The sequence below is a fragment of the Arachis hypogaea genome, chromosome 5, assembly GCF_003086295.3.
Source record: "Arachis hypogaea cultivar Tifrunner chromosome 5, arahy.Tifrunner.gnm2.J5K5, whole genome shotgun sequence".
NCBI lineage: Eukaryota > Viridiplantae > Streptophyta > Magnoliopsida > Fabales > Fabaceae > Arachis > Arachis hypogaea.
The window spans coordinates 12,376,725-12,520,903 of NC_092040.1; the positions used below are offsets into that span (position 1 = coordinate 12,376,725).

A 144,179-nucleotide genomic window follows, 5' to 3' on the forward strand; every position below is an offset into this window, starting at 1 on the left:
CTAGTATAACCTAAATCTAGAAACAAACCCTCAACAAGGAACAGATTACATGTATCAACATGCACTCTGTCGATGACACTCACTAAACCATCGTTATACCTCACCACACCATCTGCATCTTTCTCTAACCAACCCCGATGGTGATATACAAACGTGATATAAACCTTCTTCAAAGAAGGAGCATAATTGAAATCATCTCTGATCATATGACAAATGTGCTTCCCCTCTGGTAACTTCTTGATAATTTCATATTTGTGCTCTGTATGTATAGATAGGAGTTGAATACTAAAATTTCAGTATCCTTCTCTAAAATTTCAGTATATTTAAGTACTTTCAAAAATTAGAGATACAGGAGACTGAAATTTTAGGGATGAAAATTGAAATTTAAATAAAAATTTATATCCAAAATACCCTCATTCTAATTAATTAATTTCTAATTTGGCCTTTCGACCAAATCAAATAATCAGGTTTGAGTTCTTCTAATATAATCATATTCTCAGATGTTGAAGCCCGAAGACCCCGAAGTTGCTGCCGTTGCCCCATCGCCGCTGGCAAGACCACTACCTCGTCGTTGCCATCGTCGAACCACTATGAGCAAGGTTAGTTGCCGTCACACCTTCATCCTCGTAGGCACATTTTTCAGTTCATGGTATCCTCGTGAAGCTTTTGTTTTTCTTCTCTTCTCCTCCATATTCGCATTTTTCATGTCATCTCTTCTCTTCTCTTTCGCAGCTTGTCTTCTTTTTCGCATTTGTGTTTGTTTTAGTTGCATTTTTAATGAAGTTGTATGGAGTTATATGGTTTTTTATTAAAAAGTTCTACTTCTCTGCTTGTTGAATTTTTTGGTATATTTCAATGTGTTTTGCAGATTATCTTCTCTTTCGGTGTTTTCTATTTTTTTGTCTTGCATAATCTAAATTTGTGTTTTGATAAACTTAGTTTTGTGTCCTGATTGTTGTTCTAAATTGGTATGATAATTATTAAATTGATAATGCTGACAATTTGATAATGTTGCGTGGTTACCTTCTTATGGTTTGTTTTTATTATTAGATTGTTTAATGGGGATAATTTTAGTTGTCTGGTTAATGTTGCTTTGATGTTTTTGAACCTTTTACTATATATGCATGAATTTTCTTCCAATTTTAGGTGTGCATTAGCTATTTCTATGTATTTTTTATGGTGAGACTTAGATGCAAAGTGGGTAGACTTGGAATTACTCATGCTATGCTTTTCGACTTAATATGTTTAATTTGACTAATTTAGATAGAAATAAAGTGAAGTACCAAATTTGTGTTGGTTTGATTAAATTGAATATTTATGCTTATTTTGTATGAAATGATTTTGTTAAGAAGGAGTGGAGCGGTCGAAAATTATTAAACAATGTGTTTTTTTTTTATGAAATGATGAGATTGAAGCATGATAATTTGATGTTAAACTTTGTTCTTATTTTATTTGTGTACTTTAGGAATATAAGTAGTGGACAAGTGTGATTAGGCAGAAGAATGAATAATAGAATTAGATGTGATGCTTTAGAGCATATTATTGGCTAGGGTGATAGGAATTGTATTTAGGAGTCGAGAAAGAACACAAATGTCTTTGCTAATTTTTGCAAGTTGCTTCAAGTCCAAGGAAGACTTCGTGAGGATGGTCAAGTAAGCTTGCCGGAAAAAGTTACAACTTTTTTAATTATCTTAGTATAAGGCATTCGGGAAAGAAGTAGAAGCAAAAGGATATTCTAAAGAGGATGGTTGAACATGTGTAGTTTTCGATTGCTACCTAAGAAAAGCGTGTCCAAATTCTTGCTGATTGATTAAAGCGTTACCGTCGGCTTGAAAATTTCTTCTCGATAAGAGAAATAACCTCATTGCAAGTATAGTTCTAAACCAACAAATAACACTCAATCAAAGTTTAATTTTGTTTGTCACGAGTGCAAACCAATAAAAATACCGAGAGTATTAGATCTCATGTCGTCTCTCAAAGGAATTGCAGTGAGATATGCACATTATTGGTTATGAGGTTCAAGGGGTGGTTTGCATATAATAAGACTAGAAATTAAATGACAAAAAAATAAATCAAACACTAAAGATAACAAATACTAAAAAGAGGCATTCATGACAAGGAGTGAGAATCTAGGCTTAATATCCTAGTCAATAATTATCATATAATACTTAACAAGAGCTAATCCTATTTTGTCATCTCCAACATTGAAAGAAGGTATAATGTTATCTTCATATTGAGAGAAAGTCAAATAGGACTAGTTAATCTCAATCCATAAGTAATGTTAATGGATAGAAGACTAACTAATCACCCTAGATCACCAATCTAAATTGGGTATTAATGACTCAAGATTGTCCAATTTCTCTTTCCAAGCCAATAATGCTCAAAATCTACTCTAAAATCCATCCAAGCATTTTATCAAATACTTAGAAGGCATAAAAGAAAAGCATAGTAAAATTGCAAGGAATATAAAATCTACTACTACCAAATGCAAGAAAATAACACTAACAACTAAATTAAATATCAATGACATGAAAACATAAAATTGCATTAAAGAAAATCTAACTCCAACAATAGTGTTCATAAACTAAAAAGAGACATAAAAGAGAAATTAACAAGAAGAAATAAGAGAATTGAATCAAATCAACAAGAAAAAGTAAAAGAAACTAAATCAAAACAAGCAATTAAACCTAAATCTAAGAGAAGTCTAAACTAAGAACCCTAATTTCTATAGAGAAAAAGGAGCTTCTCTAAATTCTACAACTATCTAAAGAAAGAAAATAACACTAACAACTCAATTAAACATCAATGACATGAAAATATAAAATTGCATTAAAGAAAATCTAACTCCAACAATAGTGTTCGTAAACTAAAAAGAGGCGGCATAAAAAGAGAAATTAGCAAGAAGAAATAAGGGAATTGAAGCAAATAAACAAGGAAAAGAAAAGAAAACTAAATCAAAACAAGTAATTAAACCTAAATCTAAGAGAAGACTAAACTAAGAACACTAATTTCTAGAGAGAATGAGGAGCTTCTCTCTCTAGAACTAACCTAAAGTATATTTTCTACACTATCTAATTGCTCCTCCTTTGTCCAATCTTGAATTCTGCATCAAATAGTCTCAGAAATGAGTTAGATTTGGGCCGAAAAAGCTCAGAAATTGCCCCCAACGTATTCACTTTAATGATGTCACGTGACCAACGTCACGCGCGCACGTCGCTTGCCAAAATTCCTCACGTGTACGCATGGGTGACGCATGCACATGACCTTGACAAAGTTCTCTCTCACGCATATGCGTGGATGACGCGTGTGCATGGCCATGAATCCTCCAAATGCTCATTTATTCATGAATTCTCTACTTTGCATGCTTTTCTCTTCAATTCTTCCGTCCAATCCTTGCCTTATGAACCTGAAATCACTCAACAAACATATCAAGGCATCGAATAGAATTAAAGCGAATTAGATTTAGCTATTTTAAGGCTTAAAAAGCATATTTTCACTCTTAAGCACAAATTTAGGAAGAATTATAAAAGCATGCTATTTCATTGAATAAATGTGAGATAAGTTGATAAAATTCACCAAATTCAACACAAGATAAATCACAAAGTTTGGGTTTATCATTGATGCTATACGTGGGGTGAATGAGAAGTTCATGGTCGGTGAGAAGCTTGAATAACTTGGATTCGATCATGATGAAGTGGTGTAGGTTGCGATAAAGTTTGCTAATAATGCACAGATGGAGAAGGTTTTCTAAGGTTTGACACATTCCCAGAAGAGTGGTTATGTGCAATTCATTCTCAATTAGAATAAGTGGTTTTTGTTAACGATTCTTGTTGAACTTATTTAGGATGATTTAGATATTTTTATGAATTCAAGAACTTATTAGGTGAAATGTCCTAATTCACAGGTTATTATTAGATACTAACTTTTCAAATTATTGCTTTACAAATTCTCAAGTTAATATTAGATACTGAATTTTTAAATTAATGCTTCGTGAATTTATATTGATGATAGGTCAAATTCATAGTTTCCTACTATCTACGTTATTAGCAAGTTGTTATTCCATGTATATTAATAATTTGTATATAATTATGACAATATACAGTTTTAGTTGTTTTGAAAACCTTGTTGCATTAGATTTTGCAGTTGTTTTGTTTATAATTAGGTAAAGAATAGAAGAATTTTCCAAAACAGCCAATCTAATTTCAAGAATTCAATGTCAACAAATCAGTGAATCTAATTCATTCATATACTTGCTTTTACAACATGTTCACAAATATAAACAAATGCTCCTACTACAATTTAAAACACAACACTATAACTTAATCTGTAGTTTCTTTTGCTTCTAAGAGTTTCTGTGAAGCATAATGATACGTGCTTCAAATGTTCATAATATGAAGAGTTCAAGTGTTATTTAGAAGATATTAGTTTATAATATTTTAATTTAATTTGATGTATTTTTATTTTGTTTATTTAATTAATAGATTGGACCTTATGTTTGGGGCTTAGGGTTTTCTATATTTTAACCTAATAAGAGGTTATAAATACCTCATAAACTAGGGTAATCGTAATACAGAATGATTTAGAGGTTTGAAAATGGTTTCGTGATGAAACCATGATGTGGACAATTGAGGTTAAGGAGTCCCTCTCTTGTTGCATCGAGAAATTGAGTAGAAGGTTGAGGAGTCCCTTTGATTCAATTCCCAAATTATAGCATTGATAAGTTAGGTTGAGGAGTCCCTCTCTTGTTGCGTCAAGAAATTGGGTAGAACGTAGAGTAATTCTCTTTGTATCCAATTTCAACATATCCTTTTTGTTTTTATTTTAATTATAATTTATATTTTCTATTCAATTTTAATTCTTATCTTATTTATCCTTTTATTTCTTTATCACATAAACTATGTATCCACTAAATTTTTCACTTGTATATCGTTAGCATCTTTGGCTTTCTCACTGGTGTGCTCAATGAAGTTTGGATGTCTCCGAATACATGATAGCGTATGTAGCATATCTGTTCAGCAAAAAATATGAAATAAATTTAACTTCAATTCTAATACAGAATAGCTTGAAGTTTGATTGTAGGATATTAACAAAAGAGAATACAAAAGCATAATAATTAAATAAATAGAACACAAGTAAAAGAAATATAATATGCATAAAGAACTTAGATATTTTAGAAAATACAGATCTCTCACAATGGACTTTTTATAGCTTCATCCCTATCACAACAAAGAAATCAAAGATGGACTGCATAATTAACAATTGAAAGATAAAAATAATGTATGCATAATTAAGCTACTTCATCTTATGCCTTGTTCTGACAACATATTTTACCATCAAATAAGAAACTATTGGTAAAAATATATCAACCACTTAGCTTTAATGCCTAAAAACTAATCAAGTGTCAACTACAAACAACAGAAAAGCTACATGGAAATCAAAATACTTCTGCAGTTGATAACCCAGTTCAATATCTTAAAAAGGCTGTAAATTTAGATGAAGATGTGTTGTCAAATACAACATAACTTCAAATGCAACTCAATCACTGCCATCCTTTCAAACGTTTCATTCTTTGCACTCTTTATTATTGCAATGCAAATTAATTTAATTACCCAAACACATAATATTAGGCATGCACTTAGATAGACACATACATATATAGTAATATATAAGCAATCTTAGTATAGCCTATGAAAACATACATCAGGAGTAGTAGTAACTTGTACTACAAGAAAAATACCCATTTAGGTACACTTTAAAAGTGTAGTCAAAAATGAAAAAAAAGTGATGCCTTAGGCAAAGGCTACGCTTTTTAGGCTTCAGAGACGCTTTTGTAGGGGATGCCTATACCAGTGTTGCCTATTCTCAAAGGCTACACTTTTCTGTATCAAAGGCTACACTTCTGGCCTTTGAGAATAGGGTACGCTTTTTAAGTGATGCTGTTTAGGACCAAAGACTACGCTTTTCAGCACTAGTGATTACTAGAATTCAAAAGAATAAGCTACACTTTTCAGGACTACTGCATCACTTTATAAACGTAACAAGTAGTATACCTATAGCTACTCTATATAAGTGTAGCCTTTTGCCCCTCATTTTTTTAAATTTCTGTTTATATATATATAAACAGTAATTTCTAATAATATTTTTATTTAAATCTAATATTTGAGAATATATATAATTATATATATAATTCTATATTTTTAATTAAATTAGTTAATTATTATAAAATAAAAATAAACAAATACATATATATAATAATACTGTGCATACAATAATCTTTAAATAATAAAAATTATCCTGAAACAAAATATATTTATATAATGAATATATAATATTGAGATGATCGTAATTTTAAGTATTCATACATCTCACACTAGAATAAATATACTCATATAAATCAAAATATGCATGAAACCGCACACTTAGAGTTTACTACTAATAAACTAGAAAAAACCAAAATATTATATCATTCAAATGTATCATCTAATAAAAGACATCATCATCAACCATACATCTTTCAATTTCCAACACTAGCTCCATCTTTGCTAATAAACCATCATGATAGGCATCTCAATCTTCACTCACATCTTCAGAATTAGCCTGCATAATTATATAGAAAAATAATTATGTTTTGAAAAAGTATAAGAAAAAAAATTAGCATATTAAAAACTAAAAATTTTCAAATTATTGGAACATAGAAACTAAAAACTAAAAATTGTATACCCTTTTGCTTAAAACAACAATCACATTCAAGGGGATACTATAAGTCATCATAAAGGACATAAAAAACCGAATCATAACACAACTTCATACTAAATGAGAAGTAAAATCAGAATCATAACACAACTTCATACTAAATGAGAAGTAAAATCAGAAACTTAAGTGCATTTTGCAAGTGACAAGCAATAACATTTTTCTTCCTTTTTGGTTTTAACATTATAAGAAGATCAAACTTTGTCCCGGAGGCACCAAAACAGGGTATCCAACAGTATATTAACACAACAATGATCTCGGAGCAACACAAAAGCACAACAGAAGCCACAAATATTGGTCCACTCTAATAACAATAATAATAAAATAACATAATGAAAAAACAAAACCGGAGAAACCAAATCACAGCTCCTTAAATTTCAAATCAAATTAAAAAGATTTGGCAGCCTCCTAAGTTCTAACAAATACAAATTTTAAACTCAACGGCAGATATTCAGAATCCTAATTAACAATTAACAATATATAAACAAATATTATGGAATAAGAAAGAACTGCTCATAACATATCTATGTTTGGAATATGAGTTGATCCATGAGCGCTATTCGCATCAATTGGAGAGTATTGGGTGTTTTGTAACAAAGCCTCAATTTCTTTCGGCCTCATTCCAGGTTCAGATCGCTGAACTAGTAACTTAATCATGTTTCGCAATCCATGAAACTCAGCCTCTTGGTGTTGCTGTTTGGAATCTTAGTGCTGCTGTTTGGCCTTCATGTCTCCAAGTTCAGCTTTCAAAGATGTGACTTGCTCTTGGTGCTGTTGCTTGAGTTCAGAAATTTCTGCATGCTTTTTTAAATCACTTCGTGTAACAGATCTTCCATAGCACCTAACCCGACCTGGTAGGTCTTTTCCAAATAAAGACTCAAAAGCTTCCTCATCTGTTTCACCAGCAGCTTGCCGGTTTTGGAAGTCTTCCTGATTAGAAGAAACATTTAAAATAGAATTAGTTACTATATCCCAAATTTGATTTATAATCATTAATAATTAAATGAACTCTCATACAATTGCATCTTGTGTTTCCTGATCAACTTCCTTCCTTTTCCGACTTGTTCGAGTAGCAATGAACATTTCAAACCTTTTTGGTTCGTCACTTGTTTCCTTTGTCGCGCGCTACAAAATAAAGTCTTAAATAAGTAAGACTATAACAACATAACTAAAATTAACTAAATAAATGCCAGCACGAATATTAAATAAGTATGCCAGAGCCACTCGTATTCATGCACCTTCTTCATCATCCGTGTCATCATCAACCACCATTAGGATTGTCCATTCCCCGTGATTAATCCATGTTTTATATCCCTTAACAAATCCGTCAGCGACTAAATGGTCAAATACCACATCTCTTCTATACCACTCAATGTTACAACATCTCTTACAAGGACATTGAATTTGTTGTCCTTCTGGTTCTCCCTTAGAGTATGCAAAGTCTAAGAAACTAATAACACCATTGATATTCTCTTCACTATACCTCGGTAGATCCATCCAATCCTTCGGCATATCACAAAACCTAACCGATAATTTATAAATTTTTTAGGAGGAAAATTTATAAGGGGTCACAAAGTGAAGATAACAAGAATAGAGGAGGAAGGGTGTTATGAAATATAAAGGGAATGGGCAATGAAAAGGACTTTCATAGCCTTGTAGTTAGGTTGGGAAATAGTTCCTAATCTTAGAAGTAATTCTCTAAACATTTTACTAGAAACTCATTGAAGTAAAACAAATAAAGGAAAACAAAGAATTTATTGTGCATAAATATTAAGTTAAATTGCAACTTCAAAACTAACAAAACAATCGAGGTGGAGCTACACATGAATTAATAGTATAATCATAAAGTGAAAAGAAAAAGTATGTATTGTACCTTGCCATGACACGATCAACGTTTTGACAAAATCCACTTGGGAGCTTTAACCAAAAACTTCAATCTGTTTGTTTCCAAATAAAATTCTAAGATATTAGAGTATAATCATATTTAGTCTTGATTTATTTTTATAAATTCTAAACTGATATATTTAAAATGTAAGAAAAAAAAATAAATAGTAAAAAATGGTAGAGTAACCTGTTGTTGTTATCATAAATAAAATAAAATAAAATAATATAACAAGCTAATATATATTGCATTTGGTTATTACAGTAGTTGACAAATTAAAATGAGTAAGTAATGAGTGTGTGCCCTCAATTTATTGAGAGAGACAAAGTGACTCAGTTGGGTTACCACCATTCTATTTTATTTGTTTTTCTTATTTTAAATTTTTTAGTATCTGTCCGCTCCTCATAACCAAGTATGATTATGCTGCTAAACTTATAAAATAATTCTTTTTTGGGTTAAACATTCCTGACTTTGCTTAAACAAGCAAGGTTTAATTCCAACTCTCACAAAAGATAGTATACAAGTTAATTTTAAGTATACTTGGCATTAATTAGTAAATGCATGACTATAAAAATATTATTTATATATTAAAATTAATTATTATATATTTGTATATATATATTATTTAATTTTTTAATATATATTTTTATATTAATAATTAATTTTAATAGTGGGTTTTAATATTTTTTAAACATGGTTGACATGACTAATATGGCAAAATGTTACTAGCTAGTAGCTACGGTTAACAACCAATGCGATTTTGGACTGGTAAGCAAAAGGTGCAACATTGATGTAACCGTGTAAGTGATATAGTTACAACATGCATATTGTGATGAATTGGTTATTACAGTAGTTGACAAATTTCATATATATACAGTTTCAACAAATGAATTTGCTATCTATATATATACATATGTATGAATCTTGAAAGGATAGAATTGAAAGAAAAAGAAACTATAAATTAGTACCAAGTCCATGAGGGAGACAGATAGAGACACAATGTTATGTTATGATTTGTGAATTCATGAAATAATTATAATTTAGGAAATAATGTCAAGTCACAAAGGGCATTATAACAATTGCATCCAAAAATTTCACCACTGCACCTCTGCTATAATTAAACTAAAAACCTTTGATTTTAATTCCTCTTTTGCACTCATATGAAATCCCCAAATTCTACACCCTTGTTATTATTACCAAAAATTCATCTTCCATCCATTGACTAAAGCCAAAATAAGAGGACCAAATGCCATCATTTTACACTCATCTCTAAAGTGGTTATTGTTGGTACCATAGAAAAAGAATTCAAATCTACCATAATGTTTTAACAGCTTTCACTACCTAATTTCCATATCAATTTAGAATAACCATTTATGTATTGGTATCTGTGGAACTGGTTACATGATTCTTTTAATTAGATATTTATGGAGCAATTAGTGTAAACATAATATATCCACCCAGATCCAGGTATCCATATATTTTAAAATTATTCATTATAAGATAAGATGTAAGTTGAACAAATATGCACTGTTTTAGCAATTATTAATGGCATTGTTCTTCTGGATCATAAGAATTATTATAATGTAGATTCAGGTAGGAACTTAGGAACTAAAATCGTAATAACAATGTGAAGTTGTTCTTGTGTTATACCGAAGGATAATGTATATCAACAAGGAATTAAAATGAAAGTTGGCTTACGAACTATACATCACTCACCTACGTAAACGGAATGAAACCCAATCCCAAATTCACGAGTTCTGCTGCGCCGCAACAATAACAGAATGAAACCCGCAAATTATGAGTTCTCCTGCGTCGCAACATTAGCATGCATGTTCATCAATTCACAAATTCACAGTATATCAAAACCCCAAATTGCAACCCTAAAATCGGAACCCTACCCTCTCAGATTTTAGAAACTAAAAGAAGGTGAATACGTACCTCATTGACGATGGTGAGCAAATAAAGACAGGCTTTCAGTCGAGCGAAGAGTCTTCCTGATGTCAACGCCAGCAAAGAGAACCGGCGTTGAAGATGAGTGGCGGCGTGGTGAGTGGTGAGTGGTGAGTGATGAAGGTGAGTGGTGGAGATGGTGATGCCGTGAGTGGTGACGCCGTGAGCGGTGACGCCGTGAGTGGTCTTCTCTGATTTGGGGGCAGGGTGATGATGAAGGGAATCGTAGCTAGATAGGGATCGCGCGCGAGTGTTATGTTTTCAGTGGCCAAGTTATTTTTTTTGCCTAATAAGTGTCTGTACGCGTGAATGTATCATTTGGTGAAGGGTGAAAAAAATTTTTACTAAGTGTTAGTTAGTGGACATTTTACTTGAAATACATTAGGCAACATTTTTAAAATGCACCTGAAACATGACAAATAGGCTACACTTTAAAAGTGCTCTTTTTGGTGTAAAAAGGGAATCCATAACTCTTAAGTTAAGGCTACGCTTTATAAGTGATCTTATAATATCTAAGGCATCACTTGAAAAGTGATGCCACAAATGTGATTTCTATTCTCCTACAAAAAAGAAACACGGAGAAAAGCGTAGAATAGGCTACGCTTTTCAAATGTAGCTTAAAAAAAGTGTGGCTGAATGGGTGTTTTTCTTGTAGTGTTGTAATAATATAGAGTGATGAGACGCAACACAAAATCTTTGATGACATAGATAGCAAGCTAGCAAACTAGTGGTAGTGCACAAGAACGTTTTATTCAAATATGTTTATTCCATTCTTAAATTGGTTATAATTTAAATATATTCTTAAATTGGTTCAAACCAAGCATATGAACTTTAATAACACACATTCTATTGGCTTTCAAGTCATTCTCTCTGAAAAATAAATAGAAAATAAACTTGTTCTTTAAAGAAGCAAGACAAATTTTTAATATTTTACTTTTACTCAATGTCAATATTCAACAATAATATCATAAAACAAAAACATTCATTATGAAAACATAGACTATTCACAAGATTCTACCTCTACTCAATGTCAATATTCACAAAAGCATCAACAGATACTCTACTAAACTCTCCAACCAACAGAAGAAACAAATTAAAATATAGACCATAAAAAAAAGACAAATAAAAGGAAAAAAGAGGAGGTATGGAAAAGACATCAAAGATAATACTAAATAGTCAGAGAGAGAGAGAGAGAGAGAGAGAGAGAGAGAGAGAGAGAGAGAGAGAGAGAGAGAGAACATCAAAGATAATACTAAATAGTCAGAGAGAGAGAGAGAGAGAGAGAGAGAGAGAGAGAGAGAGAGAGAGAGAGAGAGAGAGAGTGTTATAACCGAAGAAAAAAAAAGGAAGAGGGGTTTAATGAGTCACGTGACTCACCCCCCTCCCCAGCCCCACTTATTTTCTTTTATCCGAAACCCTTCTCCCTCTTTTTCAATTTCATTTCTTCTTCTTCTTCTTCTTTTTCTTCTTCTTCTTCTTCTCCCTTTCCATCTTCTCATCTCTTCTTCTTGAAATCATACACTATCTTTAAATCCACTTCTTTCATTTTACTTCCTTCTCCTTCTCTTCTCTTCTTTATTTTATTCATTCAAATTTCTTTTATCACAACCCTAAATCATGGAGCTTCAACCTATTTAGTGAAGAAAGTATTCAACTTTTGAGTTCTGGTTATTATTGAGGTTTCAAGGTAACTCTTTGACTCAATAATTAGCTATATCTCAAATTTTTAGCATCCCTATACTTGTGGGTATAGCAAAATCCGAATTAGGGTTATTATGGTTAGAAAATTTGGGGCTTTTGTCAATGTGAGTAAGATTATGTTAATTGACGATATTAGTAGCTCACAAATATCATTATTGTCATATTTCTAGAGTTGTAGAGTTATTGGACATCATTTGGTAGCTCGTTGACGCGCTCAGAGTTGCTTCCGGTTCTTTGGAATAAGTTGTGAATGGATATTATATCTATAATTGTTTTTAAATATATTATTATCAATATCTATGTTGAATCATTAATTTTGGAGTTTGAAAATATTTTATTATTGTGATTTCTGAATTTTTGAAAATAAATATTGATTTGTGAAACTTAGAATTTTATAAAAATACACACGAGATGATATTTATATATTTTGTAAAGTATAAATGTTTTCTTATTTGACCTTATGTAAATTTTAATTAAATTTTAGTATGCAATCCTATATATATTGATTTGCTATGGAATTTAGTAGTATGTTATAAGCACTAGAGATTTTTATAAGTGATTTGGTTTGGATTGGTTTGGGAGACTCTGACTAGAAAACCGTAGTTAACGGCGGTTATGACGTTAACCTAGATGCATCTGGCTCAGACCTCAGCTAGCAGGGGCGTTGCTAGCCTAACGTGTAGGCCACACGTTGGATCTGTTATACCGTACGGGCACACTAGAGGAAAGGACTACCCTTAGAGGTGGAGCCGCCCTAGATGTGTAATATTTGATTTGATTTGACTTCTGGAATGAGAACTCCCATTTCAGTTCATCCGCTTAACTATTTATCTAATGTTTGTATAATTAATTAAAATGAATTCCTCATCTCCGAAAAGAAATATAATTTTCAAGGTAAACTCTGTATTGTCTCGTGTGGGTTATAGATGTAATGTTTGCTCACTGAGTTGCAAAACTCACCCTATTATATTCTCATATTTTTCAGATACAGGAGTCATTCCAGGTTCCATTCCACCAGCCCCTCAGTAGATCTTAGTCATTTTGGTGAGCCCTTCTTCTTTCCAAGGGCTAAGTAATTATGTAATGGAACCTTTGCTCAAAATCTAGATTATGTCAATGCTCCATATGTCACAGGCAGGATCCTCGTGTGGGTTATGTTATTTTGAATCTTGAACTGTTTAGGTAGTGATTATGATTTGGTTATGTAAGACTTATGGTTTTAACTACATACTCTAGTTATCAACTTGATATATATATATATATGATGCATATTTTGGATATATTTGGTTGTGGATATAATTTGGAGTATGTTGTTGTTGTTGTCTTGGAAATGGAGGTTTATTATTAATACAGGGAGTTAATATTTATGTTAGTAAGGTCCTAAAAACAGAAGAGATTCTGTCCGTTTTTCTGAAAATTTAGTCGTTTGGCTTGCTGAGGGACTTGTCCCTTGAGCGCCAGTCATGGCTTGGTTCGGGTCATGAGTGAGAGAGAGAGAGAGAGAGAGAGAGAGAGAGAGAGAGAGAGAGAGAGAGAGAGAGAGAATCATATTCGAAGCAATGGAAAAATGGTGGCTTCCTCGTCGGAGGCGAAGTTGACGCCGAGGAGGGGAGTGGCGCCGGCAAGATGGAAAGATCCGATAGGAAACCACTAGAATTCATAAATGAAAAGGGGAAAAGGTAAATGAGAATTGGTTGGGTTAGGTTTCTTTGATGTTTTTATTTAAAATAAATGGGTAATTTAGTCATTTTATATATTTTAGTTTCTATTTTTATTTTGAATCAAACAAAATACAGAGACATAACTACTCAATCCTATACATCTTACACCAAATACAGTACAGAGACTAAATTAAGTTTCTGCCTCTCAATCTCTATCTCCCAGTCTCTATCTTTCAGTCTCTATCTCCCTTCCAAACGCTACCTTAATGTGTTGAGAGTATAGGAAGTAACCTAGCCAAGTCAAGTTTATGTTAAGCTTGATTTTTTTTCTGATAGAATTATGTTGAATCCATGGAAATTGATGTATGCAATACTTGAAAAGATAGTAAAAATTCTACCATGATTTATGAGACAAAATAAAATTGTTTCCTGCATAATTAATGGTTATCCATGGTATCCCCCAACCCGATAGGTCAAGGATTAATCCGTTGCAGATCTGAACTCCATTTAAGGGTTTGCCACTGGCTAATGGATTGCTGCATGCACAAGGCGGGATTCGAGCCCACAACACTTGCATAAACAGACAAGTGAGCTGACCACTCAACCAACCCAAGTTGGTTTGTGTTTAAGATAGGGATGACAAATGGAAAAGTCCGCGCCATCCCGCCTAAGGAGGCGGTCCTAAAACCTTCTCCCGCCTTGCCTAACGGCGGACTGGCAAGCTTGACCCGCCAAATCTCTCTTTCCTTTTTTTACCATTAAATGTTAAGTAATGTATATATAATTTTACAACCATTTCGATAAATTTATAATTTCTAAATTCACAAATATTAAAGTTTTTATAATTATAAATATGTAATAAATATAATTATAAACCAATTTTTTTTCAAAAACGTCCCTGGTCAAAAAAAGCACTAGGCCCACCGGAGAGGCCCGTCCTGCCCGCCAAAGTCCATGGTTTAAGTGGTGCGGGTTAGACGGACCTTTTAAGTATGGTGGTCTCAAATTATCATCCCACCCACCTTTTATGGCGGATTATGCAGGCCAGCCCGACAGGTTTAGTCCCGTTTGCCACCCCAGTTTAATGTATATTCTTAGCTTATGTTTTTCTGTTTTTGGTCCAAGTTTGAATGTTTGTTAACAAGATTCAAAAGTATAGTTTGGCCCACATGTATGTATATACTACAAAGATTTGATTGATGATTTGGGCAGAGTGATTTGGCAAATGTATAAAACAAAGCCCGGCAAGAGGAAGAACAATGAGGGTTGCTTATGATGAAATCAGTTATGGGTTGTGCACTTGTGCCACTTCATGCATGGTTGTATATAGTTGCTGTGTCATGCTGCCATTACCTTGAAAATTGTATGAGCCAACATAATTTTGGTAGCAGAAAAGTATTGATTGCACAACAGTACTTGTTTGTGCTTTTTTCCGCTTTGCTCTGCTCTGCTGTCAGCACACACTGAAGTGAACACATAAATGGATTTCTTGTTTGTTTCAGAATGGAATGGGAATGAATCATTGTATAACAAGTTTACGTGTTTAACTAAGATCCACATGGAACTTAACGTGTTCAACCTTTTGCCTGAGGTCATTTATATTATTATACAATATACCTTCAATTCAAACAAAGTTTTGTGCATGCTATGCATATCTAATAAAATCAAACAATGCTTTTTTTTTTATGTAGGAGTTTCTGTGTGTCGAATTTGACACACAAATCTATGCATAATAATAAATGAGGAAGCCATCATTTAATTTGTGTTGTGTAGCATGAGCGAGTTCGAGGTATAGCTAAGGCTCATTCTTCATTCACATGGCCGTATATGTAGAAGTAATTATAATGCGCCACCTTTAGGCTTTAGGTACGTATGGTGGCTAGTTGCAACCATATAATAAATGAAATGTGTGTAACGTAGCATGAAAACCATGGTACCTTCATGAAAAAATTGTTAGATTAAATGTGAAATAATATAATCACATTAGAGGTAGTGACTAGTGAGTCACTCTATATATGTGAAAGTATTCTGAAGTGTACGTGCGTCATCTGCATCTTAGTCTATAAATTCTAAAGTGCATATACATGGCCTAAGGTTTAGATTACATTACATATATATATTGGAATAATTAAATTGAATGATGCAGTAGATATAGTCCTATACTAGTCTCTAATCTCTATTACCGAAGTAGGTGATGGTTCAAACTTCAAAATATATACTCTCTAATCTCTTTCTTTCTTTCTTTCTTGTCTCTCCTCTCAGTCTTCTTTCACTTACATACACATAAGTACATAACGCAATACACTGCCTAAGCTAATAGCTAGTAGCACCATAAAATGCTCAGAGAAAGCTAAAAGGCTCTGTAAGAAATGAACAATTGAGTGGTCCCCACATAAATCTGTGTCTGTCGACTAGTCACACTCTCACGCGCTATAGGGCAGTGCACTGCTGCCAAGCAAAATCAATTCTCTTCCTCCTTTGTCTCTTTGTTAGTTTGTTTCATGATTTCATCGCTCTTAGAATTTGGTCTTACAAATTACTTCACTTTATTCACGGATGCTTATGTTTGTGCTTCTCCAGAAAAGAATAATATCAGAATCAGATCATTCATCAATTTAGCTAAACAAAACTATAAGGTCGTTAATGATGCATCATTCATTCATAGAAAATTAATCATACAACATATTTAATATATTAACCACTGTACACTACTGAAACTATCTATTAATATAAAATATATATTAATAATTAATTTTAATGTGTTAATATATTTGATAGCATGTGTCTCTAGTGCCAATGATGATTTGAATTAGAAATAAATAATTGAGAGAATGTTTTGGGGAGATGGAGAAAATAATAACATGTATGATAATTAATAATAATTAGTTGATTGAGTAGGAAATTAAGTTCATCTCTCCCTGCATGACATGTGTCAGCATGGGAACATCTCTCTCTCTCTCTCCTGAGAAGATTGAAGAAAGTGAAAGAGCAGAAGAGGACAATGTTGAAGACATACATAACAGTGCCTAATAAAATAAACTAATTATGGAAAATGGAAACATAACTACTTAAGCTACTAACCTATCATATCATATCATAGTACTCTGGTTAATTAATGATGATGTGTAAGCTAATTAATTAACAAGCACTTAGTTATTAATTTTCAAGCATAATCTGGAGACTTGCGACCGTAGGAATTGAGACTAAGCTCCAAGGAAGCACGAGAACCACCGTTGTTGAATCCATGATGATGATGATCATAGTTAAAAGAAGAAGAAGAAGAATTATTGGATCTGAGGCTGCAATAGTCATGGATGTCTTCACCATGCATAGGGAACAAAGGCAGGGTTTCAATCTCAGTGACATCATCAATTTCTTCATCATCATTATTATCATCACCTTGTTCTTGTTCAAGGGTTTCAATCTCAGGCCTTATTTTGTCAAAGAAAGCAGTGTAAGTTGATGAATAAGGATCCACACCAACCCATCCCAGGTTGTGGTTTATGGCACCACCAACACTGCTTCCTCCACCTGCAGATATTGTACACTCCTAATAACAATAAAAAAATGGATCAAAAATGATGATAAATGAAGTTGTAAAACTATATATATAGTTATTTGAGTTATCAATTAGTGATAAAACCTTAGCTTTGGTTCAGTAGGCTTGGCTTATTGGTCATTTTACAAGTCAAGAGACCAATTCAAGGGTTTCTTTTTATGGAAGTTTCAAGGAATGAAGAATGCAAATGGTAGAAATGTCTCTCCATTTTGTTGTCAAATAAGATATATTATCATTATTATTATTGGGGATATATATATATGATCACATGCTTCTAATTTACACCCTTCTCATAATTACACAGGCCAGGGATGCATGAATTAAGCAAGCAAACCTGCAGCTATATCTGCATTGATAATATTCCTTCCATTTCTAAGCAAAATACTCAGTGAGCAGTGAAAAAGGAGCTAAATAAAATTGCTTATATAGGTATCAATATTCAATCCATTATATTAAGATCAGAAAAACAAAAACAAAAACAAAAACACTTTATGTGACAAAGTTTTCAGGTCCATATATATAAACTCTATAATCATATATGTACAACTAACTTACCCTAAAACTCTTCTCCATGGGAACAGATCCACAGCCATAATTCCCCATCTGGCCCACACCAACCATCCCAGCAGAAGAAGAAGAAGAAGAAGCAATCCCTACATAACATAATAAGCATATGATATAATAACTTCTACTAATAGTCCCAAAAGGGTTTTAATTTTTTTTTTTTACTTTTTTACCAGTTGATGATGGCATATTGTTGGAATAATACTTGTTGCTATGAAAGGTAGTAGTAGTAGTAATGTCTTCAGTAGGTTTATTCCAACAATTAGGAGCATTGTTGTTGTTGTTAATGGTGGATCCTCTATGCATGGTTGGAAGTGGAAGATTATTGACATTGGTAGTAGTAGTAGAATCAGAAGTGAACCTCTTCTTCTGCCTCTCACGGGCCTTGTGATTCTGGAACCAGTAGAAGACATTCTTGCCTTCAATCTTACCATACTGTCTAAGCCTGGCAGAGATCCTCTGAATCTGTTCTGCACTTGGAGACCTTACTCCATTGTTGTAGTATAAATCCTTCAATATCCTTATCTGATCCGTTGTTGGTGTCCACCTTGTGCTGCTTTGCCTGCTACCACTGTTCATGTGACTACTAGTACCATTGTTGTTGTTGTTGCTGTTTGCTGATGATGAATGTTGTTGTTGTTGTTCCATGATTTAGAAAAAACACAACAAGAACAAGGATGTTTTATGTATGTATAGGACTAATAATAGGTAGAGGACATATATGATGATGATGATGAGAAGTAATAGATAATATGATTAAGTAGAGAGTGCATGAATTGGAGGGGGATATATAGAATTTGTGAAAGAAAGAATTTATAAAAGCATTGAAGAGGCTATTAGCTAATAGTAATAGGCACATCAGTGATCACATAATAGCACATGGTACATGGAGTGATAAAGAGAGAAAATCAAAAAGAATATCTGAGGGAGAAGGACTGAAGTTGACAGAGGGAAAGGGGAGTTCATAAAAAAAGGTAGGGACAAAAGAGAGCTTAGAAAGTGAGGGTAAGGGTACCATTACCAACACCCAATTACTTACTTGGATCAAAAGCCATGCATCATCATCATCCCCATCTATGTTATTAATTATATATCAAATAAAGTTTCTTTCTTTTTCTTTTTTTCTTTTAGTATACAAAATTATTAGAGCCTATGTTATATATAAGGTATGAAATGATAAATTGGATGGAAGGAAAGAAAAAAGTAGATGTTGTGAATGAATGAATGAATGGCAATAGAATGATATGCATTCCAGGGAGTTGCACAATAATAATAAGTTCTTCCTATTGATGGAGATATCAGATATGGTAGCCACCTACATCTTTTTTTTTTCTACTCTATCATTGAAGTCCAATCAGCAAGCTACAGGGCTTGCTTGAAGGGTAAAATTGTAATTTGAAATTATACCTAAGCATAATGCATCACATATATGTAATACTCAGATGGGTCCCAATCAATGGACGAGCAGTGTTTTCATTAGGGTTTATAGGAATGGCAGGAGTGGAGCTTTTCTAATTGTAGTAGCGGATATTTACAATGCTCTAATGTATGTGTGGCCTTTATGTGATGAAGAGTAGTATCTTACTATCTTATGCCTCTAGAAATATTGCCATTTGCCAAGTAGATCAACTATAGTAATATGAATATGGAAGATCTCAAAATCTATGCCTATTAAAATTAGAAACGTAAATCATCAAAAATAGTATTGAAAATTTACTTTCTCTACAAAAATAACTTCAAAAAATATAAACCATAAATAAACTATTAAAATATTTAAAAAGTTAACAAAAGTAACTAGATTTTTAAGATATATTATAAACAAGATTTTAAAAATTAAAACTTTTTTGCAAATATTATTTAAAAAAATTAGAATTTTTTCAACCTTAAAATTTTGCCGATTTTAGACCAAGTAATTTTTTGTGTAAATGAGCGAATGTTTATTAAAAATAAAAATTTAGAAATCGAATTTATTTTGACATGTTGCGTACATCTTTTAAATAATTATTTAAATATTTTTACAAAAATCAAATCAATTATACAAGTTATTTGTTAAATATAAAATTTGTTTATTCCTTGTAAAATGATGCATGATATTTTTTCATATTTTTATATATAATGGGAAATCCCCTGTGAATTAAGGAAGTAGAATGGGCGAGCGCTTAAATTCTAAAAATCAAGCAAATCAACCAAATACCCACCACCAAAGGTTTTTCATTCTTATGGTAATCTCTCATGACAAGGTTCATGAATTCATCTAAATCTTAACTTCAATAAAGTGGAATTTTAATATTAAAAAAAACTTAGAAAGAGAAGAAATAAGTAAGAGTACTATTAAATTTAACTTAATAGATATAAGACTGTTCGGTTAATCTTAAAAAATATAAACACAGTAGTAGATCTCATGACAAAGACTGTAATAAATACCTTTTTTCTATTGCCTTAGAAAGAGTTTGATAATAGTATTTACCGAAATTGTTTTTTTTTTTAAACAGTTTTTTGTTTGTTTTTTTTTTAGTTATTTGTTTTCTTTCCAGCCAAAAAAAAAAAAAAAACTTAATAGATTTGGAGGATTTTCAATTTATTTTTTATATTAAAAATGAAAAATTAAATAAATACTAAAAATTGTGATGAATTCAAATCTTGATCTTTTAATTAATGTTCCTCCAACAAGATGTTAGATCGAGATGTCCCACAACAAATTGTATATCTTTGAATGCGTGACATAGAGATTGGCATGAAGTGATGATTACTACTGCAGTTTATTATGTGAAGAAAAATGAAGTGCATAGAAACAAAAAAGATAGGCTCCAACTAAGAGACAATCAGCTTAATAGCTATATATATGGCTGCTGCTCCCCCTATATATTCAAACTGTTTAGTTATAAAGTTGTCAAATACGCTTAAATCTTTCTTGTTTTCTTTTCTATCTCTGCGGCGTCTTTAATAATTTGCATGTCTACGCCCACAATCTCTCATCTCTCGTCCCAAAATTATCCATCTACAATCCTTAATTTAAAAAATCTAATAATATAATCAATTATTCAACTAACCATGATACAAAGTTAAATTAAAGTGAACAGTCCATGTCCATGAGTCCATCCATATATATGGCAAGCAAGTTAATTTGGGGCCATTTACCAGAACTTCTTCTCGTCATATAAACATTTTATTATCTACTATCTTCGCAATGAGTAATCTGAGAAGTTCACAAATAACGCTACCCTCAAATTACTGTCGCTGATAGATATACTACATTTCTTATCAATATTTTAAGGATTATGTATCAATAAAAAAGTTAATTAAATCAGGCCCATCGTAGGTTCAGTTTCATCTTTCACAAATTTGAACTCTATTCAATTATTTGTCACATAAGACAAGATTTAAACTCCTCACACATATTATTTAATTTAGTTAGATTTAATTAATAAAATAATTTAGATGTGTAGTATTATTCAATTTGTTATATATAGTTAATTTAATTTATGAAATTTCAAGCTGTGCGTAAAGTGTATCTATTATACATTTTTAGTTTAAAAAGTATAGTAAAAATTCATGTGCAGTCAACTTCATGTGAAATTAATGACTGAGAGTCATCTAACCGCTCTCAGTCATCAACTTCACATGAACTCTTCCACCATTAAACTTTAATGGACTTAATATAACCCTACAAATCAACTATTAATTGCAATTTTTCGTTTTGAAAAATTCCAACTAACTCAACTATTTCAAAAAAGAGATCAACTCTATTATCTTTAAATATTTTTATTAAGTAATTAATCAAATAAATCTTAATTGTTTATGTTATTATATATAATTTATATGAATAGTTAAATTTTTTTAAAAGAATAATATATTAACCAGATTAATATTTTTTAATAAAACTTACTATTTTATTTATTGTTTCTAATCTCAAAATTAGGAAGCAATTTACATATATAGATTATAGAGGAGTAGTGAAGTAGTACAGTAGTACTAGTAGTATAGAGGTAGAGCTAGGGTACAAATGTAAAAGGCAGTTGATGACTTTATGATGGGTACACCTCTTAAAGTTAAGGAGCACGCGCCCCAAAAATTTATTGCCTTTGCCCTTTGCTAATAATGCTACAACAATATTTTCAAAGATTTTCTTAACAATATATAATTCTTCTAAAAATTAAATATTAGTTAAACTCTTTAGTTAATGAAAAAAAAATTTAAACAATTGAATTTTTTAATATTTTTTATTTATGTATTGAAAAAAAAATTAACTAATAGAATAATTTGAATATTTAAAGTATCATGAGAAAAAAAATTTATATATTTTAAAATTCAAAAAAAAAATGCAAATGCAAAAAGGATGGATGTCATGATTTCTGGAGTTTATTTCTGTGTTTATGTTGGTGTGAGATCAGAACTCGAAAGCTACATCATTTTTTGCCACTGCATTTGCATGCCACTTAGCTTCAATTCTTTCTTATAACCTGTGCATCCTCTCTCTCTTTATGTAAGCAACAAAAACCCTTGAAAGTGAGAGTATGTATGTGCAATGTATAACTCAGAAAAATATATATATTCATTGCTATTATTAATTGCATTTATAGTACCAGTCTGATCTGAATAAAATTTACCCAAAACTGAGTTGGGGTCCAAAATTTTACTGATCCAAAGTCATGAATCTGGCAACTTCTATTCCATCTTTAGCTTGTCATCATTGATCAGTTCACTACTTCATCCTCAGCTTCCTTTAATTTAATTGTTGCTAGTACAAATATATAACCATGTCGTCTTTATTACATGAGTCTTATTAGGAAAAGTTGGCTACTTTAATTTGGTGTGAAGTTGATATTACTGACTTTTAGATGATTCAATCAAATATATTTAGTTAGATATATTAAATTATTCAATAATTTATAATATTATTTTTATATAAAAATATTTTTATATGAATAATTATTTTAAAAAAATACAATATATATACTATTTAAGATTGATAATAAATAGGATAGGATTGGTATTCTATTTTAATTTTATTTTGAGAGTTAAAAATTTTTTAAGATCATTTATTCTATTCGTGGGTTAAGAACTTACACTCTAAAATTTTTAACCTTATAATCCTATTCATAGAAAAATCAAATTTTTTTAATTAACAATAAAAAATAATAAAATTTTAAAAAAAATCTAACATAAAATTATAAATAATATAATCATTAAATTTTTAATAAAATTAAAATAACACAAATAAAAATAAATATCTTATTAATTTTTCTTCTAATTTCAAATTCTTACCGTATTATTCTTTAAATATCAAATTTATTGAATATATAATTTAAATTATTAATTTAATAGTTATTTTCTCCCATATTATATTTTACCAAAAACTTAATGATTATTTTGAGTTTTTATAAAAAAGAAGTCGTTGGTTCAATACCCTCTTTTTTTCACTATTCATAAAATTTTTAAATATATATTATCTTGAAGCCGCGCTCACTACTACTATAACTTGACATACAGTTAAAAATTATAGTTATCAATAAAAATGCAACGTTATTATTTTATAATAATGTTTGGAGTTTATTTCAAAAAATTAATTTTGATATATTAATATTGTAAATAATTTTATATTATTATTTAATTAAATTTATATATTTAGATATTTTTAAATATTAAATCTAAAAATTAATTATTTTTATTAATATAATAATATATAATTAATGGTTACACCGATTAAATAATCTTAAAAGTGATGCTAATAATAAAATGGAATCAACAATAGCAATTAATTAGTATTTATGTTTTGAGATATTTGGATGTATTATTCACTTTTTAAATTTTCACCTCAACAGAATATTTAATTGGGAACAACATAATCCAGTACATGAGCGTAGGTTTAATTATTATTATATTAGTTTTTATAATTTTATTAAATTTATAATTAAATTTTTATAATTTTTTAATTAAATTTTTATATTATTTTTAATTTTATAATTAAATTATTTTTATGTCAATAATATTAAAATTAATAAAATACTTCTTCTAAAAAAATATATGGTCAAAGATCTAATTAATTTTTAATCTTAAATATCTTCAATTTGTACAAATATATTTTGTAAAAAATTTAATACTTTTTACATTAGTAATGATTAAATTATAAAATTAAAAATAATATAAAAATTTAATTAAAATAATATAAAAATCTAATTATAAATTTAATAAAATTATAAAAATTAACAGAATAATTAACCTATTAAGTATGAATATTTTCTCTTCTAATCCAGGATTCAAATATATAATTAGTTAGATAAAGTCTCGTGTTACTTACAATTTTCTTTTATAGACAATACTTTATAGGTGTTTTGATATTTTTCCGATACCCTTATGGATTATAAATCTTGAAATTGATGAATTAGAATAAAAGCACTTAATTTTAATTTTAATTTTAAGACAAAATTGATATGTATAAAAAAATTCGCTATTAAGTTAATTATCATATATTTTTTAATAATATATATTTTTAATTTCTATTTTGTACTTTAATATATTTTTTTCATTGCTTAATTAAAATCCTCAACTACAAAAGGAAAGTAAAGTTCAAGTACTCAATATACTAAACAAGTTGAACACAAAATAACATCAACAAATAAAAGAAAAACAAAAACACTGCCTAACCAAACAAAGCATGCAAATTAAAACACAAGCGTCTCTATGAACTTGCTATCAGGAATTTCAGAATGTCAATATTAACAAACCAATCACCAAGAAGATTTCATATCAGTGACACTAATAAAGAGTAAAATCATTTTTTCATGTATTGAACCTCTCTTACTCGATTCTAATGTTAAGATTTTGATTTTTAACTCTTGTGTGTCGCTCTTTTTCTTCTTTTTTTTTTCGGGTCGTCGTAGCATTATTCTCTTTTAGATTCTACGTAATATAATCCACAACAATCTTATCATTATTACAAGTCGGATTAAGTCACGATCCTAACTTAATAGCTTCACTTCTGAACTCATTATCTTTACTTGTACTTGGAATTCTTCCCTATATATCTACCTAATTTTTCAGCTTCCTAGCTTTTTCTCTGATTTTTTTGTTTCGCTCTTACTTTTCTTTTTATCCTTTTTAATTTTTGTGCATTCACTTCTAATTGGACTCCTTTTCTTCAACAACTCCCCTTCCTTATTTTGTTATCTTACCTTTTATCTTTTGATCGTATTAAAAGATTTGTTTATTTCTCTTTTATATCACACTTCTCTCTTTATTTATGTTATATTTAATATATATTTTATATAAATGACTGATTATGCAAATGATTTTTTTTATACAAATAAAGGATAAGATTAATTGTCATTAAATTGATTAATATAAAAAAATATTAAAAGATCATCAAAATTTATTATTTTTAATTATTATTTAACTATTAATTTAATTCATTTAATCTAATTTTTTAATATAATAATCTAACAATATATTTTATTTCATACTTTTAAATATTAATAACTAACTAATAACCAAAAATAATAAATTCTAATAAATTTCTAACATTTTTTGTAATATAATACCCGATTAGTATTCATATTAATTTAGATAGGATCAAAGAGTTTATTTTATGACGATTATCATTAAGTCCCCATGCTTATATATTTGAACCCACAAATTTTTTTATATTAATTATTCAATATATATAAACGAGGAACATAACAACTTTGACTAAATTCAAAATATCAAATTACACGGTATTAAAATTACTAATAAAAAATGAAAACCAATATTACTATTGTTGAAAAATATTATGTTATACAAACAAAATTATATTAATCAATTTTTGGGTAGAAAAGAGAGAGTAAAATAGTATATATATATACAGTGACGGATCTAGAAAATTTTGACCGTGGGGTAAAATATATATAATTTGATAATAATTTTTATAACAAAAGTATTAATTTATATAAAAAATTAGCTATGAAATTATCTACTATAAATTTGTGTATAAATACATATATTTAACTTATTTTTAATGTGTATTTTGTATTTTAAAATTTATATTTTAAGATTTATATTTAAATAATAACATATAATTTAAAATTTAATTTTTTATATTTTATATTTTGAAACCTTGACAATATAATCAAAATATCTTTTTTATATATATATGTCATTAAACAAACATTTAAAACTCAATTTTCATACCATTAGCTCTTGATGATATTTATAATTGAAAAAGTTCATTCAATTAGTGTAGTTGTTATGAAAAAACTAAAGCTAATTTCAAAAGAAGAAACACAAATAAATAGATAATATTCTTTCGAGTCGATTTTTAAGAAAGAATACCAATCTTATTTAAATTTAAAAATTGATCATTATAATAAACATCTAATATGAAGTTCTCAAATTGATTATCAAGTGTCGAAAGTTGAATAAAAAATTATTATAGGGTCAAATTTAATAATTTAGTGAAGACAAATAAATATTATTATAATATACTACTCAATAAAATATCAACTCATAGTGGAGACGCTTGTCCCATATCTTATAGAATAGATCCGTCCCTATATATATATATATATATATATATATATATATATGAAAAAGTTTTAGAAATTAATATTTTTATTTAAATTTAGTCAACATTTAATTATTAAAAAAAATATATAATTTTATATTATTAGATATAATTAAAAATATTAATAATAATTAATTAATGAATAAAAATTACAAAATGTGCTGGCTCCTAAAACTATTATGTACATATATTACATAAGAAGGAAGCAATGAGAGAAACCGTGAGGGAATGGAACTATTCAATCTTTCCTTCAATTTCATTCTGTTGTAACAGTCTCGTTGGTTCATTTGATAGATGAATAGAAAAGAACAAAAACATTGGAAACATTATATTGATCTTAGCCTCTTTTACCAATCCATATATATGTACGTGTCTATTATACGTTTCAACTTTCAAGCTTCAACCTTTTCAGATTGCATAATTCGCTTGATTTTGACACTACTATCATCATGAGATTTGCCTTTCATTATCATGCATTAACATGCCACTACTACCCTCCTATATATCTCTCTTCCTCTTTCACACGTACATATACACATATAAAAGATAACAATAAAACACACATTGGCCAAATGGTCACATTCTTCTGCTTCATTTACCTTTATGTGTTTCATTTTCCAACTCATCTCCTTCATAGATGTCTTATATATCCACACTATTTTTTTGTTCAAAACATAAACTTATATAATAATAATAATAATAATTAGTTTAAAATAAATAATAACTGCCATCAAGCGAACTATCTCATATATATGAATCTATTATTAAAATTTTACGAACCTAATTCAACTAAAAAAATATTAGCTTATTTTAAAGTGGCGTAAAATATATTATTTTAAATGATAGAATTTTCCTTTTTTTTTCTTTTTTAGTGATACCAAAATGGTAAAATTATTGTCTCAAGAAACTGCAAAAATACATACTCAAGAATTGACATGTCATATATACTACGATTAATAAAAGATAATTTTATCTTTAACCAGAGATTCAATTATATATAACATGGAAAAAAAAAAGTTAGTTTGATTTGATTTAAATAAACCATTCTTAACCAACTTAAATTGATCGAGTAATCAGTTCACTCATTTGTTTATTTGCTTAAACAAGTGTTGAGAATTCGAATCTCGCCTTATACATGCAGCAAATTCATTAGCCAGGACTCTTAAATAGAGTTCAAATCCACAACAAATTAGTCATTAATCTGTCGGATCAAGAGATACCATGAAAAGAAAAATCACTTCTTAAAAATAACTTTAATTATTAATTTGAAATGTGAAAATTAAAGAAAAAAAAAATTGTAAGCTAAGGAAATTGCTTACCTCAGTGAGCTAGGAAAGAGAGATAGAGAGAGAGGTGCGGCGGTACAGAGGGTAGTCTTATGGGTAATGATATTGTTGCGCTAATTTTCCAAACCGTATCTCCAAACATACATCACAAAGATCATTCTCCCCTTTCCCTTTCTCTCACTCGTCTCATCTCCTTTTCCCTTTCTTTCTTTCCATGTTTTAGATTGAGACTTTGATCCCATTTCCAGTAATATATAATAATCATCTCCTACAATTAACTTAATTCTTATTAATTATTAAATATTATATTCTATCATCATCATCATCATCAGTAGATAGAATGGATAGACCCCCACGTAATATGTTGCAATGTGGCTTTCAAGGCAATTATATTGTTCTTGTTACTTTCATGAGTTTAATATCATATGATATGATAAGCTATGTATGTAGCTACTTAGCTACTTTCTGTGTGATATGATTGTAGAGTGGACCCTCCGTTTTTTTTTTCTAATTATTATTTATTATTAATTAGGGATAGGGATTATATTTTGCTTATGTAATAACTTCAAATAGTGATGTACGTATGTGTATGTATAGGGACCACACATATTATTATAGCTCCAATTTGTTTAGAGGCTTAGATGCTTCTCTGAATAAAAGAGCCAAAAGATGTTTCTGGCTTTAATCTCAAAGTGTAAAAAGAAAGAAATATATTATGTTTTCCCATTAATAATTATAATTATTCTTTTGCTTCTGATCCTGCTTTTCTCAAATTTAATTACCACTTTTCTTTGTGAAAATTTGACTCAATGCAAATTAGTTAATAAATATGTATCAATTCAGTCGTTTGTTTGAATTAGTATGAAATAAATTATCTATATTATAAATATAAATTCAAATTTTATTTTATCCATGTAACAGTCAATTTACTAATAACAAATTCTTTAATAATTTACTTCAAGTTAAATCCGCTTCACCTGCCAATTTCGCGCTTTAAATGACTAATATACTAATTGTGAAAGGAAAAAACCCTAAAAGTAAAAAAGAAAAAAAAAAACTTGCGGATCAGAAATACAGACTGAACACACCATTAATTATGTGTTCCAATTTATCAACTAATAATAAATCACAATAGACTAGCCTTTGTAGGCGTATATATATATATATATATATAATTTTCTACAACAGGAAGAGTAGTAATGTATTTGAACATCATTAAATGACATTTTGTTATGGCTCCGACATATAGAAAAAGCACAGGTATTAATATATTATTTGTTAATTTATTATCAATAATAATTAATTATTATATTTTAAATATATATATAAAAAAATATATTTAAAAAATAAAAACATTTTTATTAAATATAATTATAAAAAAATATTTTTATTAGACATATTTAAAAAAATATTTTTATTAAATATTATTATAAATAAAAATTAATAAAAATACCGTTGATAACAAAACAAAATTGTGACATATATAACATGAGATCAAACGGTTGATTGGTTCATTTGTTTGCGGATACTACCAATGTCATTATTGTATAATTTTGTGGGTGGCTAAAAGTCTCATGCAGATGAGATTTTGCTGGATATAACATATCTGATCTGGATGGATAAATTAGTAGTATTTGATTACATTTCAGTTATTGGTATTTCTTTGACCAAGGAAAATCGAGTAAATTTTCGATCCAATAAATTAAAAATTAATTTATTATAAATTAAAATTTTATTAAAAAATTTTTATTAGTTAATAAATTATATACACAAAATAAAAATTAAATTTTTAATATTTACTTTAATAAAATAATAAATTAACCACTAAATCAACTTAAATTAGTTAATAATCAAGTAACTATATAAATATATTATGCTAGTAGTTGTTTACACACATATACATACATATAGCAGCAATATCTATTTCCAAGAGATATCCTACTTCAAGATCTAATTATTTTCTCTTATAACTTTTCAACAAGTGTGTATGTGTTAGCAAATAAATAAAGTTATTTAATTTCTTTAAAAGAAATGTTATATACATGTATATAATTATTAAATTAGTTACTATAATTTGTATATATTTATATATATTAATTTACATATATTTTAATTAAATAATCAATTATTAAAATAATTAAATAATAGAATAATTAAATATATTTATAATGGTATAATAATACTTTTTTGAGATAAAAATACGTATTTTTATATATAATAATTGATTTTAGTGACTAAATTTTAAAATATATGTATTATGATTATTTCTCTAAAAAACATATATATTTTCTTGTTTTCTATTTCAAAGTATATATTTTCACAAATTGTATGTTCTAACTTCTAATAGTTCAATTTGTGTTACAAACAACTTGTTAGTTCATAAATAACTATAAGTAACAATAACTCCAGAGTCATAATATAATATTTATTTTTATCAAACTCCTTTTAAAGATAACCTAAGTATATTTAAGTTTAGTTTGGGTAAATAATTTAATTAATTTTTTTTAAAAAAAATAGTTTTAGCAATAAATACTTATATTAAAAATAATTTGTAAATAAGTTATTTTGTATTTGATTTTTTTATTTCAAAATTACTTATTTTAAAAAAATATGATAAAAAAAATAATTACAAAAGAAGTCATTTTTTTAATTTTTTCATAAACACTTAACTAACTTTTTAAAAAACTATAATTTAATTTTAAAAATTATACTAAACATTAATATTACTATTTTTATTTTTTTTATAAGTCAAAGGTTTGAAAAAAATAACTTTTAAAAATTTTCAAACGAACCCTAATCATATTTTCGTGAAACAATTTTATTAAAGTAAAACTTATGAAATTAAATTTGAGTTCAATTAAAACGCAGGAGGTGTTTAATTAGATAAATGAAAAGGGTGTTAATTAAACCACTATAGATCTTTCAGTAAATAATTGGGAAAGAACAAATAAAATAAAGCTGATGAAACATGCTTAAATAAAATTCGAGTTTTTCCTTTTTAATTCAAGTAATACAAATAACTATATAAAGCGTTCACTACGATCAACATAAAATTAACTATTAGAAACGAACTTATTGAATTCATCCAACTATACAGTTATAAGATAAAAAATCATATTATCATCAACTCTCACACCAATAATCATTAAATTTAAAGGTATGATCATCAACTGGTTGCGCGTGGGCTTCGAAATATGTTGATCCCATTTTAATTTATATATTTAAAGTAAAAAAATAACATCCTCTGCAGATTCCTTTTCAGATTGATGAAAACATTGAAAAGTCTAGTCATATTGAGTACTATCAGATTCAAACAAACATTCATCGCAGCGAAAATCCCATTGTTGTGCCCGAGACACTTCCATATACATGTGCAATCCATGCCATAATAATATTCTCTTATTTATCACTTACACAAACAACCATTTTAATCTCTCAACTTAAAGAGATCAGAGCTCTCATGAAGTTTTAACATGTTTAATTTTAATATACAAAATAATCATGTTTAATTTTCAAAAATATTTTATTTATACATTAAAATCAGCCACTAAAATTAATTATCAATATATTTGTGTATAAACTGTTATATTTATTTTTACTATATATTTATATTACATTATATATTTTATACTAATACCTAATTTTAATAACTGATTTTAGTATGTATACCTAGTATGATTGTTAATTTTAATATACTAAAATAATTTACTAATTTGAAATAGTTCCATCATATATGGAATAATCATATCTATATATATATATATATATATATATATATTGCTGGATTAAATGGAAGGATGTAATTATTTTTTCAGTATAACTATATTGTTGGATATTAATACAACTGCATAAATAATTTTTCAAAAAAAAAAGATTAAGACAATCAGTTGATGCTCTAAATTATTTTTATAATATATTAAATCAATCTCTAAAAAATGACCGAAAGTGATTAAAATATGTTATATATATAATTATTGGTATAAAATATATATTAAAATATAAAATATACATTAAAAATAAGTGAAATAATAATTTAGATATACAAATAACTCAGCACAACAGAATAATAAAAGCATGAAGATTTTTTGTATAGCAGTTTTTTTTTTTCTGTGGGTAAATATGAAGAGTTTAATCTTGATAAATAGACCCGATAAAATTAAAAATCTTTTGCTATGTTCTTATTTAATCAATCTGATTTTTTATGACTACTTAAGTAGTGAATGTAAAGTATAACTACTTTTACTGATCTCTATTAATAAACCAGCAAATGCGTATAAAGATATTTTTGCATTTGGAGTATATACAAATACAAATTATATTTAATGCTTGAATCTGATCCAATAATAATCCAGCACCCTCATCTTATTGGCTCAAGTCATAGACTCATAGAGCATAGTCAACCAAAAGTGGATTGGTAAATGGTTTGGAGTAAAGCCCAAACCAATATAATCTGTGGGTCAGAGAAAAGGACGCAACTCCAATGAGCCTTATTCTACGTCTAAGCCACTGCCAGTCAGAAAAATTTACCTTTTAATCAAGAGCCCAAAAAAAAAAAATTAATCATCCCTCTCAATACAAAACACACCAATCACCTCTTAAAAAAACAGGAGGATAACCAACATAATGGTGAATTCTGAATTCATGCTATAAATAATTTTATTTTGATATTTATAAATATAAATAGGATTTAGTTATAGAATTTATTTTTGATACATCTTAAATATAAAATAGTTTTATCCATGAATTGAATTACTAACACTACATCAATAAAAATAATTTTTTGTATTGACTGCATGAATAATCATAAAAAAATGGATGTAATTGAATAAATGAGTAAAAAAAATTTTACTATTAATATATCAAAATTAAACTCTTAGTTAATATATACGCTAAAGATATATTAAGGTTGTTATTAGTTAAAAAAGGTTAAACTTTTTATTTTAATAAAATATTAAAATTAAAACTATTATGTTCATATGATATATATATATATATAATTTAATTTATTTTTTATATATATTTTATATTAGTGACTGATTTTGATGTACATATAATATTCGTTATTTTAAAAAATATGCACACACACAAATTAAATTTATACATTTAAATAACTTTTAAAGTAGTGAATTTAAAAAATAGTTATTTTTAAAGGTATAATAATATATAATTAATTATTTGTATAAAATTTTTTAGAATAAAGTGATAATTAGATTTTCGAAACCTAAGACTAATTAATTTTTTAAACTGTTGACACTTGCTTAAGTGGGCTAGTGATCTAACCACTAGACCAATCCAATTTAGTTATGTATAAATATATTTATGTAACTGATAAAATTTGAAGGAAATCATGTCTAATTATTAGGCAATTATTATTTCTCTATTTAAAAGTTTCCGACTACAAGGTAGCATTTGTTTTGAGGTACTAAAATAGAGATTAGGGGACTGACATTCAATATCATGTTTGTTGACTCAAAGTTGATACTAAAATTTTAGTCTCCGTCCCCAAAATTTTAGTATTTCAGTACCTCTAAAAATTAGGGATACAGTAGATTGAAATTTTTTTGAACGGGGACTAAAGCTTTAATGACTTTTTTTCCTTCAAATGCTCTTATTCAAAATTGAGTAAATTACCAATTATGCCCTCAAATTTGTAAAACGCTGACATAAATAACCCTAATATTTGTTAACGACAATCATACCCTCGAAAAATTTAAAAACGCTACAAATCTACCCAACCGTGAGGAGAACGCTTCTCCGTTAAACGGAGCTTGGTGATGTGGCAAACGGAATTTCAACGTGGCATCCGTATTAGGATCTCAATCCCTGTTCTCCCTTATATAGAATTGAGTGAGAATATTTTTCCAATTTTAGCAGAAAGCAAAATCTTAACCGTTGCCATGTATGGTGGAAGCAGAGTCATGTCTACCTGTATCGAAGGACACAGTCTATGAAAAATTGTAGCTTTGAAGGGCTTGAAAAACATGTGAGCAAGCCATATGATGGGACATGCTTCTACCATCTTCAGGTGGTGGTCTTGAAGTCGAAGACGAGGAGAAACCCAGGAAGATGGTTTTTCAGGTGTCCTCTGTGGAAGGTATGTATGATTTTTCTGCTTCATTTGTCCCTCCCGTTGACAATTGAGCTTGATGAACTGTTTTTGTGTTGGGCAGATGAAGAACACTGGGTGCCGTAATTTTTAGTGGATGGACGAAACTAATGAGAAATCTGTTGGGGTGGAGGAATGCTCTAAGAATGACACAGTAGTATGCAATGCATGTGGAGTCTTGAAAGGGAGGTTTATCAGTGTTGAGACTGAGACAACACACACAGATCGAAAGATGTTGATAGAGCAGATGAAGAGAGTTGAGTTGCTTCTGTGTTTCATTCTGGGTGGACTTGTAATGAGTTTGAGTATGAGTTTGATTTGTTTGGTTAGATAGGACAAGAGATACATGTAGGACAGGGTTTATTAATGAATGTTATATGTTATTGTTGTGTAGAAGTTATGTTGATATTGTTGTGGCTATTTACTCACTTGTTAAGGAATTGGATCTGTGTGTTGAATTCGATTGCATCACTAACAAAAGCATGAATGGAGTGAAGTGCAACTAACTAAAAAAGGTAACTGAGATATGTTAACTAATTTCAAATAGACATAAGAAATCAAAATTGGTAAAAGCACAAGATTAAAATCAAAACAATTGGTCTGCATAACATTAAGCATTAGCACTAATTGTTCCAACCAAAATACTGTATACTGGCTAATCAGTCTAATTACCAGACACCAAAATACTCAAATTGTCCAACAAAAGGCAATAACCAACCATACTAAATATCAACATACAACCCAAAAATTAGATAAACCATTGCAACTAAATATCAACTTATAACCCAAAAGATGAACTAATTATACAGCCAAGTCTCCTTCAAACTGACTGATTTGGCATGAACTTTGAGAACCTAGAAGTGGTTGCTTTAGATGTTCCATTCATGGTTTCATTTGACACAAGTGGAGTCCTTGTGGAGTCTGGAACTCCTGAACCAGCAGCAGCATTTGTAGAAGGTGCAATGGGCCTTATTTGTGGGGGCCTAAATAGTGGGTTGGGCTGCTGGAGCTGTAGCTGTGGGCCTCAGAATCGGTGGGGCTAAGGTGGGTCTCCTAATAGGCATATTTACCCTGGTTCTTTCCTTGCTAGTAGATGCAGCAGCAGCCGCAGCAGTATTGGAGGGAGTTTTAGAAGTTGTTGCAGCACTCTTGGTAGATCTTGCTGGTCTCCTTATAGGATTGGATCTAGCAGCTCTCCTTTCTTCACCATGACTTGTTGAACCGAATGTGTTCATGTTGGCCTATAATAAATTAACTCTAATTAGTACATGTGAAGTTAGTGTAAATAGCAATTATTGAGAAATGTGCTACCTCTTCATCAGCTTCAGAGTGTGGGTGGCCTTGGGTGAGCTCCTCTTCGACTGCATCCATGGTTTTCTCCTAAAACATTTCCTGCTCTGAGTCTGACATGTCTTGTAAGCCCTCGGGTGGAACAATTCCTCCTATTGCCGGCTGACCTGCTTGAGGTGCTTGTTGTGCATCTTCATATTCCTCAGTTGCAACATGAGTCTTCTTATCAGGACAGGTCCTGGAATTGTGTCCCACCTACGAAGACAACATCATTCCAAGCATCAACAGATGAGAACAGTCAACAACAAGAGTTGTGGAACAAGTGAGTTTTTATTTACCTTTTTGCAATATTTACAACTATTTTTTTCATAGCTCCTCTTGATTTTGTACTGGCTCCCACTCTGTCTCTCTGATTCATGTCGTGCTCTCTTCTTTGTAGGCCTTCCTATTGGCCTCTTATAAGGTGGAGGGAGACACGGTAGCCCCTCTACATCAGCCCAATATTCTTGACTAGGGACAATGTTTATGTGAAATTGGTATGTTCTATTGTATGCCTCCATAGTCAGCCAATAGTGGGCATAATCTTCTGGTCGTTGATATTTTCTTTGAATTGCAGCAACTCCATGACAGCACGACAGACCTGTCAGTTGCCACTTTCTACAAGTGCAAGTCCTTTCGTGAGTGTTGACCTGAACTGTTCGACCATGCCTTCTAACCTCAAAGACACTGTGGTCATCGTCTCCCACCCACTGAGCTTCCCAGTAATTTCCTTCCTTCGTTTCCTTCTCCAATCTGCTTGTTTGGATATGTGCCAATTTTCCCGTGTAGGCCATGAGTGCATCTTTGTGCGTTGCCATAGTCTTCATGAGGTAATATCTAATCTCCTCTAGCATGGTTATGATGCTCTTACCTCTTAGCCCCACCATGGTTGCATTAAGTGACTCAGCATTGTTATTCGTTATGTTATCCACTTTAGGCCAAGTAGAAAATCTTGATCTTGACCAAGTTTCTTGCTCATAATTAGACAGATATTCCTAGGCAGAAGTATTAATTCTCTTGATGGCATTCATACCTTCATTAAATTCCTGATCAGTCAGTGCCCTTGCACATTGAAATAACAAGTGCTTAAGTTCTAGGTCTTTCCAACGCTTGTTAAAATTCCTCGACATATGCATAGTACAGAACCTGTGATTAACCCCGGGCATAACTTCTTGTAGAGCAGGAATTAGCCCCTGTCAATAACTAAGTTAGACATTATATACTATAAAATAATTGAACACACAAATTATGTACTAACCTTCTGCTTGTCAGACATGAAGTTCCAATCAAATTGCCTATGATCTCCGATATCTTTCAACAAATACTTTAGGAATTTTTTTCAATTTTTTTTTGTTTCTGCATCAACTACTCCATATGCAACTGGAAATAGATGATTGTTGGCATCCTGAGCAACGGCTGTCAGTAACTGCCCCCCAAAATAACCCTTCAAAAATGCTCCATCAAGGCATAGAAAAGGCCTACATCCTTGCTTGAATCCCCTTTTGCAGGCATCTAGACAGATGTACAGACTTCTAAACTTAGGCAACCCTTCTTGTTGTGGAGTTGTGCTCATATGACAAGTGGATCCTGGGTTGGCCTTACGCAGCTCATTCAAGTAAGTTCTTAACTTCAAATATTGTTCCCTTTCTGTGCCTTCAATGACATCCTTAGCCTTCTCCATTGCCCTAAACATCATCCTCTCTCCGACACATATATCAAACTCAACCTTGAACATATCTCGAGCGTCCCTATGGGACAAGTTAGGACAGATCCTAATCTTGCTAATCAACTCCTCCACCACTCATTTATAAGTGACTAACCTGCTTTTATTACTCCTAGGACATGTATGCTCATTGACTAGAGTTTTTATTTGGTAACTAGGTGGCTGGTTTCTCCTTGCACAGTAAACTTTCCATGGACAAGTTTCGTTGTAACAGATGACCCTGCACCTATGTGGTTCAACCTTGAGAAAAAATGCCTCTGCCCATCTGAATATTGTACTTCATGACTGCATCCTTAAACTGCTGCATCGTGCCAAACTCCATTCCTAAATCTAGTCTAATTTTTCCAAACTTTGTATCAGGATTATGCTGAGGGAATACCGGGTTTTCATCCTCAGAATCAGAACTGGGTGGGGTGTGCAGCTCGATACTGCTATTCAATTGGCTCTTCATCATGGTCATTTGGGTTAGGAACAACCAACCTTGGAGCTTGATTCTCTTCCCTAGGTGGCAGAATTCTTTGTCCGGATGGACGGGGTCTTCAATTAATCCTCCGACCTTGAACTCCACAAGAGGCATCCTCATCTAATTCAACAATATTACGCATTCATATGATTAGGTTATTAATTAACCAACAGCTTATGGCAAGTAAAACACAATCCCAAAAATAAACGACATTACTACTAGGATCTACAATTCATATACTAACCAGCATGTGCATCACTATTGTTTTGCGGTGCAGGTTGAGCTCTACCAGATGGTTGGGACCTCGCATGTTTCTTCCTGCGTTTTCTTCCCCTGGCATCAGCTTTTCAGGATTAGATTGCCTTTCCTGGTCTTCAACATGAGTCTGATGATTGTCTCATAAATTGGGGGCCTCATTTTCAATTGTTCCAGCCTGAGTTTGATTAGAAAGCTTTTTAGTAGCAGTCTCATCTGGCAATGTTTCATCATATCCCCCTTTATTCAACGTTGGTTCATCCTCTTCTTGCTGTTGCTCCTCGTGCTGTGGGGGATCATTTTGATGATTTGCTTCATTTTCTGAAGGAGCTCCCTCTACTTCTGTATTTTCAGATCCTTCCTCCTCTTCATTTTGTTGAGGTTCCTGGTCATGATTTTGCTGATCTTCTAAAGGAGGCATCTCAACTTCTTCGTTAGCAAAAACCTCAGCCTCATCAACATACTTTGGATCCGCATTAACTGGATGCTCAAAATACAAGTGGACCGTATTTTCATTCCTCAGTGCAGCATCACACAACTTAACCACATCGGCATCCCTTCTGAGTACCCATAACCCGTTAGCTAAATCCATCCCTGGCTCCAACCAATAAACTTCATTATACCAGTATAACCTAAATCTAGAAACAAGCATTCAACAAGGAATAGATTACATGTATCAACATGCACCCTCTCGATGATACTCACTAAACCACCATTATACTTCAGCACACCATCCGCATCCTTCTCTAACCAACCCCGATGGTGATAAACAAATGTGATATGTGTAGCCATCTGACAAAAATCATCACAAAAGTCATAATCAGCTAACACAACACATGAAAACACCATCATCATACCTCCATTGCAAACCCCAAACGACTGATAATAAGAACAACGCAAACATAAAATGCTTACCAAAACCTTGGCTGTTCGACGGCGATTGCTTCACTCCGTATCAACGCCAAACGTGGCAATGCATGTGACGTTACCAAATCCAAGAGACGAATATAAAGCGACAACAGACGAAGAAAAACAGAAACCACCACTAAGAAACTCTTCAGTTTTGCGCGTCCAACATAGTCTTAGTTAAATATGGTGTTTCACTTAAGGTTAATTTCGTCATTTCATTTGAATTGGGCAATTAGGGTTTGATCAATTGGGGATACAGGGAGAATAGGGATTGAGATCCTAATACAGATGTCACGTTGGAATTTCGTTTGCCACATCACCAAGCTCCATTTAACGGAGAAGGGTTCTCCTCACGGTTGGGTATATTTATAGCGTTTTTAAATTTTTTGAGGGTATGATTGTCGTTAATAAATATTAGGGTTATTTATGTCAGCGTTTTACCAATTCGGGGGTATAATTGGTAATTTACTCTTCAAAATTTCATATTCTAAATTTATCCTTCACCCCCAATTTCACTCTACATCTCACTCCACCATCCAATCCTACCCTAACTTTCATTCTACCACCACACCTCCGCTACCAATAACAACAGTGCCGACAACAACAATAACAATCTCATCAATTAGATTTAACAACAATTTCATAAATCAGATTCAACAACAACAATAATACCAAAAACAAGAATAATCTCATTAAAAACAACAATCTCAGAATAGAAAAGAGAATAATGGTGAGACATAGAGGTAACACGGCAGTGTGAAATTGGAATAGAGACGACACAGTGAGCACAGAAAACAGAAACAACATGACAGACTATTGGCGAGCATAGAAAACAGAGACATAGTAGATTCAACTTCAAGTACTAGATTGACTATGGCAAGGTTGACTCCGTCTACCTCACAGACGGTGAAAACAACCGTGATAAAAGAGTTTAATGGTAATGAAATAATTCAATGATAATGAAAAAATTTGACGGTGACTAGTGACTACAAAGTTCGACAATAACAGCAAAACGAACAAAAAAGAACGAATTACCAAAAAAAAACAAAAACAAAAGAAAAAAGTATGCAGAACAAACAAAAAAAGAAAAAAAGAAAGTGGATGGATTTAGGATTTTTTTATTTTTTAATTAATAAAAATATTTTAATAATTTTAAATATTTTAATCTATATTTTTATTTCAAATCAAATAAAATACTAAAATATAATTCAATCTTATATACTTTATCCTAAATATAATACTAAAATTTATTTCCATCTCTTTTCATATCAATTTTTCAATCTCAAATTCTGAATCTCTCTCTCTCAAACGCTAACAAGAGTCTATCTCTGCCCTAAGCTCCCTTCCTTCCTACGTAAGAATTTTATTTAAATACATAATTAAAGTATGGATAATAAAATTAGGCCTAATCGAAAATTAATAGAAAGAAGCATAAACGAAAAGAAAATGCCTGTGTGGTACAAGTAAGGTGCCATCTTTCTTTCTTTCTCCTTTTACATGTAAGAGAGAGAGAGAGAGAGAGGGGTTGGTGTAAGAAGACGATTCAACTCAGACCCATTTTCTTCACTCAACTCGCTCGATCTTCAAGCTTTTTCTCGAAGCAAAAACTAACTAGGTAACGTCTTTTTATTCAATTAACTCCTTCAATTCCCCTTCTACGAGATTCCAGCATTGTATTTACTTGTTCCTCACTTTTTAATCCCTTCGTTTCAACGTAATCAATTTGTTTTCCTTTTTAGTCGGTTTTAGTGGATATTCTGTTTCAACTTTGTCCGTCTGGTTCTTGGCTTGCCTCAAGTTTCGATTTTTCGAGATCAAACTCAGGTAAAGAGGGGAGGAAACAAAAAAGGAAGAAAAAAACCCCAATTTGCAGTTATACGTTAATTTTCGTCCTGCTAGATTTTTTAGATATAGTAAAGCGATGAATTGGTTGGATTGCGTCGCGTCTAAACAACATTGAATTAGCAAAAGTATATTATTTTAGGGAGAGAGAGAAACAAGGTACTGCAGGTGAAAGATATTGTTGACAATGAATATATATAGCTTAAAAGACTCAGCATTTTGATGTATTAATGTTGATTTTGTTTTCGTTGGCTGCTTTGCCATGTCAAAAATTCTCATTTTTTTCTTTCCCTGTTTATTTTTGCCATTGAGATTAAGTATAGTAGCTAGCTGATCATGGGTTGATTCAATTCTGTGTGTGTTTGTAACTTGAAGACATTTTCAAGTGCTAACTAGACAATGTTTGATGTAGAAGTCCATTTGGAGGAATTTGGCTTCTCACAAAATGTATCTTTTATTTGTATATTTGTAATTCCATTGAAGTACTTGTTCATCTTCTGAGGTATTGTAGCTGTATAGGTTCATTATAAACTTTCTGAGGCTTCTAAGAAGCAGAAAATATGTTGTACTTAGTTTTGCTTTACAGAAGACATTATTTGTGAATCGATGGAAGTTGTTGGGCATATTTTAAGTATATCTCGTAGAAATGGGAAAGTGGATGATCTGTGTGATTAAAGTATAGATGAGTTTAATTCTATGATGTGATGTGATTTTAGTTTCGTTTGTTGATATATTGCTTCGAACTTAATATGCTGCATCTTTTTGCTCTGGAATTTATTGTGAAATCCACTTTGTGATAGACATTATCTTCTGGCTTCCTCTTTGACAGAGCTTTGCCATACATTACATTATGAATTGGATACCTGAAATCATTGTTAAGGCTTTTCAGTTGATGGGATTTTGGGCCTGTGAAATTATATTTATACTGATACATATGCTTTGTTATTGGAGTTTTTTTTTTAAACTACAATTTTTTAACATTAATATATGAGCAATGCTAGGGGGCCAGCAATTTTTGTGATTGTTAGCCATCAACTAGCCATTAATGATGATTTGATGGTGTGAGATTGGTGTGAGATTTCATTCAATGGCTCACCTTTTTCTACTGGTTACATGCTGGCTAAAATTCAATAAAACTGCTGCCCCCCTAGACTTTTCTTTAATATATTACATTGGACAGGGGCATGGCAGCAGATGAAGGATTTGACATGTCATATTTGAAGTCTCAGCTGAGTCAATCACATGAAACATGGAAGCAAGAGAGTGAAAGAAGCCAATCCCAAGTGGATGCATTGCAAGCAAAGCTTATGGAAGTGAAGGATTACATGCAAGGTTCAGAGGAAGATGCTAATAAAGTTTTAGAGGTTCTTTGGCGTAGGGTCAAGACCGCTTCTACATTGTTGACTTACTTAAAAGCGAAAGCAAGACTCATGGCTGTTCCTGATCTAGCCCATGCATCTTGTGGCATAAAAGAATTAGAGGGGGTAGGCCTTGTAGACAAGAATGGGATACCATTTTCAGGTTGGTCTAGGAATGTAGATCTTTCTCCATTCGAGGATGCGGGCGAAGAATCTTGGATAGGAATTAGCCATGAGCGAGGTTCGTTAGATGAACAAGATGGAGCTTATTTAGGTGAGGTACTCAAGTCTGTACAGATGGTTGCAGATGTGATGGAAGCCCTTGTCAAAAGGGTTATATTGGCAGAATCAGAAACTGCAGTTGAGAAGGAAAAAGTAAGCGTAAGTCAGGAAGAGATTAAACAGAAGTCTGCCCAGTTAGAAAATATGTCCATGAAGTTAAAAGAGATGGAGCGTTTTGCTTTGAATACAAGTAATATTCTAAATGACGTGCGACAGAGAGTTGTGGGTTTGGTGGAAGAAACAACCAGGCAGAGGCAGCTAGCTGCTGAAAATGAAGAGGAGCTTTGTAGAGTGAGACGGGAATTTGAGTCTCTGAAATCCTATGTTAGCAGCCTACTCACTGTAAGAGAAACACTACTTTCCTCAGAGAAGCAATTTCAAACTATTGAGAAGCTTTTTGAAAGGCGAGTATATTTCATAATACAGAATAATGTGAAACACACTATCATTATGAATCTTGATATCTATATGTTATTCTATCCACGTCAAGTCATATGATTGCAAATACCTCAATACACTTCTTTCTGCATATATTATGTTTATTAAAGCTTGATTTAGTTTATATTTACTCGACACCTGCATACTGTTGTATTACGCCTCAATTTGAGTGTTGCTTGATTGCCATTAGTTACTGACTTGCAAAAGTGGGGTATTTTTAAATTAGTGTTACATATAGATGTCACATTTTAAATTGGGGAATTTTAAATTATTGTTTCATTTTCCCACAAATAGAGTATAATAATTAAATTTCAATCCTTGTGTTGGTTGTCCCTAGAGACATTTGCCTTACTGCATAGCATGTTGCTTCGGTGCAGGCTAGTTGCGAAGACGACTCAGTTGGAGGGTGAGAAAATGCAGAAAGAGGCAGAAGTTCAAAAGCTTATGGAAGAGAATGTGAGGTTGAGCACTTTGCTTGACAAGAAAGAGGCTCAACTTCTGGCACTGAATGAACAATGCAAGGTAATGGCTTTGAGCGCGTCGTCGGACATGTGAAAATGCTGATGAGCTTTGACAGATTCATTGCATTGCCATTGCTATGTGCTTGCTTGCTGACATGACCACTGCCACTGGGGGCACCAAAGTGAAGAAGCTTCAATGGATAAAGAATTTGATGATCAAGGTCTTTGTCATCCTGAAGCAGCAAAACTGAAGGGCCTGCTCCATAAACATATTTGTGCCATTTCTTTTATCTTTGCCTGTGCTATTTTCCGTCTGTTTGTCAAAAAATTGATAACTGAATATACTTTGTACTTGGGAATGTAAAACTTGGCGTGCAGTTCCACAGGAAAAAAGAAACGAGGCATGATGTGTGTCCCTTTGCTGTAAATGTTTGAGACCAAATCAAGAACCTTTCACATTGCAACTTAGCAGTAATTAAATTCACTTGCAATATGATAAACCATAATGCCGTAGACCCGTAGTTAAGATACTTTTCTTAGTCACGACAAATTATTAATTAATAGTGTAGATTCGATTAATTAATCTAAAAGTTAATGGTATTACATGCAACGTTTCATCTGATGTCTTGTATGTTCTGATGGAATGTGACATTTAGATTAGTGGGGCGAACAAATTTCCACGTACAAGTTCAACTGTAATCTTTTATCATTGTTTAATTAAGGAAGATATATTTGTTATTCTATATAAAATTCATGTATATTTGGATAACTAAATTGCTCTCCTAGAGTTTCTTTGTGTGTTTCGATTTTTTTTTCAATTTTAATTCTTTAATTATCTTTGTATGTCTTGGTGTTTGCAATAGAAAATAACTTTTCCAAGGGACTAAAGACATATACTAAGAGTCTCTTTGATTGTGTGTTTGCTAATAAGAATGGATGAATTTCGATTAAACCAATTCCAATTCTTCTTTGAGAACGACTTAGATGTTCTCCGAATTGAGAAAGGATCCCTATAGTTCTTTAAAGATTATATTTTACATATTCTGAGGTGGACAGATGTTTACTTTCAAGAATAAGAAGGAATTAGATCTTTTCTATTTGGACTCAATTCTAGAGGCTTCTGTAACACCCTACCACACAGAACCTTACGCTTGAGTCGTAAAATAGAGGTGGCGAGGTATTACGACCTCTAAAATAATAATAATAATATATACATATATATATATATATATATGTATAATAATTGAAAAAATATAATATACGAGGAGTCTTGAAGGATGGGTAAAGCAAGATCGTGAAAATTAAAAGTGCAACTCTTAAAAAATTAATGTTTACTTGCGTATGAAGAAAGCATAAGTACATATAAATATACATATGTAGACAAAGAGATTAAAAGGTCAAGGGTACAAAATAATCAAGCTTCGAACTCAACCTCGGCCAGAGTATACATATAGTTATATATATACAACCCAAAATTATCCCAGAAACATAAACATAACACCTATCTCTCCAAAAATTCACTCAAAAAGGCGAAGTACAATTATATATATATATATGGAGAGTCTATATACATAAATATATACATAGAATAACCCAAAATATAGTAATCCCAATCTTCGCTTGCAGAATGATCTCCAAACGCTTATCGAGGTTCCTTTCGGCCTGCATCTGAAAAACAACAATATTGTATGGGATGAGAACCGGGGGTTCTCAGTATGGTTAAGGTGCCCACATACATATTATATAAGATCCCGAAAAAGGCAGAGGTGATCCTAGAACTTCGGCACTCAAATTATAAATCTTAAAACTATATTTTTAAACCACAAGATAGGTCGTCTAAGGATCTTAAAGTTCCAACTCAATCATAACTTATCCTCTTGGTTTCTCACCTCCCTCCAACCCTCCTAAACTCCAGTACACAGATAAGACAAGCACATACAGAAAGCATATATAACAAGTAGGCAATTAGCAATTAACATGAATAAACAATTAAGCAAGCCAAGACAATGCACACACAAACAAAACATACAAATGCACATGATGCATGCATGCCCTACGGTTGATAAGTCTCATCTGTCAGTTATAAAGCCGAACCCGACATGTCCTGGTAGCTAACCGTGGACAGAACACCACAACATGGAATAGGTATTACTCGTCTCTCCATGCCGGTGTTTCACCCAACCCAGAATATGTATTACTCGTCTACTTAGGTAGGTGGCTCAAACCATAACCCGGGTAGGAATTACTCGTCTATCCATAGGCCATGACTCGGATATGAATTACTCGTCTATCCCCGGATAGAAATTACTCATCTACCCATAAAATTGCATCTCGAATAGGAATTACTTGTCTATCCTCAAAATCGCATCTCGGATAGGAATTATTCATCTATCTACAAAAGCATAATTCGGATAGGGATTTCTCGTCTATCCTCCAAACCATTACCTATCATCTTGACATTCAAAAATATATTCGTACATAATTTCTCATCAAACTCATTCATCATCTATCATCAATTCAATCTGTTACTTCTCAAGTTCATACTTACCACTTCACCACCTTTCTTCACTTCCAATTTACCTCACATTCCTAGTTCAATCCCCTGCACTACTACTATAACTCAACTCGAGGGTTTCGAAGAGTAAAAATAGAGGTTTAGAGTTTTCAAACCATGTTTAAATCATAAAACACAAGTTGCTGAAAAACAGGGTGCGTACGCACGATTTTCAAAAACCTCAGGGTGTGCATGCACACACCACTCGTGCATACCCACAAGCCAAAACACAGTCCCTGTTCGATATGTGCGCACACGCACCATCACTTTCAAAAATTCTGCAACTTAACTAAATCAGTTTTCTACACCCATTTTTCGACGTCCATAACTTTCTCTACAAAATTTTTTCCACAAATTTTATACCGTTTTAAAGCCCTTGAAATTATCTTTAATTTGAAAAATTTTCATTCAAATCCAAAATCTGAGACTCAAGTTACGGTCCATCAAAATTCGTTAAAAATTAAGTTTTGCTTAAAAATCTCAAACCCCTATTATCACAGTTTTCCATACATACTTTCTATAATACCTCAACCAAATCAACACCGCTCAAACTCACATACATCATATCCGTGCCTCAACATACAACATGCAAACCATGCCTATCTTAATTCATTATACTTGTCGGTCACGACCTTTGACCCAAATATCACCAATATTCATTATCACAATCGTCATACATCGCATTTCGTGCCATCAACAATCATTATCATGCCCCATCATACAACACACATTCGTATGCAGTCAACATACAATCCAACCACTCAACTCAACAATACAAACAACAAGTCACTAATCCTCAATCTTCTATATCATACAACTTATCCTATGGCCATCTAGTCTAAGGTTTCACAAGACATTATATATTATCTACAAGAAACTGAAATCATACATTGGCCGATTCTTCGAAAAACCCAAAGACACTTCAAGGTCAACGTTCCTCAAGAGTCCACAGCCCCAAAGCCTCTCCGAATAGAAATTCAGCCACCAGGGTCCCACAATCAAGCTCCCAACATCATCAACATACTCCAATTCAACATTATTCAATCTAATTGCACAACATATCACTATAATCAACATTCAAGCTTTCTAATTCATTAATCAACAAGAGGTTTGAGGTTCTTACCTTACTCGTGTCTCAAATGAACAAAAATTCGCTAATTCTTGCGTGCAAATTCGAACCTAAAGCACCAAAATCATATAAATCCTTAAACATAATTGGTTAGTGAGTTTTTTAGAGAATTTCGAGACGTACGCGTGGTTGTTGACGACTCGTCAATCGGAGCTCCGGATTGAAAGATATGATGGATTAAAGTTGGAAGTGAATAGCAACCTCCAACCTAAGCTCTCTCACCCTCTCACCGTGTTCTCTCTTTCTCCCTATGAAAGGGGGACTTGCATGCATAAATAAAGCTAATTGGGGTTGGATATTGGGCCTAATACGGGCCCGGTTTGTTCGGTTTGGTCTGTTCAATCTAATTTTAGGTCAAATTTTTTAAAATTAGTATTAAAATTTATATTTTAATTATCTCTACCTCACTATTAAATTTAATTTTTTAATTTTTTAAATAATAATTAATTTATTGACTAATTATTTACTAATTTTGTGAGTTTTACACTTCCAGAAAAAATCAAGGCTATTGAAGTTTTTCGTAAATTGGGTGAGAAATTTGGTGAGATTATTGACATTGATTTTTTCTCTGTCAGAGAAAAGGAATCTAAAATCCTTAAATCTAGAGTTCTGATTAATGGTGATAAAAGGGTGAATGACTCGATTCGGATGGCTGCTCCAGGAGGTAAAGTGCTGAAAATTAGATTGAGATATGAGCATATTGGAATTTTTTGCACCTATTGTGCTCACCTTGAACATGATTCAAAGCACTGCCAGATCTTCATGTCAGACTCTGCTTCAGATAAAACTAAAGTGAAAAGCATAGGCAACTGAGTGAATTGACAATAACGATTGTGATAATAAAAGTAATTTCAACAATCAACAATCTAAGCCTTCACAACCAAGGAAAAAGTTTGCCTCTTTTTGGTTGCTTGAAAGTTTCTTTAAGCTGAATGTTACGGATAAAAAGACCGAAGTCCAAAGGAGTACAGACTCCTCAAGCCAAATTTCAAAATTAGCTTGGCAGTCAATGACAAAATCTTATTCTCCTATTATATTAGAAGATATCACAGACTCTATAAATAAAATTCAGAAAACCAATCAGATAGTAATAGAAGAAGTTAGCAGCAAAAACCTGAATCTAAAACAGATGGTAAGACAGAGCCATTATTCTCATAACCAATCGGGTGGGACAAAGTAAATAGTCTTTAGTAAAGAAAATGAACTTATGGTCAAGCAGATGTGTGTTGAATAGGAGCTAATTGCTGATCGAAAGGTAAAGGGTGTTATCCATTTAATAGCATTCCTAAGTCTATGAGAGTGTTATCGTAAAATTGTCCAGGTTTAAAAAGATCCTTGACAGTTCACAACCTTAAAGGAATTATTCAATTTCACTCTGCCGAATTGATTTTTCTTTGCAAAACAAAAAACTAATCTAAACACGGTAAAAATTTAGGACTTATAGTTACTTTAATTGGCAAATTGTTGATCTTACTATTAGTGCGAATAGACTTACATTAGTATAAAAAGGATAATTCTGTTGTGTAAATTATCAATTGTTCAAGGTTTATATTACTATCTCGATAAAAAAAATGAACATTCTGACGTATCAAAGTATACACACATATCTCTAACTTGTCTCTTTGACTTTCTCCTCTATTATAAATCTCATTAGGACCAAAAAATTCTCAATAAACATCATGAGGATAAAAACACTTGTGTGTATCTTATTGTTTTTCTACACCCGAACATCACTATAATTGAATTGTATCACAATTCTAAGTATCATCTCGATTACATTAGTTTGGGTATTATATGTGTGACTTTTGGAACTATTGAACATAACTTCTGTCAGGATTACATTGTTCTTGAATTTAATCATAGAAAACCTTAGAAATAAGTTAACTATATACTATTTTGTGACTGTACTTAATTATTTTTCTTCACTTTTATTATTAATTTTCCTACAATTTTAAAATCCGCTATTTCTTTAATATTAATTAAATAGGATTAATAGTCAAATTAGTTCCTAAAAGATAAGACATTCTTTAAATTTATTTTTGAAAGACTTTTTCAATCAAATTAGTCATTCAAAGATTGTGAATTAATCATATTTGTCCTCCAGTCACTCTATTAACATTTTTCTTCAAAGATTGATGTTGTAAAACGTTAATTGATAACATATATAATACTTGATATGTCTAATTGGATATTAACCAAATATGTTTATGAAAATTTATTAATTTAGTCATTTCCCCCAATTACAAAAATTATATTCCTAATATGACCTAGTGAATAAATTGATAGATTTTCGTAAACATATTTAGTCAACGCCTAATTGAATATGTTTATGTTATCAGTTAACATTTCACATCATCAATCGTTCACAAAAATTGTGAGTGGAGTAACTCAAAGACAGATATAATTAATTTGTAATATTTGAAGGACGAATTTGATTGAAAAATTTTTTTAAGGACGAATTTAAAAAATATCTTATATTTCAGAGACTAATTTGACTATTAACTCTAGTTAAATATGTGTTATACGTTGATATTGAAAATTTGAGTATTTTTCTTTTATACGGCGTTATTTTTTTAAATTAATATCAATTAAATCGGACGATCCGATTTGTTTGAACAAAAAAACAAACTACAAACTAGAGGAATTTGTATTTTTAAATTCTTTTATTTTTGAAAATAAAAATTAGAAGATTCAATTTCAATATATATTTTTTTATTTTTAAAAGACGCAAATTGGATTGTCCGATTTATGATTTTTGTTAAAAAATGTAAATAAGACAGTATAACTTATAGATATCATAAGCAACAAAATAATATGGATGAGAATGTGGATGTTGTTGCAGGGCGTTGAAGGCAGCCGGGGTATTTCCATCTTTCTTTTTTCTGTGTGTTTATATGTGCTTATTTATAGAGTTGTTTCTTGTTACTGTGTGTTTGTAATCAATAGTCAATAGTTCTTAGATTGTTATATCTATTAGCTTGACAATTTTTGTAATAATGTACTGAATGGTATTTCAAAATTTCTGTAGCTTTGAGAATATTTGTACTCTGCTAATTTGGTACTCACAAGTACTCTGCTAGTTTGGTACTCACAAAAGATTTTAAATTTTAACCCTGTGAATGAGAATTCTTCATCTGGTTGTTAGTTGGCTATTCCTTTTTATCAGTATGTTAAATTGCTAATGCAAAGTTTTTGGATTTTTTTGAGTGTTATTGCTCAATATAATAAGTTTGTAGTTCCCTTAATATATATGATGGTTGATGAGCATTATGCTTACAGGAGAAACAACCTTTTGAGCGCATTGAAGTAATACGTGATCAAGCACTTGAGATATTTTCAGATAATGAGTTCAAGGCAAGCATAGCAGTGTGTAGTAGCTCTGTTATCTTTTGCACCACATTAGCATATTGATCTGAACAACACATTGTCTATTTTGTTTCTTCTGTAGCCTATGATATCATTAATTATTTGGTATTACTAAAGACATTTTCAAAAGTTAGATGGTGTTTCTATTTTCTAAAATAATTCACTATATCTATTATAATCTATAGAAAAAGACGTTTTTATAAAAGAAAAAACTTTTTGTACATTCTTATACAATAAAGCATAGGAAATAAAATAAATTTAAAAAGATAAAATATGATGTTTTAGGATATATAAAGAATAAAAAGTATTTTATAGTCCTAAAAAATATCACATAATTCATCAAATTTTAAATGATATATAAGATACTTTTAAAAATATAAAAAACACAAAACCTTTCTTAATATTTAACACAAATTTGTTGTAAAATCTTTTTATATTAGTAATTAATATTTAAAAATAACAAATGCTTTCAATTGTTGAATATTTTTTTAGATCGTTTAAAAAAAACTAGATTCAAACTAGAGAAAAACAGTAATATTTTACGAATAACTAAGAGTACCCTTCGAAATATTATCATTAAGAAATCAGTACCCATTCATAAAATATTTTACATCAAATCTCTACATGAATAACTCATGCCACATTATCACACCTATGACATTCAACCACCTAAACATCCATATCTCATGACTAATTAAATATGACTAATTATCCAAATCAGTCCTCAAAAACTTTAGAATTGGACATTTTAATTGTCAAAGAAAAAAAAATTAATACACAGATCAATCACTAAAGTTTTACTTCGGCAGATAAATTCATCTCCAGGTCATTTTTTGGCAGAGTAATTACCTAAATTAGTCCCTAAAAATCTTAAAAATGAATATTTTAGTCCCAAAAAAATGATGTACAAATCAATTCCCAAAATTTCTCTCTATTAGACATAATAGTCCTCCGTCCAATATTAAAATAAAATAAAATTATTATTATTATTATTAATTGTACAATAATATTGTACTATATTTTTTTTGCATTTTTGAACAAAAATAATGATAAATTTATTCATTAGATTCTTTTATATATATATATATATATATATATATATATATATATATTCACTCAATAATAATAATAATAATAATAATAATAATAATAATAATAATAATAATAAAATTATTAGAGATTATTCTACAATAAATTCAAGGTTAAAACTATTTGATATTTTTGTATTTAATATAATTAAAAGATGTGTTGTGTAAAAAAAATATATTTGTATTAAAAAATATGTATTAAAAGAAAATATTTTAATTTGGATTTATATTAAATATTTTTAAAATAGTACATCTTTTAATTATATTAAATATAAAAATATCAAATGATTTTAACCTTGAATTTTTTGTAAAATAATCTCTAATAATTTTATTGATTATTATTATTGAGTGGCTATATATATATATATATATATATATATATATATATATATATATAAAAGAATTTAATGAATAAACTTATCATTATTTTTATTCAAAAAATATAAAAAATATAGTACAATATTATTGTATAATTAATAATAATAATAATTTTATTTTATTTTAATTTTAGACGGAGGACTATTATGTTTGACAGAGAGAAATATTGAGGATTGATTTATACATTAGTTTTTCTTGGGGACTAAAATGTTCGTTTTTAAAATCTTTAAGGAGAAAATGAACTGAGAACTGATTTGTCTGCCGAAATAAAACCTTGGAAATTAATCTGTGTATTAATTTTTTTTAGGGACTAAAATATCCGATTCTAAAATATTTGGGACTGACTTGGGTAATTACTCATTAAATATTTATAAACTCATTTCAAGCCACTTCAATAATCCCAATTGACAACAACAAAATTATAAATATTATAAAAGTGATGAGGCTGTTACCAAGCACACTTTTTAAATAATTTGCAACAATTTGAGCCAAACAAAAATAGCTGAGATTAGTATCGCAAAAAAGTGCAATTAATAAAATAAAATTATAATTATGATTTTTATTATATATATTGTAATTAAATTCAATGTTTAATATATACTTTTCAAATAAATTTAACCCACTGTCAAAAAAATAAATAAATTCAACCCATTTAGTTTTTTTTTTTATTTTGTAAGTAAAAAGTAGTTACAGGAGACATTAAATTTGTTTTAAGATTATACAATTTATTCTCAATAAAGAAAGCATTGCTTTCTAAGTTTATTAAAAATTAGGAAGATTACTTAAGATGATTTTTATTATTATTTTCTAAAGATTTTTTTAATGTAATCATCTTTAAAATGCATATTAAATATCCTCAAGCGACGTGCAACGATTTTTCCAAGAAAACTCTTGATTAAATTTTTGGAAAAATGATGATTCTAGTCTATTTTATATAATGTCACTCTATATATAATTTTTTTTATATTGTATATTGCATGAATTTATAGAAAAAAGTGACATTATTAAAATTAGAGTGTTAATATTTAATTGTTAAAATTTGATGTTATTGTTCCTAATAGTATTTTTTACACAGGCAAGTATCAATTTCTCTCTTGCATAAATTGATCAAGTTGATCTATAGGCAAAGTTTGCATTGTTGTATATATTATCCTGGTTAAAAATAATTATTCACTTGAAAAATTTGATACTATTGAACTAGAAAGCTTTGTGAGTTGAATGTTGGTATGATTTTTTTTTTAGAATTTTAAAGTTTTTTTAAATTTGAAATTGTCCATAAAAATGGTTTTCTTGCTCTATAGATATTTATAGTTTTGCGGATAGGTTGAGACTAAATATTATCCATTACGTGTTAGGATTTAGGTGTACTTTTAGGGATTGAATTTTATGTAACGTAAACATAATCAAATTTTATTACTTTTGCTGTAACGAATTTTTTTAAAAAAATTGTGTTTTATATAATTATTTTTATTAAAGAGACTTGAATCTGCGATCTTAAGTGAGTATAAAGAGACTATGTCATTTGAATTATAATTTATTAATATTTTATATAATTATTTAATTATAACTTGATTAGTCAGTGTAATCTAATGGTTAAACCATTAATTTGATGGGCCAATTTTATGTGTCTATCAATTATTGTTTAATTTTTATCTAACTTATTTTTTGTGATAAATTTAATTTTTTAAAAATAATTTATTTTTATATCTTTTAAATTAAATATTAATTTTAATATTTTTTAGTAAATAAACACCACTTTTTAGACACTATAGCATTTACCAATTTGATGACCTAATAGTCTGATCAACTTAATTATTAGTTGTTTGGTTTTGATAACTATAAAATATAAAGATAAAATAAAAAAATATTAAAAATAATTTTAAAATTTTTAACAAATAAAAAATAGTTTCTCCTATTGTTAAATCCTATTCAATAGTATACATGTAACTACTAGTTTAATAATTAATAATGGTGAATAATATTTTGTAAGAGTCCTTTTAAAAATTAATTAATAATAAGTAAACAAATAAATAAATAAATGGTCACCAAAAATAAATAAATAAATAAATAAATAAAGATTGAGAAAGATAATGAAGAAGTGGCAAATGGAAATCCTTCACCACTGTCACACCATACAGCCCTTCTCCATATTCGATTCTCACCCTTCTCCATGGCGACCCCATCACCCAAAACCCTATTCCCACTCTCGCGTTTCTTGCTCCAACAACAACAACTTCCGCCGGTGGGATTCCAATGCCGAACCGTTTCGCCGACGAAACTTCAACAGAAGAACCGAACCTGATGAGCAGCAGCAACAACAACGGCGGGAGCGAGAGTACTGGAGCAAGAGGCGGTGGTGGTCCGACGAGCCTCCCGATATTGACGAAGGAAGCAGCGGTGGGGTTTGGGAAGAAGTCATTGATAGTATTTGGATTTTCCAGGTAAATCCATTTTTACTGTTTTCTTTGGAATTATGCCGTTTATTTTTTTGAGTTAAATTTTTTAGTATTACAGTATTTTTTGAAACTATCAAATTATATTGCCTTTGATGTTATTTTTTGACGTTAAACATGTGTAGTAATTATTGATTGTTGAAGTGCCAAATAATACTGTAACAAATAGGAAATTGAATAACCAAAATTTTGGATTTGTAGAGCAGTTAGTTCACCTGTTTGTTAAACAGACGCCGGAGGTTCAAATTCCGTATTGTGTATGCAGTTATCTATTGGCCGGTGACAAATTCTTAAATATAGCTCCGATATACAACCGATTAATCATGACCTATTGAACTGTTACCGTGAACAACCAAAAAAATAAAAAGTAGAAAATTGAATTATTTAATATTGTTTTGTAAAATGGAAATATATTGGCATGCGGTTAAGAACCGACTAATATTTTAATAATTGATTGTTTAATATGTTTGAAGTGAGAAGCTGATATGGTAAGTAGTTATGCTGAGAAAATTTTCCTTGAAAGCCAGTTTCATTCATATATTTTTATTCAAAAAAAAGCTTCTACACTTATATAGTACAATTAATGAAAACAATTCTAATAGATTATATTGAAAAAAGCTTCTGTATTTCTAGTACTAGCTTTATGTTCTCTAGTTTTCTTCTCTCAGAATTATGATCTTGAATGTTGGTTATAATCTAGTTTTGTTGGAAAGTACTATTTCTATTATTGTCGTAGGCCTAAGTAGTCCTATTTGCAATTTTATTCATATTAATGAATACCTATTTTTTTAATAGAAAAAATAATAATTATATTGATCTTTGTTTAATTTAGTAAAAAGAGGTTGGTTTTAAAACATGGAAAAAACTGATCTTTCAAGATTTGTTTATTCAAATCTCTGCAGTTCCTGAAGGATTTATGACATGAACTAAGCGAGATGAATTTAGTAAGAATGGAATTTTCAACTCAGATTTGTTTCTCTAGGATTAAGTAGGCTATCATTCAGAGATTTTAATTAAAATTCCTTGGTAATTGCCTAATTGGAACCCAGAATGGAGTCAGTGTACTGGAACCTACAACTTTTTTTTTATCTTAGAAGCTCATAACACATCCAAAGCATTGGCAGCACAACCTGTCTTAATCCTAATTTGAAGGGTTTGTCATTGAACTCAATACAATATCTTCCCCCTCATTTTCATTTTCTATATTCAGTCTGTATGGTATGAGAGTGAAAATCAGAAAGAAAATGAGCTATTGCTGCTTTCATTATCCATAACAATGCTGGTTAAAGATTTGCGTGGTGGCTCTTTGAAAATAACTGTTGCCTACTGTTATCAGTTTATGATTGCTGTAGTTTATTCTGCTTTTTGAATATTGCTCATCATTATGTCTTTTGTCAAGGAATTCTTATGCTCACAAAAATCCTTGTACTATTATGAATTATGAAACTAGGAATTTTTTCTTTTGTTATTATTGGGGATAAAGGGGAGCCCTGGAGCAGAGTTGAGTTATGTGATTTCAAGGTCACGGATTCAAGTCGTGGAAGCAGCCACTTATATAATTATCAGATTAGGTTGCGTATATTACTCCTTTTGGGTGCATTCCTTTTCCGGACTCTGCGTGATGCTTGTATACCGGAGTGTCCTTTTTTTATATATTATTTTTGGGGATCTATCTATTTGTATGGTCTAGTTGTTACCGAAACCATACATGACATTGTTTGTGTTTCATAATGCATTGAACAAATTTTTTTTTATGCAAGGTGCTGCAATGTATTTCTTTTTTCTCACTGCAGGTTTTTAAATCCTATGGTTGGGCACTCCCTTTCATCATAGTATCATTTTTGCTATCTACTGGTCCAAAAGCTTTCCTGATGGCATTAGCACTTCCTCTTGGTCAGTCAGCACTTCAATTAGCATTTGAGAAACTATGGGGACAGCCGGAGAACAAACCGAAACGCAAGTATAGGACAAGGAGGAAACCCCGTGGAATGAATGGCACCACAGTTGATGAAGAAGCAGAAGAAAACTCGAGAATGAGAACGGGGAGGACAGGCTACCAATCATGGGTTGTTGAGGACAATAATAGTTCAGCTGCTGATAGTGGGAACCGAGAATCGCAAAGCTTTAGGGGGTGGGATGACTTAGAAAGATCTAGATCAACAAGCTCATCTCGTATGATGGATGGGTCAAGAAGCACACGAACAGAAGCCGGCAGGCTGAGTAGGAGAGAAGTAAAAAGCGACACGCCGCTGCTGTTGCGATTACTTATTGCCATTTTTCCATTTTTGGGCACATGGACAAAGATGCTTTGAACGTGATAGTCTCTATCATTAATCTTTGAGGAGAGGCCAAGAAGTTATTTATCTTCATAGCATGCGTGGTCTTATGTCTTAATATATAAATTACTTGATGAATTAAGTTCATCCACATTAGCAAACGCACGTTCTTATTTTTTCAAATCCCCATTTTGGTGGTCTTTTTAGTGTGTTGTAACTTGTAACGAGTCCTTCACCAAATAGTTATTTTGTTGTTATTTGTATATTTAGATAGACAAAATCTTTGTGGGTTTAGCTCCAGGAGAAAGAAGCTTTTTATGCCCCCTCTTCTGCTTGAATGTGACGTTCACTTCTTTGAGTTCTAATTCTATGCTAAAAATCGATTTCAATATCCTGTTTTTAATTGTTTCGGCTTTAATAAAATTGGCCACCTTCACAAGTAGCCGTGAATCAGATATGGTAAAATACACTAGAAACTATAATCAATTCTATGCTAAGAATGGTTCTTGTTTGATTCACATTTTTTGTTTATTATAGAAGTAGAAATGTGTGTTAGGTTTAGGAATTTTTAATTTTGGACGTTCGATTATGTTGAGTTTTGGATATTTGATTAGATGGCTTTTTGGATGTAGCACTATATGGAGCTTCAGTTGTTCTTTTTTTCTTTTTAATTTAGGATTTTTAGTTTAAGATGTTTTAACATAGAAATCCTACTTTTGAATTGTTTTAGGTTTTGGATGTTTTTCTTCTATTAGGTCTCAGATGTTTATTTGGATTGTTTGAAATTTTCCGAACGTGATTAAGTTTAGAGTTTGAAATGTATAACCAAATTGTAATTTTTTTTTTTGACAGGTTGCTATTGAAGAGTGGCTGCCAGCGAAAGGACACCCCATAGTGGTTGTTGGAGGGCGGTTGCTGGCTGGAGGCTGGTGGTTGCTGAATGGTGGCTATCGAAGAGTGGTTACTTGCAAGGGATGAGATTGTGGTGTTAGTGGGCAGTGGCGATATGAATAGTGCTACTGTGCTAGGAGACAGAAGAAGAGAAAAGCAAGCTAGTTTTTTAAAATAATTACTATATTTGTTTAGTAAAATTTAAAATATTAAAATTAGTTAAATATAGTAGTTATTTTATTAAATATTTTAAATTTTATTAAATAAATATAATAGTGATTTTAAATATTTTAATATTTTAAATTTTATTAAATAAATATAGTAATTATTTTTAAAAAATTATATTAAAATATTAAAATTTAACAAGTAATTCTATAAATTAATTTTTAAATTATTAAATTCTATCATATAAATTAAATAATAATAAAATTATAATTTTAAAAAATTTAAATTTTAAAATGACTACTATATTATTTAGTGAGATTTAAAATATTAAAATTTTAAATATATAATCAATAATAATTTGATAAACTCATTTAAATAAAAAACAAATTACAATTTGAATATGTAAAATTTTAAAATACAAATAATAAAATAATTTTATTATAATTTTATTATTTTTATTATTTTATGTAAAAAAAATTTGTTGATTAAGATCTAAAAATTAATATTAAAATTAGTTCTATAAAAAATATTTTAAAATATTATGAAAAAAAATTTATATACGGACTAATTTGATTAATTTTTAAAATTTTATAGATGAAAAAGATTTACGTTTGGATTGGGACTATTTTGATTATAAATAATTTTTTTACATGTCAAGTGACACGTGACATGTTAGATGTCACTGACCTGACACGTCAACTAATTATCTTGTGACACGTGGCATTAATCTACCACGTATCATGTCATGTAGCACTTAACGTGATACGTCATTATCTAACTAATAAAAGGACTAATTTGACTTACGTTTTATCTTTTAAAGACTAATATAACTAAAAAAATTATTTGAAAACTAATTTAAAAAATAGATAATCTTTTATGAACGAAACCATTTCTTCTTTTATAGAAACTTAATTCTTTAAAATGTGTAACAAGTATAAAATTTAGTTTGGGTAAAAAGTTTAATTAAACTCATTTTGAAAAAATAAATTAAATAATAAATATTTATATTAAAAATAATTTATAAATAAATTATTTTGTATTTGAAAAATATTTATTTTAAAAAAATATGATAAAAAAATTTATTTTGAGAGAAATTATTTTTTTAACTTTTTATAAATATTTAAATAACTTTTTAAAAATTATAATTTAATTTTAAAAATTATATTAGACATTAAAATATTATTACTTTTTATAAATCAAAAACTTAAAAAAATAATAAATTTTGAAGCTTTTTAAAAGAGCTCTAAACATCTTCAAAGGTGAGTTTCTCCCTCTTTTTTTCTAACACATAGAGACTCAAACCATTAGAGCCAAGAATAAATGAATTCTTGCACAAGTTTCAAGGAGGATGACTTCCTCTTCAGAGGGACTTTAGACCATCCTTAGTAGAAAACTCATCTTAATTCCTATTTATGGCTCACCTGTTATAAAAAGTAACTCCACATTAATTTTTGCGTCATAAACAGTAAATAGAAACTCAAAGCATCTCTTTCTTCTCCATTAGAAGGAACTAACTTTAGTCCCTATTGTGGTTCCACTTAATTAATTAATTAAAATACTTAAAATTAATATAATTAATTTTTTAATAATATTATTTAAATTTAAAAATAATTCACTATTGAAAGATATTAATATTAAATAAATTCATATATAACAATAATACATAATATATAATTCGGGATTACACTAATTTATAGTTTTGTGTTTACAACCGGTAATTTTAATAATATTATTAGCATTTTAAATTTTAAAAATAAAAATAACCAACTCAATTAAAAATTATTTTGTAAGGTGTAAAAACTAAATTTATTTTTTAATGTAGATAAATTTAATTAATTATAATTTAATATAATAATATAAATAATATTTAATATTAATTATGATATAAATAATTAATATAAATTATTAATTAAATAAAAATTTAATTATTTAATCTAATTAATTATTAAAATTATTAATAAATTAATTATAATTTAATTATTTAATTAATTATTATTTAAGTAATTAATAAATTATTAATTAAATAAAAATATAATTATTTAATATGATTATTTATTATAATTATTACTAACTTAATTATTATTTAATTATTTAATATAATTATTTAATTATTTTATATTTTATATTTTTTTATAATAACTTGCCAAGTGACAAATTATTATTGGTTGATCAGAATCTCTGTTTAGAGGGACTCTCTTCTTGAGATCCGTGCAGAACTCAACTCTTCTTCCTTCAAAATCCATCCATTGAAATTGCTCTTCTCTCACCAATAATAACTGATCATGTGGCAAGTTATTTTTAAATAATAATTAATTAAATAATTATATTAAATTATAATTAATATAAAAATATACTAAATTAATTAAATTTATTGCCATAAAAAATAAATTTAATTTTTTATACATTATAAAATAATTTTTTAGTGAGTTGTTCATTTTTGTTTATGAAATTTAGAACGTTAACCATATTATAAAATTATAGAATTTAACTATATTTTTTATATTAAGTAATTTTATAAATTAATATAATTTCGATTATATATTGTGTATTATTTTTATATATAATTTTTTTAAATTAATATTTTTCACAATGATTTATTTTTGAATTTATAAATTTAAAAAATGTTATTGTAAAGTAGTAATTATATTAATTTAATTAAGTGAGACCACAATAGGGACTAAAGTTAGTTCCTTTTAATGGAGAATAGAGATGCTTTGAGTTTTTAATACGTAAAAGTTAACGTGGAGTTACTTTTTATGACAAGTAAGTTATAAATAAAAATTGGGATGAGTTTTTTACTGGAGATAATCTAAATGCTTTTTGCCGCATACGGTACTTTTTTTCGATTTGTTGTTTTTTTTTTTTAACTTGCAATAATAGAGTGAGAAAGCTTATTTTTAAAATTTATAGCTTGTTAGGTACATTCATAATTTTGATCCAAAAATATATCTATGGAATTTGATTTTTTTTAAGATCTTGCTATGAATTTGATCGTGCTTCTAAAAATAAAAAATCACACTTTCGTAACTTTTTGAGATGGGTTCTAAACTCAGATCTACGTTCTAAGGTGTTCTTTCATTAAATTTACCATTTTGAGGTCTTATTCAGTTCTAATTTGCAGAAATGAAATGATGAAAATTTTAAACTATATTTGTTATTTGTTAATAATATAAACTCAATACGAGGTATGCAGCTAGTAATATCTCCTTTTTTAATGATGATAAACAATTATTTTTAAGAATTTTATGTATTCTCATAAATATTATCGGAGCCTGTCATGTAAGCATTTCTAACTAACTTTGATTAAAAAAATAGGAAGCACTAAAGTGTGGACAACCGCCAAGGAATCAAACGATAGCAAAGAAACACAGCAGAAAATCCCAAGTGCCTGAGCACTTTGAGGCCTAAGGTTGTGCCTTCAATTCCGTTCCTCACTCAAAACTAGAACCCTAAACCCCTAATCTCCCCTATTTTCCGTGTTTCTGAATTTCCGCGCAAATTTTTATTTTTTTTTTCAAATGTCTCAGCCTTTGCCCCTCAAAAGACAAGGTGAACACCACCCTGATGATGGCGCCTCTCCTATTAAGCCTTCTCGCCTCAAAATTGCACTATCTTCCGAGGATTCCGACAAAAAGGTATCATTTTTTTAGGGTCCTTGGTTTTGATCACTGAGGTTTTTCAGTTTTAATCCCTTACTGTGCCACCTTGTTGCTTTGCTGCTTTATTTTTATGAGTTCCGTTTTCTGGGCTTGTAAAGTTCAATTATTGTAATTTTTCACATTCCTTTTTGGAGTGTGAAATGACAAAGCTTTCATTTTTGGTTTCAGAATGCGAACAAGAGGCTCAAAGATGTTGAAATCTGTGTCCCAATAGTGTATGGGACTACTGCATTCTACCTGGGTAGGAAGGCCAGCGAGTGAGTTCTATTCTATGATTGTGCCCCCTTTTTTTTCCCTTCTTTTTCTCTGCAATTTTCTTTGTGTCTCTAATCCTTGGATGCTGCTAGGTCTCAATCTCATAAGTGGACTGTGTATGTACGTGGTGCTTCAAATGAAGATCTTGGAGTAGTGATAAAGCGTGTTGTGTTTCAGCTGCATCCTAGTTTTAACAACCCTACTAGAGTAGTTGAATCACCGCCTTTCGAATTATCCGAATGTGGTTGGGGTGAATTTGAAATAGCAATCACACTCCATTTCCACAGTGATGTCTGTGATAAACAGCTGGATTTGTGAGTTTTAGTTACTTATTATGCTGTCTTCATGTTTGTTTTGAATTTGTTATGTTTAGACTTTAGAGTTGAGGAACCAATTTTCATTTATTTATTTTATTAGTTATGAATGGTACTGGATTTTGTGCTTGTAGGTATCACCATTTGAAATTGTATCCAGAAGAGGAATCTGGTCCTCAGTCAACAAAGAAACCTGTTGTTGTTGAATCTTACGATGAGATTGTATTTCCTGAACCGTCCGAGGGTTTTCTGGCGCGTGTGCAGAATCATCCTGCTGTTGTTGTGCCTAGGCTTCCTGCTGGTTTGAATTTGCCTAGCCCAGGTGAGTTCTTTCAAATGTTCTTTTTCATCCCGCACTCTTTATGAAGAATCCTTTAAATGTATCGATTATTTTGGCTTATGCAGTACCAATTGAAACTGGGAATGGAAAGGAGAGAGGTGACACCAAAGATCATCCTCTAACCCAGTGGTTCTTGAACTTCTCGGAGGCTGATGAGCTCTTAAAACTCGCAGCAGCTCGCCAACAGGTTGCATCCGCTTTTGCTCTGTTCCCCTTCCTGTCAAAGTAGTAGTTAGATTTATTGATGACATTTGTTCTGCATTAATTTTGTGAGGATGCTTCCCTCTCTAACGAAGCATAATTATATGCAGTTATGGGGATTAGAATCTTGAATTAAATACAACAGATTAGTTCCCTCTTTGCTCATAGTGTAGTTGTAATTTATTGTGCACTCGCACTAGTTACATTTTATCTTTGCTTGCATGTTGAAACTTGAAACATATTATATGGTAATTTTTAAAAAAAATAAGGCTTACTGGTTGAAGTATTTTTTTTAATCCTTTCCCAATGTCATATGCATTATGCTGACTGTATTATGCACTGTCCTAGGTTCAAGCTCACATTGTTAAACTGCGACGACAATTGAGTTTGGTGGAAGGGATGCCTCAGCTGTCGAAACCACCATCAACTTATGAATCATAATATGGTTTTCTCTTCTGAAATTCTTAGTGGCCTCTTCTTTAGGGTAAAGTTGGACGATTAGTGATTGATATGTATATTTGCATATGGTAGCAACTTCAAAGACCTTCCTTGTAGATTGTCTCTAATATTTCTATATGTAGAAACCACTAAATTGGAATCTTAGGTTTGTGGTGATGTGTACCAGACTAACGGCTATGTCCTCATATTTTATCTTGAACTTAGATTTCTATGTAAATTTCCTATTACTATGATTATTAACAAGCTTGTCCACTTAAAGTTGACTTCATTTTGGTGTAACCAATTCTCTCTAGATATTTTCAGGTAATATTATGATCAAAGTGCACAACTTTGTATTTTATTTTATTGTTTTATTCTTTTCAAATTAGAGTTAACTACCAATTTGGTATCCGAATGATTCAAGCACTGACAAAAAGGATTTTGAAAGATGTTATTGACAAAAAAAACTATTGAATGGTTTTAAAATTTGACGAAGTGCCTATCACTTTGCTGGAGTCCATTTTTGATAAGCATAAGGTTGAGATGGTCACCGGATTTGGAAATTTTGTCTAGCTTTGAAGGTAAATTATTCATCTAGCATTATAAATTAATTTAATTAATGTTCAATTCCGATGGTCGGATTAGTAATTTAGCTTTAGAGTCAGCTAGATCATCTCATTTTGGGGCTACCTCAACATTATGCTCATCGAAAATAAGCTCCGGCGAAATGATAGATATATTTGTCAAATTTTAAAATTATTTAGTGACTTTTTTATCGATAACATTTTAGGATTATTTTTATCCGTGTTTGAATTTTTCGAGTACTGAATTAGCAGTTAATTCTTCTAAACTACTATAAAAAAAAAGAAGGAACATCACCAACAAGTTTGATACTATTTTTGTCCGCACACACTTTTAATAAGAACTAAGATATCTTAAGCATGACTTTGACATATAAAGTAGACCAAGAACAAATGTTATCTTATCTCATTTTATGTCACTAAGAATAAGAAAAAAAAATTATTTTATGTTCCCTATATGATTATGTGAGTAATTATTCTTGAGAAATTATTCATTTGTTTATCAAACACTACATAAATATAACTATGCCGATAAAAAAAGACTTTTAAAATATGATATAATACTAATTTAAACTTTTATTTTAGTTTTTTTATTGATTGTGTATATACAATGGCAACAATAAAATTTTATCTTATTGGTTAGAGTTGACTATATGGATCAAACAATGTCATTGAATTTTATTATATATTATGTCTAAAGTGAGATTCTTTAATGATTGCGAGTATAATAAAAGTAATATATCATCACTAGTTGAGAAATCTTTTAAAAAGAGTGGAAAGGATTAGAGAGAAGTGCTTTATTTATTGTGTCTATATTATAATCATGATTTCATACACTTCCAGAAACCTCTATCCCTTGCTAATGAGGCAGTAAGCATTGGCAAATACAAGTCACAAAAGTAACAAAATTGAGAGAGGACACTTAATTGATTCCTCCTCCTTGTTTTACACATATGAGAAATCAGAGAATAATAATGAATTACAAGTAATTATGACTAATCAGAAGATTAGAACACACATCATTATGAATAAGGAAATATTCATAGTAACTGAAAGCAAGCTAGTGCTTAGGCTCTTGGAGAATCAAGTTCATGGCTTCCCTTCTTTTTAGAGAAAAACCATCCTAACAAAGGCATCATTGGCTTCTTCTTACCCTTTTTTATTGAAGGGGGTCTCTCAAGAATCTTTTCATGTTCCCTATTGGGAATAACTTGAGCCAGTGCATGAGGACTAGCAAATTTCACATATCTTCTTTTCTGAAACTCTGCTGCTTCCTCATCAGCTTGAACTTGTGCCTTGATCTCCACGTTATTGTTTGTTCCATTTGAGATGAACTTAAGGTCTTCAATCTCTGGATCACAATCCTTTTGTTGAAGCCTCACCTTTGCTTCTTCTAGCTCTTTCTTGGTATGCTCGAGCTCCTTTCGCAGCATCTTGATTCGTTGAGCCATGGAGTTAGCTTCTTCTCTGGCTTTCTCAAGGCTTTGCTTTGTTTCTTCTAACTCAGATGTCAATGCTCCAACTTTGGATTGTGCATTCCCAGTTTCACTCCCTTCAACTTTCATCTTAATCATGCATGCATCCACAAAATTAACAACATTAATTAACTCTACACAATACTAACTCTAAAACCTTATTATATATACATTGATATACAGAAAAACTGAAGTGGAACCTCTTTGAGCTTGTTGGCATAAATCTCTCCAACTAGTACTTTCTCTCCGAACAATGAAACTGCTTCCTTGACAGACTTGAAAGGGGCTCGAGTATCGATCTCCGCTCGTCCTATGATCACCAATTTACCTTCAGAACTCTCCATCTGTGTATGGTTATGCAAGATAATTAACTTATAATTACAATATGTTCATATACATATAGTTGCCAAAAACTATGGTTTGAAAAATGTACTGAATCAATCAATGTCTTAAGGGTAAGGCAGTAGAAAGAGGTCCATTAAATAGAAACCATAGGGAGAGTTGGAATTCTTATAATGTGATTAATAATGGATATTGGTGCTGTAATAATTGGGCATAACTTTAAAGAAACTTGGTAGAATATAATCAAACATACATGGGTTTTATTTTCTTGTTTTCTTTACGTTCACTTCACTGGTATTTGGCTAATTGAAGTTGACAAGAGTTGTTGGAGGGTCTTGATAATTTAGTTAGTTCAATCTATTTGAAATGGAAGTATTTGAAAGCACTCTATATAGCAGCATCGATTAGGACTTGTCTCCTTTCTCAACTATACTGGATACACTATACAAGTACTGTGGTATCATTATTTATGTGTTCTTATATTATATTATATGGTGGACCACTGGACCCTATACGTGTGTATTCAAAAAATTATATTGGTGCTTAAATAAGGTGACTAACGCCCTTTAGTTAGACCTACTTGAAAATTTTAACAAACATGATTACTTAAATGAAATATACTGAGATTTGTTATATGTATTATGTAATGGACTCGTTGGTTCACTTCTTTCCTTTTATACTCTTAACTCTTAAGATGTTCGCGTCAAATACTTTGTTTAAGTGTAAATGTGTAATCGTAGTTGTAATGTTGTATCCTTTCATGTGTATGGGGCTATGGGCTAATCTTCTAATTTTTGTGGTAATTTGTATATGGGCTAAGCTAATTAGCCTTATGGTAGTGCTGACAAAAAAAAAAGCGAATTTATCGGCTGCTTTGGGCTTTCTCATGGGGATTTTTTTTATAGTAGATGTTTCAATAATAATGTTTTCTTAACCCATTAGCGACAAATCTTAAATACAATTTAGTATTCTAATAAATTAGTTTTTGGCATGTTAGAATGGAAATATCTTGGCACACCAAATAATAATAATAATAATAATAATAATAATAATAATAATGTTTTCTTATGAAATTACATTGATTTTATATTTGATTAAATATATTTATTAAACTATTTAACGATTCACAATGTAATCTTTATATAAAGATATTATTAGTGGCCAAAATAAAACTTTGAATAATATTCCAAATCATTCTTTAAGTAATTTTAGTAAAAAGCTTTAGCATCGAAAAAATTAATTACTAAGTTAATTATTTTTAAATTATTTTTATTAAACAATACAATTCCATGTTAGTTTTATCATTAGTGTGTAACAGTATAAGTATGAGTTTTCAAATCTAAGTTGATTTAAACTAGATCGCTTATTTAATTTAATCCAAACTGAAAATATCGTATTAACTTGAATTTAATTGAATTTTATTTTTAGCAAACCGCATAGATTGAATCGGATTCAGATCAACTTTTAAAAATTGATCTACTCTAGTTCAAATCGTACAATGTGTTATAATATTATTATTTTATTATTATATTTAAAATTTTGCTTATAATATGCTCAATTTGTTATAAATTTATATTATTCATGTATTATTATTTAGTAAACATGTTATGAATTCAGAAAGAGATTATTTATTTATTTTAATTAATTTATAATTTTATTTCTATTGTTATGTTATTGTTGTTTTATAAAGTACTCGTCTTTTGGTCTTCTGTCAAAATTTTTTGTTTTAGTTAGTAAAACTTAAAAAGGTTTTAGAGTAATATCCTAAATCACTTGTTTCTTGATTATTTTAATGAGTGATACTATATGTACAAGTGTTTCTGTAACTAAATTTAATCAAATTGGTATAAAATTCATCAGAAAAAAACACATGCATACCTTATTTTTTTTTGCGCTTTCTGCAACACACAAATTCTCAAAGCATAGCACAAAAAAATTTGCACATAACACAAACTTATCGATATGGCACACAAATCTTTACACGTAGCACACAAAATTTTGCTGCGAATATATTTATTAGTTGGGTTGTTTTAGATATAAAGTTCTCTAAAAAAATTTTATACTGTACGTTAAATTTATCTATGCGCTAAAATTTTTGTACTATATACTAAAATTTATGTGTTGTGTGTATTTTATTAGTATATTATACACATTTTTACATATAGCACACAAATTTTTTCACATAGCACACAAATTTATGTAATCTTTAAAAATTTTATGTAATCTTTAAAAATTTTATGTGCTACACATACATCAAAATTCCTATGCTATGCACTAAGTTTTTTGTGCTGTACATACAAAATTTTGCGTCCATTATACAAATTTTTGCTGCGAATATATTTTATTATTTGGGTGCTATGTGTATTTTATTGGTTAGGAGAAAAAATGATGAGAATGACGATGATAATAATAATAATAAAATAGGATCAGGAGAAAAAAAGAAGAAGAAAAGATTAAGTTAAACAACAACATAAAAAAGAAGAAGAAAATAGCAGTGACAGTAATAATGACGACAACAACAGTATCAACAACGACGATGATAATAACATTGACAAAAAAATACACAAAAAAAATGATAGTGACGATAATAATAATGATAACAATAACGTAAGAATAAGAAGAGGAGGAGAAGGAAGAAGAAGAAAAAGTCCCATATTAAAAAGAGATGAACGTGTAAAAATATAATTAAAATTTTAGTTCAAAATATACTTAAATGCCTAATTTTTTTATATTTAAATATTAATAGAATTATAATTTTAGACATTTTAATTTTCATGATAAGTAAGTCCGTCTTTAAAAAATTTCAAAACTTATAACTTAATTCATAAAAAATCTAAAATAATAACATTAGGTTATGTAAATATCAATACTTTTAACAATTGCAAAATAACATAGAGATTAATTTGTCCATTATTTTACGGTAACAATAGTCAAGTAGCGAGTTAAAAGTGAGTATGACTCAAAGAGAGAGAAAGAGGGAAGGTGGAAAACATAGGGAGGGGTAGACTTAAGGAACATGACAAGGATTCTAGGATTTGGAATTGAGAAGAGTATCGGCGGTTGGAGCATAAGTCCTTTTCCATTTTTGTGAGCAATCTTCCAGAGGACGTCTCGAAGAAAGAGTTATTCCAACTGTTTAACTGGACAGGGTATATCAATGATATATATCTATCCTAGAAACAAAAAAAAATGAAAAAATATACATGTTTGCGTTCGTACGATACACAACGAAAGGAGGAGCATTGAATGCTATAGCAGAAATGAACCGACTGAGGCTAAGAAGCAAGGTAGTCGGTATGGAGGAGGTTAAGTACAGAAGAATGCCAGGAATAGCGAACATAATCAGTAGACATACAGATGATGACAGGCGACACCTCCATACGAGACAGCTGCGTAGAGAGGTAGCACAACATGATTCTGAGTCACCTGGACATGAATTACGACGGAAGGAAGTTGACAAAGACCCACATGGGAATGGATGGACAAAGAAGGTGGAAGTAGCCAATGGCAAAAGAAAATTTGGAATGGTTGCAACGGAGTCTCGTAGGGGGCATGACTAAGGCAATTAACTTTAACTCTTTAAAGGAAAGGATTGCGAAGAACTTGCCTAACATCATTCAGGTTCGGAAAATGGGAGCCTACAAAGCGCTTCTGACTTTTGATAGTGTTGTGCACGCTGAAGAAGCATACACATTTCACATGAATAGCCTACTCCAACAGTTCCATAGCGTGTGAAGGTGGGAGGAGTCGGAACATAGCGAAACTCGAAAAGTGTGGCTAGAGTGCTTTGGGATGCCATTACACGCTTGGTCAGTAAACACGTTCAAAACAATAAGAAACCAATGGGGTGAAGTGGTTGGATGTGATAGAGAAACGGAATTGTGTAACTCGTTTACTGTAGGTCGCGTGCAGATCGATACCTGTGTGATGGATGTGATCCAAGAGTGGATACATATCACAATTGATACAGGCGGCTTTGATGTTCTGGTGAAGGAGGTTGGACATGAGGCGTGTCAGTTGCAGTGCACCGAGAAATTTAGGGGTGAAGAAACAGGTGTACAGTGGAACCCCGGTAACATAAGCACGATCTCAGGTACAGATATAAGGCAGCGGCCAGAAACGGGTTCATTGCACGAAGGAACTCAGGAAGAAGACTTTGTTGATGATGGTAACACGGGGGGAGGAAGATGACGATGGCAGATTAGTAATTTCAGACATAATTTTGAATGAATGGAATAATAGCAGTGCATATCTTCAGCGCCGGGAGTTAGTAACGTATTAAGCAATCACTGGAAAAAATCTCAAAGTACCTAATTTACGGAGAAAGCACGTTATGAGTATTGAGGAAGGACCTAGGAGAACGGTAACATGTGAAATCATTGGGCTGGGAAGGGGGTCTATTAATGAAAAGGAAAATAGGGTCTGCTTATACAAGACTTGGGCCAGCGACTATAACAAGTATGAGGAAGGAGGACCGGGTACGCTAGGCCCAACTGAGTCACATCTTGTGGATGGGGTTGTTGGGCCTGAGGTGGACGATTCGGGTCAGGTCCAAGGTAAGGGGGCTGGGCGCGGATATCTCAAGCGTGTGGAAGTAGGTAGAAGGGGAACACGCAGCGCTTATGCAGGGGTATCCCTCGTGGGGGATGGTGTCACCTTCGATGGGGCTGGCCACAGAGGGGATGGCTTCGGCTCGGGTATGGGGAGCCGGTCGATCTACGATGAAGGCTTCCACCTCCAAGCCGGTGAGTGCAATGCTGTCGACGACTAGGAAAGCAACGTAGATGGAGGGGCTGGGCTCACAGCAATAGTGGTCAATGTTGAGGATTGTGGCAATGCGGAACAACAGGAGGTGGCAGTGGGTCGACATGGGAAGCCTTGTGAGTGTGTCAAGGACAGAAAAGTGACACTGACCGGTGGGTGCACGGAGGAGGGCTCGAACAGACAAGGTCAAGTGAGAACAATGCTGGCCTGCTAGAACGGGGAGCTGCTGGGGGTCAATGTAAACCGCAAAGTGGTACGAGGATGGTCCATAGGCTCGCTGAGGGTGGCATTGAAGGGGATGAGCGGGGCATGAGGAAGTCGGTAATGACGCGGATGACAGTGACTCAAAAGTGGAGGAGCAAATGATAGAGAACAGAAGGGCTTGGGAGTTGGCAAAAGAGTCATGAGCACTATTATGCAATGAAGAAGACGACATCATGGCAATCCTCCAAGCGCAGAACGAAGAGATAGCTCGCAAAAGAAAAGTGGCTAAGTAGAAGGCGAAAATGAGAAGGTGCAGGTCTAAACATACAAAACAGGTGTGTAAAAAAATTTAAATAATATTTAGTTCTTGGAATGTTTGGGGGTTATGTGGTGATGGGAAGTTGAGAATGGTAAAAGACTTAAAGAATTAACATGGGTTAAATATGATAGGCTTGATTGAGACTAAAAGACAGGTTGTCACGAGATTCGATGTCGCAAGAATATGGGGACAGGATGGTCCTGGCTGGGAATATGTAGGCTCTGATGGCGCATCGGGTGGACTATTAGTAATATGGGACGAATTGGTATTTAAAATGAATAACTGGTATAAGGGAGAAAGGTGGTTGTGTGTTGAAGGAGTAAGTTTAAAGAGTAATTTTAATTGTGCATTTATTTTGGTTTACGGTGCTCATCATAGATATGAGAAGGCCCGTGTCTGGGAGGAATTGAGCTATATAGCTGGGTTATGCCAAGTCCCTTGCTGTTTTATGGGTGATTTTAATGAAATATTACATGAGGAGGAACGCAAAGGATCTGCTGGGTTACCTAGGTCTGCGAAAGACTTCAAGAGTTGGTTACATGATATGAATTTAGTGGACTTGCCGCTCACTGACCGTAAGTTTACTTGGTTTCGAGGACGGTCTTGTAGTCGCATAGATAGAGTTTTGGTTAGCTTGGAATGGCTAGAAGAGTTTTCAAAGGCGCGCCTACGAGGTGGACCAAGGGGTTTGTCAGATCATTGCCCTATAATAGTAGAGGACAGAAAGCTGAGGGGAGGCTTGAGGCCGTTTCGAAGTCTTGATTATTGGTTTACACACGATGGATTCCTTAGGCTGGTTAAGGAGGAATGGAGAGGATTGGGGGAGTTACAGTTCACAGATAAATTAAAGGCTCTGAAAGTTCCGTTGGGGAGATGGCATAAGGCTAATTTTAGTGAGATGGACAAGAAGATTATAAAGTTTGAGGAAGAAATAAAGGGAATTGATGATATGGTAAGCAATGGCGTATATGATGAAACGATGGAGGCTAGAAGAAAGGCGCTGGTTACTTGTTATGAGAGATGGCATGTGAGAAAAGAAGTACACTGGAAATAGATGTCTCGGTCTCGGCACGCGAAGGATATGGACAAAAATACAAGGTACTTCCACAATATTGCTTCAGTCAGAAGGCAGAACAATATGATTGATACACTGGTAATCAACGGCAGACTGGTCAGGAATCAAGTTAGAATAAATATTGCTATCAGAGGATTCTACAAGGATTTATATCATCAGGAAGTATCTCCTGTGGTGTGTTTCAGAGATGGTCTGGTGGTTAAGATAGGTGAGGAGGATGCTGTAACTTTTGAAGTACTGCCATCAGTTGAGGAGATCAGAGAGGCTGTGTGGACTGTAAGTCATCTAAGGCACCAGGTTGTGACGAGTACAATATGAACTTTATGAAGAAATGCTGGGATGAGATTGGATTTGAATTCACAGCAACAATGATGGGTTTTTTTTCAAACAACCAGGTTACCAGTGGACTCCAACATCACTTGGGTGGCGCTAGCCCCTAAGTTTATAGGTGCGAAGGAGATCAAAGACTTACGTCCTATTAGTATGGTGGGTTGTGTATATAAGGTTATCTCGAATGTGCTAGTTAGGAGGATGAGATCAGTAATGCCAATGCTAGTAGGTGAGACGCAAAGTGCGTTTGTAAAAGGAAGGAAAATACATGATTGAGCACTTACCGCGTGTGAAACAGTTAACTGGCTTAAACTGAGGAAAACGGTGGCCACAATAATCAAGCTAGACTTCCAAAAAGCATACGACAGAGTTAAGTGGAGCTTTGTGGACATAGTACTGTAAAAGATGGGGTTTTGACATAAATGGAGAGCGTGGGTTATGGAGTGTGTTGCAACTGCATCTATGTCGGTGTTAATAAACGATTCACCATCTAAGCCGTTCAAAATGGAAAAAGGCCTGCGACAAGGTGATCCACTCTCTCTGTTCTTATTTGTACTGGTTGTGGATGTGTTGCATCGTATGGTTGGAGAGACAGTGAGGAATGGACGGATATCACCATTGTTGGTTGGAAGAGATAGCATAGAGTTGTCACATCTTCAGTTTGCTGATGATACCATTATATTCTGCCACCAAAAGAGGAAACTATTAAGAATTACAAGTGACTTCTGCGATGCTTTGAGTTGATGTTAGGGCTGAGTATCAATTTTGATAAGTCCAGCTTGATTCCAATTAATTGTGATGAACAGTGGGTCCGGAGTATGTGTAACTTATTGGGTTGTAAGGGGGCACGCTTCCAGTTAAGTACCTTGGGATATCTTTGGGAGCAAATCCGAGATTGGTGAAGACTTGAAAGTCTATACTCGAAAAGGTGGAGGAGAAACTCAGTATGTGAAAAGCTAGGGTGCTAAATAAAGCGGGAAAGCTGGTACTTATCAAATCAGTGTTGAATAGTTTGCCAGTGTATTATTTGAGCTTGTTCAAGATGTCAAAAGCTGTTGCTGAGAAATTAATCTCCTTGCAGCGAAGATTCCTCTGGAGTAAGAAAGATGGTAGGAATGGTATGACATTAGTAAGGTGGGAAGTAGTGCAGGCTCCAAAAAAATTAGGCGGGTTGGGAGTTGATGATGCGATGATTAGGAACACAGCCCTGTTATTTAAGTGGTGGTGGCGGTTTCCAAAAGAAGAGTGCCCGTTGTGGAAGAAGGTAGTATATTCTTGCAATAATCTAAGTCCCAATGAGCTATTGTCAACTCAAGTGTTGCCTACTAGAGGGGCTCCTGGAAGGATATATGCTAGTTACAAACTCCAAATCAGCATATAAGGAATAAGATGATTACAGGCTTGTCCATGGAAGTTGGTGATGGGCGTAAAACTCGGTTTTGGGAGGATGTATGGATATAGGGCGGCTCTATGAAGGATTGATTTCCGAGACTTTTTTCTATTTCAAATCAGTGTGGATCTGTTATAGGGGATTTCGGGTTTTGGAATGAGTTAGAGTGAATTTGGAACTTCCAATGGAGACGGGAGCTTTTTCAATGGGAATTGGAACTTCTAAGTCAGCTACATGAGACTTTGAGACCTATGAAATTAGTAAATAGCAGAGAGGATAGAGTGGTGTGGAAATATGATAGGCGAGGAATTTTTTCAACTAACTCTTTTGTGCAGGTGTTGCAGGAGAAATGATTCCAGAGGAAGTAACCAGTTACAGTTTCACTCGGTCTGTTTGGAAAGGTTTAGTTCCACCAAGAGTGGAGTTGTTTGTCTGGTTTGTCCTGATAGGTAGGGTGAATACAAAGGAAAGGCTGAGCCGGTTTGGAATTATCGGTTAGAGAGATATTATATGTGTCCTTTGTAATAAAGAGGTGGAATAGGTGCACTACTTGTTTCTAGACTTTGCGTTTGCTTGGCAAGTATGGAAGGCTTGGATTTCAGGTTTTGGCCGACAATGGGCATATCCGGGTACAGTGAATTAGCACTTTCTAAGTTTGACAGAAGAACCGAGGAACAAGGAAGATCGTGAATAACGTTTGAGATGCTTCTGTGCGATCATTTGAAACATTTGGCTGGAAAGGAACAGGAGGATTTTCCAGAACATAAGCAAAAATGTTGAAGAGATCATCAACTTGACTTCGACCAGTGTGTACAGATAGAAAGAAGTGAATCCCTTTTGTTGTTGATGGTCATGTCGGAGATGACATGGGAAAGTACTCGTGTTATTTAGGTTCTTCTTATTTTTAGTTTACTTGTATCTGGTTGTTCCACTTTATTGTGTTGAACTTTTTACTTAGAAAAAAAAAAGAAAGTCAAGTAGCGAGTTAACACTCCACAGACTCGCACGCGGATGAATACTTATACTTAGAGATATTTGTTCACTGCGGTGAGTTTAAATTAATTTTGAGTTAAAAATTTATTTGATCTTAATATTAATTTTATTTATAATGCAATAGATTGAATGTTATTTTTAAAAATTCAATTCAATTCAATTTAATTTAAAATAATTTAGATTAGATTAGACTAGATTTGTGATTTTATAAATTAAAAAGATAATACATAACAAATTTTAATATTAAATTTTAAATAATCAATAATATTATAACAAGTATTAAGTTTAATTTTGATATATAAACAACATAAATATTTTACATAATTATATAATTATATCTATTTTTTTAGATGATTATTTACACAGTTAATATAAAAAATTTTTTTTTTTGTTAATATGACATTACATAATTAAATATATATATAAAATTATTTTACATGAACAATCCATTAACATTAAATTTTATAACAATATCTTATAAGAACGAAAAGAAAATAACAGACTAGAATAAAAAATTATCCAAATTATTTTTTTCTCCTCAAAATCTAAAGCTTATAAATCAGATATATATATTTTATAAAGATAACAAAATTTGTATTTCTCGTATATAATTTGGACGATGATTCATATAATTGTCATATTCATTCTTTTTTGCTGCTTAATACAAAAATGACATGAATTGTGCAAATCTCGGTGGTGCCGAGTGGAGTTACCCACTTTTCCCCCTTGAACACTCGAGAACGATAACAAGAACGCAAAAGAGGAGGGAAAATCAAACACAGCCCCTATTTTAATCTCTGCGTTTTTCTCTTAAGCCCTAATTTCCATTTATACATTCTAACCCCACACACATCATTGTTCTTCTTCTTCTTCTTCTTCTAGCGAGAACGAGAATCACAATCTCCGTTGCTCTCAGCTCAACTTCATAGTGCATGGTGCTCTGTCACTGCCACTTGCGCAAATTCCCTTTGAACCCTAGAATCACACCATAGACTAACCTGAATCCGAATTCTTCAGTCAACCTATTAGCCTAGGGTTTTAGCCCCTTCTCATTTGTTGTTTCACGCCTAAACCCTCCAAAATGAGTCCCGTTCAGAATTTCGAGCAACATTCCCGTCACCTCGTCGAGCCTGACCTCCGTATGTTTATCTATTTCTCATCTCTCTTATTTCGTTTTTATTACTGTTTAATTGCCTATAGAAATCGCTAAAGTCTTTTTTTTTGTTTATTTTTTATTTTGGGGGCGAAAATAGCGATTCAGACAAGGTTGAATATGGTGATGGAGGTTAGGGATAGTCTTGAGATTGCTCATACCGCTGAGTACTTGAATTTTCTCAAGTGTTACTTCAGGGCGTTTTCTGCGATACTTCTGCAAGTTACTAAGCCGCAATTTGTTGACAATCCCGAGCACAAGCTTAGAAACATTGTGGTTGAGATATTGAATAGACTGCCACACAGCGAAGTTCTACGACCGTTTGTACAGGACCTCTTGAAGGTTGCTATGCAAGTGCTTACCACCGATAATGAAGAAAATGGATTGATTTGTATCCGTATAATCTTTGACCTTTTGAGGAACTTTAGACCAACTCTTGAACATGAAGTGCAACCATTTCTTGACTTCGTTTGTAAGATATACCAGAATTTTAAATTAACTGTTAGTCATTTCTTTGACAACATGGCAATGACTGGGGAAGAGGTCAAGCCCATGGAGACTTCACTTTCAGATCAGGGCATAGGCGGTTCCAGTGCCACTGCCACTGGTTCGCAGCTTAATCCGAGTACTCGTTCCTTCAAGATAGTAACGGAGAGTCCGCTGGTTGTGATGTTTCTGTTTCAATTGTATAGCCGTCTTGTTCAAGCTAACATCCCTCAGTTATTGCCGTTGATGGTTACTGCTATATCAGTTCAGGGCCCTGATAGGGTTCCTCCCCATTTGAAAACTCATTTCATTGAACTCAAGGGTGCACAAGTTAAGGTAAGTGCTTGTTGTGAAAATCTTAAGGTTGGCTAAATACTGGACAAGAGTTTAAATGAGGTGTTTTTTCATTAGATGGAAAATTGTAATATTTCATTAATTGAAATTTCTCACAATGCATCTGGCCATGGTTAGTGAGATATATAGGAGAGTTTGCGTCACAGTTTTAAATCATGGCAACTATTAGGCAGCGTTTGTAAAAGAGACTTGGAGATTGAGACTCGGAGACAAGATTAAAAGACAGACAGAGACTAAATTAAATCTTTGTATTATTAAAATTTTAGTTCCCGTTCCCAGAAATTCTCGTGTCCTTTATTTTTGGAGGTAGTGAAGGGACTGCAATTTTATATTCCAGAACTGAAATTTTAGTTCCAGTCTCTCTGGCCACCAAACACAATACTGAGTCCCAGTTCCAATCCCAGTCTCAATACCTTAGTATTTTGAATTGCCAGCATCTCATACTTTTAGCACACATAGTTATAGTAACAAGGAAATTTAGATTTCCACTTGTATCATAGAACATATTGGGTAAATAATGTCAAGACCACGTTTATATTGAAGTTCTATTCATTTCCTTAATTATTCTTCTAACTGTTATCCCACTTACCATGATTAATAGTTTCATTTCTTGTTATTGCAGACAGTTTCTTTTTTAACTTATCTGTTAAAAAGCTATGCCGATTATATAAGGCCGCATGAAGAAAACATATGTAAAAGCATTGTGAGTTTGCTTGTAACATGTTCTGATTCAGTATCTATTAGAAAGGTAATTTTCTTGGGTTGTTTTGCCTTTCTTCTATTGAGTTTCTCTTTCTTTGTTCTAAACCCAAAATTGTTGGATGCAGGAGTTGTTAATATCCCTGAAACATGTCCTCGGAACTGATTTCAGGAGGGGTTTATTTCCTTTGATTGACACTCTACTGGAAGAAAGGTAACATTAGTATCTATTCATGTATTGAGCTGGAGATATCTGTAGATAATTCCAAAAGTGGGATTCTTGTGAGTAATATTTCATGAAGTACAGATGATCACTAGATGTGTGCAGTTTCTTAATGTGTATACCACATATTGCTTATTATTCCTCAATAGTAATAAATTTATCTATCACGATCATGACATATGTTTGTTAGGAAAGAACTAATGAACAGTTAAGCTCCATGAACTATCTTCGTATGGGAACTCATCTGGCAAGTTTGTTTGGGGTCATAACTTATAACTAGGGCAAGTTGTGTAGTAATGTATGTTTTGTGTAGTTTATTTATGCTTCAAGATTTGTGTCCTCCGGGTTAGAATGTTTTCTTATGGTTATTCAAACTCTTTAGGGTTTTGGTTGGCACTGGGAGAGCATGCTTTGAGACATTGAGGCCGTTGGCTTATAGTCTTCTGGCAGAGATTGTGCATCATGTTCGGCAGGATCTCTCCTTATCACAGGTATGCTTTTTCTTTTATCTCATCATATCTCAGATTGAACTTATCTAAAATGATATATTCTTCATAATAATACTAAGTATGAAACCAAAACACGAAAGTTATACTGATAGTCTGATATATAAATTTAGAAATGCTCTTCACCTTTAATTTTCGGTGTGAAAAAAGAATGCAGCACAAAGGCGTTGGTGACGAGGATTCTAAAAGTAACATAAAGCATTATTATCTTTGACCTCAATTTATATATTTTCTTTACATTTTCCTGCAAATTTATCTTATTGGTTTTATAATCTTTAATTCAGTTGGAAGCTTTTTTTTGACTCGTGTGACAGTTTTGATATTATGTTGTTGCAAATATCCTTCACTGATGATGAAATTTTCATTATATGTTCTCTTTACTAATCTGAATTATGCATTGCTGCAGTTGTCGCGAATTATTTACTTATTCTCAAGTAATATGCATGATGCTTCATTATCATTGAGTATCCACACCACATGTGCGCGCTTGATGTTGAATCTGGTGCTTATCTTAAACTCTTCTCTAGAATATAGGTGGTTCATTCTGTGTTTTGATTCTCCAACCTATCCAACCTTCCCATGTTGATTATTAACATCAAGCTTTTTTGTAGGAAAGAAATAAGATATAACTTGGTTGAGACGTTCATTGGTGCTGTTATAAATGTAAAATACTCTTGTTTCATTAGCTTTGGGTAGTTGGACAAAATTATTTATGTGGATTTTATGTGGTGCTTTGTTTGTTGACTTTGGTTGGATTAGTCCTTTCTCATGGGATCAAAGGTTCTAGTTGTACAATTTCTTATTTTTTTTCTCTATTCTTTGTGACATCTGTTTTTAAGGTTTTCTTTTTGGAGTACATTTTGTTTCCTTTTGTTATCTCAACTGTCTTGGTCAGCAGAACCCCCCCCCCCCCCCCCCAAAAAAATAAAAATAAAAAATAAAATAAAAACCTAAATAAAAAATTGCTTTTCTTTCCTGATAGAAATAGTAGATAATTGGTCTGTTTGCTGATTAAATTCCCAAATGGTTCTCAATTTTTGCTCTATCCATATGATCTAGGTGGAACCAATTTTTGAGAAGGGGGTTGATCAACAGTCTACGGATGAAGCAAGGGTCCTACTGGTCTGTGACATGATTTCTGCTAGATTTTGACAAATTGATTTTGTAATTTTTCCCCTAGTTGGGATTGACATGCATTGTTTTATCTTGTAGGGTCGCATTCTGGATGCTTTTGTTGGGAAATTCAGTACTTTCAAACGTACAATACCCCAGGTTATTTATACTTTTAGTAATGTGTTGATGGTAAACTTTTTGGAGATGGGTCTGTCATTTTGTCAGAGCATAACACGTGTATGTGTGTGTGCAAGTACTTACATTTCAGTGGCTGGAACAGTGTTGGGTGATTGGCTTTTATTTTATTTTATTTTTTAGCTTCTGGAGGAAGGCGAGGAAGGGAAGGATCGCACTACCCTGAGATCAAAGCTTGAACTTCCTGTACAGGTCGAGATGAATTTTCTTTGAGAATTTGTCTGCTTGTAATATCTTCACATTTGAATTTGTGTCAGACTAACATTATTCTCTTAACTTCACACTACACTATTTTGGAAGAAAGAACAAAGAAACATAACTCAGTCATAGAGAAATGAAACAGAAAGAGTGCCAAAGTTTTGTATGCTAGTGATTATTTCCCTCCTAACAAGCAATTGAGATGAGAAATTTTTTTTATCTCAAAAAAAAAAAATCATGTGAGAAATTGCTGGTCCTATATGTTCTTAGCTCTGATGTTTTAGTATATCTTAACCGCTTCTTGCATCCACTCACTTTACACTATATTCTTGTTCTATGAAGTAAAGGGAAGGATTTAAAGCTACTGTGCTTTCATAATACATGCATCCAAATTGATTTGTTAAAGCTACTGTGTTTTCATGTGGTTATTATAGGACCAAAAACGTTTTAGTAACTTAATCTTTAGTGTTTCCCAATGTTGTTTTACCTGTCCTTAATATAGTTTAATTGTTTTTTGACAACTTGGTTGCATAGTTCTAATTGATGTTTACCAATTACAACAAATAGTAATGTTCCCTGGACTTTATTGACTAGCACAGTAAAAGCATTTTTCACTTGTAAGAAAATGTTATAAAACTTTGAGTACTTCCATCTTTGCCGTTATGGGAGTTTTGTTTGGCTTGACTCTGTTTGCGGTCTGTGTTCTTTTCAGGCAGTCTTGAATTTGCAGGTCCCTGTAGAGCATTCAAAGGAAGTCAATGATTGCAAACATCTCATTAAGACATTAGTGATGGGTAATTTATTTCCTTAACCCTTCTTCTTCACCTCTCCGGTATAACATTGAGCATAATGCTGGATAGTTTTATTGCCCCTCGTCCTTTTCTAATTTTAAGATTGTTTAGTATACCCTTTGTTATATACAATTAAATTTTAAAGGCTTTTTATTTCTTCAGGAATGAAGACCATTATATGGAGCATTACTCATGCACATTCCCCGAGATCTCAGGTAATGAATCATAGTCATAGTAATTTCCATTTATGGATTGGCCTTCTCTATATCCTTCTGTGTAATATTTTTTATTGTTAAAAATATTTGCATATTTATGGAAAACTGCAGGTGCTTGTCCCACCAGCACCTAATTTATCACCACCCCAAGCATCAAGGGGCATGAGAGAAGATGAGGTACTGCAGATATGCTGATTAGCTCTAATGTTTTTGTCCTAATTTGAAGGGGTGTACTTGACCTTAGTGTTGTGCAGGTCTATAAAGCCTCTGGTGTTCTAAAAAGTGGTGTACATTGCTTAGCACTTTTCAAGGAGAAGGACGAGGAGAGGGAAATGCTTCATCTGTTCTCTCAGATTTTAGCCATCATGGAACCTCGAGACCTTATGGATATGTTCTCGCTCTGTATGCCTGAGCTTTTTGAGTGCATGATATCGAACACTCAACTTGTCCATATATTCTCAACGCTTCTGGCAGCTGTAAAAGTGTACCGTCCATTTGCTGATGTGCTTGTTAATTTCCTTGTGAGCAGTAAACTTGATGTGTTGAAGCACCCAGATTCACCTGCAGCCAAACTGGTTTTACATCTCTTTAGGTTTATATTTGGTGCTGTTTCAAAAGCACCTGCTGATTTTGAACGGATTTTGCAGCCTCATGTGCCTGTTATAATGGATGTTTGCATGAAAAATGCAACTGAGGTTGAAAGGCCTCTTGGTTACATTCAGTTGCTTCGTACAATGTTCAGGGCACTTTCAGGGTGCAAATTCGAACTCTTGCTTCGGGACCTGATCCCCATGTTGCAGCCTTGCCTTAATATGTTGTTGGCTATGCTGGAAGGGCCAACTGGGGAAGATATGAGAGATCTTTTATTGGAGCTCTGCATGACCTTACCTGCCCGGTTGAGTTCTCAGTTACCATATCTTCCTCGTCTGATGAAGCCACTGGTATTATGTCTCAAGGGAAGCGATGAACTAGTGGGTCTTGGATTGCGAACACTTGAATTTTGGGTTGATAGTTTAAATCCTGACTTTCTTGAGCCTAGTATGGCTAATTTCATGTCCGAAATCATTCTGGCCTTGTGGTCTCACCTAAGGCCAGCTCCCTATCCCTGGGGTGCAAAAGCATTGCAACTTCTTGGCAAGTTAGGTGGCCGAAACAGACGCTTCCTCAAAGAGCCGCTGGCACTTGAGTGTAAAGAGAACCCTGAGCATGGGGTCCGTCTAATTCTGACGTTTGAGCCTGCAACACCATTCTTGGTGCCACTTGATCGTTGCATAAATCTTGCTGTGGAAGCTGTAATGAATAGGAATTGTGGTATGGATGCTTTCTTCCGGAAGCAGGCTCTAAAATTTCTTCGTGTTTGTTTATCCTCTCAGCTCAATTTGCCTGGAACTATTGCTGATGAGGGAGTTACATCCAAGCAGTTGTCTGCATTGTTGGTTTCTACAGTTGATCAATCAATACGGAGGTCTGAGTCAACAGATGTAAAGGTTGGTTTGATATTGTTGTGATATTTATCATACCCTACAAAGCATTCGTTCTAGCTCATGCATGTAAATGGATAACTTCCTGTTTCCCATGTTTTATGGATCACTTCTTTGTGAACACTCAACAATATAATTGAACTATACACATTTCTTTTTTTGTTTGACCTTAATGCTTCCTTAACTTGATAATACTGGATACTTTATTCTTCATCCAGTCTCTACTATCCTCCCTGATGTTTTACTTTTTAGTTCATGTCTTTCATATGTGGGATGGGTTTATGCTTCAGTATGTTAGGTAGTGTTTATTTTCAGATATTGGAACTGGGACTGGGACTGGGGGACTCAGAATTGTGTTTGGTAGCTAGAGACAGACATGAAATTTCAGTCCCTTTAGTACCTCCAAAAAGTGGGACACAAGGGACTGAAATTTATAGGGACGGGGACTGACTTTAACAACATTTTCTTTAATAACAAAGGGTATTTTAGTAAATATTCTTGTTGCATCTCCATATTTATCTTGAACCAAATAGGATAATAAGATATAACTCAGTACTGTACACTTTACACCAAACATAATACAGAGACTTAATTTAGTCTCAGTCTCAGTCTTTGTCTCCGTTCCAAATGCAACCTTATTGTTGTCAGTACAATAATGTTTAACACCTGATTTCAGGCTGATTTAGGGGTAAAGACAAAGACTCAACTTATGGCTGAGAAGTCAGTTTTCAAGATTCTTTTAATGACTGTCATGGCTGCCAATGGTGAACCAGATCTAACAGATCCTGCAGATGATTTTGTTGTCAATATATGTCGCCATTTTGCAGTGATATTTCATATTGATTCTTCATCCGGTAATCTGTCAGCGGCTGCTCTGGGTGGTTCGTTACTCTCAAATAATGTTCATGTTGGTTCTAGGCCAAAACCTAATGGTTGTTCAAATCTGAAGGAGCTGGACCCTCTAATATTCTTGGATGCTTTAGTTGATGTACTAGCAGATGAAAACAGGCTCCATGCCAAAGCTGCTCTCTCTGCTTTAAATGTGTTTGCAGAAACTCTTGTATTCCTAGCTCGTTCAAAACATACTGATTTTATAATGTCTAGAGGGCCTGGTACACCTATGATTGTCTCTAGCCCATCAATGAATCCTGTGTATTCTCCGCCCCCAAGTGTTCGTGTTCCAGTATTTGAGCAACTTTTGCCCCGTCTTCTGCATTGTTGCTATGGACTTACATGGCAAGCACAAATGGGTGGTGTCATGGGACTGGGTGCTTTGGTAGGGAAGGTCACTGTTGAGACACTCTGCATTTTTCAGGTAAGAATTGTCCGTGGTCTAATATATGTCCTCAAAAAACTTCCCATATATGCTACTAAAGAGCAGGAAGAGACAAGTCAAGTGCTCACACAAGTTCTTCGAGTGGTGAATAATGCTGATGAAGCAAATAGTGAGGCACGTAGGCAAAGTTTTCAAGGAGTAGTAGATTTTCTTGCTCAAGAGTTGTTTAACCATAATGCATCTGTCATAGTGAGAAAGAATGTACAATCATGCTTGGCACTCTTAGCTAGCAGGACCGGTAGTGAGGTGTCTGAATTACTCGAGCCATTATACCAGCCTTTGCTCCAGCCTCTTATAATGCGTCCCCTCAAGCTAAAGACTGTTGATCAGCAGGTTCCCTGAATTCTTTATTTCCAGATGGCTACTTATTTGCTCTTGATCTATCTTTGAGCATTTATCCATTTATTAGTTGACTTGAGTATATTCTTTTTGTTTAGGTTGGAACAGTTACAGCTTTGAATTTTTGTTTGGCTTTGAGACCTCCTCTTCTCAAGTTGACTCCAGAGCTAGTTAACTTCCTGCAAGATGCATTGCAAATAGCTGAATCTGATGACAATGCTTGGGTTGCTAAGTTTATCAACCCTAAGGTCGTTACATCATTGACCAAGCTCCGGACAGCTTGCATTGAGCTGCTGTGTACAACAATGGCATGGGCTGATTTTAAGACTCCAAATCACTCTGAATTGCGTGCGAAGATTATTTCAATGTTTTTCAAGTCTCTGACTTGTCGGACACCTGAAATTGTTGCTGTTGCAAAGGAGGGCCTACGACAGGTACTTTATGATGTATTGTTTCTTCATCACTGGCTTGACCAGAAAGCATTCACGGATAGTGCTAATCCAAAAAATGTGGCTGCTCGTATTTGAAAATTTTGATATTTGAATGCTTAAGTCCTGTTAATCTGTTATGTACGAGATCAATTTTTTCTGATTATGTGGTCCATTTCATAAAAATATCTTCTTACTTATTTTTAAATTTATGGTCCTGTTTGATGGTACTGCAGAAAATCAATGGATATGTGTTTAGCTGTGTACATTTATTCTTTTCGAAGGATGGTGATTTTATAAAAAAATATATTTATTTGATTTTGTCACCATGTCAATTAGGTTATTAATCAGAGGATGCCCAAAGAACTTTTACAAAGTAGCCTTAGGCCTATATTGGTCAATTTAGCGCACACAAAAAATCTCAGCATGCCACTTCTGCAAGGGCTAGCTCGCCTCCTTGAGCTGTTGTCCAATTGGTTTAATGTCACGCTGGGTGGTAAGCTTTTGGAGCATCTAAAGAGGTGGCTGGAGCCTGAAAAGCTGGCACAGAGTCAGAAGTCATGGAAGGCTGGTGAAGAACCAAAAATTGCTGCAGGTATAACATCTATGGTTTAACAACCTATTTAATGTATCTGTCTCTGATACAATTTCCTTAACTCATATGTGCACTGATGACATTGTGTATCTGTGCAGCTATAATTGAGCTTTTTCACTTGCTTCCTGCTGCTGCTTCAAAATTCCTTGATGAACTCGTAACCTTGACTATTGACTTGGAAGGAGCTCTTCCCCCGGGACAGGTGTACAGTGAAATCAACAGTCCATATCGACTTCCACTTACGAAGTTCTTAAATCGATATGCACCGCTTGCAGTTGATTATTTTCTTTCTAGATTAAGTGAACCAAAATATTTCAGGCGGTAAGCTTGTGTGCTTAATTTCAATTATAAGTCTATCAGGTTGGATGCTGACATTTTTCTGTTTCATGCTTTTCTCTACAAATTCAGTTTTATGTATATTATTCGATCAGAAGCTGGTCAGCCTTTGAGAGATGAACTTGCAAAATCACCACAAAAGATTCTTTCAAGTGCGTTCTCTGAATATCTGCCCAAGTCTGATGTGGCAATGGCTCCTGGATCCACAAGTACGCATGCTGGTTTATTAGCTGAAGATAGCCTTGCTGCTCCTTCGACTGATGCTTCTAATCCGCCTGCTCCTGTTCCGAGTGAAACTTCTAATGCTTATTTCCAGGGACTAGCACTTATAAAAACCCTGGTCAAATTAATCCCTGGTTGGTTACAAAGTAATCGGATTGTGTTTGATACATTAGTACTTGTTTGGAAGTCACCTGCAAGGATATCCCGACTGCAAAATGAACAAGAGCTGAACCTAGTGCAAGTAAGTCAGTAATCTCAATTTAGGTACTTTTGTTTCATGATTATTAACAGAAGGAATTACTTATAGCAAGTTTTTTTCCATCCTGTCGCTGCATGGCATTGATGAGTTGGGTTTGTTGCATCATATTAAGATGTTTCTATAATTTTGATTGCTGTTTTTGGTTTTGATTCCATTCTTTTGCATCTTAACAAAACTACAAAAGACTGTAGAATGATGGAAGGCATGGGATCTGGACACTCAAATGTCAGAGTCTTGCTGTTATTGAAATCTTTGTTGGAAATATTGGTCATGTCTGTGCTATTTGATTCTGAACTTGAAATTTTGTAAAAATTCTTAAACTTGTATTTGATGCCCTGCTTGCAATAATATCCCTTTTCATCATTGATCCATTATTATGATGTATTGAGGGGTATCACATTTTGGAAGAGAAAATGGTCTCTTATATTCCCCACTTTTGTAGCGTTTACAACTCATGTTTTGCATGCCACTAGCTCTAGTCAGCTTTCAATGTCAATTTCAAGCATTTTAAAATATGTGCTTGCGCGTGCGTGCGTGATTCTTTTTTTTTTTTTTTTGCTGACCAGGCACATATGTGCATCTTTAAATATGAACTAGGTGCATCTTTAAATTACAGTAGACTTATTTTCTAGATTTTGCATTTACAACCTTGTTCAAGTCGTTTGCACTTATTTTGTTGGTTTCTTTTACATGTTATCTTCCGTTAGGACTTTGTAAGGAATATTTTTGGATGCAAGAGGATATGTTTTTAGTGGGATCTTTTGATTTGGCATGAATGCAATCACATTTGCCCATGGTGAATCTTCACATTTATGTCATATCCCCCCACTTCTCTTTTAACCTTTAATTATTTCGTGCATTCATCTTATGATACCATTATACAATATTCCTGTAATACTATTAATTAAAATTGGACAATAAGGTCATTCTTCCTAATAAACAATCCAATGCTATATTATATCTAAAATCTTCTTTATGCTGTATTAGATAATTCCACCATGGCAATGACAACTTCATCAAAGTAAATGTGTCATTTGATAATTGTGTCATTAGAAAATGGATGTGTCTGGATAATGTTTTTGGTTTGCACTTGTTACAACAATAATTATCTACAGCCCTTTCCATGTTTTCTCATTTCAAATTTGATATTGTAAAGGTAGATCTTAGACAGTTTCAACTCCCATGCTCAATTGTTGATTTAAGTGGTTTGACATGGTTGACTGATCGAGTTGTTTTTGTGATCCCAGGTTAAAGAAAGTAAATGGCTTGTGAAATGTTTCCTGAACTATTTGAGACATGACAAGAATGAAGTGAATGTTCTCTTTGATATACTTACCATATTCTTATTTCATAGTCGTATCGACTACACATTCCTGAAGGAGTTTTACATTATTGAGGTATTTCATCTGATTTTTTTCCTTCTGTCTGATCACAATTCATTGTTAAATTTGACTCGTACTGACTATCTTGATATCCTTTAGGTTGCAGAAGGCTATACGCCGAGTATGAAGAAGGCTCTTCTGTTGCATTTTCTGAACCTTTTCCAATCAAAACAACTTAGTCTTGATCATTTGGTGATTGTTATGCAAATGCTTATCCTTCCCATGCTTGCACATGCCTTTCAAAATGGCCAAAGTTGGGAGGTTGTTGATCCAGCTATTATAAAAACAATTGTTGATAAACTTCTTGATCCTCCAGAAGAGGTACAATATACTATGCTAGTTTCTTATTAAGCCTTCTTTCATGCCTTGATGATTCAGAGCGTCACTCATTTACTCTCATTGCATAATGTCCATCTTCTGTAGGTTTCTGCTGAGTATGATGAGCCTTTAAGAATAGAACTACTACAGCTTGCGACTTTGCTTCTTAAGTATCTTCAAAATGATCTTGTGCATCATAGGAAGGAACTGATAAAGTTTGGATGGAATCATCTTAAGCGTGAAGATACAGCAAGCAAACAGTGGGCATTTGTGAATGTTTGCCACTTCTTGGAAGCATATCAAGCCCCAGAAAAAATAATACTTCAGGTAAAGAAACCTTAACCTTTATACATGAAGATAACCGGGCTTGCTAGTATGTAGATGACAGTTCCTTATACATAAAGAAACCTTAACCTTTATACTTCTTATGGAAAGACAGTTCCTTCAAACCACTTGGGTTAATTTCCTATATTTAAATTTCAATGACTAATGTGAAATTGTACTCTGAGGGATAGATGAAATATATTCCTAAGAAGCTGTTAGAAGCCAGAGCTGGCCTCATGATTCAAAATATTATTTTGGATTATAGGGGGGACAGTGTTTGGATGCACTGGCAAATCCACTTTGGCTAATCAATTTATACCAGTTTCTGTATTTATTTATGAAGGCAATTTTATTACTTTCTTGACAATTGTGACATCTATTATGTTTATAGTTTAATCGTTGTTTTCATCAAGAGTGTGTTTGGCTGGGGTTAGTTTTCTGAATGGCATAAAACCAAATAGAAATCACTTAGTGCTACTCACAAGAGGCCAGCGGATTTTGATGAATCATGAGCTTTCAAGTTAAAACTATATTTATGCATGCTGAACAAATTTCTCATCAAGCATAGCTGGAAAGAGTTCTATTGCTTCATCTGAAAATTTTATAAAAGACCGACTTTATTCTGTGTATTAAGAGCATATTGATCAAGTATTCGTGAGGATGCACTAGCACTAACACTATTTTGTGATTACAGGTTTTTGTAGCTCTTCTTAGGACATGCCAACCAGAAAATAAAATGCTGGTAAAGCAGGCTCTTGACATACTGATGCCTGCACTACCTCGACGTTTGCCCCTTGGTGAGTCTCGGATGCCCATATGGATAAGATACACTAAGAAGATTCTTGTTGAGGAAGGCCATTCAATTCCGAATCTCATCCACATATTCCAACTCATTGTCCGCCATTCAGATCTGTTCTACGCCTGCAGAGCACAGTTTGTTCCTCAGATGGTGAATTCTTTAAGTCGCTTGGGATTGCCGTATAATACCACAGCAGAAAACAGACGACTCGCTATTGAGCTTGCAGGATTGGTTGTTAATTGGGAAAAGCGACGACAAAATGAGATGAAAATTGTTACTGAAAATGATCCTTCCCACCAAGTCAATGATGTCTTCAATCCTAGTATATCTGATTCTAAGCGATCTGTTGATGGTTCCACATTTTCTGAAGAAACATCTAAACGAATAAAAGCAGAACCTGGTCTGCCATCCCTTGGTGTGATGTCACCTGGTGGTCCATCATCAATTCCCAACATTGAAACCCCAGGATCTGCCAGTCAACCTGACGAAGAATTTAAACCAAATGCTGCTATGGAGGAAATGATTATAAACTTTCTTATCAGAGTGAGGCTTACTTTCTAATATTCTTTTTAATGTTTTGCCTGGTGTTGGTGCTGCCAGATTAAGGCTTGGTTTGGTAAAGTTTTACTTTTTGAAAGTAGCTTATGAAAGTTGTCTTTTAAAAGATAGCTTTTTAAAAGCTACAGCACTTGCATTTGGTAAAATCAAATTAAAAATGACTTTTAATAAGTACAAGCACCACAATTGTGTTTGGTAAAACAGCTTTTAAAACTTAAAAAAATTATAATAAACATGTTTATAACGAAGAATAATTTCTTTTTTCAAATTCTTTAAAATTTTATAAAATATTTTAAAATAAAAAATTTCATAAATAGAGTTATCATTAGTCAATAATAAAATTTGTATGTAGTCCAATGTTAGTATTGGGTACGTCCATTACCCACCTATATATATATTGGCTCACCTTAACAGATAACAAAAAATGAGACACATATTTTAAATAAACTACTCTTATTATTATATATCTATATTTACATATGTATATACATGTTATTATAATTTTGACTATGTTCATGCAAGGAAAATTTTATGATTGGTTTCATAAACCAAATCAACCTCTTCACATTTCAAAGAACAGATAAAAAACAAACAAACATCATAGATCTAATGAAAAAATACAAAAACAACGCACAAAAAAATAATATAAATAGATAGAAGTTCATACCTAATATGTGATAGAGATGTATTTGTGTTGAAATTTGTGAAGATTAGGTTGAAAAATAAAAAATATATGAAGATTGTGTTAGAATTTATGAAGGCTAGGATGAAAAGTTAGAAATATATGAGAATTTCAATTGCAATATAATAGCGGAAAATATGTGCGGGAAAATAAATAAAATTTGATAAGTACAAGCTAACTTTGAAAAGCTCTCGCTTAGGTGCTTTCAAAAGCACCCCTAACTTTTAAAAGCTGCAAGCACAAGCACTTGGACTTTTTGATTTACCAAATGCAAAATGAGGTGCTTGTGCTTTTTAAAAGCACAAGCACCTCTTGAAAAAGCTTTACCAAACTAAGCCTAAGACTATATCCAATACTTGTATTCACTGGTTTCTTTCTTCTAATTTGTCTTATTACATGGTTTATGTGGCTCTTCCTGCCATTATAATACATTAATTGTTCAAAGGATAACCTGAGACAAAAGAGATTTAGACCTGTTCTTAAAGTTTTGAGCCAAAAGTTAGTTATTGAACAGTTAAACAATCCTATATTGAAGTGTCACTTTTCAATCCACTTTCTTCTGAGTTTATGATGATTCTGAATCTGACTTTTTAGGTTGCCTTGGTCATTGAGCCTAAGGACAAAGAAGCAAGTGCAATGTACAAACAAGCTTTGGAGCTTTTGTCACAGGCATTAGAAGTGTGGCCAAATGCAAATGTAAAATTCAATTATTTGGAAAAGTTGCTAAGCAGTATTCAGCCATCCCAGGCAAAGGACCCTTCCACGGCACTGGCACAGGGTTTGGATGTCATGAACAAAGTTTTGGAGAAACAGCCTCACTTGTTCATAAGAAACAACATTAACCAGATTTCTCAAGTAGGTCAAATTTTATTTATTTATTACCGATTTACGAAATAGTTTGCTGGATATAGTAATGAAATTGTCGTTCCTCCAGATTCTTGAACCATGTTTCAAGCACAAACTTTTAGATGCCGGCAAGTCTTTTTGCTCCCTGTTGAAGATGATCTTCATTGCGTTTCCTCAGGAAGCAGCCACAACGCCTGCTGATGTTAAGTTGTTGTACCAGAAGCTTGATGATTTGATACAGAAACATGTCACCACTGTTACAGCTCCTCAAACATCTAGTGATGATAATAATGCTAGTTCAATTAGTTTCCTGTTGCTTGTCCTAAAAACTTTGACAGAGGTACAAAGAAACTTTATTGATCCTTCATTTCTAGTTCGTATTCTTCAGCGGCTGCAGCGTGATATGGGGTCAACAGCAGGTTCTCATTTGAGACAGGTACGTTGGTTTATTCTCTTTATTGTGTTAGTAAATTCTCTTGTTTCATGATTTCTTTCCAATCTTAGGCAAAATATACAATTTCAATCAATGTGAAAATGAAATTGAAAACAAAGGAATCAGTGGTGATTGGAAGTATTTGTTTTGTTCATATTGTTTTTATCTTTTATATGTGCCAGTTCTTATTTTCTGCATTAGACACGCTTTAAATAAAACTTGAAGGTTTCTTTTAAATAAGAATTTTGTCCAACATAATTAGGGCCAGAGAACAGATCCAGATTCTGCGGTCACATCCTCTCGTCAAGGAGCTGATGTAGGAGCCGTTATTTCAAATCTTAAGTCAATCTTAAAACTAATCACTGAAAGGGTGATGGTTGTTCCTGAGTGCAAGCGATCTGTGTCTCAAATATTAAATGCTTTGCTCTCAGAGAAGGGTATTGATGCTAGTGTACTCCTTTGCATACTTGATGTGATTAAAGGGTGGATTGAAGAAGACTTCTGCAAACAAGGAACTTCAATGATGTCAAGTGCCTTTCTGAATCTCAAGGAGATAATTGCTTTTCTGCAGAAGCTTTCACAAGTTGATAAGCAGAACTTCTCTCCAGTTGCTCTGGAAGAATGGGACCGGAAATATCTTGAACTTCTTTATGGGATTTGTGCAGATATAAATAAGTAAGTAATGCATCTTTGATTATTCTTTCCTATGCATTGGGTTCCATTCTGTAATTACTTATATTTATATTGACTTTCAGATACCCTACACATGTGCGTCAAGAGGTTTTCCAAAAGGTCGAAAGGCAGTTTATGCTTGGTTTACGAGCTAAGGATCCTGAAATTAGGATGAAATTTTTCTCTCTCTATCATGAATCCCTTGGGAAGAGTCTTTTCACTAGGCTTCAATTCATTATCCAAGTTCAGGACTGGACAGCTCTAAGTGATGTCTTTTGGCTCAAACAAGGCCTTGATCTGCTCTTGGCAATATTGGTTGAGGATAAACCTATAACACTAGCTCCAAATTCTGCCAGGGTTCAACCACTTTTGGTTTCAAGCACTCCTTTGGAATCATCTGGGATGCAGCACAAGGTCAGTGATGTTTCTGAAGGAACAGAGGATGCTCCACTAATGTTTGAGGCCCTTGTGAATAAGCATGCGCAGTTTCTTAACAGCATGAGCAAACTCCAGGTAAATGAACTGAGGTTCGTTGACTTGTATGCAAGTACTTTTTTTGCATATTATGTTAACTTGTATTATGTGGCAGTGGATGGACTTCTCAGTATATTAATATTAATAATTATTAAATGGTGGTCTTTTGTTTCTCCATTTTTCAAATTGTCAAAGTGCTATGTCCCCTTACTGTTTTGCTATGGTCCTAACTTCGGTGACAGATAGTAGCAAATGTGTTCATTTTGGCTTACACATTGATAACAAATTTTCCAGGTGGCTGATCTGTTAATTCCACTGAGAGAGCTAGCCCATACAGATGCTAATGTTGCGTATCATTTGTGGGTTTTGGTATTTCCAATTGTTTGGGTTACATTACATAAAGATGAACAGGTAGCACTTGCTAAACCGATGATTGCTCTTTTGTCTAAAGATTACCACAAGAGGCAGCAGGCCAGCAGACCAAATGTAGTGCAAGCTCTGTTAGAAGGGCTTCAGTTGAGCCATCCTCAACCCAGAATGCCAAGCGAGCTCATCAAATATATTGGAAAAACTTATAATGCATGGCACATTGCACTGGCTTTGCTGGAAAGCCATGTTATGTTGTTCCCAAATGAATCCAAATGCTCCGAGTCTCTGGCTGAGCTCTATCGATTGCTAAATGAAGATGATATGCGATGTGGGCTATGGAAGAAGAGGTCACTGACTGCAGAAACCAGGGCTGGGCTTTCCCTTGTTCAACATGGTTACTGGCAGCGAGCTCAAAGTCTCTTTTTTCAGGCTATGATGAAGGCAACTCAAGGAACATATAACAACACTGTGCCAAAGGCTGAGATGTGTCTTTGGGAAGAGCAATGGTTATACTGTGCTAGTCAACTCAGTCAATGGGATGCTCTGGCAGAGTTTGGTAAGAGTGTTGAGAACTATGAAATTCTGCTGGACAGTCTCTGGAAATTGCCTGATTGGACATATATGAAGGAGCATGTCATGCCAAAAGCTCAAGTGGAAGAAACACCTAAACTTCGTTTGATTCAAGCATACTTTACACTTCATGACAAAAGTACAAATGGTGTGGGGGATGCGGAGAACATGGTGGGTAAGGGTGTCGATCTTGCACTGGAACAATGGTGGCAGCTGCCTGAAATGTCTGTTCATTCCCGAATCCCCCTTCTGCAGCAATTCCAACAAATAGTTGAAGTTCAAGAGTCAGCTAGGATTATAATGGACATTTCCAATGGAAATAAACACTCTGGAGGAAATTCTGTTGTTGGTGTGCAAGGAAATATTTATGCTGATCTGAAGGACATTCTTGAGACTTGGAGACTTAGAACTCCAAATAAATGGGATAACATGTCTGTTTGGTATGATTTGCTGCAGTGGAGAAATGAAATGTATAATTCTGTGATAGAAGCTTTCAAAGATTTTGGTTCCACGAATTCGACACTTCATCATCTTGGCTACCGTGACAAAGCATGGACTGTCAATAGGCTTGCTCACATTGCTCGTAAGCAAGGCCTGTTTGATGTTTGTGTCACCATACTTGAAAAATTATATGGTCATTCAACCATGGAAGTGCAGGTATGATACCTAGTATTTATTTCTTGTAGATTCAAAGAGATTTATTTATCTTTTGCCTTTATATTAGTGTCTATTCATGGAATTATTATAGTTTTCTTTCCTTGTGTGGTTATTACATTATGTAAATTCTGAGAATTTAGTATGGCCGCTCCTAGGTTTTTCCTCATTCTGTCTTAAGCCTAGTCTCTAGCACGACGTAACACACATCAATCATGTGGACAATCTTTGATAAATTGTGTTCTGTTTTAGGTTGCCTGTTCTGTTTGCTGATTACATGTCCTTTGTTAACAACAGTGAAATCTGAATTATGTTGAACTGATATAAGATGTTATCTGAATGACTGTTTTTGATGTATTTTCAGGAAGCCTTTGTTAAGATAACAGAGCAGGCAAAGGCATACTTAGAAACAAAGGGGGAACTTACAAGTGGTCTTAATCTGATCAACAGCACTAATCTGGAATATTTTCCAGCAAAGCACAAGGCAGAAATTTTCCGTCTGAAAGGGGATTTCTTGTTGAAATTGAATGACTCTGAAGATGCTAATCTTGCTTATTCAAACGCCATTAGTCTTTTTAAGAACTTGCCTAAGGGATGGATAAGCTGGGGAAACTATTGTGATATTGTAATCACTCTTATCTACTTTCGATTCTCGTTCATTTCAATTATTCCTAATTTGAGCTTTATTACTTATCTGTCATCTTCTTTAAATAGGCTTACAGAGAAACTCATGATGAGATCTGGTTGGAATATGCTGTTAGTTGCTTCTTACAAGGTGTAAAATTTGGTGTGTCTAATTCAAGAAGCCATCTGGCTCGCGTGCTTTATCTTCTTAGCTTTGACACTGCTAACGAGCCTGTTGGAAGGTCATTTGATAAGTTCTTTGACCAAGTACCTCATTGGGTTTGGCTCTCTTGGATTCCACAGCTTTTGCTCTCCCTTCAGAGGACAGAAGCCCCACATTGTAAACTTGTTCTTCTGAAGATTGCAACCTTGTATCCTCAGGTAACTGTTACTTGCATATGTTAATTGCAAATTCGTATATCTTAAAAATAATCTCAACTTGCTGTTCTCAATTTTAGGCTCTATATTACTGGCTGCGGACATATTTATTGGAGCGGCGTGATGTTGCCAATAAATCTGAACTGGGTAGATTAGCAATGGTTCAGCAAAGAGCCCAACAAAGTGTATCTGGTTCTAGTGGAGGCTCTCTAGGTGCGTTGGCCGATGGTAGCACAAGAGTACAAGGTCCGGGTGGTACCACCTTGTCATCTGACGTTCAAGTTCACCAAGGCTCTCAATCTGCTGGTGGAATTGGATCCCATGATGGTGGAAACTCACATGGGCAAGAAGCTGAAAGGTCTACAAGTGCAGAAAGCAGCATGCATAATGGTAATGACCAACCACTGCAGCAAGGTTCTGCAAACCTCAATGAAGCTGGGCAGAATACGTTAAGGCGTGCTGGTGCTTTAGGTTTTGTGGCATCTGCTGCCAGTGCTTTTGATGCTGCAAAAGACATAATGGAGGCTCTTAGGAGCAAGCATGCTAATTTGGCTAGTGAACTTGAGGTGATATTTATTCAGTGTTTTTACGTTGCTTCACAGTAAATGCATACACCCTCACCTTCCCTAATCCCTATACTTATGAGTCTGCATGCATTAGGCTGCTCTTGTGCCTCAGAAACAAATCATGCTTGCAATAATAGTATTTCAATAGTTGTACATTTTGCTTGTTAAATGGACCTTTGATTCAGTGGTGATTGGACATGAAAGACATATTGTTCTAGGCAAAAGGAGTTAGATATATAATAAAACTTATATGTTAAGTGTTTGACGGTAGTACAAGTCTCACATCTTTTAAAGATGTAGTCTCTAGAGAGTTTATAAATGTGAGACATCGTCACCTTTAAAGTTAGCATTTGGGTGGGTTAGGCACACTTAATTTCTAAGATGGTATCAGAGCATAATCGATCCAATGTTGTTGGGCATCCGGTAGATGTTCATTCCTGCAATCAAATTTCACACTTCAGATGATCATCCCTGGGTGTGAAGGTGTTTACCAGTCCCACAACTTTCAAAGATATAGTCTCTAGAGAATTTATAAGTGTGAGACATTGTATTATGGCACCAGTGTTAAATAAATAAAAGACTTCGATATGTAGCAAAACTCGTACCTTTTTGTACTTCTCGACTTCTCGTAGCTCATCTCTTCTTTTGTTTGCAAGAAGCAATGTTTTCTAATTCTTTGCTTTGAAGAATGTGTATATCTATATGTCTGCCTTACATCAATTCATCTAGGGATCAGATCTACTGTGTTTCATATACTAGAATTTAATTGAATGATATATGACAAACTATTCATTTTTCAGATCCTACTAACAGAAATTGGCTCAAGGTTTGTCACTCTCCCTGAGGAGAGACTTTTGGCGGTAGTTAATGCTTTGCTCCATCGCTGCTACAAATATCCAACTGCTACAACTGCTGAAGTTCCTCAATCTCTCAAGAAGGAGCTCTCAGGCGTTTGTAGGGCTTGCTTTTCTGCAGATGCTGTAAATAAGCATGTCGATTTTGTGAGGGAGTATAAACAGGATTTTGAACGTGACCTTGACCCAGAAAGCACAGCCACTTTCCCATGTACCCTCTCTCAACTGACTGAGCGGTTGAAGCACTGGAAAAATGTTCTACAAAGTAATGTGGAGGACAGGTTTCCAGCAGTTTTGAAGTTAGAAGAAGAAAGCAGGGTGTTGCGGGACTTCCATGTCATTGATGTGGAAGTACCTGGGCAGTATTTCATTGATCAGGTGACACTTGAGTTGATTTTGTTTGACACTGCTAAACTTTTGTCTCTTACTAGTATATTAATTTTCTATTTTATATATATTGTTTGCTAAAGGTCGGGCAATTTTGGTGCTTCCTATTGCTGATTCTAAATTCTTTATTATTGTTCAGGAGATTGCACCAGATCATACTGTGAAGTTGGACAGGGTTGCAGCAGATATTCCAATTGTGAGAAGGCACGGGAGCAGTTTCCGGCGTTTGACTTTAATTGGCTCTGATGGTTCCCAGCGTCATTTTATCGTTCAGACATCTCTGACTCCCAATGCCAGAAGTGATGAGCGCATATTGCAGCTTTTCCGTGTGATGAACCAAATGTTTGAGAAGCACAAGGAATCCAGACGCCGTCACATAGGCATTAATACACCAATAATTATTCCTGTTTGGTCCCAGGTTAGATTATGATTATGTAATTTTTTCTTCTGTTTTGTGGGATGGACCCATATAGCCTTAACTGGAATTAGACTACCAAGAGTGCAGATGGAAACCTCTACCTACCACTAATCCTTGAAATGATGCATGGGCAGGTTCGCATGGTTGAAGATGATCTGATGTATAGTACTTTCCTTGAGGTCTATGAGAATCATTGTGCAAGGAATGATCGCGAGGCAGATCATCCAATTACCTACTTCAAGGAGCAGTTGAACCAGGCTATATCTGGGCAAATATCACCAGAAGCTGTTGTTGATCTACGCCTGCAAGCCTATAATGAAATAACAAAAAATCTTGTTACTGACAACATCTTTTCACAGTATATGTACAAAACTCTGCCAAGTGGCAACCATATGTGGGCTTTCAAGAAGCAATTCGCCATCCAGTTGGCCCTTTCAAGTTTCATGTCTTATATGCTACAAATTGGTGGAAGATCCCCTAACAAGATTTTGTTCGCAAAGAATACTGGAAAAATATTTCAAACTGATTTTCACCCTGCGTATGATGTAAATGGACTGATTGAGTTCAATGAGCCAGTCCCATTCAGGTTAACAAGGAATATGCAAGCATTTTTCTCCCATGGAGTAGAAGGTCTTATTGTATCTTCAATGTGTGCAGCAGCACAGGCCGTGGCATCACCTAAAGTAAGAATTAAGTAAAATTACTTGCACACCAGACACACCTATCAACTTAAAACATTTTTAACCACGTCTTGCGGTTAGCCCACTAGTCCGCTTAAGAAAGTGTTAGGAGTTCGAATCCCACCGTGTGTATGCAGCAATCCATTGGCCAATAATAAACCCTTAAATGGATCTCCGAGTCTTTGACCTGTTGGGTTGAAATATACTGGGGAAACCAAAAAAAAAATTTAAAACATTTTTATCGATATTGTTTCTTTTAATTATTTATTCCATCCAAGGCTTCCCATTGATATGTTTTTTGGTGTTTTTCCCGATGCAGCAAAGTCAACATCTGTGGCATCATCTTGCAATGTTTTTCCGCGATGAGCTATTGTCATGGTCTTGGAGAAGGCCGCTTGGGATGCCCATGGCCCCCATGGCTGGTGGAACAATGAGTCCCGTTGACTTCAAACAGAAGGTTATCACAAATGTGGAGCATGTTGTAGAAAGGATTAAGGGGATAGCCCCACAGAACTACTCTGAAGAGGTGAGCAACTAAACAAATTTTTTAATGTTGCTCTTTCTGTTCATATTTTTATTCAGCTGCCTCCTTAATTTCTGTCATTGGTGTTCCTTTCCTTTATTTTTTCTGCTATTTAAAACTGGAGCACTACTGATTGTGTCGTATGCAGGAGGAAAATGCCATGGAGCCACCCCAACCTGTGCAGAGGGGTGTTACTGAGTTGGTTGAGGCTGCCTTAAACCCAAGGAACTTGTGCATGATGGATCCAACGTGGCATCCCTGGTTCTAAGATCCAAAACTAGTCTCTTGTAAATACGTGTCGATATTAGACTATTAGGTTTATCGAGCGATAAAACTTATCATTGGGAACCAAGGTGTAAATAACTTGGGTCACTTTGATCAGTGTATATGAGGGTGACACAGATACTGAAGTCTTTTCTATAATTGTATACGGCGTAGGAGCCGAAAGTAAATTCCTCATGGGATCGAGTAGAATCGAGAAGAGGCTTCAAATCTGATGAAAAACTAATTTATATGTAGAATTTGTTTAAATTAAATTATTTTTTATTTCCTTAATTGCATTCTGATTCAAACTATACTTGGGTCACTTTGATCAGTGTAGATGAGGCTGACACAGTAGCGGCTAATTTTATCGTGTTTTGTGTATACGAAACTAGAACAAACGGTCAATCAAATGGATCATTATGTGCAAGCTTCGATGAATTTCGAAGATTTTTTGTACAGCGTGGGATAGAGAAAAGTAAATCCCTTTTAAAAGCTTAGTTTGTAAAAGTTTTATTTTTCAAGAGTAGTTTGTAAAAGCTAATTTTTAAAAGATGATTTTTTAAAAGTTGTAGTATATTTTGATAAATAAAATTAAAAATAACTTTTAATAAACACAACAACAATTGCGGTTGGTACAAACATTTTTTTAAAAGTTTTATCAAACCGCAGTAGAAAATGAGAACTAGATTAAAAGTACAAACACTTTAAAAGTTTTTCTAAACCAAGCCTAAGTAGAAGATGATATTTTATGTCACAATCACCTAAAGAAAAACTAATGTAGGTTCAAGCTTTTTATTTCCTCAAACTAGCTTTCCGATTCAAATTACTTGGATCCAATTTTTATACTTCGAATTTATATCAAAAGATTTTGCATTTTAATTTTTGAGCTAAAGAAAAACTTTGAATTAAGATTTTTTATATTATTAGGATTTACAATTATACTACGTGTATATTAAAATTAGTAGTCGATTTTAATAGTTAATTAAGTGTACAAATAATAGGCACATTTTTTATACTACGCATTTCGTATTTTAAATTTTAAGCTGCGTTTTGATTACAAGACAATTTTAATTGTAACATGATAAAGAATAATTCCATAGAAAATGATTTAGTAAAAATATTAAAATAAAGGAAACTATTTTATTGTGGTATTTGACCACACCAATTGTGGTCGCTAACTGGTTTCAATTGACAAAGCAAGTCAGATGTACTCCAATCCAGCCAAAGGAACAAAAAACAAAAGGGATATTAAAAGCTTAAATGGTGTCAAAAGAGACAACCCGCAGAAATTCTTATCCTATTCTTCCTCCGAAAAGCGTAGATGCTTTCCTTTTGGGGTTGGCAATCCTTTCAAATGCATCACGTTTGGCGAAGACGACGAAGAAGAAGAAGAACTGTTTCCTCCTTCCTCTTCTTCTTCTTTGATGAGCTCGTCATCACTGTTGTATACAAATCTTATGTGCTTCCCTGCATATGTGCTACCTTCATTCATGCTTATCTTGTTCAAGCCTTCACACAGTTCATCAACATCATATCCTCCTTCTTCTTCCACATCCTCATAGTAATCCTCCTCCTCCTCTTCTTCCGCTACTTCCTCCTCCTCATCTTCTTCATCACGGGTGCTTGCATTCACCTGTATCGACCAAACTGAAGCATCGTCGTCCTCTGAAATGGTCTTCTGTGTGTTACAGCTACTATCCACACTTCCTTGCATCACTTCACTCAGCTCAGAGCAGCATTCTTCGGATATCTCAGATTTTTCAGAGAAATCAAGAAGCAATGACCTTGTTATCAAACTCTTTTCAGATTCCGAGTTCTCTTCATTCTTCCCCTCAAATATATGATTCACCACCTGCCACAACAAACAACAAATATGAACTAATCAAACTAACAACAAAAGTTATTAAATTTATATTCAGCTTAACTGAATCCTGTCAAACCATAAAATTGAAAACGAACCTGAGAAATCAACTGCTCTTGGACAATGGGAGAAGGTGTGACAGAAACCAAACCAGTGTCAAAAGAACCCGAAAGATTCGGGATTTGTGGGGTGTTTGCAGGGGTTGGAGCAAGAAGTCCCATTGGAGAAGTCACTAGTTGAAGAAAAGGACGGCTTTCAAGTGAGAGTTTGGAAAGCACAGCTTCTTCTTCAACCTTCTGCAACAGCGTCTTCACCTGACCCCTTAGCAGCGCCTCGCCGGAACCCGGCGTCTTCTTCACCCTGCTGCTGCTTCCCCTCTGCTTCCCACCCAAGGGGGTCTCCAGACTTCCCCCATTCGCCAACCCCACGATCGGAGAATCGTTTGTTATGTCGATCAGCGCTGATCGATCTTGCTGCTTTTGTGTACTTCTTTGCCTTGATTTTGACATGCTCTTTTCAGAATCCTCCATTTTTCCTGATGCAATGAGCAAAAAGAATTAAAATTGATGTTATCCCATATGGAAGTAACGAAATGGGTTGATTTAAGTGGAAGAAAATTTTGATCTTTCTTTGTTTATTATTTATTTAGCATTGTTGGAGGAAAAGAAGAGAGGAAAGAAATAGAACTAGTCACTTGAAAGAGGAATGTTGTTGCCGTTGGAAGAAGCCAAGGTCTGTGATCTTGTGACTCTTCTTGCGGATGATGGTGTCTCCATTGGAATTGACTCGAGAAGAAAAACAAAGTTCGAAACTTAGGGGATTAACGCAAAAAGAGAGCGGAAAGAGAGTGTGAGAGAGAAAATTAAGAAGCGACGGTACAGAGAAGAAAGAAAGAAATTCATACGCGATTAGGGTTAAAGTGAGAGACTTATAAAAGGAGATTAGATAGCATGAATATGAATATGACCGTTGGGGCCTGCGCTTTTCTTTTTTCCTTTCCATGCTAGAAACTGCAACTAGCCGTTGGTATCTCTCTTTCTGTTTTTTGAATGCTGGGTACTCTTTTTTGGCTGAGAGGCCCACCATTGCTTTTTTAGAATTGTTATTATGAGATGGATTCTCTCATTGATTTTTAATTTTTTATTAAGAAATTTAATTAAATTTAATTATATGTTAGTGTAAAATAGCTTTACATGTTTATCCAATCATATAATATTATATTATAAAAAATAATTATTATTTTTGTTCGGATATGATTGGACTATTGTGTAAAAAAACGCATCAAAATTGAACTTTTTACCAAATATAATTTTTTATATATAAAATTAGAATTTAATTTTGATACACTATCAATGGTGTAAAATAATTTTATAATTATATAACGACATATAGTAAAAACTATCCTTTATATTGGTTACGTAACGGATACGATTAGACGACTCTATAAAACGTTTTTGTTATCTATGCATCAAAATTAAACTCATAAATTTTTTTTTCACATGATTAAAATTTAATTTTTTTGTGGCTAAATAACCTACTTAGGATTTTAACAAAATTATTGTTGCAAATGTATCCATCGTACGTGTGATCCGCGATTTCTTAAAACATACAACATTCTAATATACATGCACATGAAAATTGCACCATATATAAGATTATTGTGGCAATTTATTCGTATTTTGTGGTCACTACGAATTCTGAAGTAATATTTTCTTACAATCAACTGAATCTAATCTAAACTAAGTAGAATCAGAATCCTTTTATGACATTGTTTAGACAGCGCAGTCCAAAAGGCTTTGCCTTTCTACTGCCTGCTTGACTTATAAACTTTGCAATGATTTTTCACTTTATGCTACAAATATAAAGATCATTCAGATAGGCTGGGGATTGGAGGAATAACATCTTTAAAGTTTAAAGCAATCATATATGTTAATGATACACAAACGCCCCACCGAAGAGCCATGGGTTAATTATGTCTTATTACAACAACGTAACAAAAAAATATTTAACTCATCAAATACCTACTATGTCAAAAAATCATATAACGTAATAATTCATCAAAACTATCCAAGGAATGAAAATTTTATAGACTATACTCCGTTCTGTTCATTTCACAATAATATTTTCAGTGTTAATGATGAAGTTGAAAACAACAAACCGAATTGCCATGATTGTAACCGGCACGAACCAAATAACACTGATATACACATCGAGTTATAAAGTTACAATACCTAAAATAATCAAACCAGCTATCGCTACAAGATAACAACCAAATAGCAGCCGCAAGTACCAACTGTTTAGGGCCTGTATCAAAATGTATTATATCAACATGCACTGCCTAGTGTGCTGACTGTCAACCAAGGCAGCATACGGATTCCTCAACGAAACATGGCTGCTACAACCTTCGCAAACATCTTCTACACTTCCTCTTGACCGAGGTTGCTACTTTTCAAGATGTTATACTTGCAGAGTGGGCAAGTAGCATTGATATACAGCCATTTATCAACGCAGGAGCAGTGAAAATGGTGACCACAAGGAAGTTGTCTTAGTTCAACTCCATCGTCATAGGAAGAAAGGCAGATGCAACATTCCTACAGCATGGGACAACATTCTTATATCAAAATTACTTGGAAAAGGGAGAAAAACTAAAGTCCACATGCATATAACAGAAATTCATAACAATACCGCGTCCTCCTCAGCAAGAACATGTTCACTAGGTGAGTCAGATCGGCATTCGGTCATTACTCCTCCAACAGGTCCTTGTGTATTTCCAGCAAGTTTCTCATTGTTTTCAACTTTCCGAAATTTATACTTTGATAGCTGCTCAATATCCTCTTTTGATGCTCCTTCCTGCTTTTTTACCCACATGTGTGAGCATGGGCACACGCACACTCAAAGATGAAACCAAGGTACAGGGCAACTATAAATCACAGCAAATATCTCCAAACAAAATAGCCCTTGGCTACACAAAAGCATTATCATGTATAATCAAAATAAATATGAACTAAAATAAACTTCATTTATTCAGGCTAGCAACCAACTTAGAAGTACCAAGACTGCATATAGATGTCAATAATAAGTGACACATTCATAATCTCCAAAAAAGTCATAGGAAATAAGTTTGAAGAAACACTTCATGTGCAGAAACACCTCATGATAAATAACAAAGACATAAGGTTAAAGAAACTCCAATTCACATTAACTGGTTTTTATCTCCAGATAGATCCTGTAGCTCTCCAAATTATAAGTATCTAATGTTATAATTTGACTCATTTTCAGCCCTCAGAATTTTAGGGATAGACATCCATAGTAAGAACAGTCACTTGAGGTTTTGCAAATAAATTGGGAATTGGTAATTGGTAATTGGTAACAAGCACAAAAGGAGAGCCTATGGACTATGGAGCAAACCATTATTTTAGCACTTACATCATATTGCTACATTATATTGTAACAATGAGTTCCATTCAGCGGGTTAATACAATATGTATGTACATCTGATTTAACTCTAACAACTTTAATAATGAAACAAATAAATTCATACTTCTCTAATCAGTCAAAATCAGCACACATATAACTCCTGGTTAACACAACCATAACATTAATATAGTTTCGTAGCATTCATTCTTGTGTTTCACAAAATACAAAGATTCTAGTATTATGGTTTTTTTTTTTTAGCTATAATTATGTATTGATATAGTTCAATGTTAAATGCAATTTCAGAGCCCAATTTTATAGGGAATATGAATATAGTACTTCCATTGGCACTTGAGACACTAAATCCATCCAGCTATAACACATAAAAGAACATTTGATGACTGATTTCAGATGCATACCTGGTCTGCAACTGCATAAAGAAGGGCAATGATGCATGGAAGACAACAGCAAACAGCGATACCAATAATACATGCCAGTGCAACACAGAATACAACAAAGAAGACATCAAAACCAAGGAAGATTATACATAGCCTGAAAAGCAATAAGATTCTGTCAACAGTGTTCAACCAAAATAAGTAAACAAGGGTATACTTGCTAAAAGGAGGGTAAATTGTAAATAGAACATTTGATAGTGATATATAAACATGCTGAACAACGGAAGCTGAGGGAGCACAAACCAGTAAAGAAGAGGAGATTCTTCGACTAAAGATTGACTACCAGCTGATACCCAGTAGAACCCAATAATCCACCAAATAAAAGAAAACATCGTATTTGCAGACTCCAAATGCTTTGCAACACTGATAAGAAAAAATAACAAACAATTAAAAATGCATCACACAAGAAAAATAACAGTGACACGTACATGGTAAGTTGGTAACACAATAGATGGTACTCATGTCATAAAAATTAAACTATCACTGGTCTAGTCCTTACACACTTAACTTTTGGTTAGTACCTTGTAACCTAATACCATGGATTTCAAGCCCAAAAAATCCACTGTACTCAACGGGGTAAGGTGCCATATCTATCTTCTCCAGACCCCGCCACCATGTAGGAGCCTCAAGCAGTGGGCTTCCTTTTTATTCTCATAACACTCTCTATCATCTCTTTACCATCAACTTACATTACCAAATCATTTGAGTAACTCAAAGTAACATGAGAGGGATGTTAGAGATATTCCAATTTAAGAGGCTTTCAGTGAGCATGCAATATTTTTCAAATTGACTTGAACATGCTGCTTCCATTCTTATCTCTACTATCCTAAAGAGTAAATTACTGCTGCCACATCGGCTCTTTGCAATGTTTATTGAATCTTAGGTAGGGTTGTCTGCTAACAGAGCTAGTATTTGCTTAACGTCAGCTAAAGCTCACGTGTTCAAATTAATGCAAAAATGTCCCATAGCATATATCCCTGAATCAGCTCGGATTCAATTCTGCCAAAAGCTGGCCATATCAAATACAAGAACTGGTTGAAATAGTAACCAACTTTGGTTTGTGAGGCATAGATTCAAATCTAAGACAAGCAACTCTTATGCTCAGAACTACGATTAATCTTAACCAGCAAAATACATGGTAGACTTAACTCAATAAAAAAAAACAAGAATAGGTAAGCAGAATCACTTCACTCAAACCTACAACTCCTAATTATATCAAAACAACATAAAATTCATAGCAAGCATCGGAACAGATTAACAACATGTAACTATCATGTAGATCCAAAATTCTGAAGACATAAACCATAAATGCTTCAATATTCAATACCAAAAGTAAATAAATAAGAAGGTGAAGAAATTCACCTAGTACTGTCTTCATCCAACTGGCCCAATGTGACATAGTGCGAAGAGCCCTCCCTCGAAGGTGAACTCAAATTCCCACTGCTTCCAACCCTTTCTTCTCCACCACCGTTCAGAGACTGTGACCGCTGGATCCTCCTCCTTCTCCTGTACTCAACGCAAACGCAAACCATGTGAAGGACGCACTGCATAGCGTAACCTATAATGCACAGCCTCAGAGGCATTTCCGGAGATTCTTTCCTGCTCAGAAACAACACCGTCGCCGCCACCACGACGAACGCGAAGTTCCAAACCATGTCGAGGATCACCACCGGCTTCGAATACGCCCAATCGCTCTGCCTCTCCTCCAATTGCTCCGCCGCCGTCTCCCGCACCACCATCGACGGCTCTCTCATCATCCTCCTCCCGCTCGCCTGCCGGAGGAACCTCGCCGCCTGTCGGAGGCTCTGCCGCCGTACGAATCGGCGGCCTGAATTGAATTCGTCGGTGGCAGCGCCGGTCCCGGTATTGCCGAGAAACGGCGTGGAATCGACGATGTCCTCGGAGGAACGCGTCGGGGAGCGTGTGTTGGACATCTGTGAAGATCGGGGAACGTGACTCGGCGAGTTGGATAATTTGACTCAGTGATTCTACAGATTAGTGTTGTAGTATTAATTTGGGTGGCATAAGAACAGAGATTAGAGAGCGAGGGGAGTGAAAAGGATTAATTAGTTGATTAGGAATGAGTAAAATACTAATAAAGTGGTGGTAGTAGTACTCGCAAAAGAGAAAACAGAGAAGAGAAGAGAAGGGAAGGGAACAACAAAGCAAATGATTACGCAGTGTAGAATTGAATTCAATAATGATTAGTCTCTATCTCTCTCTCTCTCTCTCTCTCTCTCTAAATATAGGGGGGCCTTTGGGCTTTGGGAATTCAGGAGGGAGCGGATCCCACTAATCTCAACCCTTCATTTACATCAACGGTGATAATTATAATATATATATATATATATATAACATCGATCTTTCAACGCGCAAACAAATTTCTTCTCTTCTCCGATAACACTCTTTCTCTGATAAATAGCACCTCTCTTCAAACCATGGATTTTGATGATGTCGTGAAATCGATATTTTATTCACGTTTTTTTAGACAATAAATCGCATCACGTCCCCATTGTTAATGGAGTACTATTTGGAGGTTGAAATAAAAATGACTTTGTTATTTGTTGCAATTTGCTGGTTTTCGTTTGACAATATATCGAAATTTGTTTTAGGAAGCTCTTCAATACTAGCTTCTACCTTCGTATAATCACTTTCGTTTACATGTGGTGGTGGTGGTGCCTATCGAAAAAGTGATGCAATTTATTAGGACCCTAAACTCTATACGTTAAACCCTAAACATCCATGAAGAGAGTGGTGCGATTTCTCGAAGAAGAATGAGAGAGGCTAGCAAGAAAACTGAAGAAACTTTTTGGGTACTGGGGAGGCTCCGTTAGAACGTTAGCAATACGTATTACGATACGAACGGAAAACGTGACGGCGACATGTCCTCCATCCTTCATATTGACTTTGTTTACAGGAACATAACATTAAAATAGAAATGTAGAAACACAAAATATTATATTTAAAAATATTGAATATAAAAATACTAATAAATAATATAATTTATTTTTTTATTATTATATTTTTTAAATTTTTTAAATTTAAAAATAAAAATAAATTAAATTTTTATAATTTATTTTATTTTATTATTAAATAAAATACAAAAATATTAAATTTTATATTTCTATCTTTTATAGTTTGTGTTTAGTATTTTATCTTTTTCAGTTATGAGAAACAAATGCCTAGCCTTTTGATTGAAGCCTTTTAAAGTAGGTTTGTACTTTGTAACATGAAAAGCAAAAAATGCCGTACGTTTTGTCCGGTTCATGTCCGGATTAACCAAAGAAGTTAATTATTCAGCAAATAAAATATAGCAATTTCCTACAAATTGTCTTGGTATACAAAAATTCAGTAAATAGAGTTTGATATTTAAAATTGCAAACATAGATGTGTTTTAGTTTTATTCTTAAAATTTTAAAAGCTCTAACATCAATCCATCAAAGATTAACATAATTTTTTTAAGAAATTTCAAGTATTAGAACTAGTGATGGATTCAAAAAATTTTGATGGTTGGGACGAAATATATATAATATAATAATAATTTTTATAATAAAAATATTACGTTTATATAAAAAATTAGTTATTAAATTATATTATCTACTATAAATTTGTGTATAAATACATATGTCATTTAACTTATTTTTAATGTATATTTTATATTGTATTTTAAAATTTATTCTGTACAAGTAATTATTTTATGTAAACGTAGCATAATTGTTATTATAATTATATTTTATTATTGTAAAATATGATTAAGTTTCAAAATATCTAATTACAAATTAAAATATTAAAATAATAATTTAAATAATCACATATCATTTAAAATTTATTTTTTTATATTTTATATTTTGAAACTTGACAATATAATTAAAATATTTTTTTATATGTTGTTAAACAATAATTTAAAACTCAACTTTTATAAAATTAACTCTTGATGATATTCATAGTTAAAAATGTTCATTCAATTAGTGTAGTTATTATGAAAAAAATTAAAACTAATTTTAAAAGAAGAAACAGAATTAAATAGATAATATTCTTTGAGTCGATTTAAAAAAAACATAAATCTTATTTAAATTTAAAATTGATTGTTATAATAAACATCTAATATAAAATTTTTAAATTAACTATCAAATGTCAAAAGTTAAATAAAAAATTATTGTGGAGTCAAATTTAATAATTTAATAAAAATAAATAAATATCCTTATTAGAACGATATAGGCTTGTTACTTTAGAAATTTATGAAGGGGCACTACGATACGAAATAAATTTTTTCTGGAAAAGTAAATCCAGCAAAAAAGGTGTCGTGGTGTAGTTGGTTATCACGTCAGTCTAACACACTGAAGGTCTCCGGTTCAAGTCCGGGCGATGCCAATTTTTCATAGCAAATTTTGATAATTTGTTATTTTCTATTCAAGATTAATAAAAAAGCATTAATGCACTTTTTGGATAAATAAAAATTCAAACCAAGAGAGATAATTCCTTTCAATCAATTTAGTCACCAAAAAATTCCTTTCAATCAATTTAAATTTATTTATTAGAAAAAAATATTAGTATTGAAGAATTTTTATTATATATAATTCTAAATTCAACAAAAAAAGATGTGTTAAATTTTATATTCTGTTAAATTAAAAATATATTATTATAATTTATTTAGTTTTATGTTTTGTTGTTTGTCCATTTTATTTTGTTATATTGAGTTTTCTTTAACTCTAAATTAAATATGTATTTTACTAAAAAGTGATTCAAATATTAATTATATACATGTGAATACACAGTGTAAAATTGTAAGTAGATATGCTCTAATAATTATTATCACCGAATACATATTTAGTGACAATGTGACATTCATTAGTATCAATTACACCATATAAAAAATTAAAATAAAATTATTATTATTATTATTAATTACACAATAATATTGTACCATAATTTTATTTTTGGACAAAAGTAATAATAAATTTATTTATTAAATTCTTATATATGTGTTTATAATATAAAAAAAGTTTTTGCATAAAAAATATAAAAAGAATATATATATATATATATATATATATATTTTTGTCACTCAATAATAATAATAATAATAATAATAATAATAATAATAATAATGTTCAATAAAATTATTAGAGATAATTCTACAAGAAATTCAAAATTAAAATTATTTAATATTTTTGTATTTAATATAACTTAACTTAGTGTGATAACTAGAAATTAAGTATAATTAAAGTTATTCTTCTACTTTTCACTTGAATCTCAACTTGATTATCAAGTTATCAATTAACTCAAAAAGCTAACTGAATTTCTACTTCATAATTAGATTTATTTAAGGATAAAGTAATAAATTAGTTCCTTACATTTGGGCGTAATCCTGTTTTGATCCTTAAGGTTTAAAGTGTCCTATTTGAATCCAAAAAAGTTTCATTTAACTTCAATGTAGTCCCACCGTGAGGTCAAAGTTAAATGATTAACGGAATATCTTACATGACAGCAGTACAAGAATAAGATCGATAATTTGGAAAACAAATAGAAGCTCCAGAGGTACAAAATCAACCGTGGATGCATCAATACATTTATTTATCATTCTTTTTAGTTCTATAGAAAATATTTCATTTAAATTGTAAGAAGAATGATAAATAAATGTATTGATGCATCAACGATAGATTTTGTGCCTCTGGAGCTTGTGTTTGTTTTTTAGATTATCGACATTATTTTTGTACTACTGTTATGTAGGATATTCCATTAATTATTTAACTTTGACATCACGGTAGGACTACATTGAAACTAAATGAAACTATTTTGGATTCAAATAGGACACTTTAAACCTTAAGGACCAAAACATGATTACGTCTAAATGTAGGGGACTAATTTAGTACTTTACCCTTTATTTAACATACACATCCATATGGCACATACATATTATTCTGGGAGTTACCCGAAACTGTAATTTGGGCCTGAATGTAAGGTCCAGACTCCTTCTGAGGCAGCATCCGACTTGTGTTAATGTCGAGGTACCGCCGTCCGAGTTTCTCGCGAGGAAGTAGGGGGTCGTACTTGCAAGAGACTATGATGCTTAATTTAGTAAGGGTTTTAAGCAGATTTTTAGTAGATTGGGACATGCATATACCTGAGGGGTGTCAACTGTATTTATAGTAGAGTAGATAAACACTTTTTAGAGTAGTTCTACCTTTGTTGGTAGATAACCGTCCCCTTTATCTTGGGAGTTTGTTGAGATCTTCCTTTTAGATGAGGTACAGATAGTAAAAAATATTCAGGGGAGTTAGTTACTTGTTTAAATAAATAGGGTTGGGCTACCCATGTCGTGCCCGACCTCTTATAAGGTCGGGCAGATAGAAGAGGCTACCTTTTTTAGGTGGGCCTTTATCCTTATTGGACTTGTCTTTATGTTTTTGGGTCAGGGTATGAACAGTACCCCTACTTGAGTCCGAGCTTTTATAAGGCCGGATTCGTGCATTTGTGGCTTCAGTTTCCTTCGTCGGGTACGCCGCCTTCAAGAGATCGAAAACTCAACGTGTTTAAATTTTTTTTGAAATGTTGTGCTGCTTAATGATGTGGCGTATGTTACGCGGTAGTTTTATTGGGATCCGTGCGTGACATTAAAGAAGCGTGCAGAATCTTTCTTTTGCCCCTTGTGTCTTATAAATGCTTTACTTTTTTTCTCTTATTTCTTTTTCCATTTCTGAAACGTTCGCATTCTCGCCTCCTTTCAGTTTCTTTGTTCTTTTCCCCATCACCCACGATCTTTCCATCTTGAACCATTTTAGAGGTTTTCATTCGCGCTTTTTGAAAGGATCGTTCACGTTTTCACTGCCTAATCGTGCCCTTTTGTCTTTGCATTTCTTTAAGGTTGGTACTCTTTTTAACCTTTTCATGCTTTCTGTTTCATTTCCATGTTTTGGGTAGTATCTATATTTTGCTTTGAGTGGTAGTTTGAAATGTTGTTGGTGATAAAAAAAATTACATTTTCTTTGAAATTGTGACTGTGAACTTTTATGTAGCTGTGGTTGTCCCCAAATGGTGTCACTTTTATGTGTTTAGAAGTGATATCATTTCTATATTTGAAAGTATGTCGTGATATTTTGGGTGAGAAATTTTTGAATTTGTACATTTTCAAACTATTGATGATAACCCGATTTTCTTAAATTAGTGTCTGAGTTCTCATGTGACGATTTTTGCTTGTTGTATTTGTAGGTATAGTTTTTATGTTTCAATCTATAATTCACAACATGACAACTAAATTTCCATCTGACCTGACCTGGCTAGATACAATTATTCTTACTCTTGTCCCTGTAATTGATAGAAAGTATGCTGAACAATTTCGTGGACATTATAGACTGTGTGTAAATCGGGAGGATGAGGGGAATTATGAAATAATTGTTGCTGATCCCGAGGGGAAGGCATGTTTTTTCCGACTTGATAGGTCCGAACACCACTTCTTCTATTCCTACGATTGCTTCTTTACAAAACTAGATGTTCGTCTCCCTTTTTCCGATTTCAAGATTGATGTCCTCTGAACTTGCAATGTCGCTCCTACCCAACTGCATCCTACTTTCTAGGGTTTTATGAAAATATACCAGCTTTTATGTCGGGAGCTTGATGGCCGACCTTCTTTGAATGTTTCTTTTATCTCTTTGTTCTTACTAAACTTTTTAGTTCTAGTTCTAAAAAAAAGGATGGGTCTCCTTTTGGACTGTCCAAGGGAGAAAGGTTTTTGCGATCTTATTTGGATACAAAAAAAAATTTAGGGAACCCCAACCAACTCTAATCTAAGCTAGAAAGCCTTCTTTCTATTTTCTTTTGAGGTGCCGTTTAATCCTACATTTGATGCCTGACTTTGTTTTTTATTTCTTTATGTTGTGCAGAAAAGATGGCTCCTAAGTCAGCCGCAATGAAAAATCTACGAACCGTGAGAAAGAGTGTTACCGCTCATAATCTACAATTGCAAGAGACTAGTGGGGCGGCCTCGCCTTTCAAGTCGAACTCAGGTGCCTCAACCTCCATAAATATTACACCTGATCCAGGTCATCAATTGATTTTCTCCAACTCGAGAAACAAGTGCCTCCTCCTTCAAAATAAGCAAACCATCCGCCCCCTTCAAACCCTGAGCCATCCCCAAGAAGCGCAAGACGTTGAGCTTGGGCATTTACGAATAGAGATTTGATGCCTTAGCATGGAGTGAGAAGCACATCCTTCCCCATAGTATTATCAGTATGGAAGATGTTGTTATAGAATCTCACCTCCTGAGGAGAGGTTCAGATGGCTGGGCTTTGCGTGACCTTATTGAAGGAGCTGAAGAAGACCCCCTTACGTGCCACTCAGAGCACTCTGTCCAACTTGCAAGCTGAGGTGGCATATTTGAGGGAGACGAAGAAAGAGTTGGAGGCTAAGAAGGAATCCCTGGTGTCCGATCTGTCTAAAGCCCGTAAAAAGGTCAAGCAGTTTGAGGTAGCTTTGGCCATGGCTGAGGGCTTAAAAAAAAGCTAAAGAGAGTTACACCAAGGTCTTCGGGGAACAAATTGACTTGGTGGACGAGCTTTCCAAGGCAAGAGATAACTACAAAGATTTAGAGGATAGTGTTGCTGAGGGGATGGACGAGTTGGTGGAGAATCTGAAGGCTCAATTTCAGGTTCTTGCTCCTGAGATTGACTTTTCTCTGATCTCTGCTGATAATATTGTGGTGGATGAAAAAATGGTCCCTGCCCCAGAGGAAGACGAGGATACTCCTATGTCTAACCTTAAAGCGTCGGGTCCGCAGTTTGAGAGAGCTTTTCAGGGACTTGTTCAAACGGATAATGAGGCTACCCCGTCCCCGCCTAAAGAACAACCTACTGCCTCTGATTCAATCTCATTCTCTTCTGCTCATCCCGAGGATGTTATTACTGGCGAGGAGCTCCATCCTTATTTATTTTTTTATGTGTATGGCCCGACCTGTGGGTCTTTGTGGTAGTCATTTTTGAACAATCCTTAGTTTTAGTTTTTAAACAATTTTAGAACCTTTGCTAAAAACCTTTCTTCATTTTGATAATGATTTTAGGTTTTAAGTGATCGCATACCTAGGGTGGAGGTAATACTAGCGTCAGGTCGTCATAGTGGGGCTCTGGTTTCCAACTCAGACGTCGTGTGACCATCTTCATATTAGTTGTCCGCCATACACGGATATAGACTTCCAATTTCCTGGCAACGACACTATTATTCCAGAGGTTACTTGAAACGGGATTTGGGCTTGAATAAGAGGTTCAGACTCCTCTTAAGGTAGTGTCTGACTTGTGCTGATGTCGACGAGCCATTGTCCAAGTTCCTCGTGAGGAGGTAGGGGGTGGTATCTGCAAAAGACTCCGATGCTTAAGTTAACAGGGACTTTAAGCAGGTTTTTAGTAGATTGGGACGTGAATATACTTGTGGGGTGTCAAGTGTATTTATAGTAGAGTAGATAATTATCTTTTGAAGTAGTTCCACCTTTGTTGGTGGATAACCATCCCCTTTATCTTGAGAGTTTGTTGAGATCTTCCTTTTAAATGAGGTAGAGATAGTAGGAGATATTCAAGGGAGGTAGTTACTTATTTAAATAAACAGGGTTGGACTACCCTTAGGGGAGGTAGTTACTTATTTAAATAAACAGGGTTGAGCTACTCGTATCGTGCCCGACCTCTTATGAGGTTAGGTAGGTAGAAGAAACCACTTTTTTTAGGTGGGCCTTTATCCTTATTAGACCTGACTATATTTTTTTTGTCAGGATATGAACACATTATTTTTCTTTGATTTATAATGTACAAGTGTAATTACCCGTGTCATACACGTGATAAAATTGAAATTATAATTTTAAGTTATTTTGTTAAAATTAATTTAAATTATAATAATTTGACTAATAAAAAAGTAGTGAGTTATGCATTGTTTGTTTTTTCTTAATTTAGTGTTAATTATATTAACTCTAAAATAGTTATTAACCGATTTTAGTAATCTACTTTCTTTAATAAATAAGACATATATACTGAATGTGATCATAAATAATCTAGTAATACCTAAATCCACTAACAAATTGTTATATGTATAAGAATATATCAAAATCAGCTAAAAATGAACAACATATTATTAGAGAATTCTAATGTAGAAAGTTCTCCAATAAATAATAAATAATTTAAACCCACTAAATAACAACTCAACACTATCCTTTGATGCCTGCAAAATATATACCTGAAACAATACTATATCAATGTTAGTATACAAAATTATATGATTAACGTAATTATAAAATTATTTATCAGGACAATAAAATAATTCAAATTTTTATGATAATTCTAATATTCTCAAGGTATAAATATACAATAAGAATGCATTACCCATTAGCACTTAGAATTTGTCAAATTTTTAAATTGATAGTAATAAATTAATAAATTTAATTAAGAGATTTTGTTATTACATTTTCATTATAAGCTCTCAAAAACTTCTCTATATACCACTTTTTATATATATAAATACATATAATATTATTGCTATATAGGAAGCATACATAAATTATTATATTTTTTATTATATTATACAACTTAAAATTCTAGTATCATATTATTATTAATTCTAGATACTTGCTATAATTATATTAAATTTAATTATGAATCTAAATAAATAAAATAGATAACATTCAATATTATTTTTTTCTTTTTTACATTTAATATTTACTGTAAATATAAAAAGTAAAATAATTAATGAAAAAATATGAGCAAAAAATAAAACATATTAATTAAAATTCAATTTGTTATCTAATTAATCTTGTGTCCGTACGATATAACTTTATGAAAATGTTATAAATCACAATTTTTTTATTCTACCAAAAAAAAACTATATGTAGCCTTTAGTAGTACAAAAATAATTATAAAAATTAATTATTAATATTGATATTAATCATAATTAATTATTGATACCCTAATTTTTTAAAAATATATTTTACTTTTTTAAAATATAATGCATGTACCGTGTAGATATTATTATTATTATTATTATTATTATTATTATTATTATTATTATTATTATTATTATTATTATTATTATTATCCACTAATTGATATCAAATTAAATGGGTCACTATTAATGTGTGCATTAACTATCTTCCAATAAAATTATTACACTTGAATGAGAATTAGAACTATATCAATTGATATAATTAGAATGATTAAAAATATCGATTGATAAGTAGTCTAATAACGCATTGAATATTAATTTGATATAATTATAATAAAGATATTTTCTTAAATTAATATAATCATGCATTATTTATAAACTATTTGTAATATAATTAGAATAAATTTATTTGAGAAAAAAAAGTTTACGTATAATTTTCAGAAATTATAATAAATTTTTTATTTATGTATACATATATATTAATTTTATTAAATATATATATATATATATATATATATATATATATTACGGTAATTTTTTTTAGTATATACATATACATAAATAATTCTATACATATACACAAATAAAAAAATATATGAATTATATTTTGTTAAACCCGATGTTATCGGTTATTAAAAACATTTAAATCATATATATATATTTTTTTGTTATTATTATTTTATTTTATATATATGATTATTTTTTATTCTACAATCATGCAATAATTTTTTTCATATCCATATATATTCCTCAATTTCGGCTCTATTTATACACATATTAACAATTTTTTTAATAGTGATGTTTTAATATTTTTTAAATATATTTTTATTAATAATTACATTACTAATCTAAAATATAAAATGAGAAAAAAAGGTGATACATATATCCAAGAAAGAAAATAAACTTAAAAATCAGAAAAAAAAGAAGAAATTTTATATTAGAAAATGTAAAAATAATATATTCAAAAAGAATAGTCGTAATATATAAATTGAGTCAACAATTTAAATTTCTCTAAAACTAATTTAATCAAATACCAATATTAGAAATAAATTACTTAAATAATATTTAATCTATTATAGAAAAAAACATATATATCCTAAAAAAATTATCTATAAAAAATATATATATCTTGCAAAAATTATTAAATAAATTTATTCTTTTTGCCCTATTTTCACATTAAAAAATTATTTGTTCTGTCTTGTTTAATTGTTATTATGTTATTAAAATTGTTAAATAATATTAAAAAAAATTTTAAAAAATAGAAATAGTGATGACACCTTAAATAATTAATTCAATAGAATTAAATTTAAACGAATAAGATGATTCAATCAATTATACAAATAATAATATATTTATAAATATTAATAATGAAAATAGTCTCACTAATGTAAATGATCAATACAATAATTATATGAAAAGAGTAAAAAATAACTAATTACATAATTGCATAATTTTCAAGATCCTATATAGTTGAATCTAAAGGACAAATAAAAAAATATCTATATGATAATATCCTAATATTTTAGCATACTATAGATCATATTATAAATTTATATATCACATTATAATTTTAAGCCAACTCGTTAAACACATTATAACATAAACCATCTAAAAAGATACACCAAATTAACAAATATCACATGAGTCACAATATACATTCTAAATTGTCACGATATTTTAAATAAAAAGAGCATCAATACAAAGAAATCAATGAATATAACTAAAATAAAGAGTAATAACAAAGAGACACAAAAAAAATAATAATAAAGAAAATTAATAAAAACATTAACATATAAACTACATACACGAACAATGTATATATTAATTATGAATTACAAAAAAAGACAATACATATATATATATGAATTGAAATACATATCACAAAATAGAATATTACAAAACAAAATTATAGTAAGATTATTTAAAAACAATATAAAGATGACACATCTTTTTGGTTAATTAGAAGCTAAAAGAAAAAAAAGTATGTGCCTAATAATAAGTAATTAAAATAAAAAAATTTAAAAAAATATAAAAAAGTAAAATGTATAAATAAAGATAAAAAAAAATTAAACAAATTACAAAAATTGTACCTTAAATATGAGAGAGAGAGAGAGGAAGGGAGGGAGGAAGAGAGGGAGATAAATAAAGATAAAATAAACAAAAATTAAATAAATTACAAAAATTGTACCCTAAACATGAGAGAGAGAGGGGGAGAGAGAAAAGAGAACAAATGAGTAGAAAACATTTGATCTTGTATAAATAGATGATATTGAAAAAAATAAATTAATTAAATTAATTCATATATTTTGTTATCATATTTATTATTTATTAAATAATTTAATATTTACTCTAATAAAATCAAATAATTAATATAATTAACCAAATTAATTAATTGATATAATTAATTATAATTAATCAATTCATATAAATTATAATAAATGGTGAGATTTAAATGTTTAATCAAATTAATTAATTGATATAATTAATTAATTATAATTGATTTGCTTTAACGAATTAAATGAAATAGATTAGGAAATACCTCGTGCCACATCAGTTCTATTTTTAAGTGCAAAAATTTGATTTCTATATAATAGAATAGAATAGAATAGATAGATAATAAAGATATTTTCTTAAATTAATATAATTATACATTATTCATTAAATATTAATTGTAATATTGTAATATAATTATAATAAAGATATTTTTTAAAATAAATTTATTTAGAGAAATATAAATTGGTTATTAATAACCGATATCATTATCATATAATTATCACATTATATTATTATTATTATCATTATTATTATCAATATAATTAAAATGATTAAAAATATTTTTGATTGATAATTGATAAGTAGTTTAATAATGTATTAAATATTGATTTTATATAACTATGATAAAGATATTTTTCTAAATTAGTATAATTATGTATTATTAATTAAATGCTAATTATAGTATAATTATAATAAAGATATTTTTATAAAATAAATTTAGAAGAGAAAATAGGACATTCATTTTGGCGGAAAAATAGATTCACAAAGAATCGACACCTCACTTCCATTAGTTGGGAAAAATCCAGTTTTAGTATATTAAGTAGATGCAAAAATCATGTTTAAAAAAATGTGTCAAATTTGCAATTTAATTCCATATGCATAATGTCAAATTGTCAATAAGAATCTGACGATATCCTATTTTAAAAAACATGTTTGTATTAAAAGAAAATGTTTTAATTTGGATTTCAAAATATTATTATTCACCTTGCTTTTTCCAATAAAAAGAGTATATCAATATGCTAGTGTCATCATTCACATGCACAAAACTAAGCTAATAATAATAAAGGTTGACATATAATAAAAGTAAGATAGAAGAAATGTTATGTTTAACAGAAAAAATATTGAAAATTAATCTATGTATTAATTTTTTTTAAGACTAAAATGTTTGTTTTTAATATTTTTGTGAACTAATTTAAATAATTACTCTGTTAGAAAATAGACTGAAGACTAATTTGTCTATTAGAATAAAACTTTGGAGGTTGATTAATATATATTTTTTTTAAGAACTACAATATATGTTTTTAAAATCTTGAAGACTAATTTGGTTAATTATTCTAAAATATAGCAATTTTTTAAAAACTGTCTTAGTATAAAAAAATTCAGCAAATATTGAGTTTGATATTTAAAATTGCAAACATAGATGTGTTTTAGTTTTAGAACGATATATGCTTGTTATTTTGGAACTTTATGAAGGAGCACTACAATATCGAATAAAAACCTTCCGATAAAACAAACCTCGTAAGCAAGGTGTCGTGGTGTAGTTGGTTATCACGTCAGTCTAACACACTGAAGGTCTCCGGTTCGAGTCCGGGCGACGCCACTTTTATAGTATATTTTGATAATTTTCTATCCAGGATTAATAATAATGTATTAAATATTAATGCACTTTTCGGATAAATAAAAATTCAAACGAAAAGAGAGAATTCCTTTAAATCAAGCTATGAAGATTGGTGACCAGATACTATTTTATCTTTTGTTAAAAATATTTTTATATATTTTAATTAATTTTTTTATAATTTATTCAGTATTTCTCATCACATATTATTAAATTTTTTAAAAGATTTTTTTTTCAAAAATAATAAAAAAAACATTTAATTTGAACTAAAACAAAAAGGTAATAGATTAACTATTAGATTTTTAAAAAAATTATTTATATAAAAAAATATCACATTTATCAATATATATATATATATATATTGATAAATATATATATAACAAACTCTTAAAATCTTTACAAATAAAAAAATAATTAATTTATATTTGTACAATATATAAAATAATTACTATATTATTATTGTATTACAGATTAAATTTACTAATTTAAATTTTATTTTTATTTTTAATATAAGCATTAAAAATAAATAAATTTTAATAACAAGATGTAGTGTAATAAAATATATATATAATATTAATTAATTTTTAAAAAATTCTAAAAAAATAGTTTTTTCTAATAAAGTGTTATTAGAAAATTAACATTATAAAAATTAATTTCAACCAATATGATATAATAGATTATTAAATATATTTAATACAAAACTATTGAGTTTAAATTTTAAATAATTTTTAATTGAATTTCAAATATTTTTATTTTAAAGAGTTATAATATTTTAACATCATCTTTTTCGTATCTTTTTAATTTAGTCTTTGATTTTTTTAAATTATAAACCTTATTTATAATTAAGAGTAATATTTTAATACCACCAATTAATCACACATATAAAAATATCAGAACAATTCTATTGTCATAATTATAATCTAACTTTATAAGTAATACAATACAATAAAACTATATATAAATAATATAACTAAATTTTATCTACATCTATAGTCACAATTCATAAATAATATAATCAAATTATATTTATGTTTATAATTAAAATATGAATAAAAATACAAAAAATTATCATGATGGTTAATTTTTTTCTTTCATAATTTTTTTATTATTTTTGTTGTGAAAATTTTAAATATTTTAATAATTAATTATTTTTAAAAAAAGATAATTGAATAACACAAAAAAGTCTTATTAAGAGTAATTTATTTATATATGATTAAAAAATAATTGAATAATTATATACGATAAAAAATTAATATTATTAAAAATTAAAATTACAATTTATTTTAAAATTAAAAATAAAATTAAAAATCATGCTTTTTTTTCTTTTTTCTGAAATTTATCTACGAGTAATTTTATAAATATTTTATGATGAATAAAAATAGTAAACTCATACTAAAATTTATTCTAATAAAATTTATTTTTATTCTACTAAACGTTAAATAAACTATTGAAAAGAATTTTGTTTTCTCCATTAGAGAAGAATGATAAACTTCCATACTTCTATTATGTTATGGCAATAATTTGGCCTGTTATTTTTAATAATAATAATAATAATAATAATAATAATAATAATAATAAACAAGTATGTCACAGTAAAAAAGGAAGCACGTCACCAAATAATTTATGAATCAAATTGATAATATGAGGGCTAACACTACAAAAATTGATAACAAGGTTAAGGACTTACAAAACTTTTCTTAGGCTCACACAAAAAATGTTTATATTTGTGTGATATATAAAATAATTATCATATTATTATTATTACATTAATTATAGGGCAATTTACCTATATAAAATAAATATGAGAAACCTTTACCTGATTACAACAATTGAAAACTGGTTACGTGCATGCCTTGTTTCAATTTCTATATAATACGTGGGAGCTAACCACGGTTTTTCAAATACACATAAACCATGCATGGCAGCAAATGTTTACATGCAAGAAAAGTTGAACGTAAACCATGGGAAGCAGCCACGGTTTACTCTTGGAGAATGAAACATAGAAACTGTGGGTGGCAGCCACGGTTTATGAAAAAGATGGTGTGTGCATAAAACTTTGGAACCAGTCACGGTTTATGCATGAGCAGCTATGTGAAGTTGGATGGCTGAAAGAGAATTTGGGGAGCTTTGTGGTTTATGGACTAAGCAAACTTGTTTACGTTTTAATACGATTTGAATTGTATTAGTATATTTTTATTTGTTAATCAATTTAATTTTATATAAATAATTAGAATTTTAAATTATAAAATTTGTATTAGTTTATAATTTAAAATTTAAATAGACATAATTTAAATTAATAATTTATAAAATTGTATGTATTCGTATTATTGTATTCATATAATATTTGTAACTAACTATAAGTTTACAAATATGATACTATATAAATTAATGATATGTATAAACTTATAGTTAGTTATTGTAATTGTGTAAAATAAAGTACTTTACAAGGATATTTATTGAAACTAATATGTTAATTATTTATATACATCTGGACACTATAATTTTGCATTAAGATAAAAAAAACTATTAAAATTTTCATGGCTTATTATAATCAACCACTATTAATATTATTGCACATCATTCAGCCACTATATTTATAATTCAATGATTATAATGTAATTTGAAGTAGTCCAAAGTCAAAATACATGATATAAGACATCCAACACAATTACATTATGAACTTTACACATATATGTACTAATATCTCAAAAAATCAGTCAAAGATCAATAGGCATATTTAACGATTGTCCCTGAAGTTATTACATATAATTCAAAAATTAAATTATACCACTCAATGGTATTATCAGATGATAATTTAAAATGTTGAGGATAAATAGAAATAAAAGATGAAATTAGATTATAATTAAATACATTCATATTATTTTTAAATTAAAAGAATATACTTATTTAAAATAATATGATTACGTTTATTTAAATTTAAATTTTTTTAATAAGAATATGTTTATTTAAAATATTAAAATTTTAAATTTTAAATAAACCTACTTATATTAATTTTAAATTTTATTTAAAATAATACGAATATGTTTATTTAAATTAAAAAATTAAAATAATAAGAGTATATTTATTTAAAAAATTTTAATTTAAAAATAATTAAGTGTATTTATTTGTTACTTAAAAATTAACGACCGTTATTTTTTTTAAATCGAATAAATATAATTAATAATATGAGTACAATAGTAAAAAAAATTATATGAGTACAATAATACGAATACATACAATTTTATAAATTATTAATTTAAATTATGTTTATTTAAATTTTAAATTATAAACTAATACAAATTTTATAATTTAAAAATCTAATTATTTATATAACATTAAATTGATTAAAAATAAAAAAATACTAATACAATTCAAATCATATTAAAACGTAAACAAATTTGCTGTGTCCATAAACCATAAAGCTCTTCGGATTCTCTCTCAGCCACCCAACTTCACATAGTCGCTCATACATAAATCGTGGCTGGTTCCAAAATTTTATGCACACACCATCTTTTTTATAAACCGTGACTGCCACCCACCGTTTTTATGTTTCATTCTCCAAGAGTAAACCGTGACTGCCTCACACGGTTTACGTGAGGCTTACGTTCAGCTTTCCTTGCACATAAACCTTTGCTGTGTAGACACGGTTTATGTGTATTTGGAAATCGTGGTTAGTTCCCACAGATTATATAGAAATTGAAACAAGACAAACCAATTTCCAATTGTTATAATTAGGTAAAGATTTCTCAATTCTCACATTTATTTTATATAGGTAAATTGTCCTTTTATATATATAAATCTCACATTTATTTTATATAGGTAAATTGTCCTTTTATATATATATATATATATATATATATATATATATATATAAGAGCAAAAAAAGTCCAACTGTTTTAAAGTAAAGTTTTCCAACTGTTTTAAAGTAAAGTTTTCTTTTAATATTTGATTAAATGTTCTTGTATTTAGTACTTTTTTTTTTGCACTTCCTGTTAGTTAAAAATATAATCATTATAATTTTTTAGTTATTATTGTTAGGGTTGTTCACAAATCGAATATGGTTGAAGTTTCGATCCAATCCGCACTAAACTCATTAGATCAAATTCGATATTCGCACTTTTTATGTTTGGATTAGATCTCAAATATATCCATAAAATAAAAAATATTAAAAAATTTTATTTTTATAAAAAAAGTCAATAATTTTTTTGTTACTTTTTTAAACATATTTATTTCCATTTGATTAAAGTGTAGATCCGATTCGATCCAATCCGATCATCTTACAGATCAGATCATATCCACAAATTACAAATCAGATACGGATAAATACTTTGGATTTATGGATATGATCTAATCTATAAACACCCCTAACTACTATTATAGGTTCATTGTTACAAAAAAATACTTTTTTATTATAAACCATTATTAGATCTTAATTTCAAAAATTTCGATTTACTCAACTTAGTCTCCCAACTTAATAGTTATGACTCACATTGGTTCCTGGTCTTATTTTTGTCATTGTCTCACAAAATCGTTAACGACATGCTGGACTAACGACTGCTACATTATATGTTCTAGCGACTATGTGATGTGATAATTAAAATTTTTTTACCTTAATTTTTTTTCAACTAAACACTTAAAATTCTAAGTGTGTGTTTGGATTTAGGTTGGGCAAACTGAAGTTTGAATGGAAGTGATTTTGTAAAATTGATTTTGGGTAGAAGTGAGTTTGTGCTAACATGATTTATGTTTGACAATTTTTACTAAAATTGATTTTGATAAAATAAATATTGTTTGGATAATATTAGTTAAAATCACTTCTAGATAAATAAATAATTAATTAATAAAAAATATAATATTAAATTATAATATTATTTTTTTAAGTATATTTAATTTTTTTTATATTTTTTAGTATTTTTTATATAGTATTTTTTTATATTACTCTATTTTAGTATATTATAATTTTTATTATTATAATAAAAATTAATATTTATTTATAAAATTAAAAATAACATATAAAAATTGACAATTTTTAAGTATTTTTTATTATAAAAATTAATATTTATTTATTAAATTAAAAATAATATATAAAATAACATATTTTAATACTCTTTTTAAGTACTCTTAATAATCTTATTTTTATTATTATTTTAGGTTCTAATTTTTTAGTTATATTTTTGTTACGGTGGGTAACCGGAGATTGCCTGAATGGACGGCGTTGGCTGGCCCAAATACGTGAAGGAGGAGGTTTACGTGTGAGTGTGCAACTCGGGAGTCTCCGTCCGACTTGTGCTCGTGAGTGAATGGGGGGTGGTACCTGCAAAGACACTCCGATGCTTAAGTTAGCAAGAGTGTGAGCAGGTCTAGAGAGTATTGGGCTTAGAGATACCTGAGGGGTGTCAGTGTATTTATAGTGGTGAGCCAATAACCACCGTTGGTGTAGTGCCGTATCTTTAGGATATTAACCGTCCCATTATCTTGGGGAGGTTAAGATATGGCTTTAGGAAGCGGTTAGAGAGATTTTAGGGGCGGTTACTCATTTGAATGAGCGTTTATCTGCCAGCTAATCTCATGCCCGACTTCTTTAAGGCAAGTCGTGGTTGATACCGACTTCTTATGTGAAGGTCGGTACTTAGCTAGGCTTAATCCTTTAGACTAGGCCTTTTATTTGGACCTGGGCCTTTGACATTGGGCCAGGGTATGAACAGTGCCCCTACTTGAGCCCAAAGTCTCTTTAGAGCTTGGGTTCAAGTATTTAACTCGGGTTCGTAGCCGACTTATGTGGAGGAAACACGGGTCTTATAAACCGACGTGATTTTCGCGACCTTTTGTTTTTGACAGTTACGTCAATTCAAGCGTCGTGTCCGTTGGGGAAGTATTGAGGGCTTTGGTAACGGTGCAATCTCATTAATGACTGCTCCGCTTTTACCATTATGCCCCTTAGCATGTTTATAAATACTTTCCCTCTCTTTCATTTTCCCGTTTCTGCAATCTTTCAAACTTCCTCTTTCTTTGTTCGTGCTGTGTTCATACGTACTACACTTTCGGGCTCCAGAGACTTCTGCTTCCTTATTTTCAGAAAGAGGTTAGTTTCTTTCTTTTTCTTTGCATGACTTGACTTTGTAGAGGGATAATTTTGTAGATTTTGCTCGGCTCTTTTTCTCCTCTCTAGAGACCTTTTTGATTTTTTTCTTTTTCTTTTTTCTTTTGTAGGTTTTCTTCATTTACCTTTAGAGAAAAAAAATGGCCTCCGTAGACTGGGTTGACGTTACAGTTCTGGGGGAAGAGCCGTTGGTTGATGCGGAGTTTATTACTCACCTTCGCACCCATCATCGGCTCTGTACTTCGGAGGAAGATGAGCCTAAATACGAGTTGCTTGTTCCTAGTTTAGAGGACCGGGTTTGTCATGGGAGAGCCAACGAAACGGCCCCCCACTTCTTCTTTATGTATGAGTGCATGATCACCCGTCTGGGCGTCTTTCTGCCCTTTTCGGATTTTGAGATGTCTGTTCTACAGCATTGTCGTGTTGCCCCTACCCAGCTTCATCCCAACTCCTGGGGTTTCTTGAAAATTTACCAATTTATTAGCCATGCTCTGGATTTCCCGACTACTCTGAAAATCTTTTTCCATCTTTTTCATATGACCAAGCCTTTTGGCGGGCTGAATAATAAGCAACAGTGGGTTTCCTTCCGAGCCATACAAGGTCGGAGGATTTTTACCCTTTTTGATGAATCTTTCCATGACTTTAAAAATTTCTTTTTCAAAGTGCAAGCTGTAGAGGGTCACCATCCCTTTTTCTTGGATGATAACTCTTTTCCTCGCTTTCCTTTATACTGGCTAGAGGCCTCCCCTTGCGAGAAATATAGTTTAGATGACCTGGATGAGGTAGAGGCTGCCGTCGTGGGGTTCCTCCAAAAAGTGTGGGGGAGGGCCCCCTATTTGGATACTAAAAAATTTCTCCAAGGGTCTCCGACCTTTGTCCAATCTCAGCTAGGTAGTTGTTTTGTAGTATGCTGAATTCCCGACTTGTTATCCTAATATTCCGACTTGTTTGATTCTTTAGCTATTTGTTTTCCTTTTCAGAAATGGCAAAGACCAACGCTCAAGAATCTTTTCAGAGGGTCCAGGAGGCTAAAGCTAAGTCCCGCGCTCGATCTGGTGGTGCCAGGGTTATCTCTCCTCCTCCTCCTCCTCGTAATGTTGGAACTCTTTCCAATCCTATGGTGATTTCTTCTTCAACTCCCTCTCAGCCATCCTCCGTCGTCCGACCTTCTCCCGATCCCAAGAAGCGCAAGCTCTTAGAGTCTGGCTCTTCTGGGGAGGTTAAGGCGGATGCTCTTGCCTTCGTCCGAAAGAATATCTATCCTTATGCCCGTATAGGCATGGATGATATGTCTGTTCGGAGCCACCTTACCACCATGGTCGAGGAGAGCCTTAAGGCGGCGGGGGTCTGCGGCAAGCTCTTAGATATTTTTGATAGGGCTCCTCTCAGCTCTTTAGGGGCGACCTCGAAGGTCGAGGAGCTGGAAGGGAGGCTCCGTGTCTATGAAGAGCATGAGGGAGAGTTGAAGAAAGAAATTGCCAAGTTAAAGGAGGAGAGAGATACCCTTCGGGAGAAAGGGAAAGCTTTGCAGGCCCAATGTAACATGGAGACAGAATTGAGGAAGACGACACAGGCCAGCTATCAAAGCCTATTCAAGGATCTTGTGTCCGTGAAAACTAACCTGTTTAATTCTCGGAGAGCATATGAGGAGTTAGAAGACTCTATTGCCGATGGCGCCGAGGAATCTTGGAGGATTTTTCTGGAGCAGGTCAGAGTTATTGCTCCTGACTTGGATCTGTCTCCTTTACATCCTGATAAAGTTGTCATCGACGGCGCCATTGTGGATCCTCCTGCCCCCAAAATTGTTTCTGAATCAGAGTTGAAGACTCGGGGGCAGAGGATCGTCGAGTCTCCTCCTCGCTCCAAAGATGCTCCAAGTACTTCAGTTGTTCCTCCGACTTCCTCTTCTTCTCCTATGGGTGCTTCTCTTCCTGGTCCCGGCGGTGCTCCTCCTGACTCTAGTGGTGATGTGAAAAAATGATCTAATGATTTTTAGCTATTTGGGGTCCGGCTTGTGGTTCCCCCATTTTTGAACTCTTTTATTTATTTGTGCAGTTCTAACAATCTCTTTTGGCCTTTTAAGGCCGTAAACAAAATATTTTGATAAGTGCCCTTTTTTGGATAAGGGTTTAAGTTAAAAAAGTGAATGCCCTTTTTTGGATAAGGGTTTAAGTTACCTTATGCGTGTATGCTTTTCTATTTTTGATATTTCAAAAACCCTTTTGATCTTTCTTCTGAAAACCTTTTCTTTGGCTTGTCTTGCTTTTTCGAGCCTTTTAGCTTGAGGGCTTTTATGCAGCCTTCAATCCTAGGTTTTTCAATCTCTTTTTGTTACCCTTTATACTCAAATTTGCTTTAGTGAGTTTTTATGACTTAGGTTATTTTTGCGATACGTTTTTCTTCTACTCGGAGTACTTCCGAGTTCGTTTTACTCGGATTCTCATTTCGACTTAAGAGTCGGATTGTTCCCGAGTTTTTACGATCAACTCATATAACCTCTTTACGCCGACTTGTACCTCGTCGTTTTATCCTGACGACCATCTTAGGTCGGTTCATGGGATTTTCACGTTTTGTCGAGCTTAAGTCGGCGCATTTCGTAGAAAAACTTAGAAAAATAAAGAAGGATATTATAAGAGATATTGTAAAAAAGATCTTTATTAATTTGGGGAGGTACCTTCTTGCTACTAAGGGTCTCGATAGCCTTTTTCCCTTAGCCTCTACTATGATGCCTCGTTAAAAACTCTTCTTCAGAAAAAACCCTTTTGGGAAAAAATCATGAAGTTGGGAAAAGAGTACATCAGGGAGTAGAGTTCGCTTTTAACTGTAGTACCTTTTCATATTACAAGCATGCCACGACCTTGGTAGCTCAGAGCCGTTCAGGTCGGTTACTTTATAATAACCTTTCCCTAATACTTCTTTGATTTTGTATGGTCCCTTCCAATTTGCGGCGAGCTTTCCTTCTCCTGATTTGTTGACTCCAATGTCGTTTCTGATTAGGACCAAGTCGTCCTGTGCAAACGTTCTTCGAATGACTTTCTTGTTGTACCTGGCAGTCATCCTTTGTTTCAATGCCGCTTCTTTTATTTGGGCACCTTCTCGGACTTCGGGGAGCAAGTCGAGCTCCTCTTTGTGCCCCTGTATATTTCCGACCTCGTCATGGAGAATTACCCTTGGGCTTTGCTCATTGATTTCTATTGGAATCATGGCTTCTACGCCATAGACTAGTCGGAAGGGTGTTTCTCCTGTGGCGGATTGGGGGGTTGTCCTATAAGCCCATAGCACCTGAGGGAGCTCTTCAGCCCAAGCTCCCTTTGCTTCCTATAGTCTCTTCTTTAATCCTGCCAGTATGACCTTGTTGGCTGCCTCGGCTTGCCCATTGGCTTGTGGGTGTTCCACCGAGGTGAACTGATGCTTGATTTTCAGACTGGCTACTAGACTTCTGAAGGTGGCATCGGTAAATTGGGTTCCATTGTCTGTAGTAATGGAATAAGGTATTCCATATCTTGTGATGATGTTTTTGTAGAGGAACCTGCGACTTCTTTGAGCGGTGATAGTGGCTAATGGTTCTGCTTCTATCCACTTTGTGAAGTAATTTATTCCCACGATCAAGTATTTGACTTGTCCTGGTGCTTGGGGAAAAGGACCTAACAAATCCATTCCCCATTTTGCATAAGGCCAGGGAGAAGTGATACTGATGAGCTCTTCTGGTGGAGCTACATGGAAATTTGCATGCATCTGACATGGTTGGCATTTTTTCACAAAGTCTGTGGCATCTCTCTGCAAGGTCGGCCAATAGAATCCTGCTCGGATTACTTTCCTGGCGAGCGACCTTGCTCCGAGATGGTTTCCGCAGATCCCACTATGCACTTCCTCCAACACCTCGGCGGTTCTTGAGGTCGGTACGCACTTTAACAATGGTGTTGATATCCCTCTTCTGTAGAGGACATTTCTCACCAAAATGTAATGTTGTGCTTCCCTTCGGATCTTTTTAGCTTCTTTTTCCTCTTTAGGAAGGATGTCTAATTTCAGGTATTCGACTAAGGGATTCATCCATCCGAGGTTTAGGCCGACTACCTCAAGTACCTCTTGCTTATCTTCTGTTTTTGCTACCGATGGCTCTTGGAGGGTTTCTTGAATCAGGCTTCTGTTGTTTCCTCCTGGTTTGGTACTCGCTAACTTGGATAGGGCATCCGCTCTGCTATTTAGATCCCGAGTTATGTGTTTGACCTCGGTTTCTGCAAAGTACCCAAGGTGCTCCAAGGTTTTTTCCAAGTACCTCTTCATATTAGGGTCCTTTGCCTGATACTCTCCGCTTATTTGGGAGGTCACCACCTATGAGTCGCTGTATATCATCACCTTTGTTGCACCGACTTCTTCTGCCAACTTTAATCCGGTGATCAAGGCTTCATATTCTGCCTGATTATTTGAAGCCGGAAATTCAAATTTTAAGGAAACCTCTATCTGGGTTCCTCTTTCATCTACCAATATTATGCCTGCGCCGCTCCCTGTTTTGTTGGAGGATCCGTCTACATAGAGTTCCCATATAGTCGGCTTTTCCTCTTGATCTCCTGCGTATTCTGCCACAAAGTCGGCGAGGCATCGGGCTTTGATTGCTGTCCGAGTTTCATATCTCAAATCGAACTCGGAGAGCTCTATTGCCCATTGAACCATTCTTCCTGCAACATCCGTCTTTTGGAGGATTTGCTTCATGGGCTGGTTTGTGCGGACCCTTATTGTGTGAGCTTGAAAGTAAGGTCGTAGCCTTCGTGAGGCTATCACTAAGGAGTAGGCAAACTTTTCTAGTTTGTGGTACCTTAGTTCAGGGCCTTGTAGGACCTTACTGATGAAGTAGACCGGGTGTTGTCCGACCTCGTCTTCTCTTATCAGGGCTGATGAGACAGCCCTGTTTGCTACGGATAGGTATAGGACGAGGTCCTTCCCCGGTATTGGTCGGGTTAAGATAGGAGGTTGGCTTAAGAATTTTTTGAACTCTTGGAACGCCTCCTCGCATTCCGGAGTCCATTCGAATTGGCATCCCTTCCTTAATAAGGAAAATAGTGGGAGGGATTTTAGTGCCGATCCTGCCAAAAATCTGGAGAGGGCTGCAAGTCGGCCATTGAGCTGCTGAACCTCTCTCAAACAAGTCGGGCTTTTCATTTCTAGGATGGCTCTGCATTTATCGGGATTGGCCTCAATCCCTCTTTGTGTTAGCATGAATCCTAGAAATTTCCCTGCCTCGACCGCGAAGGCGCACTTTGCAGGATTTAGTCTCATCCCATGCAACCTTATGGTGTCAAAGACTTGTGAGAGGTCGGTTAAGAGGTCGACTTCATCCTTGGTTTTTACTAGCATGTCGTCGACGTATACTTCCATTAGGCTCCCTAGGTGGGGAGAAAACACTTTATTCATCAACCTTTGATATGTGGCTCCCGCATTCTTTAATCCGAATAGCATGACCACGTAGCAATAGTTGGCTCTGGGTGTGATGAACGATGTTTTCTCCTGGTCGGGCTCATGCATCGGGATTTGGTTATATCCCGAGTAGGCGTCCATGAATGATAAGTATTGGTACCGAGCTGGAGTCCACTAGGGCATCAATACTTGGTAAGGGATAAGGGTCCTTAGGACATGCCTTATTTAAGTCGGTATAGTCAACGCACATTCTCCATTTACCATTTTGTTTTTTGACTAGCACTACATTGGCTAGCCATGTTGGGTACTTGACCTCTCTAATAAAGCCGGCTTCCAGGAGCGCCTGTACTTGCTCTTCTATTATTAGGGCTCGTTCCGTGCCGAGTTTGCGTCTTCTCTGTTGTACAGGTCGGGACCCTGGGTAAACCGAGAGCTTGTGGGACATGAGCTCGGGATCAATCCCGGGCATGTCGGAGGCTTTCCAGGCAAAGAGGTCGGAATTGTCTTTTAGGAGTTCAGCCAGCCCTTGCTTTAGGGTTTCCCCTAGGTTGGCTCCTATGTAAGTGTTTTTTCCTTCCTCTTTACCAATCTGTATCTCCTCGGTCTTTCTTCCCGGTTGTGGACGCAGCTCTTCTCTGGCCCTTGTGCCGCCGAGCTCTATGGTGTGGACTTCTTTGCCCTTTCCTCTCAGATTTAGGCTTTCGTTGTAGCATTTTCTTGCCAATTTTTGGTCTCCCCTCACCGTTGCTATTCCCGCTGGGGTCGGGAATTTCATGCAAAGGTGGGGAGTGGATACCACTGCTCCGAGGCGATTAAGGGTAGTCCTGCCAATTAAGCCATTATAGGCTGACCCTTCATCAATGACTATGAAGTCTATACTCAGAGTCCTTGATCTTTTCCCTTTTCCAAAAGTGGTGTGAAGGGGCAAGAATCCCAGTGGTTTGATTGGCGTGTCCCCTAATCCATATAGGGTATCGGGGTAGGCTCTCAACTCTTTTTCATCTAACCCTAGCTTGTCGAAAGCGGGCTTGAAAAGGATGTCTGCCGAGCTTCCTTGGTCTACTAGGGTTCTGTGGAGATGGGCATTGGCTAGGATCATAGTTATCACCACGGGATCGTCGTGCCCGGGGATTATCCCTTGCCCATCTTCTTTTGTGAACGAAATAGTGGGGAGGTCGGGTGACTCTTCCCCGACTTGATAGACTCTTTTGAGATGTCTTTTGCGAGAGGATTTAGTGAGCCCCCCTCCCGCAAATCCTCCTGAGATCATATGAATATGTCTCTCTGGAGTCTGCGGCGGTGGATCTCTTCTATCCATATCATCTCGCTTTCTCTTTCCATGACTGTCCGACCTTTCCATGAGATATCTATCAAGCCGACCTTCTCTAGCCAGCTTTTCTATCACATTCTTAAGGTCGTAACAGTCGTTAGTGGAGTGACCATATATTTTATGGTACTCGCAATAATCGCTGCGGCTTCCCCCTTTTTTATTTTTAATAGGTCTAGGGGGTGGCAGCCTTTCAGTGTGGCAAATCTCTCTGTATACATCCACTATAGAAGTTTTTAGAGGAGTATAAGAGTGATATTTCCTGGGCCTCTCGAGACCGAGTTCTTATTTTTTCTTGGCTTTCCTTTCCCTCTCCTTAGACGAGGGAGGGGGTCCAGGTCGCCAACTCAGGTCCCTTAATTTGGCATTCTCTTCCATATTGATGTACTTTTCAGCCCTCTCTTGTACATCACTTAGAGAAACGGGGTGCCTTTTAGATATGGACTGTGAGAAGGGACCTTCTCTGAGCCCATTGACTAGCCCCATTATGACTGCCTCTGTGGGCAGGTCTTGGATCTCCAAACATGCTTTGTTGAACCTTTCCATATAGGCTCGTAAAGACTCTCCGACCTCCTGTTTTATTCCCAGGAGGCTCGGTGCATGTTTTACCTTGTCTTTCTGAATTGAGAACCTCATCAAAAACTTCCTTGAGAGGTCTTCGAAGCTGGTGATTGATCTCGGGGGAAGGCTATCGAACCACTTCATCGCTGCTTTTGATAAAGTGGTCGGAAAAGCTTTGCATCGAGTAGCGTCGGAGGCATCGGCTAGATACATCCGACTTTTGAAGTTGCTTAGGTGATGCTTTGGATCCGTGGTTCCATCATAGAGGTTCATATCAGGGCTTTTGGAGTTTCTCGGAACTTTTGCCCTCATTATGTCCTCGCTGAAAGGATCTTCTTCGCCCGAGAGTTGTTCTTCTTGTTCGTCGCGGAAGTTGTGACTCTTGAGGGAGGATTCTAGCTGTGAGAGTTTTCTTTCTAACTCTTTTCGCCGCTCCATCTCCTCTTTGAGGTACTTTTCCGTTTCCTTTTGCTTCTCCCGCTCTTGCTCCAATTGTTCCAGGCGGCTGTGGACTAATCCCATTAGTTCAGCTACGTGCGATGGTCCGCCTTTCTCTGATTCGCGCCCATCTGAGGAATTTACCTTCGGGTTCTTCACTCCGGAGGTGATTTCTCTATGTTGATTATTAACTTCCTGGTGTAGAGCTAAATCCGCATCGTTATTGCTCATGTCCAGGTTCTCTTGTTCAGAATCTGTTTCCACATGGCCTTCTTCGTGGGATCTGTCCGCCATCAATGGATGATCTCTCGGGTCCCCGGCAACGGCGCCAATGTTACGGTGGGTAACCGGAGATTGCCTGAATGGACGGCGTTGGCTGGCCCAAATACGTGAAGGAGGAGGTTTACGTGTGAGTGTGCAACTTGGGAGTCTCCGTCCGACTTGTGCTCGTGAGTGAATGGGGGGTGGTACCTGCAAAGACACTCCGATGCTTAAGTTAGCAAGAGTGTGAGCAGGTCCAGAGAGTATTGGGCTTAGAGATACCTGAGGGGTGTCAGTGTATTTATAGTGGTGAGCCAATAACCACCGTTGGTGTAGTGCCGTATCTTTAGGATATTAACCGTCCGATTATCTTGGGGAGGTTAAGATATGGCTTTAGGAAGCGGTTAGAGAGATTTTAGGGGCGGTTACTCATTTGAATGAGCGTTTATCTGCCAGCTAATCTCATACCCGACTTCTTTAAGGCAAGTCGTGGTTGATACCGACTTCTTATGTGAAGGTCGGTACTTAGCTAGGCTTAATCCTTTAGACTAGGCCTTTTATTTGGACCTGGGCCTTTGACATTGGGCCAGGGTATGAACAATTTTTATTATTATTTATAATTAATTTTTTATTTAATTTATCATTTCTAATAAGAATAATAATACATATTATAAAAAATTAAAATAGTAAATAGTGTATAAAAATTAGAATAGTTGTTTTATTCTCAGTATTTATTTAAAAAAAATATAGAAAAATCAATAATAACTAGCAATAACCTAAACGTGCATTGAGTAAACGCAGAAGCTATAATTTCATGCTTCCAGTGAATGAGCTTTTGGGATGTAGAATCACGTTAGTGTTTAGAGAAGAAAAGTTGCCAAACATCAAAGAACAATGTTCAAAGCACTGAAACGCACTTTTATCCTCTCCAACGTGTTTTACAAACACACCCTAATATGAGTCACGGATACTTAAGTTAAAAATTCAAACAAAGTAAATTGAAACTTTAAAAATCAGATTAAAACTCGAATATAACTTCAAAACTGAACTTTAACTTAGGTAGTGATTAATTTAAATGAGAATCAAATAAATCAAAATTCAACATAATTTTTATCAATGTTTTCAAATTCGAAATTTCTATACCAAAATTAACTAGGATTTCTCTTTAAATTAAAAATTTAATGAAATAGTGACTTTAATTATCTTAACCAATGTCCTAATTAATTACTTTTATGTCTTAAAAAAACAGTATATGTGAAGAAAATAATCAATTTGTCTACTTTAATAAATAGTTATTTTACTAAAATGAAAGAAACTATTTTTTTAGAATTTTTTAAGAATTAATTAATATTATATATATTTTATTATACTACATTTAGTTATAAAAAATTTATTTATTTCTAATGCTTATATTAAAAATGAAAAAAAATTTAAATTAGTGAATTTTTATTTATAATATAATAATATAGTAATTATTTTATATATTAAACGAATATAAATTAATTATTCTTTTTTTGTAAAAATTTTAAAAGGCTTGAACTTGTTTTATTTATATATATATTTTGATGAATATAATATATTTTTTTATATAAATAATTAAAAAAATTTAATAATTAATTTATTATTTTTTTTGTTTTGATCTAAATTAAATGTTTTTTATTGTTTTAGAAAAAAAATCTTTTAAAAAATTTAATAATATATGATTAGAAACACCGAATAAATTATATAAAAACCAATTAAAACACAACATAAAAGATGAAATAAACGTTTTACCCGAGTGGTCACCATGAAGATTACCACATAAAGCAAAAAGTACTAGTCGTCTTATAGTAAGCCATTTTAAATTTTTAACACATGGAATATATATGGCTGATCATACAAGTATAGTGCTTAAGAATCAAATCAAAAGCCTAGCTAGGTTAGCGATCACATTGACACTACACAAAAGATAACACTGAGAGAAGCATATACATAAATTCAGTATCTATATCCGAGGGGCAATCCAAGGTTGTCCAAATGCCCAGAACCTGGATAGGCTTTGCTAGTGAAGCTTGCACGCATTGTAGATGATACCCTTTGTGTTTGCGAGAACCTATTGAATGAACCACACCTCTCATATTGGAGTCTTTGTTTTGGTGCACTCAAAGATCTTACCTTGGCTTTGGAAGATTCAGTGTAAGCCATGTAACTTAGATAGTACTCACAACAACCACTACTTAGGTAGCTTCTATTAGAGCCGTCACTCTTTGTGGGAGTATAAGTAAAATTGACAGCATCACACACTGAATTCTCCTCAACTTCACAGGAATATGGACTATGACCCGATTGATGAGATGTTGAGTCCCTTGTGGTGGCGAAACTCTGCCTGTAATGATCTGAAACCAATGGCTGACTCGTCGAGTCGAAGAGATTTCCGCGTTTCGAATTTTTGTGTGCTTTTCCAGAGTCAATTTCGAAAATCCCCGCGCTTCTTTCATCATCCATGCTACAAGTCCTTGTCCATGATCTTCGTTGCGTCCACGATCGTTCTATCTCTCGATTGCCAATGGTGACATGGGATCTAGAACCATTTCTCTACAATAATGACATGAATGCTCTGATAAGTTAACTCCCTAAATTTGTTCCCGGAAGAGTAAAACTATAAACAAAGAAAAAAGAAAAAAAATACCTTGAGTACTGATGGCGAGTGATTATATTCCATGCTGGAAGAACGGACTGGTGTTTCAAATTTCTCTGGTGTTGCTGGAACCTGTAAAACGTGACCAAATTTCTCAAGTGGTTCGTATGATATTCATCCAATGACAAGCATGATTATCCAGAGAAAAAAGATGCTTACATGGAAGTGAGGGGCCTGCAAAATTTGGGCCCGGCAGGCACGGGCACGGGCCTGAGCTCGTAAGAGAGTTTGCATTCTTTGCAGCCACTGTGCAGTGCGCTTCCTCTCAATGTGACCTCTCACCAACGCTTGCAGCTTCACCAATCCTTTTAAGGCTCTTAGTGCTCTCCTTGCCTTCCATTTTCAACATCAAACACCAAAATGTGCACAATTACTTAATAAATATCTACATTTATTTCAACAAAAATGGGAACAAAGATAGAGCACCTAAAACAGTCTTAAATAATTAGATACATAATTGGATAACAAGAACTAATTTTGTAAGTAAGATTGTAAAACCAAATTAAGAGTTAAACGGTAATAGGATTAATTAATAATGGGGGATGGCATGACATAAAGAGGACAAGGACATCACAACAACAACACTACCCGCCCACAAAGGGAGAAGAAAGAACACTTCTGTCGGGCAACATTAATATAAACCATGCTAACTAAATTCTGAAAATTAAAAATTCATATAAAATACATGTTTAAATATAAAATATACTTTAAAAATATATGTAAAAAACATGTATATTTATCCTCTCTCTCTCTCTCTCTCTCTATATATATATATATATATATATATATATATATATATATATATACTCGTCTGGTCAACAATCTCAACCTGAGTGTGGTGAATAATGACACACAAAAGGACGAACATATATCTCAATGAAGGAAAAATAAAGGCAGAGACAAGAGAAGTTGGGGTTGTTTGACTCCCCATTATCTGTCCCCTCACACACCAAAGTAAATAGGGGGGCAGATGGGAGAAGAACTGAATCGTTGTAAAATGAGTTTCATAGTGCTCAGATGAGAGGGACCAACAATTTATGTTTTATTGAATGAAGTGCTAAGGAGTGAAAACCAAGGCTCTCTCCCCATCCATCAGTGATCACAACTCACAAGACAATTAATTGTGAACGGGGCAGCAACCAGCAACTCATAAAGAAAAAGGAAAGAGGGTTCAGCAATGATGCTGATCGATGCTGACGCAGAGAGGGAAAGAGAGAGAGCACCTCACTCCACTGCTGCTGCTTCAATAAATACAAAAACTGCCATATTTTACAACCCTTCACACCACCAGGGCCAGGCCCCTACTTCTATTCTCACCAAAACAACACGCAACAACTGCTACCTATGTATGTAGCAGGAAAGAAGGAACCACCTTCACTACACAACACGACGTCGTTTCCTAAATAAAATACGGGCAAACTACCAAAAATTACACCTGACACAAATATATATAAATTCTATTTTCAACAAAAGGCTCTTGAATTATCTAAAAGCGTGATAAAAATAAATATTGTTGAAAGAGTGACGTAGTTTTTATATGACAAGTGAGACTTTGGAATTAACCAGTGAAGCATGTGATGCTTTTCTATTAACCAAGCAGGTCTTTTACCAGGGCTGTGTTTGACACATTTTTAATTTCTTTAGGAACAACAAAATTCCAATGTATCTTTGTCAACGCCAAGATAAAATACTTCTACACCGCTTGGTTTCAACCTTATTGATAATAAGCGCAACCGTAGTAATTAAGAGCAATAACTAATATGTTTTTTTTAATTAAAAGCAACGGGAAGAAAAAGAACAAGAATAATGAACATTGATGTAGATGAAGAAGAAGATGATGATGATTCTAACCAAACAGCCTCGAAACGCCGCCTGAATCTTAACGGCTGCCCATTCTTCGCGAGAGACGGCACTTCTGCCGCCGCTGCCGCTGCCGCTGCCGCTGCTTTTGAGTCCAGCGGCGGCTACCACCTCGATGGCAGGGTCATGAGCAGAAGAAGCATGGAGTCGTACTTGATGGCGATGTTGGTGGAGGTTCTTATTCTCTCTGTAAGAATTAACGAAGCTCCAACGGCGTTTGTCTTTGTGTGGTTTTGGAGCGGCGGTAGAGGGTGGTGGTGCAGAGTCAGAAGACCTTCTGAGACCAAAAAGCCCGCGAAACCATTTTGTTGCCTTACCCATTTATGTGTTCATTGCTGCTGCTACTACTTCTTGATTCATTAGAAGAAGAGAAGATATAGGAGTCAGGAGAAGAGGGAGGGAGTGGAGTGTTTCAGAGATTGAGTCAGTCAGAGAGAGAGAGAGAGAGGCGGTTGATGACTTTTTCCGTCAGCAAAAGTGTGCAAAGATTAGTAGTAAAATAACTTAGGAATAGGAACACGTTCTCTTACCCTCAGACCAAAGTACCAAACTTCATTTATTTATTTCATATTTACCACAATCCGTGTGCAATGAAAATATTGCTTTAGTATGATTTGTCATTTTCATAAGGATTTTGTTTTCTTCAGATTCAATGTATGCAAGATTTATTTCATCTTTTTTAAAAATAAAAATGATGTTAGTTAGGTGTACATTAAAATTAATTATTAATATAAATATATAATAAATAATTTTAATAATTAATTTAGTATATAAATAATATTTTTATAACAATAATTACCCAAAATGCAATACATTAACCAAATTTATTTGGCCAAATATGCCATGCACAAAAATAGTTTGCAATAGCTAAGTCAAAAGTTTATGGTAGTAGGAAAAAAAAAAACCCTATGTATGCCTGAGAAAAATTATATTTATAACTAGTTAGTTCAGCTGAGCTGACCCATATAAATGTGAAGTTGAAACCAGTCAAAACGTGTGCATCTATATTGTCTCTACTTGCGTATCTACCCGTACATTGTAGCTTTCCCATTGATCCAATGGTAAAAATTACTTTTGACTTTCAAAAAGAAATCATAAAAAATAACTATTTTATATTTTATAAAAGAAAAACTGATAAAAAAATTATTGTTTTATTATTAATAAATTATCATTTTTATCATAAGTATTCGAAATACTAACAAAATTATCTAAAAAAATAATAGGAGTAATGAAAAGTTGAAAAAGAGCTCGCGATCCGAGCGGAAGGAAGCAAACTAAATAGTTGTGAATGGATTCTCACTTGTCAGGTCCAGTAACCAATGGTCCCCTTTCACTATATTACAAATTCCAATTTCCCAGTTTAATTATGATTTTTCTCTTCTTTATCCGCATTTTTTATTTCTTAATTGTAGCACCCCACCCAGTTTCATTTCCAAATTCCAATTGTCCATGCGACAATCAGGTTTCATTATTTTCACATGGGAAAGCGGCAATCTTATGGTTGATTAATACCAGCAAGACCTTGGTAAGGTATCAGATTGAAAGGAATTTGAGTCCCTAATGGTAAAAATAAAATAGAATTAAATAGAGTGAAATAGAATTAAATGAAGTGTAGCAATATACATAGACATAGTGTTTAATTTTTGAGTCTTAAAAAAGGTAATCACACTATTGGAAGGGATTGCTTTTAGGCCTTTTAGCTTAAAAGAAGTGGAAAGACAACACAAACAAATGACAATACATGAAAGTGTGGAAAATTATTAGAATAGTTACATGTGAAAAACTTTTACCAAATATATAAATAAAGATGTCTTCTTGACATATCATGGTGTGATGACTGTGCCGACACTTAACTTAATAGACAATTGATCAAGGTGGTGATGACTGCACAAGTCATAACTTTAGCAACCACATAATCTCAAATCAGCCACATCCATAGTATTTTCCCACCCTACCTTATTTATTATAAGCCTCATAACACTAAACTAGACAACTACCCAAATTATGAAAATAGTTATTGCATCTTGGATCTTGCCATTGATTAATACCAATGTATGTGAGATTGATTTTGTATGCAAAAATTTGTTGTACTTGACCTTTATGTGCTGATTGTCATGCTGAACTGCCGGGTGGGTCCATGGATAATTAACAATTCAAATTTTTTATATTTTTTATTAGAATTTAGCCGTTTAACTAACATGTGTTTTAAAAACACATAATAAGTTTATAAATTAAATTTTTTTTTATTAAAAATATAAAAAAATTAAATGTTAATATATTTATTTTATATTCATTAAATAAAAATATTTAAAATTTTTTATTAATAATAATTTATCATGTGCTTTTAGCTAAATCCTTTTTATTATACCAATTTGCAAATGTGAACTGAAATTTGTTCAAATATGATGGAAGCATGCAGATGTAGCTGTAGTAGAAGTAATGGTAGCGACATTAACACTTTGGTACCCGGTAGGGACGAGGACGTATCAAGAGTGAGTTTTGGGAATTGGAACAATTAACATTGGGGAACACTTGGAAGAAGGAGTCAACAATGGAAAAGGAAAAGGTCATTGCCAAATCAACCGACCATTAAGAAGATTATTCATTGCTGACAAGTCACAGCTCACAACATTTTGTGTCTAGCGAGAAAGCCCGATTCGATTATTTTTATTTTTTGGTTCATAAATTGGATAATTCTTTTGGGTCTTATAAATACACTCACACATTTACTTATTTGATATGGCTATTACCATCGAGTAATATATTTGTTTTGTTTTCTTGGGCTTAGGCCCCATTACCATACCAAAAAAAAAAAAGAGATATGGCTATTATAAATCGAACGTCATAACTCGGCACTTTATGCTATAACTCGACGTTATACGTTATATCCTAGAATAAAAAAATCCGACCAGACACTATCACTTATTAAAACCTAACGACTACTCTTCAATGCAGATGACCAACAGAAGTGCAACCGACTTATCCTACTCTACCTATAAAGGTATGATATTTTATTCTCGAAGGACACACTGAATTCACAGTACTAACTTAAACATCGGAGTGCCTTTTGCAGGTACACTCCCCCTTTGTTCATACTCTTCGTGACGTGACATCCCTCTGGATGAAGAGCTTGGACCATCCCAACTTACATTACAAGAAAAACACCCATTCAACCACACTTTTTAAACTACATTTGAAAAACGTATCCCCCAAACACTTAGTGAAATTCTTTTCACCTTTTCACCGAATCAGAAACGGTGTCGTATCCCCCAATCCCTAATCTAATGAACCCCCTTTGTCTCTCTTCTCTGTTCTCTCATCGCTCTCACCTTTCGTCTCCGGTCTCTAGCTCACTTCTCTCTTGGTCTCGCACTCACTTCTCACTCACTGTAATTACCGCTCGGCGCTGAAGGATAAAGCTCGGCGTTAAAGGCTAAAGCTCGGTATCAACTCCCGTAGCCGAGGTTACGTCCAGGTTATTCACACAAGAACAATTGGCGTTGATCGTGGGGCCGAAAATATAATTCCTTTCTTTTCAATCGGCCTCAACGTTTTCACCTCCACACATGGCTCCTACACCATCCGAGCTCCTTAGGATGGTAACTGAGTTACAATAAGCCAACTAGCGCATAGCGGAAGAAAATCAAAGAATGGCGAATCAGATTGCCAAGCTAGCTAATGTTCGGATTGAAAACAACAATGATCGGCAAGAACGAACAGAAGAAGTCGAGCATCAATCTAGACCGACACACGTATCCGAAACTGCTCGGCATAAAGAAGTCCAACCTGAGCACAATAACAAAAGACACCACCATAGACAAGAATCTAATCATATGGATAAACATAACTACAAATATGACAAAAGATACCACCATAGACAAGAATCTAAGCACCCTAAGCATGGTTCCCAACATAGGCAAAGGACTAGTTGTGAGCCCAAGCATAAGCAAAGGCATAAGCATTCTGAAGAAGAGTGGTAATTTTGATCATTTGCATCATGTTCAGAAAGAAAATCACAAGCATGGACACAAGAAGAATAAAGATATCATGTTGCATAATGTTGACAATCGTGCTCATCATAAGTGTAAGAGGAATCGAGACACTTCAATCGGATTAGTCAAAGAGATGAAGCTGAATCGTGACGGACACAAACAAGAGTTGTAGATGAACTAGAGTCTATGTAAAGAAAGTTGTTATTATTTTTGAGAAAGTCTAGGGCTAGTATTTTTATTGAACTTTGGCTAGCACTTGACAATCAAAAGAAAAATAAGTAATTTTACACCATTAAATATCATCTCACACTATTAAAAATATTGATGATGACTAATTGATGGTTACACATCACAAATTCTGTTGGTCCCCTAGCACTACTCATTATTTTTAGTATTAGACATTGTAATGGTTAGTGCAACTTTTTAACACCCTTCCTAGTTAGACATCATAAGTCTCCTATTATATTTTTTAATAGGAGTCACTCGGATAAAAATGTCAAAAATATTTTTTAATAGTTAAAATTCAACACATATAACCGATTAAATTGTATTATTTTTATTAAATTTAGACCGGACAAATCAGCTTAGCTGAAAAACGAATAAATTAAATTTTGAACCAGTTTAAATTAATACTTTTTATAAAAATGACTACAATATCCCTATTATAAAAAATAACTAAAATATTCCTATTATATATATAAATTTTGAAAATTCTAAATTCTAACACGCCCTATGACAACAGAGAAGTAAAGGGCTAAAATTTAGGATTCTCAAAATTAATATATATATATATATATATATATATATATATATATATATATATATATATATAATAAGAGTATTTTAATCATTTTCTATGATAAAGATATTGTAGTCATTTTTTATAAAAAAAAATAATATTAATTTAGACCAGTTTAAGATTTGATTTACTATTTTTTCGGTCAAATTAATTTATCTGGTCTAATTTTGACAAAAACAAATTGATTATATATGTTACATTTTAATTATTAAAATGTATCTTTAAAAAAATATTTTAAACGTTTTTATCGCACTACAACAATTCCTGCAATAGCAGCGAAAATTTTGCAGCGATTTTGTTAAACCGCCGCGAAATGACAACCTGCGGCGCATATAGCGGCGGTTAGGGGTTGTGGCTGCAATCAGACTGACATTTAGCGGCGGTTTTTCTCAAACTGCCGCTATATTTCAATTAGGTTTGCATTTCGCGGTGTCTTTTTAAAAACCGCCGCTATATGTCCGCTAGGTGATTTATTGTTTTACATTTTGCGTCGGTTTCGTTTAAACCACCGCAAAATAGGTATTACCACATATTGCAATGTTTTCCTTAGTAATAAACCATCTGGGTATAATCTATGATGAGTTTGGAAAACTCTATTTCTAATTAAGTGATGATCAAACATTATTACTATGATTAATTGCAAGAATTATTAAATTAATATTGGATTGAATAATTAAATTAATTTTTGCAATGCAGGATTATTTGGGCTGAAAAACAAATTTCTGGTGCAAGCCAAATTACATTCAGCCTTTGGTTTTGATAAAATATGATGAGTATGGCTGAATAAATTTTTTGTTACTTGGGCCAATATAATCCATTATGGTTACAAGTCCAAGCTTAAAATGCTTTTCTATTTGCTCTATGCATGACCCAAAATTTATCAGGAAAGCAAATGTTACTATTGGGCCAGAATAAATAATTGTAACAACTAAGCCCAATGTTAATTCCTCATGCTTGATCCAAAACAAATGAAAGAAGGAAAGCAAAATTGCTTCCAACGGATCCAAGCATTTCACCATGTGATGGATTCCAAAATTTATTACATTGTCATTTATTGCATGGAAACTATGAGAGAGAAAGCAAGACACTTGATTTGATTGTAGTACTAATGACTACACGCTACTCAGCAAGGAAAGAATCATTTCATTTAATCTCATTCTCTTTCCTAAATCAATGCTTTTCAAATTTCTCTCTTCTCTCTCTATTTGCTTCTCTTCTTCAGTTATTATCCAGGAAACAATGGAAGCTATGTTAAGCTACCAAAAGAAAGAAGAAGCTGCATGCATCAAGACCATCAAACTAATTATGGCAAGAAAATATAACTCAATAAAAGTATGCTGTGGCTGAGATTATCACCAAAAGTGGTAAGATTTGGTGAGGTAATCTCGAGCTCTCCATACCCAAAAGAAAGAAGGAGATTCGGCCAGCAAGTAGGAGATCTTTGGAGGCATGGCTTGTCTCTGATTCTGCTCAACCACCACAGGAAGTAGCTAGAGTGGTGAAGTGATGGAAGAGGCAGAGATTGGAGCAGATGAAGCCATCATCATCATGAAGCATCAAGGGCCAGAAATCCATCTTGGAAGAGCAAGCCAAGGATGGAGCGCTCGGATTGATGAAGAGTGATGACCAAGGAAGAACTAGAGGTATTTGCATGTTGGGTTTTGCATGAGTTACCTCTTCTCTCTCTGTGGCCGAACCGGATCTGTTTTGAAGGAAAATAAGTTAAGCTTGGTTTTGTTTCAACTGTGAAGGCTTCTCTTCTCTATAAAAGGAGTGAACAGTCACAGTTTGATTTAAGGGAAGATAGTGAGAGTGCAAGGTACAGAAGTCTCATAGCTACCTAAGCTTACAAATTTTTTTCTCCTTCAATGTATTCTGTTTTGTAATTTTTCTGTTTAATTTTGTCATGTCTTGAGTCTCATGGAAAAAGGCAAACAGTGAGATTTGTATGAAAAAGCCATAGAGCGGAAAAAGGCAGAGAGTGCAAAATTAAAAGAAAAAGCCATAGATGTCTTAGAGTTCCTTTGTTCATCTATGTTGTGTTTCATGATTCTGTGAGAATCCCCTTGTAAGTTGGGTTAGAACTTTACAGTTTGTAATCTGGATGATTATAGTGAAATTTCATCATTATTGTGATGGAGACTGGATGTAGGCTGTATTGCACTTAGCAGCTGAACCAGGATATATCTGGGTGCAATCTTCTCTCTCTACTACTCCATTTCTGTTTCTGCTGTATAGGAGCTAAAATAAAAAATATCTCGTGCCAAGTGACGAGACAAAAATAAAAAGTCTCGTGGCTAGGGACGAGACAAAAAAAAAAAAAGAAAAGTCTCCTCAAAGACCAGAAAGTGTATTCAAGAAAAAAAGGGGCTAAGATTCAACCCTCCCTTCTCTTAGCAACCGAAACCATCAATTGGTATCAGAGCTTGGTCTCAAAGAGATCAAGCTTTGCACCTTGGATAAAAGATCCTCATGGCAGA

General features: G+C 32.8%; 9 protein-coding genes, 1 long non-coding RNA gene and 2 other non-coding genes across 13 annotated transcripts; 7 read left to right on the top strand and 5 right to left on the bottom strand.

Moving 5' to 3' along the window:
* Positions 1-11,980: 11,980 nt before the first annotated feature.
* On the top strand, positions 11,981-13,563 carry LOC140184559 (uncharacterized). The gene is made up of 2 exons (XR_011881626.1): positions 11,981-12,529; positions 13,269-13,563. It is a non-coding gene; the product is annotated as an uncharacterized lncRNA (long non-coding RNA).
* Positions 13,564-17,073: 3,510 nt separating this feature from the next.
* On the bottom strand, positions 17,074-18,784 carry LOC112804117 (protein WUSCHEL-like). The gene is made up of 3 exons (XM_025847526.3): positions 18,241-18,784; positions 18,059-18,156; positions 17,074-17,494 (listed from the first exon to the last, which is right to left on the bottom strand). Exons 1-3 carry the CDS (start codon positions 18,713-18,715, stop codon positions 17,108-17,110), a joined length of 960 nt encoding a protein of 319 aa, XP_025703311.1. The 5' UTR covers positions 18,716-18,784; the 3' UTR covers positions 17,074-17,107.
* A 21,157-nt stretch (positions 18,785-39,941) lies between these two features.
* Positions 39,942-43,486, top strand: LOC112800807 (uncharacterized). 2 transcript variants are annotated; one of them, XM_025843206.3, is made up of 3 exons: positions 39,942-40,292; positions 41,700-42,563; positions 42,975-43,486. In XM_025843206.3, exons 2-3 carry the CDS (start codon positions 41,704-41,706, stop codon positions 43,150-43,152), a joined length of 1,038 nt encoding a protein of 345 aa, XP_025698991.1. In that variant the 5' UTR covers positions 39,942-40,292; positions 41,700-41,703; the 3' UTR covers positions 43,153-43,486. The 2 variants fall into 2 exon arrangements, with proteins under 2 accessions (XP_025698991.1, XP_025698992.1); XM_025843207.3 differs by having other exon boundaries at positions 40,104-40,292; positions 41,521-42,563.
* Positions 43,487-53,621: 10,135 nt separating this feature from the next.
* LOC112800808 (uncharacterized) lies at positions 53,622-56,693 on the top strand. The gene is made up of 2 exons (XM_025843209.2): positions 53,622-54,014; positions 55,820-56,693. The coding sequence occupies exons 1-2, from the start codon at positions 53,664-53,666 to the stop codon at positions 56,336-56,338; spliced, it is 870 nt and encodes a 289-aa protein (XP_025698994.1). The 5' UTR covers positions 53,622-53,663; the 3' UTR covers positions 56,339-56,693.
* A 3,980-nt stretch (positions 56,694-60,673) lies between these two features.
* LOC112800809 (transcription initiation factor TFIID subunit 14b) lies at positions 60,674-62,854 on the top strand. The gene is made up of 6 exons (XM_025843210.3): positions 60,674-60,993; positions 61,186-61,274; positions 61,365-61,586; positions 61,721-61,908; positions 61,992-62,113; positions 62,476-62,854. Exons 1-6 carry the CDS (start codon positions 60,877-60,879, stop codon positions 62,566-62,568), a joined length of 831 nt encoding a protein of 276 aa, XP_025698995.1. The 5' UTR covers positions 60,674-60,876; the 3' UTR covers positions 62,569-62,854.
* A 1,074-nt stretch (positions 62,855-63,928) lies between these two features.
* LOC112800810 (WEB family protein At2g17940) lies at positions 63,929-65,178 on the bottom strand. The gene is made up of 2 exons (XM_025843211.3): positions 64,822-65,178; positions 63,929-64,711 (listed from the first exon to the last, which is right to left on the bottom strand). Exons 1-2 carry the CDS (start codon positions 64,963-64,965, stop codon positions 64,214-64,216), a joined length of 642 nt encoding a protein of 213 aa, XP_025698996.1. The 5' UTR covers positions 64,966-65,178; the 3' UTR covers positions 63,929-64,213.
* A 9,494-nt stretch (positions 65,179-74,672) lies between these two features.
* Positions 74,673-98,033, top strand: LOC112800811 (uncharacterized). Its single transcript, XM_025843212.3, has 35 exons — positions 74,673-75,177; positions 75,292-76,013; positions 76,654-76,779; positions 76,859-76,944; positions 77,336-77,444; positions 77,866-77,961; positions 78,519-78,581; positions 78,672-78,731; positions 78,891-78,959; positions 79,678-79,759; positions 79,919-79,971; positions 80,083-80,148; positions 80,226-81,458; positions 82,129-83,121; positions 83,226-83,561; positions 83,895-84,150; positions 84,249-84,471; positions 84,559-84,949; positions 86,215-86,364; positions 86,449-86,670; positions 86,773-86,994; positions 87,686-88,333; positions 89,625-89,885; positions 89,965-90,312; positions 90,572-90,984; positions 91,065-91,494; positions 91,750-93,051; positions 93,413-93,673; positions 93,763-94,053; positions 94,131-94,616; positions 95,417-95,848; positions 95,997-96,275; positions 96,410-96,958; positions 97,275-97,481; positions 97,627-98,033. The coding sequence occupies exons 1-35, from the start codon at positions 75,120-75,122 to the stop codon at positions 97,744-97,746; spliced, it is 11,643 nt and encodes a 3,880-aa protein (XP_025698997.1). The 5' UTR covers positions 74,673-75,119; the 3' UTR covers positions 97,747-98,033.
* Positions 98,034-98,862: 829 nt separating this feature from the next.
* On the bottom strand, positions 98,863-100,515 carry LOC112800812 (uncharacterized). Its single transcript, XM_025843213.3, has 3 exons — positions 100,298-100,515; positions 99,702-100,138; positions 98,863-99,594 (listed from the first exon to the last, which is right to left on the bottom strand). The coding sequence occupies exons 1-3, from the start codon at positions 100,377-100,379 to the stop codon at positions 99,040-99,042; spliced, it is 1,074 nt and encodes a 357-aa protein (XP_025698998.1). The 5' UTR covers positions 100,380-100,515; the 3' UTR covers positions 98,863-99,039.
* A 1,152-nt stretch (positions 100,516-101,667) lies between these two features.
* LOC112800813 (E3 ubiquitin-protein ligase At1g63170) lies at positions 101,668-106,287 on the bottom strand. The gene is made up of 5 exons (XM_025843214.3): positions 104,835-106,287; positions 103,716-103,835; positions 103,437-103,569; positions 102,289-102,453; positions 101,668-102,194 (listed from the first exon to the last, which is right to left on the bottom strand). The coding sequence occupies exons 1-5, from the start codon at positions 105,404-105,406 to the stop codon at positions 102,021-102,023; spliced, it is 1,164 nt and encodes a 387-aa protein (XP_025698999.1). The 5' UTR covers positions 105,407-106,287; the 3' UTR covers positions 101,668-102,020.
* Positions 106,288-107,769: 1,482 nt separating this feature from the next.
* Positions 107,770-107,843, top strand: TRNAV-AAC (transfer RNA valine (anticodon AAC)). Its single transcript has one exon. It is a non-coding gene; the product is annotated as a tRNA-Val (tRNA).
* Positions 107,844-118,183: 10,340 nt separating this feature from the next.
* On the top strand, positions 118,184-118,257 carry TRNAV-AAC (transfer RNA valine (anticodon AAC)). Its single transcript has one exon. It is a non-coding gene; the product is annotated as a tRNA-Val (tRNA).
* Positions 118,258-134,195: 15,938 nt separating this feature from the next.
* LOC112800814 (protein IQ-DOMAIN 22) lies at positions 134,196-137,452 on the bottom strand. Its single transcript, XM_025843215.3, has 4 exons — positions 136,900-137,452; positions 135,208-135,381; positions 135,040-135,120; positions 134,196-134,945 (listed from the first exon to the last, which is right to left on the bottom strand). Exons 1-4 carry the CDS (start codon positions 137,227-137,229, stop codon positions 134,349-134,351), a joined length of 1,182 nt encoding a protein of 393 aa, XP_025699000.1. The 5' UTR covers positions 137,230-137,452; the 3' UTR covers positions 134,196-134,348.
* Positions 137,453-144,179: the final 6,727 nt, after the last annotated feature.

Excerpts from the sequence above, each read along its gene's own strand:
- LOC112800813 (XM_025843214.3), bottom strand. The coding sequence starts at position 105,406 with ATGTCCAACACACGCTCCCCGACGCGTTCCTCCGAGGACATCGTCGAT. Across the intron at positions 103,570-103,715 it reads GAATCTCCTCTTCTTTACTG|GCTATGTATAATCTTCCTTG; the intron begins GTTTGTGCTCCC and ends ATTGCTTTTCAG. Across the intron at positions 102,454-103,436 it reads TTTATGCAGTTGCAGACCAG|GAAGGAGCATCAAAAGAGGA; the intron begins GTATGCATCTGA and ends GTAAAAAAGCAG.
- LOC112800809 (XM_025843210.3), top strand. The coding sequence starts at position 60,877 with ATGTCTCAGCCTTTGCCCCTCAAAAGACAAGGTGAACACCACCCTGAT. Across the intron at positions 60,994-61,185 it reads CCGAGGATTCCGACAAAAAG|AATGCGAACAAGAGGCTCAA; the intron begins GTATCATTTTTT and ends TTTTGGTTTCAG. Across the intron at positions 62,114-62,475 it reads TCGCAGCAGCTCGCCAACAG|GTTCAAGCTCACATTGTTAA; the intron begins GTTGCATCCGCT and ends GCACTGTCCTAG.
- LOC112800811 (XM_025843212.3), top strand. The coding sequence starts at position 75,120 with ATGAGTCCCGTTCAGAATTTCGAGCAACATTCCCGTCACCTCGTCGAG. Across the intron at positions 78,732-78,890 it reads TCAAACGTACAATACCCCAG|CTTCTGGAGGAAGGCGAGGA; the intron begins GTTATTTATACT and ends TTTATTTTTTAG. Across the intron at positions 79,972-80,082 it reads CACATTCCCCGAGATCTCAG|GTGCTTGTCCCACCAGCACC; the intron begins GTAATGAATCAT and ends GGAAAACTGCAG.
- LOC112800810 (XM_025843211.3), bottom strand. The coding sequence starts at position 64,965 with ATGGAGAGTTCTGAAGGTAAATTGGTGATCATAGGACGAGCGGAGATC. Across the intron at positions 64,712-64,821 it reads ATGCCAACAAGCTCAAAGAG|ATGAAAGTTGAAGGGAGTGA; the intron begins GTTCCACTTCAG and ends TGCATGATTAAG.
- LOC112800808 (XM_025843209.2), top strand. The coding sequence starts at position 53,664 with ATGAAGAAGTGGCAAATGGAAATCCTTCACCACTGTCACACCATACAG. Across the intron at positions 54,015-55,819 it reads ATAGTATTTGGATTTTCCAG|GTTTTTAAATCCTATGGTTG; the intron begins GTAAATCCATTT and ends TTCTCACTGCAG.
- LOC112804117 (XM_025847526.3), bottom strand. The coding sequence starts at position 18,715 with ATGGAACAACAACAACAACATTCATCATCAGCAAACAGCAACAACAAC. Across the intron at positions 18,157-18,240 it reads CAATATGCCATCATCAACTG|GGATTGCTTCTTCTTCTTCT; the intron begins GTAAAAAAGTAA and ends TATGTTATGTAG. Across the intron at positions 17,495-18,058 it reads CCATGGAGAAGAGTTTTAGG|GAGTGTACAATATCTGCAGG; the intron begins GTAAGTTAGTTG and ends TATTGTTATTAG.
- LOC112800814 (XM_025843215.3), bottom strand. The coding sequence starts at position 137,229 with ATGGGTAAGGCAACAAAATGGTTTCGCGGGCTTTTTGGTCTCAGAAGG. Across the intron at positions 135,382-136,899 it reads CGGCGTTTCGAGGCTGTTTG|GCAAGGAGAGCACTAAGAGC; the intron begins GTTAGAATCATC and ends TGAAAATGGAAG. Across the intron at positions 135,121-135,207 it reads TGCAGGCCCCTCACTTCCAT|GTTCCAGCAACACCAGAGAA; the intron begins GTAAGCATCTTT and ends CACGTTTTACAG.
- LOC112800807 (XM_025843206.3), top strand. The coding sequence starts at position 41,704 with ATGGCAGCAGATGAAGGATTTGACATGTCATATTTGAAGTCTCAGCTG. Across the intron at positions 42,564-42,974 it reads ATTGAGAAGCTTTTTGAAAG|GCTAGTTGCGAAGACGACTC; the intron begins GCGAGTATATTT and ends GCTTCGGTGCAG.
- LOC112800812 (XM_025843213.3), bottom strand. The coding sequence starts at position 100,379 with ATGGAGACACCATCATCCGCAAGAAGAGTCACAAGATCACAGACCTTG. Across the intron at positions 100,139-100,297 it reads CAACAACATTCCTCTTTCAA|GAAAAATGGAGGATTCTGAA; the intron begins GTGACTAGTTCT and ends TCATTGCATCAG. Across the intron at positions 99,595-99,701 it reads AAGAGCAGTTGATTTCTCAG|GTGGTGAATCATATATTTGA; the intron begins GTTCGTTTTCAA and ends TTGTTGTGGCAG.